A 144179-nucleotide genomic window follows, 5' to 3' on the forward strand; every position below is an offset into this window, starting at 1 on the left:
ATGGATTGTGGTGTATTGTATTTGTTTTGGTGTATTGTATATGTTGTGGTAAATGTATGGTGCTGTATTGTATTTGTTGTGGTGTATTGTATTTATTGTGGTGTATTGTATTTGTGGTAGATGGATGGTGGTGTATTGTATTGTTGTGGTAAATGGATGGTGGTGTATTGTATTTGTTGTGGTAAATGTATGGTGGTGTATTGTATTTGTTGTGGTGTATTGTATTTGTTGTGGTGTATTGTATTTGTTGTGGTAAATGGATGGTGGTGTATTGTATTTGTTGTGGTAAATGTATGGTGGTGTATTGTATTTGTTGTGGTAAATGGATGGTGTTGTATTGTATTTGTTGTGGTGTATTGTATTTATTGTGGTGTATTGTATTTGTTGTGGTAAATGGATGGTGGTGTATTGTATTGTTGTGGTAAATGGATTGTGGTGTATTGTATTTGTTGTGGTGTATTGTATATGTTGTGGTAAATGTATGGTGGTGTATTGTATTTGTTGTGGTGTATTGTATTTGTTGTGGTAAATGGATGGTGGTGTATTGTATTTGTTGTGGTAAATGTATGGTGGTGTATTGTATTTGTTGTGTAAATGGATGGTGGTGTATTGTATTTGTTGTGGTAAATGGATGGTGGTGTATTGTATTTGTTGTGGTAAATTGATGGTGGTGTATTGTATGTGTTGTGGTGTATTGTATTTGTTGTGGTAAATGGATGGTGGTGTATTGTATTTGTTGTGGTGTATTGTATTTATTGTGGTGTATTGTATTTGTGGTAAATGGATGGTGGTGTATTGTATTGTTGTGGTAAATGGATGGTGGTGTATTGTATTTGTTGTGGTAAATGTATGGTGGTGTATTGTATTTGTTGTGGTGTATTGTATTTGTTGTGGTGTATTGTATTTGTTGTGGTAAATGGATGGTGGTGTATTGTATTTGTTGTGGTAAATGTATGGTGGTGTATTGTATTTGTTGTGGTAAATGGATGGTGTTGTATTGTATTTGTTGTGGTGTATTGTATTTATTGTGGTGTATTGTATTTGTTGTGGTAAATGGATGGTGGTGTATTGTATTGTTGTGGTAAATGGATTGTGGTGTATTGTATTTGTTGTGGTGTATTGTATGTTGTGGTAAATGTATGGTGGTGTATTGTATTTGTTGTGGTGTATTGTATTTGTTGTGTAAATGGATGGTGGTGTATTGTATTTGTTGTGGTAAATGGATGGTGGTGTATTGTATTTGTTGTGGTAAATTGATGGTGGTGTATTGTATGTGTTGTGGTGTATTGTATTTGTTGTGGTAAATGGATGGTGGTGTATTGTATTTGTTGTGGTGTATTGTATTTGTTGTGGTAAATGGATGGTGGTGTATTGTATTTGTTGTGGTAAATGGATGGTGGTGTATTGTGTTTGTTGTGGTAAATGGATGGTGGTGTATTGTATTTGTTGTGGTAAATTGATGGTGGTGTATTGTATTTGTTGTGGTGTATTGTATTTGTTGTGGTAAATGATGGTGGTGTATTGTATTTGTTGTGGTGTATTGTATTTGTTGTGGTAAATGGATGGTGGTGTATTGTATTTGTTGTGGTAAATGGATGGTGGTGTATTGTATTTGTTGTGGTGTATTGTATTTGTTGTGGTAAATGTATGGTGCTGTATTGTATTTGTTGTGGTGTATTGTATTTGTTGTGGTAAATGTATGGTGCTGTATTGTATTTGTTGTGGTAAATGTATGGTGATGTATTGTATTTGTTGTGGTGTATTGTATTTGTTGTGGAAAATGTATGGTGGTGTATTGTATTTGTTGTGGTAAATGGATGGTGGTGTATTGTATTTGGTGTGGTAAATAGATGGTGGTGTATTGTATTTGTTGTGGTAAATGGATGGTGGTGTATTGTATTTGTTGTGGTGTATTGTATTTATTGTGGTGTATTGTGTTTCTTGTGGTAAATGTATGGTTTTGTATTGTATTTGTTGTGGTAAATGGATGGTGGTGTATTGTATTTGTTGTGGTAAATGGATGGTGGTGTATTGTATTTGTTGTGATGTATTGTATTGTTGTGGTAAATGTATGGTGGTGTATTGTATTTGTTGTGGTAAATGGATGGTGGTGTATTGTATTTGTTGTGGTGTATTGTATATGTTGTGGTAAATGGATGGTGGTGTATTGTATTTGTTGTGGTAAATGGATGGTGGTGTATTGTATTTGTTGTGGTAAATGGATGGTGGTGTATTGTGTTTGTTGTTGTGGAGGTTTGTGGTGTATTGTATTTGTTGTGGTAAATAGATGGTGGTGTATTGTATTTGTTGTGATGTATTGTATATGTTGTGGTAAATGGATGGTTGTGTATTGTATTTGTTGTGGTATATTGTATATGTTGTGGTAAATGGATGGTGGTGTATTGTATTTGTTGTGGTGTATTGTATTGTTGTGGTAAATGGATGGTGGTGTATTGTATTTGTTGTGGTAAATGGATGGGGGTGTATTGTATTTATTGTGGTGTATTGTATTTGTTGTGGTGTATTGTATTTATTGTGGTGTATTGTATTTATTGTGGTGTATTGTATTTGTTGTGGTGTATTGTATTTGTTGTGGTGTATTGTATTTGTTGTGGTAATTGGATGGTGGTGTATTGTATTTGTTGTGGTGTATTGTATTTGTTGTGCTGTATTGTATTTGTTGTGGTAAATGGATGGTGGTATATTGTATTTGTTGTGGTAAATGGATGGTGGTGTATTGTATTTGTTGTGGTGTATTGTACTTGTTGTGGTGTATTGTATTTGTTGTGGTAAATGTATGGTGCTGTATTGTATTTGTTTTGGTACATAGATGGTGGTGTATTGTATTTGTTGTGGTAAATGGATGGTGGTGTATTGTATTTGTTGTGGTAAATGGATGGTGGTGTATTGTATTTATTGTGGTGTATTGTATTTGTTGTGGTGTATTGTATTTATTGTGTTGTATTGTATTTGTTGTGGTGTATTGTATTTGTTGTGGTGTATTGCATTTATTGTGGTGTATTGTATTTGTTGTGGTAAATGGATGGTGGTGTATTGTATTTGTTGTGGTAAATGGATGGTGGTGTATTGTATTTATTTTGGTGTATTGTATTTGTTTTGGTGTATTGTATTTATTGTGTTGTATTGTATTTGTTGTGGTGTATTGTATTTGTTGTGGTGTATTGTATTTGTTGTGGTGTATTGTATTTGTTGTGGTAAACTGATGGTGGTGTATTGTATTTGTTGTGGTGTATTGTATTTGTTGTGCTGTATTTGTCGTGGTAAATGGATGGTGGTGTATTGTATTTGTTGTGGTGTATTGTATTTGTTGTGGTAAATGTATGGTGCTGTATTATATTTGTTGTGGTGTATTGTATTTGTTGTGGTAAATGTATGGTGCTGTATTGTATTTGTTGTGGAGGATGGAGGTGTATTGTATTTGTTGTGTGTATTGCATTATTGCTGTGTATTGTAGTTGTTGTGTGTATCTATGTGTGTATTGTATTTGTTGTGTATGTATGTGTGTATTGTATTTGTTTGTGTGTATTGGTATTGATTGCTGTGTATTGTATTTGCTGTGGTGATTGTATTTGTTGTGGTGTATTGTATTTGTTGTGGTAAACTGATGGTGGTGTATTGTATTTGTTGTGGTGTATTGTATTTGTTGTGCTGTATTTGTTGTGGTAAATGTATGGTGGTGTATTGTATTTGTTGTGGTGTATTGTATTTGTTGTGGTAAATGTATGGTGCTGTATTGTATTTGTTGTGGTGTATTGTATTTGTTGTGGTGAATGGATGGTGGTGTATTGTATTTGTTGTGGTAAATGGATGGTGGTGTATTGTATTTGTTGTGGTAAATGGATGGTGGTGTATTGTATTTGTTGTGGTGTATTGTATTGTTGTGGTAAATGTATGGTGGTGTATTGTATTTGTTGTGGTAAATGGATGGTGGTGTATTGTATTTGTTGTGGTAAATGGATGGTGGTGTATGGTATTTGTTGTGGTGTATTGTATTTGTTGTGGTAAATGTATGGTAGGGTATTGTATTTGTTGTGGTGTATTGTATTTGTTGTGGTAAATGGAGGGTGGTGTATTGTATTTCTTGTGGTGTATTGTATTTGTTGTGGTAAATGGATGGTGGTGTATTGTATTTGTTGTGGTGTATTGTATTTGTTGTGGTAACTGTATGGTGGTGTATTGTATTTGTTGTGGTAAATGGATGGTGGTGTATTGTATTTGTTGTGGTAAATGGATGGTGGTGTATTGTATTTGTTGTGGTAAATGGAGGGTGGTGTATTGTATTTGTTGTGGTGTATTGTATTTGTTGTGGTAAATGTATGGTGGTGTATTGTATATGTTGTGGTGTATTGTATTGTTGTGGTAAATGTATGGTAGGGTATTGTATTTGTTGTGGTGTATTGTATTTGTTGTGGTAAATGTATGGTGGTGTATTGTATTTGTTGTGGTAAATGGATGGTGGTGTATTGTATTTGTTGTGGGTAAATGGATGGTGGTGTATTGTATTGTTGTGGTAAATGTATGGTGCTGTATTGTATTTGTTGTGGTAAATGTATGGTGGTGTATTGTATTTGTTGTGGTGTATTGTATTTGTTGTGGTAAATGTATGGTGGTGTATTGTATTTGTTGTGGTAAATGTATGGTGGTGTATTGTATTTGTTGTGGTAAATGGATGGTGGTGTATTGTATTTGTTGTGGTATGTATGTGTGGTGTATTGTATTGTTGTGGTAAATGGATGGTGGTGTATTGTATTTGTTGTGGTGTATTGTATATGTTGTGGTAAATGTATGGTGCTGTATTGTATTTGTTGTGGTGTATTGTATTTATTGTGGTGTATTGTATTTGTGGTAAATGGATGGTGGTGTATTGTATTGTTGTGGTAAATGGATGGTGGTGTATTGTATTTGTTGTGGTAAATGTATGGTGGTGTATTGTATTTGTTGTGGTGTTGTATTTGTTGTGGTGTATTGTATTTGTTGTGGTAAATGGATGGTGGTGTATTGTATTTGTTGTGGTAAATGTATGGTGGTGTATTGTATTTGTTGTGGTAAATGGATGGTGGTGTATTGTATTTGTTGTGGTAAATGGATGGTGGTGTATGGTATTTGTTGTGGTGTATTGTATTTGTTGTGGTAAATGTATGGTAGGGTATTGTATTTGTTGTGGTGTATTGTATTTGTTGTGGTAAATGGAGGGTGGTGTATTGTATTTGTTGTGGTGTATTGTATTTGTTGTGGTAAATGGATGGTGGTGTATTGTATTTGTTGTGGTGTATTGTAATTGTTGTGGTAACTGCATGGTGGTGTATTGTATTTGTTGTGGTAAATGGATGGTGGTGTATTGTATTTGTTGTGTTAAATGGATGGTGGTGTATTGTATTTGTTGTGGTAAATGGATGGTGGTGTATTGTATTTGTTGTGGTAAATGGATGGTGGTGTATTGTATTTGTTGTGGTAAATAGATGGTGGTGTATTGTATTTATTGTGGTGTATTGTATTTGTTGTGGTAAATGGATGGCGGTGTATTGTATTGTTGTGGTAAATGGATGGTGGTGTATTGTATTTGTTGTGGTAAATAGATGGTGGTGTATTGTATTTGTTGTGGTAAATGTATGGTGGTGTATTGTATTTGTTGTGGTGTATTGTATTTATTGTGGTGTATTGTATTTGTGGTAAATGGATGGTGGTGTATTGTATTGTTGTGGTAAATGGATGGTGGTGTATTGTATTTGTTGTGGTAAATGTATGGTGGTGTATTGTATTTGTTGTGGTGTATTGTATTTGTTGTGGTGTATTGTATTTGTTGTGGTAAATGGATGGTGGTGTATTGTATTTGTTGTGGTAAATGTATGGTGGTGTATTGTATTTGTTGTGGTAAATGGATGGTGGTGTATTGTATTTGTTGTGGTAAATGGATGGTGGTGTATTGTATTTGTTGTGGTAAATGGGTGGTGGTGTATTGTATTTGTTGTGGTGTATTGTATTTGTTGTGGTAAATGGATGGTGGTGTATTGTATTTGTTGTGGTGTATTGTATGTGTTGTGGTAAATGGATGGTGGTGTATTGTATTTGTTGTGGTAAATGGATGGTGGTGTATTGTATTTGTTGTGGTGTATTGTATTTGTTGTGGTAAGTGGATGGTGCTGTATTGTATTTGTTGTGGTAAATCATGGTGGTGTATTGTATTTGTTGTGGTGTATTGTATTTGTTGTGGTAAATGGATGGTGGTGTATTGTATTTGTTGTGGTAAATGGATGGTGGTGTATTGTATTTGTTGTGGTAAATGTATGGTAGGGTATTGTATTTATTGTGGTAAATGTATGGTAGGGCATTGTATTTGTTGTGGTGTGTTGTATTTGTTGTGGTAAATGGAGGGTGGTGTATTGTATTTGTTGTGGTGTATTGTATTTGTTGTGGTAAATGGAGGGTGGTGTATTGTATTTGATGTGGTAAATGTATGGTGGTGTATTGTATTTTTTGTGGTAAATGTATGGTGGTGTATTGTATATGTTTTGGTGTATTGTATTGTTGTGGTAAATGGATGGTGGTGTATTGTATATGTTGTGGTAAATGGATGGTGGTGTATTGTATATGTTGTGTATTGCATATGTTTTGGTGTATTATATATGTTGTGGTGTATTGTATTTGTTGTGGTAAATGGATGGTGGTGTATTGTATTTGTTGTGGTAAATGTATGGTGGTGTATTGTATTTGTTGTGGTGTATTGTATTTGTTGTGGTAAATGTATGGTGGTGTATTGTATTTGTTGTGGTAAATGGATGGTGGTGTATTGTATTGTTGTGCAGATGCATGTAGGTATTTACTTTGTTGTGGGCATGCATGGGTGGTGCATTGTATCTATGTGTATGTATGTGTGAGATTGGTATTTGTTGTGTATGTATGTGGTGTATTGTATTTGTTTTGGTGTATTGTATATGTTGTGGTAAATGTATGGTGCTGTATTGTATTTGTTGTGGTGTATTGTATTTATTGTGGTGTATTATATGTTGTGGTAAATGTATGGTAGGGTATTGTATTTATTGTGGTAAATGTATGGTAGGGCATTGTATTTGTTGTGGTGTGTTGTATTTGTTGTGGTAAATGGAGGGTGGTGTATTGTATTTGTTGTGGTAAATGGATGGTGGTGTATTGTATTTGTTGTGGTAAATGTATGGTGGTGTATTGTATTTGTTGTGGTGTATTGTATTTGTTGTGGTGTATTGTATTTGTTGTGGTAAATGGATGGTGGTGTATTGTATTTGTTGTGGTAAATGTATGGTGGTGTATTGTATTTGTTGTGGTAAATGGATGGTGGTGTATTGTATTTGTTGTGGTAAATGGATGGTGGTGTATGGTATTTGTTGTGGTGTATTGTATTTGTTGTGGTAAATGTATGGTAGGGTATTGTATTTGTTGTGGTGTATTGTATTTGTTGTGGTAAATGGAGGGTGGTGTATTGTATTTGTTGTGGTGTATTGTATTTGTTGTGGTAAATGGATGGTGGTGTATTGTATTTGTTGTGGTGTATTGTAATTGTTGTGGTAACTGCATGGTGGTGTATTGTATTTGTTGTGGTAAATGGATGGTGGTGTATTGTATTTGTTGTGGTAAATGGATGGTGGTGTATTGTATTTGTTGTGGTAAATGGATGGTGGTGTATTGTATTTGTTGTGGTAAATGGATGGTGGTGTATTGTATTTGTTGTGGTAAATAGATGGTGGTGTATTGTATTTATTGTGGTGTATTGTATTTGTTGTGGTAAATGGATGGCGGTGTATTGTATTGTTGTGGTAAATGGATGGTGGTGTATTGTATTTGTTGTGGTAAATAGATGGTGGTGTATTGTATTTGTTGTGGTAAATGTATGGTGGTGTATTGTATTTGTTGTGGTGTATTGTATTTATTGTGGTGTATTGTATTTGTGGTAAATGGATGGTGGTGTATTGTATTGTTGTGGTAAATGGATGGTGGTGTATTGTATTTGTTGTGGTAAATGTATGGTGGTGTATTGTATTTGTTGTGGTGTATTGTATTTGTTGTGGTGTATTGTATTTGTTGTGGTAAATGGATGGTGGTGTATTGTATTTGTTGTGGTAAATGTATGGTGGTGTATTGTATTTGTTGTGGTAAATGGATGGTGGTGTATTGTATTTGTTGTGGTAAATGTATGGTGGTGTATTGTATTTGTTGTGGTAAATGTATGGTGGTGTATTGTATTTGTTTTGGTGTATTGTATATGTTGTGGTAAATGTATGGTGCTGTATTGTATTTGTTGTGGTGTATTGTATTTATTGTGGTGTATTGTATATGTTGTGGTAAATGTATGGTAGGGTATTGTATTTATTGTGGTAAATGTATGGTAGGGCATTGTATTTGTTGTGGTGTGTTGTATTTGTTGTGGTAAATGGAGGGTGGTGTATTGTATTTGTTGTGGTAAATGGATGGTGGTGTATTGTATTTGTTGTGGTAAATGTATGGTGGTGTATTGTATTTGTTGTGGTGTATTGTATTTGTTGTGGTGTATTGTATTTGTTGTGGTAAATGGATGGTGGTGTATTGTATTTGTTGTGGTAAATGTATGGTGGTGTATTGTATTTGTTGTGGTAAATGGATGGTGGTGTATTGTATTTGTTGTGGTAAATGGATGGTGGTGTATGGTATTTGTTGTGGTGTATTGTATTTGTTGTGGTAAATGTATGGTAGGGTATTGTATTTGTTGTGGTGTATTGTATTTGTTGTGGTAAATGGAGGGTGGTGTATTGGTATTTGTTGTGGTGTATTGTATTTGTTGTTGTAAATGGATGGTGGTGTATTGTATTTGTTGTGGTGTATTGTAATTGTTGTGGTAACTGCATGGTGGTGTATTGTATTTGTTGTGGTAAATGGATGGTGGTGTATTGTATTTGTTGTGGTAAATGGATGGTGGTGTATTGTATTTGTTGTGGTAAATGGATGGTGGTGTATTGTATTTGTTGTGGTAAATGGATGGTGGTGTATTGTATTTGTTGTGGTAAATAGATGGTGGTGTATTGTATTTATTGTGGTGTATTGTATTTGTTGTGGTAAATGGATGGCGGTGTATTGTATTGTTGTGGTAAATGGATGGTGGTGTATTGTATTTGTTGTGGTAAATAGATGGTGGTGTATTGTATTTGTTGTGGTAAATGTATGGTGGTGTATTGTATTTGTTGTGGTGTATTGTATTTATTGTGGTGTATTGTATTTGTGGTAAATGGATGGTGGTGTATTGTATTGTTGTGGTAAATGGATGGTGGTGTATTGTATTTGTTGTGGTAAATGTATGGTGGTGTATTGTATTTGTTGTGGTGTATTGTATTTGTTGTGGTGTATTGTATTTGTTGTGGTAAATGGATGGTGGTGTATTGTATTTGTTGTGGTAAATGTATGGTGGTGTATTGTATTTGTTGTGGTAAATGGATGGTGGTGTATTGTATTTGTTGTGGTAAATGGATGGTGGTGTATTGTATTTGTTGTGGTAAATGGATGGTGGTGTATTGTATTTGTTGTGGTGTATTGTATTTGTTGTGGTAAATGGATGGTGGTGTATTGTATTTGTTGTGGTGTATTGTATGTGTTGTGGTAAATGGATGGTGGTGTATTGTATTTGTTGTGGTAAATGGATGGTGGTGTATTGTATTTGTTGTGGTGTATTGTATTTGTTGTGGTAAATGGATGGTGCTGTATTGTATTTGTTGTGGTAAATGATGGTGGTGTATTGTATTTGTTGTGGTGTATTGTATTTGTTGTGGTAAATGGATGGTGGTGTATTGTATTTGTTGTGGTAAATGGATGGTGGTGTATTGTATTTGTTGTGGTAAATGTATGGTAGGGTATTGTATTTATTGTGGTAAATGTATGGTAGGGCATTGTATTTGTTGTGGTGTGTTGTATTTGTTGTGGTAAATGGAGGGTGGTGTATTGTATTTGTTGTGGTGTATTGTATTTGTTGTGGTAAATGGAGGGTGGTGTATTGTATTTGATGTGGTAAATGTATGGTGGTGTATTGTATTTTTTGTGGTAAATGTATGGTGGTGTATTGTATATGTTTTGGTGTATTGTATTGTTGTGGTAAATGGATGGTGGTGTATTGTATATGTTGTGGTAAATGGATGGTGGTGTATTGTATATGTTGTGGTGTATTGCATATGTTTTGGTGTATTATATATGTTGTGGTGTATTGTATTTGTTGTGGTAAATGGATGGTGGTGTATTGTATTTGTTGTGGTAAATGTATGGTGGTGTATTGTATTTGTTGTGGTGTATTGTATTTGTTGTGGTAAATGTATGGTGGTGTATTGTATTTGTTGTGGTAAATGGATGGTGGTGTATTGTATTTGTTGTGGTAAATGGATGGTGGTGTATTGTATTTGTTGTGGTAAATGGATGGTGGTGTATTGTATTTGTTGTGGTAAATGTATGGTGGTGTATTGTATTTGTTGTGGTAAATGTATGGTGGTGTATTGTATTTGTTTTGGTGTATTGTATATGTTGTGGTAAATGTATGGTGCTGTATTGTATTTGTTGTGGTGTATTGTATTTATTGTGGTGTATTGTATATGTTGTGGTAAATGTATGGTAGGGTATTGTATTTATTGTGGTAAATGTATGGTAGGGCATTGTATTTGTTGTGGTGTGTTGTATTTGTTGTGGTAAATGGAGGGTGGTGTATTGTATTTGTTGTGGTGTATTGTATTTGTTGTGGTAAATGGAGGGTGGTGTATTGTATTTGATGTGGTAAATGTATGGTGGTGTATTGTATTTGTTGTGGTAAATGTATGGTGGTGTATTGTATATGTTTTGGTGTATTGTATTGTTGTGGTAAATGGATGGTGGTGTATTGTATATGTTGTGGTAAATGGATGGTGGTGTATTGTATATGTTGTGGTGTATTGCATATGTTTTGGTGTATTATATATGTTGTGGTGTATTGTATTTGTTGTGGTAAATGGATGGTGGTGTATTGTATTTGTTGTGGTAAATGTATGGTGGTGTATTGTATTTGTTGTGGTGTATTGTATTTGTTGTGGTAAATGTATGGTGGTGTATTGTATTTGTTGTGGTAAATGGATGGTGGTGTATTGTATTTGTTGTGGTAAATGGATGGTGGTGTATTGTATTTGTTGTGGTAAATGGATGGTGGTGTATAGTATTTGTTGTGATAAATGTATGGTGGTGTATTGTATTTGTTGTGGTAAATGTATGGTGGTGTATTGTATTTGTTTTGGTGTATTGTATATGTTGTGGTAAATGTATGGTGCTGTATTGTATTTGTTGTGGTGTATTGTATTTATTGTGGTGTATTGTATATGTTGTGGTAAATGTATGGTGCTGTATTGTATTTGTTGTGGTGTATTGTATTTGTTGTGGTAAATGGAGGGTGGTGTATTGTATTTGATGTGGTAAATGTATGGTGGTGTATTGTATTTGTTGTGGTAAATGGATGTTGGTGTATTGTATATGTTGTGGTGTATTGTATATGTTTTGGTGTATTATATATGTTGTGGTGTATTGTATTTGTTGTGGTAAATGGATGTTGGTGTATTGTATTTGTTGTGGTAAATGTATGGTGGTGTATTGTATTTGTTGTGGTGTATTGTATTTGTTGTGGTAAATGTATGGTGGTGTATTGTATTTGTTGTGGTGTATTGTATTTGTTGTGGTAAATGTATGGTGGTGTATTGTATTTGTTGTGGTAAATGTATGGTGGTGTATTGTATTTGTTTTGGTGTATTGTATATGTTGTGGTAAATGTATGGTGCTGTATTGTATTTGTTGTGGTGTATTGTTTTTATTGTGGTGTATTGTATTTGTTGTGGTAAATGGATGGTGGTGTATTGTATTGTTGTGGTAAATGGATTGTGGTGTATTGTATTTGTTTTGGTGTATTGTATATGTTGTGGTAAATGTATGGTGCTGTATTGTATTTGTTGTGGTGTATTGTATTTATTGTGGTGTATTGTATTTGTGGTAAATGGATGGTGGTGTATTGTATTGTTGTGGTAAATGGATGGTGGTGTATTGTATTTGTTGTGGTAAATGTATGGTGGTGTATTGTATTTGTTGTGGTGTATTGTATTTGTTGTGGTGTATTGTATTTGTTGTGGTAAATGGATGGTGGTGTATTGTATTTGTTGTGGTAAATGTATGGTGGTGTATTGTATTTGTTGTGGTAAATGGATGGTGTTGTATTGTATTTGTTGTGGTGTATTGTATTTATTGTGGTGTATTGTATTTGTTGTGGTAAATGGATGGTGGTGTATTGTATTGTTGTGGTAAATGGATTGTGGTGTATTGTATTTGTTGTGGTGTATTGTATATGTTGTGGTAAATGTATGGTGGTGTATTGTATTTGTTGTGGTGTATTGTATTTGTTGTGGTAAATGGATGGTGGTGTATTGTATTTGTTGTGGTAAATGTATGGTGGTGTATTGTATTTGTTGTGTAAATGGATGGTGGTGTATTGTATTTGTTGTGGTAAATGGATGGTGGTGTATTGTATTTGTTGTGGTAAATTGATGGTGGTGTATTGTATGTGTTGTGGTGTATTGTATTTGTTGTGGTAAATGGATGGTGGTGTATTGTATTTGTTGTGGTGTATTGTATTTATTGTGGTGTATTGTATTTGTGGTAAATGGATGGTGGTGTATTGTATTGTTGTGGTAAATGGATGGTGGTGTATTGTATTTGTTGTGGTGTATTGTATTTGTTGTGGTAAATGTATGGTGGTGTATTGTATTTGTTGTGGTAAATGTATGGTGGTGTATTGTATTTGTTTTGGTGTATTGTATATGTTGTGGTAAATGTATGGTGCTGTATTGTATTTGTTGTGGTGTATTGTATTTATTGTGGTGTATTGTATTTGTTGTGGTAAATGGATGGTGGTGTATTGTATTGTTGTGGTAAATGGATTGTGGTGTATTGTATTTGTTTTGGTGTATTGTATATGTTGTGGTAAATGTATGGTGCTGTATTGTATTTGTTGTGGTGTATTGTATTTATTGTGGTGTATTGTATTTGTGGTAAATGGATGGTGGTGTATTGTATTGTTGTGGTAAATGGATGGTGGTGTATTGTATTTGTTGTGGTAAATGTATGGTGGTGTATTGTATTTGTTGTGGTAAATGGATGGTGGTGTATTGTATTTGTTGTGGTAAATGGATGGTGGTGTATTGTATTTGTTGTGGTAAATGTATGGTGGTGTATTGTATTTGTTGTGGTAAATGGATGGTGTTGTATTGTATTTGTTGTGGTGTATTGTATTTATTGTGGTGTATTGTATTTGTTGTGGTAAATGGATGGTGGTGTATTGTATTGTTGTGGTAAATGGATTGTGGTGTATTGTATTTGTTGTGGTGTATTGTATATGTTGTGGTAAATGTATGGTGGTGTATTGTATTTGTTGTGGTGTATTGTATTTGTTGTGGTAAATGGATGGTGGTGTATTGTATTTGTTGTGGTAAATGTATGGTGGTGTATTGTATTTGTTGTGTAAATGGATGGTGGTGTATTGTATTTGTTGTGGTAAATGGATGGTGGTGTATTGTATTTGTTGTGGTAAATTGATGGTGGTGTATTGTATGTGTTGTGGTGTATTGTATTTGTTGTGGTAAATGGATGGTGGTGTATTGTATTTGTTGTGGTGTATTGTATTTATTGTGGTGTATTGTATTTGTGGTAAATGGATGGTGGTGTATTGTATTGTTGTGGTAAATGGATGGTGGTGTATTGTATTTGTTGTGGTAAATGTATGGTGGTGTATTGTATTTGTTGTGGTGTATTGTATTTGTTGTGGTGTATTGTATTTGTTGTGGTAAATGGATGGTGGTGTATTGTATTTGTTGTGGTAAATGTATGGTGGTGTATTGTATTTGTTGTGGTAAATGGATGGTGTTGTATTGTATTTGTTGTGGTGTATTGTATTTATTGTGGTGTATTGTATTTGTTGTGGTAAATGGATGGTGGTGTATTGTATTGTTGTGGTAAATGGATTGTGGTGTATTGTATTTGTTGTGGTGTATTGTATATGTTGTGGTAAATGTATGGTGGTGTATTGTATTTGTTGTGGTGTATTGTATTTGTTGTGGTAAATGGATGGTGGTGTATTGTATTTGTTGTGGTAAATGTATGGTGGTGTATTGTATTTGTTGTGTAAATGGATGGTGGTGTATTGTATTTGTTGTGGTAAATGGATGGTGGTGTATTGTATTTGTTGTGGTAAATTGATGGTGGTGTATTGTATGTGTTGTGGTGTATTGTATTTGTTGTGGTAAATGGATGGTGGTGTATTGTATTTGTTGTGGTGTATTGTATTTGTTGTGGTAAATGGATGGCGGTGTATTGTATTGTTGTGGTAAATGGATGGTGGTGTATTGTATTTGTTGTGGTAAATAGATGGTGGTGTATTGTATTTGTTGTGGTAAATGTATGGTGGTGTATTGTATTTGTTGTGGTGTATTGTATTTATTGTGGTGTATTGTATTTGTGGTAAATGGATGGTGGTGTATTGTATTGTTGTGGTAAATGGATGGTGGTGTATTGTATTTGTTGTGGTAAATGTATGGTGGTGTATTGTATTTGTTGTGGTGTATTGTATTTGTTGTGGTGTATTGTATTTGTTGTGGTAAATGGATGGTGGTGTATTGTATTTGTTGTGGTAAATGTATGGTGGTGTATTGTATTTGTTGTGGTAAATGGATGGTGGTGTATTGTATTTGTTGTGGTAAATGGATGGTGGTGTATTGTATTTGTTGTGGTAAATGGATGGTGGTGTATTGTATTTGTTGTGGTGTATTGTATGTGTTGTGGTAAATGGATGGTGGTGTATTGTATTTGTTGTGGTAAATGGATTGTGGTGTATTGTATTTGTTGTGGTAAATGGATGGTGCTGTATTGTATTTGTTGTGGTAAATGATGGTGGTGTATTGTATTTGTTGTGGTGTATTGTATTTGTTGTGGTAAATGGATGGTGGTGTATTGTATTTGTTGTGGTAAATGGATGGTGGTGTATTGTATTTGTTGTGGTAAATGTATGGTAGGGTATTGTATTTATTGTGGTAAATGTATGGTAGGGCATTGTATTTGTTGTGGTGTGTTGTATTTGTTGTGGTAAATGGAGGGTGGTGTATTGTATTTGTTGTGGTGTATTGTATTTGTTGTGGTAAATGGAGGGTGGTGTATTGTATTTGATGTGGTAAATGTATGGTGGTGTATTGTATTTGTTGTGGTAAATGTATGGTGGTGTATTGTATATGTTTTGGTGTATTGTATTGTTGTGGTAAATGGATGGTGGTGTATTGTATATGTTGTGGTAAATGGATGGTGGTGTATTGTATATGTTGTGGTGTATTGCATATGTTTTGGTGTATTATATATGTTGTGGAGTATTGTATTTGTTGTGGTAAATGGATGGTGGTGTATTGTATTTGTTGTGGTAAATGTATGGTGGTGTATTGTATTTGTTGTGGTGTATTGTATTTGTTGTGGTAAATGTATGGTGGTGTATTGTATTTGTTGTGGTAAATGGATGGTGGTGTATTGTATTTGTTGTGGTAAATGGATGGTGGTGTATTGTATTTGTTGTGGTAAATGGATGGTGGTGTATTGTATTTGTTGTGGTAAATGTATGGTGGTGTATTGTATTTGTTGTGGTAAATGTATGGTGGTGTATTGTATTTGTTTTGGTGTATTGTATATGTTGTGGTAAATGTATGGTGCTGTATTGTATTTGTTGTGGTGTATTGTATTTATTGTGGTGTATTGTATATGTTGTGGTAAATGTATGGTGCTGTATTGTATTTGTTGTGGTGTATTGTATTTGTTGTGGTAAATGGAGGGTGGTGTATTGTATTTGATGTGGTAAATGTATGGTGGTGTATTGTATTTGTTGTGGTAAATGGATGTTGGTGTATTGTATATGTTGTGGTGTATTGTATATGTTTTGGTGTATTATATATGTTGTGGTGTATTGTATTTGTTGTGGTAAATGGATGGTGGTGTATTGTATTTGTTGTGGTAAATGTATGGTGGTGTATTGTATTTGTTGTGGTGTATTGTATTTGTTGTGGTAAATGTATGGTGGTGTATTGTATTTGTTGTGGTGTATTGTATTTGTTGTCGTAAATGTATGGTGGTGTATTGTATTTGTTGTGGTAAATGTATGGTGGTGTATTGTATTTGTTTTGGTGTATTGTATATGTTGTGGTAAATGTATGGTGCTGTATTGTATTTGTTGTGGTGTATTGTATTTATTGTGGTGTATTGTATTTGTTGTGGTAAATGGATGGTGGTGTATTGTATTGTTGTGGTAAATGGATTGTGGTGTATTGTATTTGTTTTGGTGTATTGTATATGTTGTGGTAAATGTATGGTGCTGTATTGTATTTGTTGTGGTGTATTGTATTTATTGTGGTGTATTGTATTTGTGGTAAATGGATGGTGGTGTATTGTATTGTTGTGGTAAATGGATGGTGGTGTATTGTATTTGTTGTGGTAAATGTATGGTGGTGTATTGTATTTGTTGTGGTGTATTGTATTTGTTGTGGTGTATTGTATTTGTTGTGGTAAATGGATGGTGGTGTATTGTATTTGTTGTGGTAAATGTATGGTGGTGTATTGTATTTGTTGTGGTAAATGGATGGTGTTGTATTGTATTTGTTGTGGTGTATTGTATTTATTGTGGTGTATTGTATTTGTTGTGGTAAATGGATGGTGGTGTATTGTATTGTTGTGGTAAATGGATTGTGGTGTATTGTATTTGTTGTGGTGTATTGTATATGTTGTGGTAAATGTATGGTGGTGTATTGTATTTGTTGTGGTGTATTGTATTTGTTGTGGTAAATGGATGGTGGTGTATTGTATTTGTTGTGGTAAATGTATGGTGGTGTATTGTATTTGTTGTGTAAATGGATGGTGGTGTATTGTATTTGTTGTGGTAAATGGATGGTGGTGTATTGTATTTGTTGTGGTAAATTGATGGTGGTGTATTGTATGTGTTGTGGTGTATTGTATTTGTTGTGGTAAATGGATGGTGGTGTATTGTATTTGTTGTGGTGTATTGTATTTATTGTGGTGTATTGTATTTGTGGTAAATGGATGGTGGTGTATTGTATTGTTGTGGTAAATGGATGGTGGTGTATTGTATTTGTTGTGGTAAATGTATGGTGGTGTATTGTATTTGTTGTGATGTATTGTATTTGTTGTGGTAAATGGATGGTGGTGTATTGTATTTGTTGTGGTAAATGTATGGTGGTGTATTGTATTTGTTGTGGTAAATGGATGGTGTTGTATTGTATTTGTTGTGGTGTATTGTATTTATTGTGGTGTATTGTATTTGTTGTGGTGTATTGTATTTGTTGTGGTAAATGGATGGTGGTGTATTGTATTTGTTGTGGTAAATTGATGGTGGTGTATTGTATGTGTTGTGGTGTATTGTATTTGTTGTGGTAAATGGATGGTGGTGTATTGTATTTGTTGTGGTGTATTGTATTTGTTGTGGTAAATGGATGGTGGTGTATTGTATTTGTTGTGGTAAATGGATGGTGGTGTATTGTGTTTGTTGTGGTAAATGGATGGTGGTGTATTGTATTTGTTGTGGTGTATTGTATTTGTTGTGGTAAATGATGGTGGTGTATTGTATTTGTTGTGGTGTATTGTATTTGTTGTGGTAAATGGATGGTGGTGTATTGTATTTGTTGTGGTAAATGGATGGTGGTGTATTGTATTTGTTGTGGTGTATTGTATTTGTTGTGGTAAATGTATGGTGCTGTATTGTATTTGTTGTGGTGTATTGTATTTGTTGTGGTAAATGTATGGTGCTGTATTGTATTTGTTGTGGTAAATGTATGGTGATGTATTGTATTTGTTGTGGTGTATTGTATTTGTTGTGGAAAATGTATGGTGGTGTATTGTATTTGTTGTGGTAAATGGATGGTGGTGTATTGTATTTGGTGTGGTAAATAGATGGTGTTGTATTGTATTTGTTGTGGTAAATGGATGGTGGTGTATTGTATTTGTTGTGGTGTATTGTATTTATTGTGGTGTATTGTGTTTCTTGTGGTAAATGTATGGTTTTGTATTGTATTTGTTGTGGTAAATGGATGGTGGTGTATTGTATTTGTTGTGGTAAATGGATGGTGGTGTATTGTATTTGTTGTGATGTATTGTATTGTTGTGGTAAATGTATGGTGGTGTATTGTATTTGTTGTGGTAAATGGATGGTGGTGTATTGTATTTGTTGTGGTGTATTGTATATGTTGTGGTAAATGGATGGTGGTGTATTGTATTTGTTGTGGTAAATGGATGGTGGTGTATTGTATTTGTTGTGGTAAATGGATGGTGGTGTATTGTATTTGTTGTTGTAAATGGATGGTGGTGTATTGTATTTGTTGTGGTAAATAGATGGTGGTGTATTGTATTTGTTGTGATGTATTGTATATGTTGTGGTAAATGGATGGTTGTGTATTGTATTTGTTGTGGTATATTGTATATGTTGTGGTAAATGGATGGTGGTGTATTGTATTTGTTGTGGTGTATTGTATTGTTGTGGTAAATGGATGGTGGTGTATTGTATTTGTTGTGGTAAATGGATGGGGGTGTATTGTATTTATTGTGGTGTATTGTATTTGTTGTGGTGTATTGTATTTATTGTGGTGTATTGTATTTATTGTGGTGTATTGTATTTGTTGTGGTGTATTGTATTTGTTGTGGTGTATTGTATTTGTTGTGGTAATTGGATGGTGGTGTATTGCATTTGTTGTGGTGTATTGTATTTGTTGTGCTGTATTGTATTTGTTGTGGTAAATGGATGGTGGTATATTGTATTTGTTGTGGTAAATGGATGGTGGTGTATTGTATTTGTTGTGGTGTATTGTACTTGTTGTGGTGTATTGTATTTGTTGTGGTAAATGTATGGTGCTGTATTGTATTTGTTTTGGTACATAGATGGTGGTGTATTGTATTTGTTGTGGTAAATGGATGGTGGTGTATTGTATTTGTTGTGGTAAATGGATGGTGGTGTATTGTATTTATTTTGGTGTATTGTATTTGTTGTGGTGTATTGTATTTATTGTGTTGTATTGTATTTGTTGTGGTGTATTGTATTTGTTGTGGTGTATTGTATTTGTTGTGGTGTATTGTATTTGTTGTGGTAAACTGATGGTGGTGTATTGTATTTGTTGTGGTGTATTGTATTTGTTGTGCTGTATTTGTCGTGGTAAATGGATGGTGGTGTATTGTATTTGTTGTGGTGTATTGTATTTGTTGTGGTAAATGTATGGTGCTGTATTGTATTTGTTGTGGTGTATTGTATTTGTTGTGGTAAATGTATGGTGCTGTATTGTATTTGTTGTGGTAAATGTATGGAGGTGTATTGTATTTGTTGTGGTGTATTGCATTTATTGTGGTGTATTGTATTTGTTGTGGTAAATTGATGGTGGTGTATTGTATTTGTTGTGGTAAATGGATGGTGGTGTATTGTATTTGTTGTGGTGTATTGTATTTGTTGTGGTGTATTGTATTTGTTGTGGTGTATTGTATTTGTTGTGGTAAACTGATGGTGGTGTATTGTATTTGTTGTGGTGTATTGTATTTGTTGTGCTGTATTTGTTGTGGTAAATGGATGGTGGTGTATTGTATTTGTTGTGGTGTATTGTATTTGTTGTGGTAAATGTATGGTGCTGTATTGTATTTGTTGTGGTGTATTGTATTTGTTGTGGTGAATGGATGGTGGTGTATTGTATTTGTTGTGGTAAATGGATGGTGGTGTATTGTATTTGTTGTGGTAAATGGATGGTGGTGTATTGTATTTGTTGTGGTGTATTGTATTGTTGTGGTAAATGTATGGTGGTGTATTGTATTTGTTGTGGTAAATGGATGGTGGTGTATTGTATTTGTTGTGGTGTATTGTATATGTTGTGGTAAATGGATGGTGGTGTATTGTATTTGTTGTGGTAAATGGATGGGGGTGTATTGTATTTGTTGTGGTGTATTGTATTGTTGTGGTAAATGTATGGTAGGGTATTGTATTTATTGTGGTAAATGGATGGTGGTGTATTGTATTTGTTGTGGTAAATGGATGGTGGTGTATTGTATTTGTTGTGGTAAATGGATAGTGGTGTATTGTATTTGTTGTGGTAAATGGATGGTGGTGTATTGTATTTGTTGTGGTAAATAGATGGTGGTGTATTGTATTTGTTGTGGTGTATTGTATATGTTGTGGTAAATGGATGGTGGTGTATTGTATTTGTTGTGGTGTATTGTATATGTTGTGGTAAATGGATGGTGGTGTATTGTATTTGTTGTGGTGTATTGTATATGTTGTGGTAAATGGATGGTGGTGTATTGTATTTGTTGTGGTAAATGGATGGGGGTGTATTGTATTTATTGTGGTGTATTGTATCTGTTGTGGTGTATTGTATTTATTGTGGTGTATTGTATTTATTGTGGTGTATTGTATTTGTTGTGGTGTATTGTATTTGTTGTGGTGTATTGTATTTGTTGTGGTAATTGGATGGTGGTGTATTGTATTTGTTGTGGTGTATTGTATTTGTTGTGCTGTATTGTATTTGTTGTGGTAAATGGATGGTGGTATAGTGTATTTGTTGTGGTAAATGGATGGTGGTGTATTGTATTTGTTGTGCTGTATTTGTCGTGGTAAATGGATGGTGGTGTATTGTATTTGTTGTGGTGTATTGTATTTGTTGTGGTAAATGTATGGTGCTGTATTGTATTTGTTGTGGTGTATTGTATTTGTTGTGGTAAATGTATGGTGCTGTATTGTATTTGTTGTGGTAAATGTATGGAGGTGTATTGTATTTGTTGTGGTGTATTGCATTTATTGTGGTGTATTGTATTTGTTGTGGTAAATTGATGGTGGTGTATTGTATTTGTTGTGGTAAATGGATGGTGGTGTATTGTATTTGTTGTGGTGTATTGTATTTATTGTGGTGTATTGTATTTGTTGTGGTGTATTGTATTTGTTGTGGTGTATTGTATTTGTTGTGGTAAACTGATGGTGGTGTATTGTATTTGTTGTGGTGTATTGTATTTGTTGTGCTGTATTTGTTGTGGTAAATGGATGGTGGTGTATTGTATTTGTTGTGGTGTATTGTATTTGTTGTGGTAAATGTATGGTGCTGTATTGTATTTGTTGTGGTGTATTGTATTTGTTGTGGTGAATGGATGGTGGTGTATTGTATTTGTTGTGGTAAATGGATGGTGGTGTATTGTATTTGTTGTGGTAAATGGATGGTGGTGTATTGTATTTGTTGTGGTGTATTGTATTGTTGTGGTAAATGTATGGTGGTGTATTGTATTTGTTGTGATAAATGGATGGTGGTGTATTGTATTTGTTGTGGTGTATTGTATATGTTGTGGTAAATGGATGGTGGTGTATTGTATTTGTTGTGGTAAATGGATGGGGGTGTATTGTATTTGTTGTGGTGTATTGTATTGTTGTGGTAAATGTATGGTAGGGTATTGTATTTATTGTGGTAAATGGATGGTGGTGTATTGTATTTGTTGTGGTAAATGGATGGTGGTGTATTGTATTTGTTGTGGTAAATGGATAGTGGTGTATTGTATTTGTTGTGGTAAATGGATGGTGGTGTATTGTATTTGTTGTGGTAAATAGATGGTGGTGTATTGTATTTGTTGTGGTGTATTGTATATGTTGTGGTAAATGGATGGTGGTGTATTGTATTTGTTGTGGTGTATTGTATATGTTGTGGTAAATGGATGGTGGTGTATTGTATTTGTTGTGGTGTATTGTATATGTTGTGGTAAATGGATGGTGGTGTATTGTATTTGTTGTGGTAAATGGATGGTGGTGTATTGTATTTGTTGTGGTGTATTGTATTGTTGTGGTAACTGTATGGTGGTGTATTGTATTTGTTGTGGTAAATGGTTGTTGGTGTATTGTATTTGTTGTGGTGTATTGTATATGTTGTGGTAAATGGATGGTGGTGTATTGTATTTGTTGTGGTAAATGGATGGGGGTGTATTGTATTTGTTGTGGTGTATTGTATTTGTTGTGGTAAATGTATGGTAGGGTATTGTATTTATTGTGGTAAATAGATGGTGGTGTATTGTATTTGTTGTGGTAAATGGATGGTGGTTTATTGTATTTGTTGTGGTAAATGGATGGTGGTGTATTGTATTTGTTGTGGTGTATTGTATTGTTGTGGTAAATGTATGGTGGTGTATTGTATTTGTTGTGGTAAATGGTTGGTGGTGTATTGTATTTGTTGTGGTGTATTGTATATGTTGTGGTAAATGGATGGTGGTGTATTGTATTTGTTGTGGTACATGGATGGTGGTGTATTGTATTTGTTGTGGTGTATTGTATTTGTTGTGGTAAATGTATGGTAGGGTATTGTATTTATTGTGGTAAATGGATGGTGGTGTATTGTATTTGTTGTGGTAAATGGATGGTGGTGTATTGTATTTGTTGTGGTAAATGGATGGTGGTGTATTGTATTTGTTGTGGCAAATGGATGGTGGTGTATTGTATTTGTTGTGGTGTATTGTATTGTTGTGGTAAATGTATGGTGGTGTATTGTATTTGTTGTGGTAAATGGATGGTGGTGTATTGTATTTGTTTTGGTGTATTGTATATGTTGTGGTAAATGGATGGGGGTGTATTGTATCTGTTGTGGTAAATGGATGGTGGTGTATTGTATTTGTTGTGGTAAATGGATGGTGGTGTATTGTATTTGTTGTGGTAAATGGATGGTGGTGTATTGTATTTGTTGTGGTAAATGGATGGTGGTGTGTTGTATTTGTTGTGGTAAATGGATGGGGGTGTATTGTATTTGTTGTGGTGTATTGTATTGTTGTGGTAAATGTATGGTGGTGTATTGTATTTGTTGTGGTAAATGGATGGTGGTGTATTGTATTTGTTGTGGTGTATTGTATTTGTTGTGGTAAATGTATGGTAGGGTATTGTATTTATTGTGGTAAATGGATGGTGGTGTATTGTATTTGTTGTGGTAAATGGATGGTGGTGTATTGTATTTGTTGTGGTAAATGGATGGTGGTGTATTGTATTTGTTGTGGTAAATGGATGGTGGTGTATTGTATTTGTTGTGGTGTATTGTATTGTTGTGGTAAATGTATGGTGGTGTATTGTATTTGTTGTGGTAAATGGCTGGTGGTGTATTGTATTTGTTGTGGTGTATTGTATATGTTGTGGTAAATGGATGGTGGTGTATTGTATTTGTTGTGGTAAATGGATGGGGGTGTATTGTATTTGTTGTGGTGTATTGTATTGTTGTGGTAAATGTATGGTGGTGTATTGTATTTGTTGTGGTAAATGGATGGTGGTGTATTGTATTTGTTGTGGTAAATGTATGGTAGGGTATTGTATTTATTGTGGTAAATGGATGGTGGTGTATTGTATTTGTTGTGGTAAATGGATGGTGGTGTATTGTATTTGTTGTGGTGTATTGTATTTGTGTGGTAAATGGATGGTGGTGTATTGTATTTGTTGTGGTAAATGGATGGTGGTGTATTGTATTTGTTGTGGTAAATGTATGGTAGGGTATTGTATTTGTTGTGGTAAATGGATGGTGGTGTATTGTATTTGTTGTGGTAAATGGATGGTGGTGTATTGTATTTGTTGTGGTGTATTGTATTGTTGTGGTAAATGTATGGTGGTGTATTGTATTTGTTGTGGTAAATGGTTGGTGGTGTATTGTATTTGTTGTGGTGTATTGTATATGTTGTGGTAAATGGATGGTGGTGTATTGTATTTGTTGTGGTAAATGGATGCTGGTGTATTGTATTTGTTGTGGTGTATTGTATTGTTGTGGTAAATGTATGGTGGTGTATTGTATTTGTTGTGGTAAATGGATGGTGGTGTATTGTATTTATTGTGGTGTATTGTATATGTTGTGGTAAATGGATGGTGGTGTATTGTATTTGTTGTGGTAAATGTATGGGGGTGTATTGTATTTGTTGTGGTGTATTGTATTGTTGTGGTAAATGTATGGTGGTGTATTGTATTTGTTGTGGTAAATGGATGGTGGTGTATTGTATTTGTTGTGGTAAATGGATGGTGGTGTATTGTATTTGTTGTGGTGTATTGTATATGTTGTGGTAAATGGATGGTGGTGTATTGTATTTGTTGTGGTGTATTGTATTTGTTGTGGTAAATGATGGTGGTGTATTGTATTTGTTGTGGTGTATTGTATTTGTTGTGGTAAATGGATGGTGGTGTATTGTATTTGTTGTGGTAAATGGATGGTGGTGTATTGTATTTGTTGTGGTGTATTGTATATGTTGTGGTAAATGGATGGTGGTGTATTGTATTTGTTGTGGTGTATTGTATATGTTGTGGTAAATGTATGGTGGTGTATTGTATTTGTTGTGGTGTATTGTATTGTTGTGGTAAATGTATGGTGGTGTATTGTATTTGTTGTGGTAAATGGATGGTGGTGTATTGTATTTGTTGTGGTGTATTGTATATGTTGTGGTAAATGGATGGTGGTGTATTGTATTTGTTGTGGTAATGAGGTTTCATTGATTCAAAAACTCCATTGCTTCAACCTTCCTTAATTGAACTAGTGCCTAAATGTAATGCTGTGCAGTATATGCGACAAGAATACTATATCAAATAAGGGTAGTACAGATAGTATTTGTACAATGTGGGGCGGCAGGTAGCCTAGTGGTTAGAGTGTTGGGCCAGTATCAGAAAGGTTGCTAGATCGAATCCCCAAGCTGACAAGGTAAAAATCTGTCATTCTGTCCCTGAACAAGGCAGTTAACTGTTCCTAAGAATTTGTTCTTAACTGACTTGCCTAGTTAAAGGTTAAATAAATGAATGTGCGTATATAGTGCATTGGAAAAGCCAATTGTGTCAGCTACATTAGGCTTTCCCCTTGTACTATGATAGGACTATTACAAAGTATTAAAACCCAATTTGGATAGTCCCAAGTAGATGGTTTGTAGATGTTCACAATAACTGTCAACGTTTCAACTAACTATCCACTTGCCCTAAACCTAACCTTAACCTTAGCAAGCAGTTGCTTATCAACAGATTTGTTGATAGTATGACCATCTAAATAAAGTGTGACCTAAGTATTCTCCCAAAATCATATGATGGCCTAGAAATGAGAAATTGCTCAAGGCCATAAGGATTTCAATCTCTGTCCAATCTCAAGTGTGTGTATTCATTTGGGTCCTACAGTAGAAAGCCTACTCTTCAAATATTCTAAGGACATTTAATGGAGAATTTCCATGACTCAACTGTAGCGTCATGTTGCCTCTTCCTTCTGCATGTTACAACCAGTAGGTCTATCCTGAGCCCAAACAGTGGTTTCCAATCCATTTAATTGTGGAGTGGAGGTATGTTTTTTTATCACAGCTAGATTATAAATCAGGAGTGAGAGATCATCAGGCTAATAATCTCAGTCTTGTGACTCAGGTCAGGTGACCGTTCACCATGGCAACTTAACTGGTTAAACCAGAACCTCATCCCCACATGATTCATGACTACAGTCTATGTACAGTAGGATTACAGTAGGTGTGTTATTCCTCTCAAAGAGTAAGCATTACACCATGACATGCCGTCATCAGCAGATCTATGCGTTGAAACAATGTCTCAAAACGGGCTGCACCCACTCCACACCTGTTGTCGCCTTAGGATGCCACCATAGAGAAGAAACTGAGTTTTTGATTGAAGGAGAAGATTCAGGAGAGTGAAAAAGAGGTGGAAAAGGGAAGGAGGAAATGGAAAAGAAAAAGAGGGAGAGAGAAAGGAAGTACATGGAGAAGAGGGTGAAGAAGGAAATGGAGCAGATGAGAGAGTGAGAAGGATAATGGAAGGAGGGGAGTAGAGAACAAAGGAAGAGAATGAAGTATATGAGGAGGCATTAATGGAGCTGGAGAAAGACCAAAAAAGACTGGAAAGTGTAATACAGAATCTGGGGGACGTGATGGACAGCGTAGCGATGGCAAGGGATTCCCTCAGAAAGAGCAAAGAGAGAGAGCAGGACGATGAGAAGACAATAAAATAAATGCAGGATGAGAGGAGGGAGTTGAAGACTTTTCAAGAAAAAGTGCAAGAAAACAGGATGGAAAATACAGGTACAGACACTTCACATAACAAGAATTTGAGTGAACTAACTTCTGTAATTACCTCAACGGTAGTCTATAAGAGAATGATATTGACACCCTTGTTTGTGTACTGCACAACACCAGCGTCATATGAATAGAATACTATACAAGTACCTACAGTTGAAATGGAAAGTTTACGTACACTTAGGTTAGTCATTAAAACTTGTTTTTCAACCACTCCACAAATTTCTTGTTAACAAACTGTAGTTTTGGTAAGTCGGTTAGAACATCTAATTTGTGCATGACAAGTAATTTTTCCAACAATTGTTTAGACAGATTATGTCACTTATAATTCACTGTATCACAATTCCAGTGGGTCAGAAGTTTACATACACTAAGTTGACTGTGCCTTTAAACAGCTTGGAAAATTCCAGAAAACTATGTCATGGCTTTAGAAGCTTCTGATAGGCTAATTGAAATAATTTGAGTCCATTGGAGATTTACCTGTGGATGTATTTCAAAGGCCTACCTTCAAACTCAGTGCCTCTTTGCTTGACATCATGGGAAAATCAAAATAAATCAGCCAAATTGTAGACCTCCATGAGTCTGGTTCATCCTTGGGAACAATTTCCAAATGCCTGAAGGTACCATGTTCATCTGTACAAACAATAAAACGCAAGTATAAACACCATGGGACCACACAGCCATCATACCGCTAAGGAAGGAGACACGTTCTGTCTCCTAGAGATGCACCTACTTTGGTGCGAAAAGTACAAATCAATCCCAGAACAACAGTAAAGGACCTTGTGAAGATGCTGGAGGAAACGGGTACAAAAGTATCTATATCCACAGTAAAACGAGCCCTATATCGACATAACCTGAAAGGCCACTCAGCAAGGAAGAAGCCACTGCTCCAAAACCGCCATAAAAAAGCCAGACTACGGTGTTGCAACTGTACATGGGGACAAGGACCGTACTTTTTGGAGAAATGTCCTCTGATCTGATGAAACAAAAATATAACTGTCTGGCCATAATGACCATCTGGAGGAAAAGGGGGAGGCTTGCAAGCCGAAGAACACCATCCCAGCCCTGAAGCACGTGGGTGGCAGCATCATGTTGTGGGGGTGCTTTGCTGCAGGAGGGACTGGTGCAATTCACAAAATAGATGGCATTGAGGCAGGAAAATGATGTGGACATATTGAAGCAGCATCTCAAGACATCAGTCAGGAAGCTAAAGCTTGGTCGCAAATAGGTCTTCCAAATGGACAATGACCCCAAGCATATTTCCAAAGTTGTGGCAAAATGGCTTAAGGACAACAAAGTCAAGGTATTGGAGTGGCCATCACAAAGCCCTGACCTCAATCCTATAGAAAATTGGTGGGCAGAACTGAAAAGGTGTGTGCGAGCAAGGAGGCCTACAAACCTGACTCAGTTACACCAGCTCTGTCAGGAGGAATGGGCTAAAATTCACCCAACTTATTGTGGGAAGCTTGTGGAAGGCTACCCGAAACGTTTGACTCAAGTTAAACAATTTAAAGGCAATAATACCAAATACAAATTGACTGTATGTAAACTTCTGATCCACTGGGAATGTGATGAAAGAAATAAAACCTAAAATAAATCATTCTCCACTATTATTCTGACATTTCACATTCTTAAAATAAAGTGGTGATCCTAAGACAGGGAAAGTCAGAAATTATGAAAAACTGAGTTTAAATGTATTTGGCTAAGGTGTATGTCAACTTCTGACTTCAACTGTATATGGCCACCGCAGATGTCATTCACTAACTAACATTAGCTTATATTCATAGCCAGAGCCACTATTCAGTTGCGAATGAATGGTAGCATGGTCTTGTCTGAATGCAGAAACCACATCATGATGCTGTAACTATAAAACTGTTTCTTTCACTTTCAGATAGATTTCCTGACCTCATCAAAGGGGAGTAGGGTGGAGGAGTGCACGCACGCACGCACGCACGCACGCACGCACGCACGCACGCACACACACACACACACACACACACGCTAGTACTTTTCTAAAATGTCTTAGTGAAAAACACAAATTCAAATAAAGTCATGCAATGGCAAAGCGGTTATGTTTTGGTCCTTAGTGTAACGCCACCTTAGCTTTAGAGGTTATAATAAGGTAAGAAACACAGCAAATTCCTCTAGGTATTTGAAATGATATCCATTTAATTTTGATTGTGATATTATGGAATCTGGTTGGTTTCAATCCATATCGCAGAAGTATCACAGAAGATCTGCATTATAGCTCGATTGAAATTTAAAGGCAATTGTTACGGTAAACTCTGCATATGACGGCTCAATTGGAAATGACCTTTACATTTTAACGCGGCTCTTCTGGGATACTGATTGAATCCAGTCCTTAAACAGCATATGCTGAGGAGAGGACTGAGGCCTTCCGCACCTTACAGTACATATGTTATGCAGCACTTACTGTAGGCAAAAGCAAGAGTCAAAACAGTCAATCTACCGTTACTGACAACACAGATTCAAAGGCATTGGGTGCTAAAAGCTAAATAACAATGCATTTCATTTACTATTCCACTGATGCAAAATAAAGCAATGTTTTCTTGTTGTTAGGGCAGACATTTGTGCAGACTCAGACTGTTCTCACATTATTACACTGTACAATCAAGACCCTGAAAACCTAGATGAGATGATGGATTCAAAAATATATAATACATTGTAATGGTTTCAAAATGGTTGTTTTCATAAATGAATAGGCACATCTGCAAGGCAACAATAAAGAAACAATTTAAAACACTAAAAAAACAAACAAAATGGCACCAAATATAACAGAATGTCAATGATTTAGAATTTTAAAACGATTGACAACAAAGGCCTCTGAAATGATTGGAACGTGTGTGGATGGAATGAGAATGTTCCCCCAGGGTTCCATCTCAGAACGTGGCTGATCTATGTGGAACACAAACATCTGTGGTAGGAATCTGGGTTATGGTTGAGTCGGAATGAACTGTAATGAACTCAATGCGACCTCTTGCACCCACCCAATCCCTACAGTACTTTAATGTTAACACTGTAGCGCATTGGCTTACTATTTAGTACATAACACTGCACAGTATAACAGCAACGGTCTCAAACACAAAGACGCATTAGTCAACATTCAACGTTCAATAAATACATCGATAAAGACTCTGATCAATATATTATGAATCAGTATATTATTTACATTTTTTCTCTTCTCTTGGTCAGAATATATTACTCTATGCATACTTCTCACTTGAGGAAAACGCTGTTAGCCAGCCCAAAAGGGTGAGTTGTGTTACAGTAGAACTGTAACAATAATTAGGTTTGTCACAATTTAGCAGCTTGCTACTGGAGGGCTTGGCATCTGGAACAGAGTAAAACAAACTCTGCAATTAAACATGTATTATTCTAATCATAAGTATTATAAAAATATGTTGTATCACACTTAAAATAATTGCATTAAAGGCTTGGTCATAAATGATCAAAAGGATAACCTTTTTCATTGGGTGGTATAAGTTTCAACTCATGTAGCTGTTACTGTAACTGTTACTGTAGCTGTTACTGTAACTGTTACTGTAACTGTTACTGTAGCTGTTACTGTAGCTGTTACTGTAACTGTTACTGTAGCTGTTACTGTAACTGTTACTGTAACTGTTACTGTTACTGTAGCTGTTACTGTTACTGTAACTGTAGCTGTTACTGTAACTGTTACTGTAACTGTTACTGTAACTGTAACTGTTACTGTAAATGTTACTGTAACTGTAACTGTTACTGTAGCTGTTACTGTTACTGTAACTGTTACTGTAACTGTAACTGTAACTGTTACTGTAGCTGTTACTGTAACTGTTACTGTAGCTGTTACTGTAACTGTTACTGTAACTGTTACTGTAACTGTTACTGTAGCTGTTACTGTTACTGTTACTGTTACTGTAACTGTTACTGTAGCTGTTACTGTAACTGTTACTGTAGCTAGACCCTCAGGCCAAGGCAGAACCACTATGCTTTAACTCAGAATGACAGGGCACCCACTACAGAGTGGTAGTAGGCTCATTTGTCCGGTCCTGTCTGGCCCAGAGAGGTCAGAGGCTCATTCCCCCTCACTCCGTCTTCCAGACCGTGTTGAGAACCTTGACCACCTCCTCATAGATGATGAAGACGATGGCCACATCCAGACACACACGGCCCAGCCGAGGAACCGTCCCCTTATAAAACCTAGAGAACATAGAACAAGGAGAGTAGAACATAGAATTGCATATAGAACACATGATCTCTGGAGTAGAACCTCAAGAATCCTTATGCTCCTGAAGGGTGTCATGAATAAAGTGTGATTGTATAGAAGAGTATAGTGGTGCACTTACGCTCGTACACCCTCGTGTCTCATGATCTTGACGGCACAGTCCAGTGTACTCTTATACTTATGAGCCTCCAGACCCTTAGAAAGAAAAAAACAGGCTTATTCCCTTAGACAGAGGTAGAGTTAAGTCATACATATATTATTAACACATTCAATCCTTTCAGATCTAAACAAGTGCCTGTAGATGCTACCCTATGCTGTACCTGCATCCTGGTCTTGATGACATCCAGTGGGGTGTTCCCGAACACACTGGCTGCTCCTGCAATGGCTCCAAATGTTCCCGTCACCACGGGGTTAACAGCCTTATTGGGGTTATCCCCTGGGAAAAGGAGACACAGACAGAATGCTGTTTAACACTCACCCAAGAGACATACTCTCTTTTGACGCTTGTCAAAGAGAGTACCTTTTTCCAATTGACCACTAGAGGTCAGCATTTTCTGTGTGGTGTAGACCTGTACTCAAGCTTCCTGATGATGATGGCTCAGGGTGCTTCTGACCAAAGCCCTATATAGGGAACGGGATATCATCTGCCACACAACTTTGAAGTCTCATACCTTTGTACCAGTTCCTGAGGGAGGTCATGACGTAGAATCGGATGGCTTGGTTGGAGCCCTGCTTCAGAACGGTGGCTGTCAGGCCTTGGTAGGTCCCCCTAAAACCTTGGGGACAAAAGCAGACAGCAGCACTTAGCAGCACTTAGCATCACTGGATGTAGTAGCAGCATATGCATTACCCTCTTTAAACAGTGGATGTCAGTGTGAATCCACATGTAAGGCCTTTGTTGACGGCTCCAGTTTAGGGTGGTAGGACAAAGACTACCCTCCCTAAACCCTAACCTTACCATGGAGAAATGCAAAAGTGACCTTAGATCAGTGTCTATGGGTAACCTCCCCCTACACCTTTCTTACCTTGGGTTCTGATGATCTCCCTGACTCCATGGTAGAAGCCTCTGTATTTGGGGTTGGCTGAAGACTGGTCATGGATGAACTTAACCTTGAGAAAGAACACAGGGACAGTGTGATCGCCACACACACACACACACTTTTATTAACAATCCCAAGCCTGCTCCAAGAAAATAGAATTATCACTTTTTCCCAATGTTCCTTATTATTTTATTATCAGTTTCTCAGAGCACTGAGAGCAGACAAGACAGCCTTGGGCTTTACTTCAGAGAATATCAGAGTACACTCTCAACTCACCCTCACACAGCTGTTGGATTAGACAGTTAACAAATCTAGAAACTGATTTGGGATCAGCTCTTTCTACCCATCTCCATCTAAAACAGATAGCCTAGCGGTTAGAGTGTTGGGCCAGTAACCATGGGTCGCTAGTTCATATCCCCAAGCTGACAAGGTGAAAATATGTCGATGTGCCCTTGAGCAAGGCACTTAACTCAAATTTCTCCAGGGTCGCCGCTGATAATGCCAAACCCTGGCCGTGACCTCAATCTCTGAGGGTGTCTCAGGGAGAGTGGGATATGCAAAAAAAAAAAACATATCTCCAATTCACATGTGTGAAATAGGAAAAATATAAGCACCCACCAAATGATTATTAAATATTATTATCATCAGCTGAACAGCCAATCTGACCTCAGATCAGTGGGTAGGGGATATCAGTGACACTTAATCTGAGAGGAGAGGAGTGGAAGATAAAGACAAGAAAGAGGAGAGGGGGAGTGAGAGGTGGGCATGGAGGAGAGAAAGAGATACAGGAAAAGGGAGGAGGAGAGAGACAGGAGGAGGAGAGCGATAGGAAGAGGAGAGGAGAGCGATAGGAAGAGGAGGGGAAGGGGAGAGAGACGAGGAGGAGGAGAGCGATAGGAAGAGGAGAGAGGGGTATAGGGGAGAGATACAGGAAGAGGAGAGGAGGAGGAGGAGAGCGACAGGAAGGGGAGGAAGACAGGGAGAGGGGTATAGAGGAGAGGAAGGGGAGAGAGAGACAGAAAGATGAGAGGGGGGTAGATAGATGCTCTGTCTCAGACGCACCTTGACAGTCTCCATGGGGCAGACTATGAATACAGCCTCCATGACTCCAGCCCCCAGCCCACATAGCAGACCCCTGGTGCTGTTCAACTTCCCTGCCTCGTCACGGGCATGGTTACTGAGATACTCAAACACACCAAACCTGAGGGAGGGGAGGAGAGGGGAGGAGAGAGAAAAAAAAGAGAGAGAGTCCATTCCAGTCAGTTTAACCAGTTCAATCAATGTAGTTCTTCTGAGTTAGAGTCATCAATAACAAGCAGAGCTGCTGCTCAGGTTTGAGTGTGGTACAGTGATATCAGGAAGAGGAGTTTAACATTAGTCTATCTCTAAGAATATCAGACTAGAACCTACATCTAAAATGTTTTAGAATCATATTAGAATCTCATTAGAATCTCCCTCTAGCCTGCGTCCTCTTCAGCTGAGTGGCTGAGCTTGTTACCTTGGTGACAGTAAAACACAGAAACTGATACTGTATAACTGTGAAGATGAGGAAGGTCAGAGTTACTGATATCTCTGGATGAGCTACAGAAACAATGAAAAGTCTTCAAAGAGTTCTAACCCCACTGGACACCTTAGAGGAAGCCATTTTGGGTTTAATCAGTTAAACTACCGAGGAGCAGAATTTCACACCAGTTTCCTCTCTGAACCCATAGTAAAGAAGTGCTTAGTAATCACAGTAGAAGTCTTGCCTCAGTCCTATGGAAGTGGATACACAGATACACTTCAAGGCAAGAGGCAAATTACTTCCTTCGATGCCCAGGTGAAGTGAAACAAACTGCTAGTGAACTCAATTTTTTACAACCCAGCACAAGGCGCTTCCATGTTAAAAAATGTAGCAATAAAGCCTCAGCAAGCAACGGATGCCCAGCAACTGCAACCATGGAAGTGAGCTGAGAGTTCCGTTTCACCTCAGGAAGCAAGTGCGTGCGTGCGTGTGTGTGTGTGTGTGTGTGTGTGTGTGTGTGTGTGTGTGTGTGTGTGTGTGTGTGTGTGTGTGTGTGTGTGTGTGTGTGTGTGTGTGTGTGTGTGTGTGTGTGTGTGTGTAATCAGTTAGGAGATGCTGTTCCATAGAGTCCTTCACTGGGAAGATTATTTATAGCAGGAATTGGATTGTGGTGATAGCAGGGACAAACTGAACATGGTAGAAGATAGGAGGAGAGGGGGAGGAGGAGGAGAGGGGGAGGAGGAGGAGAGGGGGAAGAAAAACACTTTGCCACTTAGTGTTGATTAACAGTATGTTTTCATGTAGCCTATTAAAGCAGTACACTCACAGAATGTGAACTACTATTAAAGCAGTACACTCACAGAATGTGAACTACTGCAAGATCAGGTTGGTTTCACAAGGCTAGAGTTCTTGTGCCTCTGCCCCCTCACCCGAGAGTGTCTGGTCTGAGCGATGTCTTCATGTCTGTCTCAGACATTGATGATCTGTCTCTATCTCTGGGTTTGTTTTGCTGTTCTATTTCCTCATCTCTTCTCCCTCTACCCCTCATTTTGCTCTCACTATCTTTCTTTCTCTTTTTTTACCTCATATTTCTTTGTTCTTTCAAATTCAGCATATGTTTATCTGTCTCTATTCAAGACTCGTGTTTGTTTGTTTGAGTGACAGCCGCTTCATGACTCACATACTCTCTCTGCCGTGCAGGAACACACACACTCTGACTGGCAAACAGAAGGCAATGATACCTCTATACCGTGAAAGGAGTTTCAAAACAGGTGTCTCTCATTTCTCTCTCTCTTTCTATTTCTCTCCCTCTCTCTTGGTCTCTCTCTTTCTCTTACTCTCTCCCTCTCGCTTGGTCTCTTTCTATTTATCTCCCTCTCTCTTGGTCTCTCTCTTTCTATTTCTCTCCCTCTCTCTTGGTCTCTCTCTTGGTCTCTCTCTTGGTCTCTCTCTCGGTCTCTCTCTTTCTCATCCACCTTACTTGGACTACAAGGAAGTGGCAAAATACTTTTTTGAACTACACTTTAGATTAGCACATTAAAATGACTAAATGGACAATAACTACCTCCTCTCTTTAGCCAATTCAAACAGAAGAGAAAAAAGTGTATTGTTACAACATGACGGATGACAGCTGGGCCTTCATCCATAGTCCAGGATAAGTCAGAGGCACTTTGGTTGTCACAGAGACCATGAAGAGTCTCCTAAACCCCATCAGGGCTCTATCTGCAAGGTCAGTCTCTCTACATTAAACCCCATCAGGGCTCTATCTGCAAGGTCAGTCTCTCTACATTAAACCCCATCAGGGCTCTATCTGCAAGGTCAGTCTCTCTACATTAAACCCCATCAGGGCTCTGTCTGCAAGGTCAGTCTCTCTACATTAAACCCCATCAGGGCTCTATCTGCAAGGTCAGTCTCTCTACATTAAACCCCATCAGGGCTCTATCTGCAAGGTCAGTCTCTCTACATTAAACCCCATCAGGGCTCTATCTGCAAGGTCAGTCGCTCTTTGCCAAGAGATGGAGGGTAGGAGAGAGGAGGCAGGTACATGGAGAACGGGGTGGGGGGTGTATGGGGATGAAAGGACGGGAAAGAGGATGAGGAGGGGAGGCAGGTGGAGTTAGGTGGGTGGATTAAAAAGATCAGTCTCTCTACATTAAAGCCCATGGCCTCTATCTGCCCCCCCCCCCCCACCCCCACACACACACCCACAGGTTTTCCTCTCTGTATCTCCACTGAGACACTGAGTGGCAGCTCTGTCCAGTCTACAGACAGGCTCTGCCCTTTAAGACACAGAGAAAGATGATAAATGCCCCGGTCTCAGATGTTCCTTAAGCCACACTACAGAGAAAGATGATAAATGCCCCGGTCTCAGACGTTCCTTAAGCCACACTACAGAGAAAGATGATAAATGCCCCGGTCTCAGACGTTCCTTAAGCCACACTACAGAGAAAGATGATAAATGCCCCAGTCTCAGACGTTCCTTAAGCCACACTACAGAGAAAGATGATAAATGCCCCAGTCTCAGACGTTCCTTAAGCCACACTACAGAGAAAGATGATAAATGCCCCGGTCTCAGACGTTCCTTAAGATACACTACAGAGAAAGATGATAAATGTCCCGGTCTCAGACGTTCCTTAAGATACACTACAGAGAAAGATGATAAATGTCCCGGTCTCAGACGTTCCTTAAGATACACTACAGAGAAAGATGATAAATGCCCCGGTCTCAGACGTTCCTTAAGCCACACTACAGAGAAAGATGATAAATGCCCCGGTCTCAGACGTTCCTTAAGCCACACTACAGAGAAAGATGATAAATGCCCCGGTCTCAGACGTTCCTTAAGCCACACTACAGAGAAAGATGATAAATGCCCCGGTCTCAGACGTTCCTTAAGCCACACTACAGAGAAAGATGATAAATGCCCCAGTCTCAGACGTTCCTTAAGCCACACTACAGAGAAAGATGATAAATGCCCCGGTCTCAGACGTTCCTTAAGCCACACTACAGAGAAAGATGATAAATGCCCCGGTCTCAGACGTTCCTTAAGATACACTACAGAGAAAGATGATAAATGCCCCGGTCTCAGACGTTCCTTAAGCCACACTACAGAGAAAGATGATAAATGCCCCAGTCTCAGACGTTCCTTAAGCCACACTACAGAGAAAGATGATAAATGCCCCGGTCTCAGACGTTCCTTAAGCCACACTACAGAGAAAGATGATAAATGCCTCGGTCTCAGAAGCCACACTACAGAGACCAGTGTGACATTTGAGCTATGCATTGTGGGTATGTGAGTGAGTGTGCATGTGTTTGTGTGGGGTTAGGTGCCTTCTACATACCTGACAGCTGATTTGGGTATGGATCCGTAGAGCAGTGAGCTGAGTCCTCTATACAGTCCCCTCACCCCATGACCCTGTACTGTCTGCTTCACACAATCACCTACACACACACAATTAACACACAACCTAAAATTAACATACAACCAGCTATAGACACACAGTGAGCATTAATCACATATTAATATTCACACACACTAGCTAGTATGAGACAGCGACATCTGTCTGCAGGCCTCATTAAGATGGTCTCAGATCCTCAGAGCTCCAGCCAAGAGAAACCAGACTGACACTGTGTGTGTGTGTGTGTGTGTGTGTGTGTGTGTGTGTGTGTGTGTGTGTGTGTGTGTGTGTCTGTCTGTTTACAGTCATACAAACAAGCACAGTGACAGCCTGCCAGAATCACTAATGCACCTGAGGATGATGGGTAATTTGATCATTAGATCCTGAGAGGGCCAGAGAGAAAGAGAGAGAGAAAGCACGCGCAAGAGAGATGAAGGTTGATTGGTTTGGTAAACACAATGACGACCTTGTATCTTTTGAGGGTTAGGGTTAGGCTGACTCGTCGATGTTAGTTAGAGACCTATGTAACGGATGTGAAATGGCTAGCTAGTTAGCGGTGGTGCGTGCTAATAGCATTTCAATCGGTGACGTCACTTGCTCTGAGACCTTGAAGTAGTGGTTCCCCTTGCAGAGGGGCTTTTGTGGAGCGATGGGGAACGATGCTTCGAGGGTGACTGTTGATGTGTGCAGAGGGTCCCAGGTTCGAGCCCAGGTTGGGGCGAGGGGACGGATTAAAGTTATACTGTTACATCTACAACCGTGGTGTCGTCAGCAAACTTGATGATGGAGCCACGCAGTTGTGGGTGAACAGGGCTGAGGACACACCCCTGGGAGGCCCTGTGTTAAGAATCAGTGTGGAGGAGGTGTTGTTGCCAATCCTCACAGCCGGTGGTCTGCCAGTCAGGAAGTCCAGGATCCAGTTGCAGAGGGTGGTGTCCAGACCCATGGCTCTGAGTTTGGTATCGAGCTTGAAGGGAACAATTGTGTTGAATCCTGAACTGTAGTCAATGAACAGAATTCTCACATCGGTGTTCCTCTTGTCCAGATGTGTTACAGCCAGCTGGTCAGCACACACTCTGAGGACACGGCCAAGGCCTGCGGCTTTGTGAGTATTCACGAGAGTTTTCCTTACGTCAGCCTTGGAGAGTGAGAGCATCTTGTCATCCGGAGCAGCGAGAGTCTACACAAGCAGATACGAGACATCAGGGTTTGTTCTTCTGACATAGAATGCTGCAATACGGGCTCTCAGCATGGCACAGATATCTCTGTTCATCCAGGGTTTTTAGTTGGGGTATGTCCATACTGTTATTGTGGGTACAACATCATCAACACATTTCCTAATGAAGCCTGTGACTTCATTAGGAGAATGAAGCTGAGCACGCCCCCATTTTCATCGACGGGGCTGTAGTGGAGCAGTTTGAGAGCTTCAAGTTCCTTGGTGTTCACATCACCAACAAACTAACATGGTCCAAGCACACCAAGACAGTTGTAAATAGGGCACGACAAAACCTATTCCCCCTCAGGAGACTGAAAAGATTTGGCATGGGTCCTCAGATCCTCTCACACCATCGAGAGCATTGGTTGCACCACTGCCTGGCATGGCAACTGCTCGGTCTCTGACCGCAAGACGCTACAGAGGGTAGTACAAACGGCCCAGTATATCACTGGGGCCAAGCTTCCTGTCATCCAGGACCTCTATACCAGGCGGTGTCAGAGGAAGGCCCTAAAAATGATGGACTGTTCTCTCTGTCACCGCATGGCAAGCGGTACCGGACCGCCAAGTCAAGGTCCAAGAGGCTTCTGAATAGCTTCTAGCCCCAAGCCATAAGACTCCTGCATCCACACAGCATGATGCTGCCACCACCATGCTTCACCGTAGGGATGGTGCCAGGTTTCTTCCAGATGTGACGCTTGGCATTCAGAACAAAGAGTTCCTTCTTGGTTCCATCAGACCAGAAAATCTTGTTTCTCATGGTTTGAGAGTCTTTATGTGCCTTTTGGCAAAATCCAAGCGGGCTGTCATGTGCCTTTTACTGAGGAGTGGCTTTCGTCTTGCCACTCCACCATAAAGGCCTGATTGGTGGAGTGCTGCAGAGATGGTTGTCCTTCTAGAAGATTCTCCCATCTCCACAGAGGAACTCTGGAGCTCTGTCAGAGTGACCATCGGGTTCTTGGTCACCTCCTTGACCAAGGTCCTTCTCCCCCAATTGCTCAGTTTGGCCAGGCGGCCAGGTCTAGGAAGAGTCTCGGTGGTTCCAAACTTCTTCCATTTAAGAATGATGGAGGCCACTGTATTCTTGGGGACCTTCAATGCTGCAGAAATGTTTTGGTACCCTTCCCCAGATCTGTGCCTCGACACAATCCTGTCTCGGAGCTCTACGGAGAATTCCTTCGACCTCATAGCTTGTTTTTTGCTCTGAAATGCACTGTCAACTGTGGGACCTTATGTAGACAAGGGTAGTGTCTTTCCAAATCATGTCCAATCAATTGAATTTCCGACAGGTGGACTCCAATCAAGTTGTAGAAACATCTGAAGGATGACAATGGAAACAGGATGCACCTGAGCTTAACTTTGAGTTTCATAGCAAAGGGTCTGAATACTTGTGTAAATAAGGTATCTGTTTTTATTTTTAATACATTTACAAAAAAATTCTAAAAACCTGTTTCACTTTGTCATTATGGGGTATTGTGTGTCGATTGATGAAGAACACACACACAAAAAAAACAGATTTCATCCATTTTAGAATAAGACTGTAACGTGTAACAAATGTGGAAAAAGTCAAGGGGGCTGAATACTTTCCGAATGCACTGTACAGTCTTGGCCAAAAGTTTTGAGAATGACACAAACATTAATTTTCACAAAGTCTTCTGCCTCAGTTTGTATGATGGCAATTTGCATATACTCCAGAATGTTATGAAGAGTGATCAGATGAATTGCAGTTAATTGCAAAGTCCCTCTTTGCCATGCAAATGAACTGAATCCCCAAAAACATTTCCACTGCATTTCAGCCCTGCCACAAAAGGACCAGCTGACATCATGTCAGTGATTCTCTCGTTAACACAGGTGTGAGTGTTGACGAGGACAAGGCTGGGGAACACTCTGTCATGCTGATTGAGTTCAAATAACAGACTGGAAGCTTCAAAAGGAGGGTGGTGCTTGGAATCATTGTTCTTCCTCTGTCAACCATGGTTAAAAACGTGCTGTCATCATTGCTTTGCACATAAAGGGCTTCACAGGCAAGGATTTTGCTGCCAGTATGATTGCACCTAAATCAACCATTTATATGATCATCAAGAACTTCAAGGAGATCAGTTCAATTGTTGTGAAGAAGGCTTCATGGTGCCCAAGAAAGTCCAGCATGTGCCAGGACCGTCTCCTAAAGTTGATTCAGCTGCGGGATCGGGGCACCAGCAGTACAGAGCTTGCTCAGGAATGGCAGCAGGCAGGTGTGAGTTCATCTGCACGCACAGTGAGGCAAAGACTTTTGGAGGATGGCCTGGTGTCAAGAAGGGCAGCAAAGAAGCCACTTCTCTCCAGGAAAAACATCAGGGACAGACTGATATTCTGCAAAGGTACAGTGATTGGACTGCTGAGGACTGGGGTAAAGTCATTTTCTCTGATGAATCCTCTTTCCGATTGTTTGGGGCATCCGGAAAAAAGCTTGTCCGGAGAAGACAAGGTGTGCGCTACCATCAGTCCTGTGTCATGCCAACAGTAAAGCATCCTGAGACCATTAATGTTTGGGGTTGCTTCTCAGCCAAGGCAGTGGGCTCACTCACAATTTTGCATAAGAACACAGCCATGAATAAAGAATGGTACCAACACATCCTCCGAGAGCAACTTCTCCCAACCATCCAGGAACAGTTTGGTGACGAACAATGCCTTTTCCAGCATGATGGAGCACCTTGCCATAAGGCAAAAGTGATAACTAAGTGACTCGGGGAACAAAACATCGATATTTTGGGTCAATGGCCAGGAAACTCCCCAGACCTTAATCCCATTGAGAACTTGTGGTCAATCCTCAAAAAACCCACAAATGTTGACAAACTCCAAGCATTGATTATGCAAGAATGGGCTGCCATCAGTCAGGATGTGGCCCAGAAGTTAATTGACAGCATGCCAGGGCGGATTGCAGAGGTCTTGAAAAAGAAGGGTCAACCCTGCAAATATTGACTCTTTGCATCAACTTCATGTAATTGTCAATAAAAGCCTTTGACACTTATGAAATGTTTATAATTATACTTCAGTATTCCATAGTAACATCTGACAAAAATATCTAAAGACACTGAGGCAGCAGACTTTGTGAAAATTAATATTTGTGTCATTCTCAAAACTTTTGACCAAAACTGTATGTGTTGTGTGTTGTAGGGTGGGAGGACACACACATACACAAACACACAACCATACAGTCAGAAACTCACCGATGCCCCTGTATTTGGGAGGGTTGGCCTTCTCGTCCAGTTGTAGCTGAGTCTTCACATACTCTGTAGGGAAGGTGATACAGATTTCTATACCCCCTGCTATACCACCTGTAGAAAACACAGAGAGCAGAGGTCAGATAAAGCTATACCACCTGTAGAAAACACAGAGAGCAGAGGTCAGATAAAGCTATATCACCTGTAGAATACATAGCCTAATTTAGTTACTGTCAACCTGGCACTGCTAAGGATTCAGGGATGAACCAAACGTTGTAAATGTATTCAGAACCGTATGTGCTTACTGTCATTACAGTTTGGTGAATTCCTTCGAACTGGGCTGAACAGAGAGCAATGGTCAGATGAAGTTTATCAAGCAGAAGATATATTTTGTGAATCTTCAGGTAGCTAGCCTTGGTACCGGACTGCTTCTGCTTTTAATAAAGTACACAATGACAGGCTGGCTGAAGCAGGCTTCACTTTGGGTAAAGTCATTATATCAAGATAAATAACAATAACCCTACGAATAGCTGTTATCCATAAACCTTAAAAGCTCAGAGAGTGTGAGAGGAATGTTATGGGGAGATGCGGCCATTTTCTCTATGTATGAACGTGTAGAAGGGAGGATGAGAGAGAGGCAGGGAGGGAGGGAGGGAGCGAGGGAGGGAGGATGAGGAAGCTGACATTAATTAAATTATCTGCTCTGCCCAGAGGGAGGGGCTCCCTTACACAGCCCAAGACCCTCCATTAGCTCAATAACACACACAACCCCCCCCCTCTCTCTCTCCCTCTCTCTCACACACTCACATTCTAATCCCAGAGGCCCTCTCTCTCCCTCTCACATTCTAATCCCAGAGGCCCTCTCTCTCTCCCTCTCCCTCTCACACACACACACTCACATTGTAATCCCAGAGGCCCTCTCCCTCTCTCTCTCCCTCTCACACACACACTCACATTGTAATCCCAGAGGCCCTCTCCCTCTCTCTCTCCCTCTCACACACACTCACATTGTAATCCCAGAGGCCCTCTCCCTCTCTCTCTCGCTCACACACACACACACACACACACACACACACACACACACACACACACACACACACACACACACACACACACACAGTAATCCCAGAGGCCCTCTCCCACTCTCTCTCTCTCTCCCTCTCACACACACATTGTAATCCCAGAGGCCCTCTCTCTCCCTCTCACACACACTCATATTGTAATCCCAGAGGCCCTCTCTCTCTCCCTCTCCCCCTCACACACACACACACACACACACACAGTAATCGCAGAGGCCCCCTCTCTCTCTCTCTCTCTCTCTATACCTCTTCCCTAGGCCGTGCTCTCTCTCTCTCTATACCTCTTCCCTAGGCCGTGCTCTCTCTCTCTATACCTCTTCCCTAGGCCGTGCTCTCTCTCTCTCTATACCTCTTCCCTAGGCCGTGCTCTCTCTCTCTCTATACCTCTTCCCTAGGCCGTGCTCTCTCTCTCTCTATACCTCTTCCCTAGGCTGTGCTCTCTCTCTCTATACACCTCTTCCCTAGGCCGTGCTCTCTCTCTCTCTATACCTCTTCCCTAGGCCGTGCTCTCTCTCTCTCTCTATACCTCTTCCCTAGGCTGTGCTCTCTCCCTACCTTTCTGTGTCAGTTCACAAAATCAATGTGTTTTCAAATGACACTGACACTTGTTATTAGTGGGAATTGATGTACCTAGAAACCAGTTTACCATTTCCTACCCAGCAGTCACTGGGAGAGAGGCTCTGCAGGGACAGACAGAGGGGCTGTCAAATACAGAGCATGCACAGCATGTAAACCAATCAGACTACTAGGATATACAGTTGAAGTTGGAAGTGTACATACACTTAGGTTGGAGTCATTAAAACTCATTTTTCAAGCACTCCAATAATTTCTTGTTAACAAACTATAGTTTTTGCACATTAGTTGGGACATCTACTTTGTGCCTGACACAAGTAATTTTTAAAAACAATTGTTCACAGACAGATTATTTCACATATAATTAATTCACTGTATCACAATTCCAGTGGGTCAGAGGTTTACATACACTAAGGTGACTGTGCCTTTAAACAGCTTGGACAATTCCAGAAAATGATGTCATGGCTTTAGAAGCTTCTGATTGGCTAATTGACAGCATTTGAGTCAATTGGAGGTGTATCTGTGATTGTATTTCAAACTCAGTGCCTCTTTGCTTGACATCATGGGAAAATCAAAAGAAATCATCCAAATTGTAGACCACAAGTCTGGTTCATCATTTTGAGCAATTTCCAAATGCCTGAAGGTACCATGTTCATCTGTACAAACAATAGTACGCAAGTATAAACACCATGAGACCACGCAGCCATCATACCATACCGCTCAGGAAGGAGACGCGTTCTGTCTCCTAGAGATGAACGTACTTTGGTGCGAAAAGTGCAAATAAATCCCAGAACAACAGCAAAGGACCTTGTGAAGATGCTGGAGGAAACAGGTACAAAAGTATCTATATCCACAGTAAAACGAGTCCTAAATCGACACAACCTGAAAGGCCTCTCAGCAAGGAAGAAGCCATTGCTCAAAAACCGCCATAAAAAAAGCCAGACTACGGTTTGCAACTGCACATTGGAAGAAAGGTGGTGCTTTTTGGAGAAATGTCCTCTGGTCTGATGAAACAGAAATAGAACTGTTTGGCCATAATGATCATCGTTATGTTTGGAGGAAAAAGGGGGAGGCTTGCAAGCTGAAGAACACCATCCCCAACCGTGAAGCACGGGGTGGCAGCATCATGTTGTGAGGGTGCTTTGCTGCAGGAGCAACTGCTGCACTTCACAAAATAGATGGCATCATGAGGCAGGACAATTATGTGGATATATTGAAGAAAGACATCAGTCAGGAAATTAAAGCTTGGTCGCAAAAGGGTCTTCCAAATGGACAATGACCCCAAGCATACTTCCAAAGTTGTGGCAAAATAGTTTAAGGACAACAAAGTCAAGGTATTGGAGTGGCCATCACAAAGCCCTGACCTCAATCATATAGAAAATCTGTGGGCAGAACGGAATAAGCGTGTGCGAGCAAGGAGGCCTACAAACCTGACTCAGTTACACCAGCACCAGCTATTTTCATCAGTACATTTTGATAGAGGAACTAGTGAGTTTATTTGCAGGAGTGTATTAAACACAAGGTAACAGTGAAGGAGTGTATTAAACACAAGGTAACAGTGAAGGAGTGTATTAAACACAAGGTAACAGTGAAGGAGTGTATTAAACACAAGGTAACAGTGAAGGAGTGTATCACCGTATCACCTCATATAAATAACACTCCTAAATAGAGCCCTACCCAACCCTGTCCACCCTTACCCTTAATATAACCCATCCACCATACAGGACAACAGAGTTACAGCAAATGTTTCTATGTTATAAAAGTCAACTCGGCGATCGCATGATTGTTGATGACTACAGGCTAGCACACTTGGCAAATGATGACACGGCCAAAATGAAAACAAAAAAAGCAAAAAAGGAGAAGAGAAAGGGAACAATGTGAACATTACACACACACACACACACACACACACCACTGAGGCTGATCATCAGTCCAGAGCATGTACAGTGCCTTCAGAAAGTATTCATACGCCTTGGCTTTTTTTCCACATTTTGTTCCACATTTTATTACAGCCTGAATTTAAAATGGATATATATTGTTTAAGTATCTCACAAATCTACACACAATACCCATAATGACAAAGTGAAAAAATATTTGTAGAAATGTTTATTGAAAATGAAATACAGAAATATCTAATTTACATAAGTATAACAACCTTTGGAATAAGTCAAGGGGTATGACTACTTTCCAAAGGCACTGTATAACTGTGGACCTGGTTGAGTGGATAGGCTGCCAAAGGCACTTTTCACACCATTACACACTATTAGATCAAACATGGAGGAGAGACAGAAAGAAAGAGAGAGAGAGAGAGAGCAAAGAAAGAAAGAGAAATAGAAAGAGAGGGACATACAGACAGAGAGAGAGAGGTAAGATATATATACAGTGCCTTGCGAAAGTATTCGGCCCCCTTGAACTTTGCGACCTTTTGCCACATTTCAGGCTTCAAACATAAAGATATAAAACTGTATTTTTTTGTGAAGAATCAACAACAAGTGGGACACAATCATGAAGTGGAACGACATTTATTGGATATTTCAAACTTTTTTAACAAATCAAAAACTGAAAAATTGGGCGTGCAAAATTATTCAGCCCCCTTAAGTTAATAATTTGTAGCGCCACCTTTTGCTGCGATTACAGCTGTGAGTCGCTTGGGGTATGTCTCTATCAGTTTTGCACATCGAGAGACTGACATTTTTTCCCATTCCTCCTTGCAAAACAGCTCAAGCTCAGTGAGGTTGGATGGAGAGCATTTGTGAACAGCAGTTTTCAGTTCTTTCCACAGATTCTCGATTGGATTCAGGTCTGGACTTTGACTTGGCCATTCTAACACCTGGATATGTTTATTTTTGAACCATTCCATTGTAGATTTTGCTTTATGTTTTGGATCATTGTCTTGTTGGAAGACAAATCTCCGTCCCAGTCTCAGGTCTTTTGCAGACTCCATCAGGTTTTCTTCCAGAATGGTCCTGTATTTGGCTCCATCCATCTTCCCATCAATTTCAACCATCTTCCCTGTCCCTGCTGAAGAAAAGCAGGCCCAAACCCTGATGCTGCCACCACCATGTTTGACAGTGGGGATGGTGTGTTCAGGGTGATGAGCTGTGTTGCTTTTATGCCAAACATAACGTTTTGCATTGTTGCCAAAAAGTTCAATTTTGGTTTCATCTGACCAGAGCACCTTCTTCCACATGTTTAGTGTGTCTCCCAGGTGGCTTGTGGCAAACTTTAAACTACATTTTTTTATGGATATCTTTAAGAAATGGCTTTCTTCTTGCCACTCTTTCATAAAGGCCAGATTTGTGCAATATACGACTGATTGTTGTCCTATGGACAGAGTCTCCCACCTCAGCTGTATATCTCTGCAGTTCATCCAGAGTGATCATGGGCCTCTTGGCTGCATCTCTGATCAGTCTTTTCAGTCTGATCAGGCTCCTTGTATGAGCTGAAAGTTTAGAGGGACGGCCAGGTCTTGGTAGATTTGCAGTGGTCTGATACTCCTTCCATTTCAATATTATTGCTTGCACAGTGCTCCTTGGGATCTTTAAAGCTTGGGAAATCTTTTTGTATCCAAATCCGGCTTTAAACTTCTTCACAACAGTATCTCGGACCTGCCTGGTGTGTTCCTTGTACTTCATGATGCTCTCTGCGCTTTTAACGGACCTCTGAGACTATCACAGTGCAGGTGCATTTATACGGATACTTGATTACACAGAGGTGGATTGTATTTATCATCATTAGTCATTTAGGTCAACATTTGATCATTCAGAGATCCTCACTGAACTTCTGGAGAGAGTTTGCTGCACAGTAAAGGGGCTGAATAATTTTGCACGCCCAATTTTTCAGTTTTTGATTTGTTAAAAAAGTTTGAAATATCCAATAAATGTCGTTCCACTTCATGATTGTGTCCCACTTGTTGTTGATTCTTCACAAAAAAAAATACAGTTTTATATCTTTATGTTTGAAGCCTGAAATGTGGCAAAAGGTCACAAAGTTCAAGGGGGCCGAATACTTTCGCAAGGCACTGTATATATATATATATATATATATATATATATATATATATATATATATATATATATATATATATATATATATATATAGAGAGAGAGAGAGAGAGGAGGGAAGATAGAGAGAGAGGAGAGAGGGAGACAGAGAAAGGGTTAGATTAAAATTAGGAGAGAAAGGGGATAGCAACAGATGGAGAGCGATCAAGGGAGAAAGAGGGAGAAAATAAGTGCATTTATTTATTATTCATTTATCCAGACGTGTCAATTGAGAACAAATTTTTATTTACAATGATGGCAAAGAAAGAGGGAGATAGATAGAGAAGAGAAGACCTCTGAAGTGATATCTGCCTGCTGTTGAGGTAAATCTAATGAGTGTTTTCCACATCTGCTCCTGATGAGAACTTCCAGTTTTTCACTGAGAAAACAAACTTTCAAATCACCCAACCTGGCAACCAATAAACATAAACAAATCTGGCAACCCCACAGTTTATGGACCAGAACACAGTTTATGGACCATAACATGCAAGAACCAAAACACAAAAAATACTAAACAGGGGGGAAATCATTTGTACTTTAAATGTATTCTTATGTATCCAGACCAGTCACATTAAAATGAAATATGTTATTCAACAACAGAGTGAGAGAGATTAAAGTACAAGTTGTTTTCAGGCCAACTCGTACATTTAATCATATAAATATATGGACCAGAACACTATAATGTGCAAAAGCCAGGACACCAAATTACCCGAAAACCCTCTCTATACCTTTAGTTATCCAGGCTCATCTCATTTATGTAAAATATGTTTATCGGGACTTGGTGTGAAGAGAGATGAGAATACAGGGGAGAGTGTAGAAAGATGGTGCCACATGTCCCTATTCCTCAACCCCAATGTAGACCGTAGCCAGAGGTCTTAACATCAAACACGATGTATTAATACAGTCTTAGTATTTCTGTTTGCCTCATCTGAAAGATGAAAGGAATTATTCATCTATCGTCTTCCTTTTTAGGCTTTGCCTGTTCAAAACACTGCTCCCAAACCCTACACTAATGTTTAATTACACATGTCTATTAATTTTACATGGAAAATCTTTTGAACTGCTTCTAACCCTCCAGTAGGCCGTTCCCTGCAGACTGGATGGACAGAGTCTGATGTTGTTCTGGCAATGTTGTTGTGTTTTCCTAAAACAGTAAACAGTTTGTCTCTCATGAGGATGAGTGGGATGTTATTGTCACTTTCTTAGACAGCAATGAATACATCTGTCAGGGAGAGAGCGAGAGAGAGAGAGAGGTGAGAGAGAGGTGAGAGAGGAAAAAAAGAGGCAGGGAGAGAGTGTGTATGTGTCTGACAGAAAGGACAAAAGGGGTTTCATGACTTGACGTCTTGCCCCTCAAGGCGCGGGTGGGTCATGAGTCATAGATTCAAAGTGTATTGCCTAGTGCATAGTGCATAGTGCATAGTGTGCAGAGTATGAATGAGCAGGGAGTGAGTGCACACTTTGACAAGCCCTCTGAGTCTAAGAGGAGACAGCCACTCAAAGAACTTAACCGGCTGCCCTGCGGCAAGAGTGAGAGAGGGAGAGAGAGGACAGCGAGAGAGAGAGAGAGAGAGGACAGCGAGAGAGAGAAAGTTACAAACACAGAGCAATACAGTGCTCTCTCAGACCTCACACACATGCACAGATGCACACGCAAACAAAACCAACACACACACACATACACACACATTGTATGACAATAAAAACCTCTACTACAAAGGAACACACAAATACAAAGAAAATCAGGACCAGAAACCCATTTAAAGTTCTCAGCCCCAGGCCAATCCTGTCTCATATCATAGCCTCCACCTCTCAACATCGGCCATCACCATTGGCTGCTGAGCCCGGGAGAGGGAGTATAAAGAGCTCATACACCCTTCATGTAGAAATGTGCCTCATTGCCATTGTCTGGGTTTGTAAGAGATGCAAGATTTTTCTTCCATTAAGCTTTACTCTCAATGTTCTGTCCATATAACTTCCCCCCAGTGCCTCCAGGCCGATACAAGAGACCAATACAACCACACACACACACACAGTGGGTTACTGTAAGGGTGAAACAGCACCATTAGCTAAGACTAAACAATGTTTCTTTCACAACGCCAGATGTCATCTAAGAAGACAAGCTCTCTCTCTCTCTCTCTCTCTCTCTCCGGTAGGCCATCATTGTAAATAATTTGTTATTAACTGACTTGCCTAGTTAAATTAAGGTTAAATAAAATTACAAAAATCCTCTCATCCCATCTTGCATTACAATCAGTCCCAAAAGTGGAATATTTCTCACAAGCTAAGCTAGGTCCGTTATGGCACCAGACACATGGAGTCATACTAGAGGCATACAGGCTATGGTCTTTATCTACAGCCCTGAGTTCAAACAACCAGGTGTATGTCATTGGCACAGAAAGATAATGTCTTGCTGTGGTCCTAGGGCCAACAAGGATACTCTCAAGGATATGTACTTTGGAACTCAGCCAGTTACCGAGAAAAGACTGCAGGCAAAGGAGAGAGGGCTCTAACAAGCAGCACACACTCACAATCTCTCGCATACACACACACTCATTACCACTCCGAGTGCAGGGTTAAGTAACCAGATATAGCTGTGGTTCCATGTCTAGGCACTGAGAGAAGAGCTTGTCAGATTTATTAACTGTCAAACCGGGTGTCAGGAGGATTCTGTATAGTAAAGCATTGGCTTGGCTGTTGATTGAGTAATATCTCAGGTCAGAGTTATAGACAAGAGCATTTTACCTGATTGCTTTTATCTCACTGAGTCATAGCGACTCCTTCTCTGAGAGTAGATCAGTTCCTAGGGTACCACAGTGTGATTTCAACACACACTCATCTACTATACATACATACACAAGCCATTAATCAAAATAACTAAATATTCTTGGTCTTCCCCTAAATTTGCACCCATAGATTCAGACAGGATGAAAAACAGAGAAAGAGAGAGAAATATATTCTATAGATAAGGAGTAATCAACTGGCTTTAAAGAGTGGAGTGTACAACTACACAAACAGGTTAAATAAGAGTTGGGCTGACAGAGAGAGAGAAGAAAGATGGAGCCTGTATCGGCTGTTAGCGTTCCCAGCCAGCTTGTCTGGTTAGTCTGGTTGAAAAGGATAGGAAGGGAGGGAAGAGGCCAGGCGGGTTTCTCCAATCTAACATCTAGATGGATGGCCTCATTTAAATGTACCAATAGCTGAGAGGAGGAGAGTCTGGATAGACTGTGTGTGATATGGCACCACAGGTTGTTAGGATTGTGAAAGGATATCTACAGAGGAAAATGTTGCACAAACCTGCAGTACCAAAGAGTACTGTATGAAACTGTGCATGCTGGCCGGTTTTACAGCTGGAACAACATTACTACAGTACAAGGTTTGTCAGGGTCACTGTGGTCTCTTGTCAAGGCTGTAATCAATAGAGCGGTGGCCTCTCAAGGCCTCGAAATGCACCAGCCTGCCCTGCCTCACTCTAATCACACACAAAGTGGGGGGGGGTTCATGAGTTTCAAATGCAACCAGGTTCAGTCTGAGGTTACTTTGACGAACCAATATGCGTAATATCCTATGGAAGAGTATGTATGGGATATGAGCCTGTTATAACTGCATACTGCAGCATTACTAATAGTCTGTATGAGTTTGTATATTACTACTGCATTATTCAACCTAGTCCTCCACTATAACAGACCTGATTCTGCCCTTTTATACATGCACTCACGTCACTGAGGAATATGTTTATTGTGAATCTCATGCTTTCTACACGTAGGCCTAGTGTATGGCAATTTTGTAATCAAACTACTGAAACCAAATGGCATATCAATGGTTTATGTATAGTACAAGCACAACCCCAGATTCCTGAAGCCTTAATTGAACTTAATAGCATTATCAAATGACAGCATCTCTCTCCTTCAGCATGGTCTACATTTAAATATATCCAGTGTGATGTGGTTGAAGGTAACTAGCAGTGATCACTAGACTAGATCAGAGTAATAGAATATCAGTGCACTGATCCGACCGTAGCAGTTTGGGGCTACGGAGAGAGACCCTGCCAGCCAGGCAGGATAAGGACAGAAGTAGAAAACAGATTCTTTCATTCAGTGCTTGAGAATGTCTTAAGTCCTCGCTCTACCAGTATCCCTCACAGCAATGGAGGTTTCAGAGATGAAGGCTACTAGCCTACTACTACTAATGGAGAGATGTCTGAGCTACTCAATACTCATTTTAGAGACATTCTCCTGCTCAGTCCACAGTGCTTGGGTTTCTATATTTGATCCTCCTCCAATGCTTGTTATGGTCTTTCTTAAGAGACAGAGGTGGTGGTTTTGGGTGGTTTTACTTCAAAAGACATTCCAGTCCAATTTCAGGGTTATTCGTTTTAATTTCACTGTGTGGAGGGGGCAGTCCAGAGGAGAAACATGTCATTTTAGAGAAGGATACACCCGAGAAAGATGACTGTGTCTGCTGCCTAAAAGAACAGGCCTGCAGAGTGGGGACTACATGCCTTGGCCTGCTAAGAGTCTGCCTGTTAATTCCTCTGAACCAGATGGAGATGCAACAGATGCTCTTTGTCATCACAGGTAAATTGCACAGTAACATGAATGAAGGATCTGTATATCCTAACATATGCAGGTAAACATTTCAGCATTCCCCAGTCCTTCTACCTGAGTAACTACTGTCTGCCGCTAAGGGGGGGAAATGAGGGGTGTTGGCTTTGTGGTGTCCTTTCATAACCAGGCAGTTGTTTTGCAATACAGTATTAGAAGGCTAGTGTTACAACAGTCAGTTACAGAAAAGATCATAAGATCATTTCATAATCATCCATTTTAAAGTATATTCGAAATCGTATTCATTAGAATCTAAATAATATTAAGTTAATAATAATAATAAAGCCTACAATTCAACAGTTCCATGTAGCCTACTAGTCTAAAAAGAGTTCACTATTTTGTCATGCGCTCTACGGGCAGCTAAGCAAATCGCCTCTTTATTGAAATGCAAACATACAGCGCATGTTAAACTGACAATAATAACACCGAAGACTGGCATATTCCAACTTTTGTTGTGAATTAACTGTTGAACACAATACAACACATGACAGTTGTAACTTATTCAAATGGACGCTCTCGCTTCGTGCACGGCTTCCAATGAAACACCGTCAATACATCATTTACAACAACCCCTGGCTGTCAAGTGAAAGTGACATGATCAGAAACAATGTTACTTTACTCTACAGGCTAATGCGTTCTCTCCACGACGATGCGCTATACAGTAAAGTCACTTTAGTGTGTATCTGAAAAATGTTAAGTCATCTCTATTGGCAATAGGTGTCGTCTGAACAAAGGATGACAAAACTTACCTGCTAGAATTGCCTTCCCTGGGTGAGTTAATTTCGCTTTTCCTCCAGGTGCCGCCGCCGCCAGACACCTGGGTCTGTGAAAGAGGCTGGTGAATTTACTGTTTCCTTCCATTGTCAAGAAATAATTAAACCAATATCTATCTAGCTATAAACTAAGTCTACGAAACTCCTTAAACTAGTTTCTAGTTGATATAACGTTCAGTGCATACCATGGATATCATGTCAGACATCCGCTGTATGTGGCCAGTAAGCTACTACACAGCTCGCAGTTGCGGGGAGAAAGCCTATCTATCCCTGGGGCGGAGGGAGGAGAGACGGGGCATTTTCGTTCCACACCAGGAGAAGGGCGGGGCTCTGTCTCTCTCTCTCTAGTCTAGGCGCGTCACATCCTTGTACGCGTCAACTCGCAAAAATGAATACATTATCAAACATACATTTCTCAGTTCAGAAAACAAACACACAGCGATGTAAATTAAAGTATCAACCCCAGTAGAGAGCGTAATGTTGAAATAGCACCTTCCTCCACCCTGCTCCCATCAGAGCAAGACAGAGCCGTGGTACAAAGGCGCTCCAGACACAAAACACCATCAATCAAGTGGTGTGACTCAGTGACATCCATGAGAAGACTGCATCCACAACAATATTCATACAGATATCTGTCTTGCTATGAATAGAAAAATCATATCAAAATAAAGTTTAAACCGTCAACCATTTTCTTTTGTTCCTAACTTCACTTACAAATAAGACCTATGCTTACATCATTTATTTTTTACCATAACCAATTTTTCACTTATCTATTCTGATTATCAAGTTGAATAGATGCTGCTTTGCATTGATGTAGCCGGTACAGAAGGCCTAGTACAACAGGTGTACAAAAAGGCAGTTTCTCCATCAGTAGCAGTTCCCAGGATGAGGACAAAGTGCAGCAGTACAATTTAACTCCACTGATCCAGGGCCAGTTTCTCCATCTGTAGCGGTTGCCAGGATGAGGACAAAGTGCAGCAGCAGTACATTTAAACTCAACTGATCCAGGGCCAGTTTTGCTCCTCAGCTTCAGCTGGTGATCCCCAGGACTGTGGCATCAGAAGTTGAGGGCACAAGTCACAACACTCTCTCCACTATTTATTGTAAATCCAAAGTTAAAAACATAGCCTGACGTATGGGTCAGAGACCTTCATCAGACAGACCCTCAGGACTGGTCCTGGAACAGCTCTAGTAGAGTGAAGACTTGCCATGGAGTAGTCTGGCCTGGTTACAGAACTATATGTGCTTTTACAAACTCCCCTGACTTGTCATGTCATAGGAGTAGCTAGGCTGCTAGAGGATTTCTGCAGTGCAAGACAAAGACCAGTTGGATAGAACAGAAACAGATACCGTCTGGAGATATACAGTCCATTGTATAGTATTGATTGCATTGTCAGAACTAAAAGAAGCAAGAACATCCTTGAAGTGGCGAAAACCACTCAACACCAAACCTGATCTCAGACGTTTGTTAATGACCCATGCTCCCCAAGGCAGGAAGTCAGATTTCACTGTCAACTTACTCCATACAATTTGCTTGAACTATTCATCATAAGGGCCACACAACATATCAATGACATAACAGTTCATGAAAAGCCGGGAGGGACAGTGTCATAAGCTGAGATGAACCATTGTGACAGTCTGTGCCAGTGTTATGTAGGCCTTATGACCAAAGGTTCTTAGAAAAAGCCAGAGTTAATAGTATGACAATTCAAACATATGGTATTACCACAAACATCCAAGTTCCCTCTGGGGTTTCTACTAGGAGCATTGTGAAATGATCACCGCCAGATAATGTGTGTGTAAACTTTATTATCCTTGAGAACGCTTGTCTTGAACAGAGAGTAATGGGTGTACACAGGTCAGATTTCAGTGTTTTCTACGAACCTCAATCCAACATTTGTACAATATCGTGGCACAGCTCCGGATGCATGAGGCCAGGTTTACCCATAAACCGTGGCGGTAGTTTTCCAGAACATTCTCACTAGACATGTGCTACTTGAACAGGAAGAAAACAAACCCCAGAATGATGGCTGCTGCAAGCAATCGTTCTGAAGAGCTTAATGTTTGTATTCTGCTCTTTTTGTATATTGTCATTTTATTTTTAAGTATCATGTTTATGACCAACTACAACAATACACTATAGACAATGCATACGGTATGGTATTCCATCATACTGAACTTGTTTCTTTAAGTATCACAACATATCATAAATTCTACAATGTTTCTTCAGTACATTAAATAACTCTGGACCACTGGCACAGGGATATACAGGAGTTCTATTCCCTCTTATGTTTTTATTCTCCTTTGTGTAATATTGGACTTCCTTCACCATCCTGTTAGTTGGTGTCCATGGTGGGACAGTAAAGGCTTCAAAATACATGTGTTCAGCCTTGAACACAACATAGGTAATAGGTGTTATTAAATGCATAACATGGAAATTGTGCTCCTGGTTGCATTGTTACAGCATTATATGTTTGGCAGCACATGCACAGTCATCAGCAGATAGCAGTTATGTTTCACATCATCATCAACTCCAGAGCTGTGGGATCGTGTACCATACATCACAGTGTTAAGTGGAGAGACCCAAACGTCCATGTTGACCTAGATATTATCAGCTAGCACAAGAGCATTTGGAGAGGAGAATCAATGCAAACCTTCCCAGTCTTGGTGTTGTCAACATATCCCTACATGCTTGATAAACTACACAGTAAAAGTACACCATAATCCCAATAACTAGTGTTCCTAGTCCATAGTACTGTATAGTGTTGCGTCTTCAACACATAGTACCTGTTCAGATGGACAAACAAAAACTATTGAACAGAAACAGTCAAGAAACAAACGTAGGAGAGAGTGGTGGTGAAACAAACGTAGGAGAGAGTGGTGTTGAAACAAACGTAGGAGAGAGTGGTGGTGAAACAAACGTAGGAGAGAGTGGTGTTGAAACAAACGTAGGAGAGAGTGGTGGTGAAACAAACGTAGGAGAGAGTGGTGTTGAAACAAACGTAGGAGAGAGTGGTGTTGAAACAAACGTAGGAGAGAGTGGTGTTGAAACAAACGTAGGAGAGAGTGGTGGTGAAACAAACGTAGGAGAGAGTGGTGGTGAAACAAACGTAGGAGAGAGTGGTGGTGAAACAAACGTAGGAGAGAGTGGTGAAACAAACGTAGGAGAGAGTGGTGAAACAAACGTAGGAGAGAGTGGTGAAACAAACGTAGGAGAGAGTGGTGAAACAAACGTAGGAGAGAGTGGTGGTGAAACAAACGTAGGAGAGAGTCGTGGTGTTGAAACAAACGTAGGAGAGAGTGGTGTTGAAACAAACGTAGGAGAGTCGTGGTGAAACAAACGTAGGAGAGTCGTGGTGAAACAAACGTAGGAGAGTCGTGGTGAAACAAACGTAGGAGAGTCGTGGTGAAACAAACGTAGGAGTCGTGGTGAAACAAACGTAGGAGAGAGTGGTGAAACAAACGTAGGAGAGAGTGGTGAAACAAACGTAGGAGAGAGTGGTGAAACAAACGTAGGAGAGAGTGGTGAAACAAACGTAGGAGAGAGTGGTGAAACAAACGTAGGAGAGAGTGGTGAAACAAACGTAGGAGAGAGTCGTGTTGAAACAAACGTAGAAGAGAGTGGTGAAACAAGCGTAGGAGAGAGTCGTGGTGTTGAAACAAACGTAGGAGAGTGGTGTTGAAACAAACGTAGGAGAGAGTGGTGTTGAAACAAACGTAGGAGAGAGTCGTGGTGAAACAAACGTAGGAGAGTCATGGTGAAACAAACGTAGGAGAGAGTCATGGTGAAACAAACGTAGGAGAGAGTCGTGGTGAAACAAACGTAGGACAGTCGTGGTGAAACAAACGTAGGAGAGAGTGGTGAAACAAACGTAGGAGAGTCGTGGTGAAACAAACGTAGGAGAGTCGTGGTGAAACAAACGTAGGAGAGAGTGGTGGGGAAACAAACGTAGGAGAGAGTCGTGAAACAAACTTGAAAAATGACTCAAAGTTGACACCTCCTGTACAAGGCCAAGCTGTGCTCAGAGGGCAGGGGTACTCCGTGATGAGCCCTTCACCCACTCCCTCTCTGGCTCCTCAGTAAAAGTCTTCACTACCAGTATTCTATTATCATCTCTAGAAAAACTAATATTTTAAAAAGCTGCTCTATTGTTGATACAGTCTATGGAACAGTGATAGAATATACCTGGACAGAGAGGTGTACTGTACGTTAGCTTTTACCTGTTAGCTATTTTCTCTAGGAGCTAAGAGCTGTCGCCATGCTGTGCAGTGGTGAATTGGGGGGCTGGTCAGGCCAGCCTAAGTAGAGGGGTCAGTTAGCCTTGCTCTAGTCCATTGGAGAGGGAGGGGGAGCAAGAGGTGGGGAGTGAGAGGAGATGGGAGCAAAGTGGAGGTCTTTTTGGTTGAGTTGGGTGTGGTGGTGGTGGGGTTGAGGTTTGGAGTGTCCAGAGGTGGACTAGGTGTCTCACAGAGTAGAGAGATTGTGTATTAGGGGGTTTCAAGGCAGGGAATCCATATTGAATCCATAAGCAAGCTGCATCTGTAATGTATTTGATAAGTGTGATTAAGGTTGGGTAAGAGTGGTTGGGATGTGGGGTTACTGGGGCCTTATGCTCTACATGATCTGCAACCCAAATGGACACCTTAAAGCCTATATAGGACACTACTTCTGACTGGAGCACTATTGGCCTTGGTCAAAAGTAGTGCACAAAACAGGGAATAGTGTGCCATTTGAGATGCATGGACCCATGTTGTAGCCGTAGGGGGGCTGGGTGGGGTAGAGGTGGTCTACATGTTGTAGCCGTAGGGGGGCTGGGTGGGGTAGAGGTGGTCTACATGTTGTAGCCGTAGGGGGGCTGGGTGGGGTAGAGGTGGTCTACATGTTGTAGCCGTAGGGGGGCTGGGTGGGGTAGAGGTGGTCTACATGTTGTAGCCGTAGGGGGGCTGGGTGGGGTAGAGGTGGTCTACATGTTGTAGCCGTAGGGGGGCTGGGTGGGGTAGCCTGGAGCAGCGTATCCATAGCCTCCTGGATATCCTGGCTGGGGAGCCACTGGAGCGGAACCTGCTGTCAACATCAGCTGTTGACCTGTATGTGTACACACACACACACACACAGTTATACATACAGGGTTGTCTACATTTCATCAATAACACACAGCCAGCTTTACATTCAGCTAGCGTTACATTCAGATTCCATGACTCATTCCCCACCACAGAGGATTCCTTTAACGGACTAGAAGGAACCGGAGCAGAAGGACTGGAGCCAGTTTGGGATTTTAAAAGCATCATAGACTGCACTACCAAACCTACCAAACACTATGGGGGTGGGTTCTGGGACTTTTTCCTCAGTCTTCCTTTGGCTTTCTGACTCCTCCAGTTTGTCCACCTGAGAACAGAGGGTAAGACAGGAGTCAGAGAGAGGAGCCAGTCAGTCACCTAATGGGTGAGATCACTAGACTAAAACAATTTTTCAACTACAAATCTTAGTGTTCTGCAGACAGAAATTAATTTATTGGTGTTAACTTTTGTCATGAAGACAACACTACACACAATATTATACACTACACCTTTCAATATCATACTTTATAGACTAGTATTAATCTCTACAGTGAGGATGCCTTAGAGAAGATGTCATGCGGAACTGGTGAGAAACTTCACTACAGCTTTCCTTACAGGTGAGGAAGCGTCTTTAAAACTACTCTAAAAAGCACTGTTTACAGCAGGGCTTGTGTAACTTTACTTCTTATTAGCATTTCATTGTGTCTCCCGTTGAGGAGAAGCTCAGTCCATGCCAAGATACTGACAGTCCACTTTTATCCAATCTTAGAAAACACAAACACATCTCAGTCCAGGAGCAAAACAGACAAACCTAAATCATAACTTAGCATGCTTCTACTACAGGGCACTCCTTACCTAGCAAAATGCTACATTTCATCAATTCATCTAGAGCTGTTTATCAAAGGTATTTTGCTTGGTTAAGAGCATGCATCTTTATTTTCCTTTTTACTGTAAGCGGTACATTTAACTGCTATCTTATCCAAGGCTAGTTTGTGGTCATTTTGTTAAAGTAAAATGTGCAGCAATCTTCCCAGGCAATGCTTCAGAAGTGTGAGAATCACATGGTCAAATAAAGGCTAAATAAAACAGAAATCAAGCAAGGTTTCTGATGTATTCAAGAGTCAAACAGAAATGTTTAATTTACGTCATGTAATACTTAGAAATCACTCCATCTACAGGTAGTTCAAAATGCTGCAGCTCGGCCTTTAACAGGCACCAGGACATGTAACCATATCACACCTGTTTAGCTTTTCTATAGTGGCTACCAGTCACTTTTACAATCGATTTTCAAATTGTATTAATCACGTTTAAGGCTAGGAGTGGTTTAGCCCAATCCTATATCTCAGATCAGCTTTCGAGCCAGGACACAGCATGAGATCCTCTGGCAGGGCAACGTTGACCATTCCAAAGTCTAGGTTGAAAATAAAAGAACACTGGGCATTTGCCATTAGGGCCCTTAGACTTTGGAATGGATTCGCAGATTCAGTGCCTCTTTAAATCCCCACTGAGGACCCTTTCATAAAGATACTTTCATGTATGATTTATTTGCGTTTTTGTTTCATTGTCCTTCCTCCGGTCTTTGTTAGTACTTTTTATTGTATAATTTTATGATGGGAAGGACTTTGTTGCCTCTATTGAAAAGCGCTATACAAATAAAAGTATTATTAATAATAATAAATTCATGCAATTAAATAATTTTGAAGTTATTCGAAACGGCAAAGGTCATTTGGAATCTCTTATGAGTAATAGCTCCAAGTGACAAAGATGTGCCTGGTCTGTACAGCCAATTAAATAAAACCAACTGAACAATTACAATGGAATAACTACAACATAAACTGGCAGTGTAATGGTAAGAATTTCAGCAGCAGAGGGGAAAGAGACTACAAGGGTGTACAGGCCTCCTCTTATGATTCAAATAATTAAAGTGTAGAAAGCTAGTAGGGAATATGGTGCCATTTGGGACACACAGACAGTGTGTGGGAGAGGTGCATTTTGTTGTCTGTGGCTGTATACCTAGGGAATCTTCTCACCATGTGGTACTGTGCACTACACTGTTGTTAAAGCTATATGAGAATAGTACAACAGATCTGTATCTGCAGCAGGGGTCTGCGACTCCAGTCATCCAGGAAGCGCCACTGTGTCTGCGCCACTTCATCTGCTGCCCATCTAACCAGGTGAGTACAGAGGAAACCAGCAGACCCTGCAGCCCTGGAGCTGCTGACTACTAGCCTGGTCCCAGATCTGTTAGTACTATTGCCAACTCCATTGCTGTCATTGTCAGGCCAATATGTGACAAGGAGTTGGCATGATAGAACAAACAGATTGACACTCAGGCTAGCTGACTACTGATGTGGAGGATTACAGCACAGCACTTTCCAGAGTTGTGGACTGGAGTCACATAATGTGGACTCGAGTCACAAATTTGATGACTCGAGACTTGACAGAAAATAAAAATAACTTGACTCAAGACTTGACTTTGACTTGGAACTTATCTGGCCAGATTTTGTAATGTTTTGTCTGTCACTCATTTTGTGGAAGAGTTTGTGTGGATTATTCTACACAGCCAGAGGCAGTAGTTTCGCACTTGCAAAAAAACCTGCAAAAGATTGGCTAGGGAAATGTACACTGATTGGAGCTAGTGAACAGATTGCTGATTTGCTGTACAAATGTGCAAATGTCAAATTGGGGAGAGAGAGGATTGCCATATTAAAGAAAATAAATATGTATCTTCAAAAATGGTTTGGTGATCAAGAATATTAACTGTTTACTTTGCAAGCTCATCAGCAATGGAGCAACAACTACTAGCATGGGCCTACTGGTCTTTTGGTATGTAACAATTGCTTGAAATGGATCATTTACTGAAGCTTGCATTTGGAATTTGTTTTTAAAATGAATTATTACTGTGGCGAAGAAGCACCATAGTCGCGGTCTTCACTTGCGGTCTCCAAACTCCCTTAAGTAAAGTGCTTTTTCTCTTGTTGAAAATGTTTGCTTTTAATTTCAAACATTTAAATGCATAGGTCCCATGTGGTCAATCTATATTACATCTAATACCACAATAATTGCTTGAGTTTCATCATTCCATCCCTGTTGTTTATTGCAACACGTAGACATTTCTATTTCATGTTTGATAGGCCTTTCATTTAGCCAACCATTTCTTACCCTCCGAGTGGCGTGATGTTTATTGTGCACATGAACGTTCACAAGACTCATGAGGTACAAGTTCTCTTAATTTCTTAATTTAATTCAATGTATGGTTTCCTTTGTTCAAATTTCCCAGAGTTGCGTGTGTCTGTGTCCTACTGCCACGTTCAAAACAACCGGAAACTAATTCATACATTCAAGACAACTGGGAACTTGAAAAAAAGCGAGCTCCGACTCAAAGGTCATCCAACTTGGGATGTCGGGACTCTATCTAGAGCTCCGACTTTCCAACATGATATCACTGACGTCCTGATTTGACCTTGTACTTTTCAGTTCCCAGTTGTCTTGAAAGCACCATTAGTCTCTGTCATTCTGGTTGTGCGTAACAGGAGCGTGCACGCCTCAGTGCCCATAGAAATAGGCCTGTGCTCCACGCTTTGGAGTCAGAACGTTGAATAAAATAAAATTGTTCCATGTATGCATGGTGTTGAAATATCAATGATAATCATTACGTCTGATCAAGAGGAATGTACCAATGGATGTGGAAATAGCCTTTTACATTGTAGAACCAGTTTATTGGTTGTAATTGCCAATTGGGAAATTGTATGGTCCTAGGGGCCAAGTGCTTTTATAATTTATGTAGACCTACCTGTTAGAGCTTTGGTTTCTCAAGGCGAGGCTGTACAGTCTTGCCCTCTACCTGTGTCTGTTCAGATAGGACAGGTTAAGCCCGATACAGAGGATATTTCTTTTGGGCTATTGCTTGTGTATATTTGGTAAATCTACGTATACCTTTTGTAGGATATGGCACTTTCACCATTGGATTACCAAGGCCTGTCAATAAAGCTACACTGAGCACGTCAACCTGCCTTGCCTTCTGCTGATGTCATGCCCTCACGACTGATACATGTCCCTATTTTACAATTACATTGACGAGTCAAAATGTGTTGTAGACACACACACACACACATATATCTATAATATATATATGTTTTTTACTTGACAACTTGTGACTCGACTTGGAATTGACTCGAGTCTTGACCCGTTCTACTTGTGACTCGAATAATAGTGACTTGGTCTCACCTTTGGCACCTTCTACCATGTGTTACTGTTCTACCACACTGTTCTACCATGTGTTACTGTTCTACCACACTGTTCTACCATGTGTTACTGTTCTACAACACTGTTCTACCATGTGTTACTGTTCTACCACACTGTTCTACCATGTGTTACTGTTCTACCACACTGTTCTACCATGTGTTACTGTTCTACCACACTGTTCTACCATGTGTTACTGTTCTACAACACTGTTCTACCATGTGTTACTGTTCTACCACACTGTTCTACCATGTGTTACTGTTCTACCACACTGTTCTACCATGTGTTACTGTTCTACAACACTGTTCTACCATGTGTTACTGTTCTACCACACTGTTCTACCATGTGTTACTGTTCTACCACACTGTTCTACCATGTGTTACTGTTCTACCACACTGTTCTACCATGTGTTACTGTTCTATCACACTGTTCTATCATGTGTTACTGTTCTATCACACTGTTCTACCATGTGTTACTGTTCTATCACACTGTTCTACCATGTGTTACTGTTCTACCATGTGTTACTGTTCTATCACACTGTTCTACCATGTGTTACTGTTCTACCATGTGTTACTGTTCTACCACACTGTTCTACCATGTGTTACTGTTCTACCACACTGTTCTACCATGTGTTACTGTTCTACCACACTGTTCTACCATGTGTTACTGTTCTATCACACTGTTCTACCATGTGTTACTGTTCTACCATGTGTTACTGTTCTATCACACTGTTCTACCATGTGTTACTGTTCTACCATGTGTTACTGTTCTACCACACTGTTCTACCATGTGTTACTGTTCTACCACACTGTTCTACCATGTGTTACTGTTCTACCATGTGTTACTGTTCTATCACACTGTTCTATCATGTGTTACTGTTCTATCACACTGTTCTACCATGTGTTACTGTTCTATCACACTGTTCTACCATGTGTTACTGTTCTATCACACTGTTCTACCATGTGTTACTGTTCTACCATGTGTTACTGTTCTATCACACAATTCTATCATGCGTTACTGTTCTATCACACTGTTCTACCATGTGTTACTGTTCTATCACACTGTTCTACCATGTGTTACTGTTCTATCACACAAAACTAGCATGCATTACTGTTCTATCACACTGTTCTACCATGTGTTACTGTTCTATCACACTGTTCTACCATGTGTTACTGTTCTATCACACTGTTCTACCATGTGTTACTGTTCTACCATGTGTTACTGTTCTATCACACTGTTCTACCATGTGTTACTGTTCTATCACACTGTTCTACCATGTGTTACTGTTCTATCACACTGTTCTACCATGTGTTACTGTTCTATCACACTGTTCTACCATGTGTTACTGTTCTACCATGTGTTACTGTTCTATCATGTGTTACTGTTCTATCACACTGTTCTACCATGTGTTACTGTTCTATCACACTGTTCTACCATGTGTTACTGTTCTATCACACTGTTCTACCATGTGTTACTGTTCTATCACACTGTTCTACCATGTGTTACTGTTCTATCACACTGTTCTACCATGTGTTACTGTTCTATCACACTGTTCTACCATGTGTTACTGTTCTATCACACTGTTCTACCATGTGTTACTGTTCTATCACACTGTTCTACCATGTGTTACTGTTCTATCACACTGTTCTACCATGTGTTACTGTTCTATCACACTGTTCTACCATGTGTTACTGTTCTATCACACTGTTCTACCATGTGTTACTGTTCTATCACACTGTTCTACCATGTGTTACTGTTCTATCACACTGTTCTACCATGTGTTACTGTTCTATCACACTGTTCTACCATGTGTTACTGTTCTACCATGTGTTACTGTTCTATCACACTGTTCTACCATGTGTTACTGTTCTATCACACTGTTCTACCATGTGTTACTGTTCTATCACACTGTTCTACCATGTGTTACTGTTCTATCACACTGTTCTACCATGTGTTACTGTTCTATCACACTGTTCTACCATGTGTTATTGTTCTATCACACTGTTCTACCATGTGTTATTGTTCTATCACACTGTTCTATCACACTGTTCTATCATGTGTTACTGTTCTATCACACTGTTCTACCATGTGTTACTGTTCTACCATGTGTTACTGTTCTACCATGTGTTACTGTTCTATCACACTGTACTACCATGTGTTACTGATCTATCACACTGTTCTACCACGTGTTACTGTTCTATCACACTGTTCTACCATTTGTTACTGTGCTATCACACTGTTCTACCATGTGTTACTGTTCTACCATGTGTTACTGTTCTACCATGTGTTACTGTTCTATCACACTGTTCTACCATGTGTTACTGTTCTACCATGTGTTACTGTTCTACCATGTGTTACTGTTCTACCATGTGTTACTGTTCTATCACACTGTTCTACCATGTGTTACTGTTCTATCACACTGTTCTACCATGTGTTACTGTTCTATCACACTGTTCTACCATGTGTTACTGTTCTACCATGTGTTACTGGTCTATCACACTGTTCTACCACGTGTTACTGTTCTATCACAATGTTCTACCATGTGTTACTGGTCTATGTTCTATCATGTGTTACTGTTAACTAGGAGCAAGCAGTCAGGGATTAGCAGAGAGGAGACCCGGGGGTGGCCAACCCTGGTCCTAGAGCACAGGAGGTTGGTGGCACCTTAATTGGGGAGGACAGGCCCGTGGTAATGACTGGAGTGGAATATCAAACACATGGTTTCTATGTGCTTGATGCCTAGAGGTTTTTGTTTCAGCCCTGCACTTACACGCCTGATTCAGACTTCAATCTAGAAACACAATTTGCTGAATCAGGTGTGTTGGTGCTGGGCTGGAACCTAACTTCACAGGGGGTGCAGGGTTCTCTAGGACCAGGGCTGGCCAGCACTCCCTCCAATATCACACTGTTCTACCATGGTAGGTTCCTACATCAGAAACACAGGGTCTATGTTACAACAGAAAACAGACAGAACAAAAAAGAAAGAAATAAAGATCCAGAGACCGTCACCTTCTCCGCAACCTCATCAACCTGGAAGAGAACCAAAAGTTCTTTGACCTCACATGGCTTGGGGTCAAAGGTTACAGGAAGTGGTGTCATGAGAGATTGCTTTAACTCTTGAGGAATGCTAGGGTTCCCCAATTTAGTGGCTCATGTTTTTAACTTAGTGAAGAAATACAAAATAATCAAGTTGTATAATTGTACAGAATCATTCTAGCCTTTGAAAAGAAACCGAGTGAAAGCATTCCCTAGCAGCATTATCACATCTTTAAGTAAACTTTCCACTACTTTCCTCTTCATTTGTATTGCCAAAATTATTGCTTCATTTCTACCCTGTCTGTTAGCAGGAAGAGATCCATTATTTATCTTATATTTTACAACCTTTTCCCCCACTGAAAACAAATGTGATGTGTGTCCCAAATGGCACCCTATTCTCTATATAGTGCACTAATTTGACCAGGGCTCATAGGGTTCTGTTCAAAAGCAGTGGCAGGGTGCCATTTGGGACACAGCCTGTGCTTGCTGTGTTTACAGCAGGACTGACCTTGGTGAGATACTCCCTCATGACCTGGATGAAGTATGGCATGGCAAAGTCCATGATGTTGTGTCTCCAGGCCAGCTCCAGCACCACATCAGGGTGCAGCAGGTCATAGGAGGCAAACAGACAGGCAGCGAAACACTCCTTCCTACCCTCCTCCAGGAACCACTGCAGCAGGGTCTCAGCCAACTCTGCATCCTTAGACTCGGCAGCATACAGCATTGCATCCTGACGAACACACACAGGAAGAGGGGGCTTTATTGACTGATTGATTAGTGGATTGCTTTGGGATCAATTAAAAGATTGATTTGAAACTACAGCAGGGTGTCTAGAGCATGCAGCATCCCATCCTGAGACAGGCTGACAGAGGAAGGTACGGATATTTTTTATTTTAAACTTTATTTAACTAGGCAAGTCAAACAAATTCTTATTTACAATGACGGTCTACCCCGGACAAACCCTAACACGGACGATGCTGGGACAATTGTGAGACGCCCTATGGGACGCCGAATCACAGCCCGTTGTGAAATCGAACCAGTCTGTAGTGACGCCTCTAGAACTGCGATGCAGTACCTTAGACCGCTGCACCACTCGGGAACATTTTGATTCTCATAGATGTTGCACCAGTGGTTACATACTATTGCAAAGCTGAAAAGCTACTGAGGAGAAAACTGAAGACACTTATTTCAACAGGTTGCAGTTGGCCAAATGTATTCACTAGAATTTCCCTCCTACAAAGTGAAACAGTGTCCGCATCAGGCTATAGTCAGAGCAGAGTGAAATGTTAAAGGGTCCAACAACAAAAATGTTCAGTGCAAAAATAGGAAAACCCTGTGCACAGCAGTGTGTCTGCATCCAGACGCTGGTTTGGCAGGAACAGCTAGTATCTAAAATGTTCACCTTGTATAATTTGTCCTTCTTGCAGAGTTCCACGCTCTGTCTCCAGCGGTTGTTGCCTTTGTAGAGGTATGCTGCTATGCGTCTGAACTCAATCAGCTCATGCTTCTCCAGTCTCTGGGCCAGAACAATGGTGTCAAAGTTACCATACGCATCGATCGATGCCCTCAGACCCTATAGACAACACAGGCAGACAAATCAGGCTCAGAGTCTATGGACAAAAACACACACAAACACAGTACACACACACACACTCACCTGGTAGTCCTCCTCCTCTGTCAGTAGGTTATTGAGGGCCTGGTTGACTCCCTTGTTGTTGTGACTCTGGACTGACCGCAGGTAAGGCTTTACCAACTTCAACTGGTTCATCTGGAGACAGACATCACATTATTTGGTCTTGTGTTGCTGCTAAATTGAAAGTGTTCTATTGTGCGATTACATTTATTTTTTATTTACATTCATTTAATTCCTGGTTTAAATGACTGTTTTTTTGATTGATTACCTTGGTGAAGTATGTGACCGCCCGGCTGTGGTCTAACCGTGGTGACAGTATGGTCAGAAGGTCGTTCGTCAGCAGAGGTTTGTAATCCAGGTAAAAGGAAAGGGATTTGTAGTACAGCTCCACATTGGCCACCTAGAAAGAGTTATACAACACAATGAAGTTCCTTGTGAAGAGAGGTGAAAGAACTAGAAAATGAGAGCGATTGGCTACAGTTGTGGTTAGTATACTTTTAGTCCTTCAGTGAGGTTCTCAACTGTTTTGTGAGAGGGCTGCGGAGGTTGTGTTACCTTGGCGATGATGTCCTTGAACTGCACCTCCTTCCATGCGTCAGTAGGGTGTGACATCATCGTGAGGACAGCATTGTCATACTCCTCATATTTATCATACAGAAACACTAGCTCCGCCCACAGGTGGGACTGCTCCGCCGCTCGCAGCACCTGATTGGAAAACCGCAGGAATTGAGTTAACAGACATGACCGATATGGGAGAGAGAAATATTTACTTCCATTAAATATTTTCAGAGCCACACATACACATGCATCACACCTTAGGGATGTTGACACGGGACCAGAAGAGTTCCAGATGTTCTCTCATCTTCTGGGGTTTGAATTTGGAGTAGAGGATGGCCAGCTCTGTGAACATGCCCATGTGAGCACGCTCCAAACCCAATGCTGCCTCCAACAGGGCTATCAGCTCCTCATAATAGCCCCGGTCCTGATGCACACAGACACAAACATGAGTTAACCACAAAACATAGATACTATACAGACACCTGAAATATCTGAAAACAGTAAACACCTGACAGTAAACTATGGAGGGCCTCATCAGGTGAATGATAAAGTGTATTTACCTGATAGTCACTGATGAGCTCCTCCAGTTCATCAGCGTGGATGACGATGTGAAGACCACAGATCTGAGCCAACCGAAACTCCTCCCCAGCCACACACGCAAAACACACCTGGGGGGAAGAAAGAAAAAGAAGTCATGATACACAGCCCAACAAATGGAGCTTCCATCTATCTCTTTCCCATAGAGCAGAATGTGTGTAGAAATGTTAAGGTGCACCTCCTTCCAGGTGCGTGTGCTGTTGGCTTTCCTGGCACTGTCCACAGCAGCCTGGTACTCTCCTAGGTGGACCAGCGTGGATGCCAGGCGGGCAAAGTTGGACACATTATTATACAGCAGCTTGGCAGCATCATACATGCCCTCCTCAAAACACCTATCTCCCACCTGGATGAGAAGAAGAACAGGAAGAGAGAGAGAAAGGGAGGAATGAGTGGAGAGGGAGAAAGAGGAGTTGAGACAAAGGGTCTCAGTGACCAAACGTTGCATGTTAATATACAGTGCCTTCGGAAAGTATTCAGAACCCTTGACTTTTTCCACATTGTTACTTGAGAGCCTTATTCTAAAATGGATTAAATAAAAAATGTCAAAATAACTCAGCAATATACACAAACACAATACCCAATAATGACAAAGCAAAAACAGGTTTAGACATTTTAGCAAATGTATCAAAAGTTAAAAACAAATACTTTATTTACATAAGAATTCAGACCCTTTGCTATGAGACTAAATTGAGCTCAGGTGCATCCTGTTTCCATTGATCATCCTTGAGATGTTTCTACAACTTCATTCTTATTCGAGTCCACCTGTGGGAAATTCAATTGATTGGACATGATTTGGAAAGCCACACACCTGTCAATATAAAAAGGTCACACAGTTGAGAGCGCATGTCAGAGCAAAAACCAAGCCATGTGGTCGAAGGAATTGTCCGTAGAGCTCCGAGATAGGATTGTGTCAAGGCACAGATCTGGGGAAGGGTACCAAAACATTTCTGCAGCATTGAAGGTCCCCAAGAATACAGTGGCCTTCGTCATTCTTAAATGGAATAAATTTGGAACCACCAAGACTCTTCCTAGAGCTGGCCGCCCATTCAAACGGATCAATCGGGGGAGAAAGGCCTTGGTCAGGGAGGTGAATGAGAACCCGATGGTCACACTAACAGTGCTCCAGAGTTCCTCTGTGGAGATGGGAGAACCTTCTAGAAGAACAACCATCTCTGCAGCACTCCACCATTAGGCCTTTATGGTAGTGGCCAGATGGAAGCCACTCCTCAGTAAAAAGCACATGACAGTCCGCTTGGAGTTTTCCAAAATTAACCTAAAGGACTCAGACCATGAGAAACAAGATTCTCTGGTCTGATGAAACAAAGATTGAACTCTTTGGCCTGAATGCCAAGCGTCACGTCTGGAGGAAACATGGCACCCTCCCTACGGTGAAGCATGGTGGTGGCAGTATCATGTGGGGGGAGGAGGTTCAGCTGCAGGGACTGGGAGACAAGTCAGGATCGAGGCAAAGATGAACTAAGCCAAGTACTGCAAGATTTTTGATGAAGTCCTGAGCGACCTGGAGCAGGTTCTCAGACTGGGGCGAAGGTTCACCTTCCAACAGGACAACGACCCTAAGCACACAGCCTCTGAATGTCCTTAAGTGGCCCAGCTTCGGACTTGAACCCGATCAAACGTCACTGGAGAGACCTGAAAATAGCTATGCAGCAACGCTTGAGAGGCATATACACACAGTGGGGCAAAAAAGTAATTTATCATCATAGGTACACTTCAACTATGACAGACAAAATGAGAAGAAAAAAAAAATCCAGAAAATCATATTGTAGGATTTTATATGAATTTATTTGCAAATTATGGTGGAAAATAAGTATTTGGTCAATAACAAAAGTTTCTCAATACTTTGTTATATACCCTTTGTTGGCAATGACAGAGGTCAAGCGTTTACTATAAGTCTTCACAAGGTTTTCACACACTGTTGCTGGTATTTTGGCCCATTCCTCCATGCAGATCTCCTCTAGAGCAGTGATGTTTTGGGGCTGTTGCTGGGCAACACAGACTTTCAACTCCCTCCAAAGATTTTCTATGGGGTTGAGATCTGGAGACTGGCTAGGTCACTCCAGGACCTTGAAATGCTTCTTATGAAGCCACTCCTTCGTTGCCCGGGCGGTGTGTTTGGGATCATTGTCATGCTGAAAGACCCAGCCACGTTTCATCTTCAATGCCCTTGCTGATGGAAGGAGGTTTTCACTCAAAATCTCACAATACATGGCCCCATTCATTCTTTCCTTTACACGGATTTGTCATCCTGGTCCCTTTGCAGAAAAACAGCCCCAAAGCATGATGTTTCCACCCCCATGCTTCACAGTAGGTATGGTGTTCTTTGGGTGCAACTCAGCATTCTTTGTCCTCCAAACACGACGAGTTGAGTTTTTACCAAAAAGTTATATTTTGGTATCATCTGACCATATGACATTCTCTCAATCTTCTTCTGGATCATCCAAATGCTCTCTAGCAAACTTCAGACGGGCCTGGACATGTACTGGCTTAAGCAGGGGGACACGTCTGGCACTGCAGGATTTGAGTCCCTGGCGGCGTAGTGTGTTACTGATGGTAGGCTTTGTTACTTTGGTCCCAGCTCTCTGCAGGTCATTCACTAGGTCCCCCCGTGTGGTTCTGGGATTTTTGCTCACCGTTCTTGTGATCATTTTGACCCCACGGGGTGAGATTTTGCATGGAGCCCCAGATCGAGGGAGATTATCAGTGGTCTTATGTCTTCCATTTCCTAATAATTGCTCCCACAGTTGATTTCTTCAAACCAAGCTGCTTACCTATTGCATATTCAGTCTTCCCAGCCTGGTGCAGGTCTACAATTTTGTTTCTGGTGTCCTTTGACAGCTCTTCGGTCTTGGCCATAGTAGAGTTAGGAGTGTGACTGTGAGGTTGTGGACAGGTGTCTTTTATACTGATAACAAGTTCAAACAGGTGCCATTACAGGTAACGAGTGGAGGACAGAGGAGCCTCTTAAAGAAGAAGTTACAGGTCTGTGAGAGCCAGAAATCTTGCTTGTTTGTAGGTGACCAAATACTTATTTTCCACCATAATTTGCAAATAAATTCATTAAAAATCCTACAATGTGATTTTTCTGGATTTTTTTTCTCATTTTGTCTGCCTTAGTTGAAGTGTACCTATGATGAAAATTACAGGCCACTCTCATCTTTTTAAGTGGGAGAACTTGCACAATTGGTGGCTGACTAAATACTTTTTTGCCCCACTGTATATACACCAAGCTTGTAGTGTCATACCCAAGAAGACTCAATGCTGTAATCACTGCCAAAGGTGCTTCAATAAAGTATTGAGTAAAGGGTCTGAATACTTATATAAATGTGATCAGTTTAAAAAAAAAAAAAATTTAATTTGCAAACATTTCTAAAAAACGTTTTTTTGGATTGTCATTATGGGGTATTGTGTAGATTGATGAGGAAAAAAAACATTTTAATATATTTTAAAATAAGGCTATAATGTAACAAAATGTGGAAAAAGTCAAGGGGTCTGAATACTTTCCGAAGGCACTGTATATCAGCATTTTATATGTATTTGACACCTTTACCTGTTGTATATGGGCATTGTTAGGGCCGTTAACAAACTCATCTAGTTCGGCCAGTCTGCCAGTTTTAGCCAGAGCAAAGATGAGCTCTGTCTCTACGTAGGACTCCCGGGCCTTCTTACGAGCCATCTGAAGGAACTTCACCAGATCCTCCCAGTTATCTACAATGCACACATCATACATTACAAACACACAAACATTATACACTACATGACCAAAAGTATGTAGACACTTGCTTGTCGAACATCTCATTCCAAAATCATGGAGTTGGTCCCAACTTTGCTGCTATAACAGCCTCCAATCTTCTGGCAAAGCTTTCCACTAGATGTTGGAACATTGCTGCGGGGGCTTGCTTCCATTCAGCCACAAGAACATTAGTGAGGTCGGGCACTGATGTTGAGCGATTAGGCCTAGCTCGCAGTGGGCGTTCCAATTCATCCCAAAGGTCTTCGATGGGGTTGAGGTCAGGGATCTGTGCAGGCCAGTCAAGTTCTTCCACACCGATCTCAACAAACCATTTCTGTATGGACCTCGCTTTGTGCACAGAAGCATTTCATGCTGAAACAGGAACGGGCCTTCCCCAAACTGTTGCCACAAAGTTTGAAGTAAAGAATCATCTAGAATTTTATTGTATGCTGTAGCGTTAACATTTCCCTAGCCCAAACCACAAAAAACAGCCCCAGATTACTATTCCTCATCCACCAAACTTTACCGTTGGCAATATGAATTCAGGCAGGTAGCGTTCTCCTAGCATCCTTCAAATCCAGATTAGTCCGACTGCCAGTTGGTGAAGCGGATTAATCACGTCATAGAAAGCGTTTCCACTGCTCCAGAGTCCAATGGCGACGCTTGGCATTGCACATGGTGATCTAAGGCTTGTGTGCAGCTGCTCGGTCACAGAAACTCATTTCATGAAGCTCCTGACGAACAGTTCTTGTGCTGACGTTGCTTCCAGAGGCAGTTTTGAACTCGGTGGTGAGTGTAGCTTAGTTATGGTGATGTGTTGTCTTACCGTTCTTGCTGGCCGCGCTGACCACCTCCATGTAGGCTGACGGGTCGTCAGCTTTGATGTAGGAGTCGATGGCCTCTTTAACCAGGTCTCTCTGGAGCTGGGCTCTGGCCAGCTGACTCCATACAGCAGCCTCATTACAACGCTCTGCAAACTCATAGGCTCTGTCCAGGTTGCTGATATGCTCGATCAGAACCTAGAGACACAGGTGGACGGTATGGTTACGCTGTGTGAATGAGTAAATAGCACAAAGAAAAGTATTATTGGTATTAAATAGAGGGTACCGTGATCAAATATTTGTAAGGAGCACAAAGAAAAGCAAAGCATTATTGGTGCATTGAAATAAAGCAGATACAATGATTAGCTAAATATTTGGATCATCTTCAGACTCTTGTTTACCTGAATGGCGGAGGTGTTGACGTCAAACTTCTTGAAGATGGCGAAGGCCTCCTCAAAGAGCTCGTTGCTGATGGCGATGTTAGCGATGTCTGGGGCGTCGTAGTTGTCCAGGCGGTTGATGTACTCCATCACACGTGTACGGTCTGCCTTGATGGCCGTCAGGATCAACAGGTTCTGGAGGTTTCTGGAGGAGAAACAGAAGATAAAGACGCTAGATAAGATATCAACCACAGATATTAGTAGAACTTCTGAAATATTTTAGTCTTCTCATCCTCGAAGCTTAACTTTGGTGCCAAGTAGTGTGTGTGTGTGAGTGAGAGAGAAAACGTGTGGTGACTGACCGGTGCTCGCTGAAGACTGAGTTGTCCAGTACAATCTTCTCCAGTAGTTCGATGAGCTCATTGGGCAGGTCAGCGGTCATAAAGGCCTTGACAGTCACCGATACCTCCTCTGGGTCCTGGGTCTCTGACAGAGCTGTCTGCACCACCTGGCCAACACAAGTTACCACAGGTCAGAACACAAGGAAGCAGGTAAAACACAGTTTACCAACACAGGGTTATGAGAGGGTATTCTACTGACCTGGTCTATGAGTTGGCGTCTATAAGGGTTGTTCTCCTCTAAAACATTGGCCCATAGTTCTGGGTCTTTCCGTCTGACCAGGTAGCGAGCCTCACTCTTGAACAGGGAGTTCTCATTGCACACCTACAACAGAGCACAATGAAACCACATCAATCAATGCATCATAGTCGTGTGTGTGTGTGGGAGGGTGTACGAGCGTGCGTGCGTGCTCAGACCTTGATAAGGTCCAGGTCACACTGGCCCCTCTCATAGGCGACACAGGCGAGGTGGGGGTCTCTCTTCTCACAATACTTCCCCACTACAGTGCTGTCGTAGAAGGTGTTCTCCTTCAGGAAGCGCTCCGGGTTGTTGTTACTGTCTATGTAGATCTTAGCCAAGGCATTGTGAGTAGCCGGCTCCTCACAGCCCTCGTGGATACGAGACTCCAGCCACGGCAACAACAGCTTCAGTCTGGGGGGGACACGCAAAATTTACTTCTGAGAGCCCCTTTCCAACACCTAAGTCACACACAATACTTGGAATTTGAAGTATGGTCTCACAGGGGGAAAAAGAGGCCTGAAAGACTAAATGTTGAGGAAGTACAGGAGCAGACAGTGTTGGAGACCATGTGTGTAAGTGGTGTGTCTGTACCTGTTCCTCTTCTCTACCTCCGCCACCAGCTCGTCTGTGGAGAACTGTCCTCTCACCACCAAGATCAGGTTCTTAATGACCTCTTCAGCACAGTCTACATCCAACAGACCTCCTATCACCACCGGCAGCCGGCTAGGGTTCACCTACACACACACACATCAATGCGAGGCAATGACAGCAGAAAATATTTCTAGGATAGCTAATGCTATTGGTAAAACCAACAATAAGGTATCTTGACATGTTTCATCTTCCTTCCCTGCAGTGCTGTGTTCCTCCTCACTGTGCCTACTGCCAGACTGATGACTCTTACCTTCTGAACATAGATCTCAATGTACTTCTGCAGAGTGTTGCGGTAGAGGTAGAGAACCAGGTCATGGACAAAGTCAAAGCGGTCACACACTATGATCAGAGGCAGCTGGTCTGTCAGTTTAGCCTCCTGATGAGAGAGAAAGCGAGATTGTAGTCTGCTAGACTAACGACTGTGCTAAACGTTCCCCCAACCAACCCTGCTAGGGTCGCCCTGGTACCTTGAGGAAGTTCTTGACCCTGTCCGGGTCGTAACAGTTGCTCTCTCTACAGATGCGTTCCACCTCCTTGATCTGTCCGGTCTTACAGGCCGCCTGGATGTATTTAAAATGAACGTCGGGGTCCTGGCTAAAGTTCACTATGGAACCCAGGAAGTAGAACACACCTAGGGGAGGAAGAACACCGTTTCACATTGGATTCCTAGTTTCCCTGTGAATGCCGCCCAGGTAAACCAACACATAAAAAAAGAAGGGGGTTGTGTGTCTTTTTGGGGCGATAGGACCATAAAGAGAGGACAGCAAAGGTAGGAGATGTAAACCCATGGTATACCCCTTTTGTGTTAGCAAATTCACCAGGGACCACCTCATAATCAGACTCAAGTACAATAAAAATAACCTACAAGGAGTTTTACTTTGGATTCTGCAGTACATGGCTGATAAACCAAGTCTCAGGCATGGGAAAATATCATTTTTAAAGGCCGCCTCTTGGCATCGGAGAGAAAATTTTGCAGTTTTCAAGCTAATTTCCCGCAATTCTACTCATTTTGCCATGAGGCAGATAACACTTTACAAGCTTAAATTACAGTGCATTCATGTAAAATAATTATAAAATGGGGAATAGTATTGAGTTTAACAATTTATAATTGGTGGAGTGCTGTGGATACCAATATCCCTGTGAGCCTCCATGGCCCATGTTGCCCAGAGTTAAGAACATACATTGTAGATAATAATATTACATTGTATTGTATTACACACAGGTCACAAGCTGACACGTTTTAAAACATAATAGGCCAGATCCAGACATACCCTCAAAGCTCTTGAAGGACTCGAAGAGATCCACCAGGGCATTTGTTCCCAGCTGTTCGTGGTATTTAGATGCCACCTGGACACACAGCTGAAGGTTCTGTCGGATGTTGGCTGATAACATGGCCCGAAGACACTCTATAGAGTCCTCTACTGACAGGGCGCCAAAGAAGTTCACCAGCCACTGCAGGGAGAGAGGATAGGGTTACTACAACACATCCCACACAGAGGATACATTTAAACACACCTACAGGTACATACCTCAGGGTTGAGCAGGTGTGTGTGTACGAGAGTCCTTTTGATGTCGAACAGGTCAGTGTAGTGCTCTAGAGCCCTCTGCAGCAGCCCAGCCTTCTCACACAGCTGGGCGATGTGGGCTCGGTCATAGTGACTAAACATCTGGTTTCCCAGGATTGCATCGGCCACCTGGATACACGCACAAGTTATAATACAACGGACCAATAGAAACACAACTGACATAATGAAAGGTGTGTGTGTTTACCTGGGGAGCATGGAGGAGGTTCATTTCCAGTAGGCGTGTCTGTAGGTGTCCCTCGGCTGGCTGGTTGTTCTTCAGAGCGTCCAATAGGAATGAGGTGCACTGCTGGATCAGACTGCCCTCCATGAACACATCCACTATCTACACCAATCAGGAGAGAGAGGGGACATCAGCAACCAATCACAGGAGAGAAAGAGGTAATCAAGTGTCATAGGGAGTACACTACTGGATCAGATTGCTCTCAACCCTAATACAACCTCTGGTGCCATTGACACCGTGTAGATCCCAAAACAATCGTTTAGGTATGATAAGTAATATGGTAATTGCACCACTTTCTGATATGCTACGGTATACATTTTGAACCTCTCCAATCTGCTATACTTTAGTACCTAAGAGCTAAGGTTCAGAGGGGGATTTGCTCTCAAAGGAGCAGCTTATAAGGAACCAACAGGAAGACAGTATAATATTCATTTGAAAGAATTCCATTCAGAATGTGGGAATCATCAGGTAGCATGACATTACCTCTAAACTCATGATTATAGGCGTGTGTCCAAAAAGGCATCTTATTATTATTATTATTATTATTATTATTATTATTATTATTATATAGAGAACTAAAGTTGACCAGGGCCCATAGGGCTTTGGTTGAAAGTAGTGCACCATGTTGGGAATAGGCAACCTAAATCTGTGGTTGTGGGCAACTTGTACCCAGAGCCAGTTCAGACAGGAGGAAGGGAAAGTTGATATGCCATTAAAAGGAGGAAGGCTCACTCAGTCAGAGAATTCCTGGCATTGCTCTCCCACATGGAATAACAAACCGGGAGGCTCCCACACTGGGCAGTGTGTGTGAGTGTCTGTTACCTGGTTGATGTTGGCCAGGGGCTCCTCATCTGCAACCAGCATCTGAGAGAACTGTAGACCCTGTTCTGGACTGACCCGCATCACATTCCTCAACAGAAACACCCAGTCTGGAGAGTAGCCCACCTACACCAGGGAGAGAGAGGGGGAGAGGGAGGCCACATCACAACACCGTCATCTGATGAGACAAGCAGGATCCCATGCCAAATCTGAATTCATAGAGGAAAATGCTATGAGATACTATGAGAGTTGTGCATCCCAAATGACACCATATTCCCTTCATAGTGCGCTACTTTTGACCAGGGCACTATACTGGGAATAGGGTGCAATTTGCAACACATCCAAAGAGATGTCCATCCACTCTGGAAGTGAATTGTACCTTCTTGGCGTAAAGCACTATCTTCTGGAACTGTCCGGTCTCAGCGAAGCACTGGATCACCTTGCTGGGTACGTTGGCCCTGAGGTAGACGCTGAGGGCCAGAGTAGGATCTACTGCCTTAACCAGGTCACCAAGCTCCTCACAACACTCCAGCTACACACACACACAGTACATCAACTGTAGCTATACTGCAATTTCAGAGTAAATATACAAAGGGAACAGGTTGAAAGTCTCAATGGACCCTGTTAAAGGACTCCTGTTTACATAGTGTGTGTGAGCATTGTACTAGCTCAGACTTTGCTGATAGCTACTTTATTGACAAAAAGTGTACTTACTATGACAGATATGTGGTTGTCCCACCTAGCTATCTTAAGATGAATGCACCAACAGTAAGTCTCTCTGGATAAGAGCATCTGCTAAATGACTACCATGTCAATGTGGCAAAACTGTCTAGTCCACAGCTGAATCTCCAGTCAGTCTTACCTTATCCTCTTTCAGCCACTTCTCCAGCAGCTGCTTGCGTCCCTGCTGTAGCACGGGCCTGCACAGCTCCAGAGACTCAAACTTGTTGAGCTGGCCTTCGTCCAGCAGGATGCCAAAGTACTGAAGCAGGGGAGAGGCCTGGCCCGGCTGGCCTGGCACACTCTGGAACTTACGGATGGTCTCCGCTGTACGCAGGATACCCTGGAGGAGGGAGGGGGAGTATAGGAGAGGAAGAGGACAATATAGTGTTATTGTAGCGAAGTGTATAACAAAGCTAAGGAGGATATATTCAAAGACAATATTCTCCTCTTAGGTTTGCAAAATTCCAATAACTTTCCCCAAATTCCCAGGTCTTCCAAAAATTCTGGTTGGGGGTTTCTGGATATCCTGCTTATTCCCTCCTTATTCTGGGAATCCTCCAATTGGAATTTCAGGAAAGTTACTGTAACCCTCCTCCAGACCGAACAGATCATCTCCTCTCCCCTGGCCCTGTGGTCTGACCTACCTTTGGTGTGGAGGCAGCCACCTTGGCAGCCTCGGAGTAGGAACCCTGGGCGAACAGCGTGTTGAACTTCCTGGCAAACAACTCATCTGCCCCGGCCAGGTTAGAACGCATGGCCATCCTCAGGCCCAGGTCTGGGTTCTGCAGCACGTTGGTGGCATAGTTAACTATGTTCTCCTCCTCCACACACACTGACAACACCTGAGGGGGGATGCATCAAATGAATTGTCTGCTACTGAACAAAGCCCTATTCAAAGTACAGCACAACATAAGGAATAGGCTGCAATTTGGTACACCACCCAAATCAAATCAGTCAATCAATGGATGATTAACTCTGAATAGCTTGTTATGTGTATATGCTTTCACATGTATCCACTAAAAAAACTAAATAACTCTAGTGTTCCTGTAGTATACAGACGGTAACTCTGATGGGATTTAGAGGAGTTCTTACCTGTCCCTTCTTGTTAACCCCGATGATGCCGGAGGTGGGTTCGTGGGGGGCGGTGACGAAGATGGTCTCAGCGCTGATGCGGTTCATATAGATACACACTCCCGACTCCAGATCATACAGGTGGATGTAGCCATACTTAGTGATCAGGTAGATCACGCCATGCTTGGTGCCAATCTGAGTTCAGAATCATGGGGTACAGCTATTACACCCTGTGTATGGGCCAACGACAACTATGGGATCTCTTAGCAGTGTACAACACCAAGACAAATTCCTATCAACATTGTTGAACGGCAGTTAAGGTTTTTAATAGTTAAAGAAACCTGAACTGAGAGGTGTGTGTGCAGGTTGCAGATAAGTGAATAAGATAAGGGAAAACACAACCCGAGCACAAACAGCTTCAGTTGTATTGGTTAAATACACAGAAAGAAAACCTCCCAGCCAACAGAGTTAGTCTAACCCTTCTGATATACTGCACAACTCATTAATTTCATTCAGGCATTTTGAGAGCCACCCTAAGCCTTCCCTGCTGGGTCTTTAGGGGTCCTTACCTGCATGGCGACGGGGAAGTCTGTCTGCGCCTCGGGAGGGAAGAACACATCAACCGCCTTCTTGGTAAATGGCTGGTTCCCTGTGGCCGGGTGACCCACCTCTATGATATGCAGCTGGAACACAACACGACCACACGTCAACATATTGACCGCATACTATCCACAGTAACATTTTGACAGCATACTAACCACAGTAACATATTGACAGCATACTAACCACAGTAACATACTGACCGCATACTAACCACAGTAACATATTGACCGCATACTAACCACAGTAACATATTGACCGCATACTAACCACAGTAACATATTGACCACATACTAACCACAGTAACATACTGACCGCATACTAACCACAGTAACATATTGACCGCATACTAACCACAGTAACATACTGACCGCATACTAACCACAGTAACATATTGACCGCATACTAACCACAGTAACATACTGACCGCATACTAACCACAGTAACATACTGACCACATACGAACCACAGTAACATATTGACCACATACGAACCACAGTAACATATTGACCGCATACTAACCGCAGTAACATATTGACCGCATACTAACCACAGTAACATATTGACCGCATACTAACCACAGTAACATATTGACCGCATACTGACCGCAGTAACATATTGACCGCATACTAACCACAGTAACATACTGACCGCATACGAACCACAGTAACATATTGACCGCATACTAACCACAGTAACATATTGACCGCATACTAACCACAGTAACATATTGACCGCATACTGACCGCAGTAACATATTGACCGCATACTAACCACAGTAACATACTGACCGCATACGAACCACAGTAACATATTGACCGCATACTAACCACAGTAACATATTGACTGCATACTAACTACAGTAACATATTGACCGCATACTAACCAGTAACATACTGACCGCATACTAACCACAGTAACATATTGACCGCATACTAACCACAGTAACATATTGACCGCATACGAACCACAGTAACATACAGACCGCATACGAACCACAGTAACATATTGACCGCATACTAACCACAGTAACATATTGACCGCATACTAACCACCCATAACCACAGTAACATACTGACCGCATACTAACCACAGTAACATACTGACCGCATACTAACCACAGTAACATATTGACCGCATACTAACCACAGTAACATACTGACCGCATACTAACCACAGTAACATACTGACCGCATACTAACCACACATAACCACAGTAACATACTGACCGCATACTAACCACAGTAACATATTGACCGCATACTAACCACAGTAACATACTGACCGCATACTAACCACAGTAACATACTGACCGCATACTAACCACAGTAACATACTGACCGCATACTAACCACAGTAACATACTGACCGCATACTAACCACAGTAACATACTGACCGCATACTAACCACACATAAACACAGTAACATATTGACCGCATACTAACCACAGTAATATATTGACCGCATACTAACCACACATAACCACAGTAACATACTGACCGCATACTAACCACAGTAACATACTGACCGCATACTAACCACAGTAACATACTGACCGCATACTAACCACAGTAACATACTGACCGCATACTAACCACAGTAACATACTGACCGCATACTAACCACAGTAACATACTGACCGCATACTAACCACAGTAACATACTGACCGCATACTAACCACAGTAACATACTGACCGCATACTAACCACAGTAACATACTGACCGCATACTAACCACATTAACATACTGACCGCATGCTAACCACAGTAACATACTGACCGCATACTAACCACAGTAACATACTGGCCGCATACTAACCACAGTAACATATTGACGGCATACTAACCACAGTAACATATTGACGGCATACTAACCACCCATAACCACAGTAACATACTGACCGCATACTAACCACAGTAAAATATTGACCGCATACTAACCACCCATAACCACAGTAACATACTGATCGCATACTAACCACAGTAAAATATTGACCGCATACTAACCACCCATAACCACAGTAACATACTGACCGCATACTAACCACAGTAAAATATTGACCGCATACCAACCACCCATAACCACAGTAACATACTGACCGCATACTAACCACCCATAACCACAGTAACATACTGACCGCATACTAACCACAGTAAAATATTGACCGCATACTAACCACCCATAACCACAGTAACATACTGACCGCATACTAACCACAGTAAAATATTGACTGCATACTAACCACCCATAACCACAGTAACATACTGACCGCATACTAACCACAGTAACATACTGACCGCATACTAACCACAGTAACATACTGACCGCATACTAACCACACATAACCACAGTAACATATTGACCGCATACTAACCACAGTAACATACTAACCACACATAACCACAGTAACATACTAACCGCATACTAACCACAGTAACATACTGACCGCATACTAACCACAGTAACATACTGACCGCATACTAACCACAGTAACATACTGACCGCATACTAACCACAGTAACATACTGACCGCATACTAACCACAGTAACATACTGACCGCATACTAACCACAGTAACATACTGACCGCATACTAACCACAGTAACATACTGACCGCATACTAACCACAGTAACATACTGACCGCATACTAACCACAGTAACATACTGACCGCATACTAACCACAGTAACATACTGACCGCATACTAACCACAGTAACATACTGACCGCATACTAACCACAGTAACATACTGACCGCATACTAACCACAGTAACATACTGACCGCATACTAACCACAGTAACATACTGACCGCATACTAACCACAGTAACATACTGACCGCATACTAACCACAGTAACATACTGACCGCATACTAACCACAGTAACATACTGACCGCATACTAACCACAGTAACATACTGACCGCATACTAACCACAGTAACATACTGACCGCATACTAACCACAGTAACATACTGACCGCATACTAACCACAGTAACATACTGACCGCATACTAACCACAGTAACATACTGACCGCATACTAACCACAGTAACATACTGACCGCATACTAACCACAGTAACATACTGACCGCATACTAACCACAGTAACATACTGACCGCATACTAACCACAGTAACATACTGACCGCATACTAACCACAGTAACATACTGACCGCATACTAACCACAGTAACATACTGACCGCATACTAACCACAGTAACATACTGACCGCATACTAACCACAGTAACATACTGACCGCATACTAACCACAGTAACATACTGACCGCATACTAACCACAGTAACATACTGACCGCATACTAACCACAGTAACATACTGACCGCATACTAACCACAGTAACATACTGACCGCATACTAACCACAGTAACATACTGACCGCATACTAACCACAGTAACATACTGACCGCATACTAACCACAGTAACATACTGACCGCATACTAACCACAGTAACATATTGACCGCATACTAACCACAGTAACATATTGACCGCATACTAACCACAGTAACATATTGACCGCATACTAACCACAGTAACATACTGACCGCATACTAACCACAGTAACATATTGACGGCATACTAACCACAGTAACATATTGACGGCATACTAACCACAGTAACATACTGACCGCATACTAACCACCCATAACCACAGTAATATACTGACCGCATACTAACCACAGTAAAATATTGACCGCATACTAACCACAGTAACATACTAACCACACATAACCACAGTAACATACTAACCGCATACTAACCACAGTAACATACTGACCGCATACTAACCACAGTAACATACTGACCGCATACTAACCACAGTAACATACTGACCGCATACTAACCACAGTAACATACTGACCGCATACTAACCACAGTAACATACTGACCGCATACTAACCACAGTAACATACTGACCGCATACTAACCACAGTAACATACTGACCGCATACTAACCACAGTAACATACTGACCGCATACTAACCACAGTAACATACTGACCGCATACTAACCACAGTAACATACTGACCGCATACTAACCACAGTAACATACTGACCGCATACTAACCACAGTAACATACTGACCGCATACTAACCACAGTAACATACTGACCGCATACTAACCACAGTAACATACTGACCGCATACTAACCACAGTAACATACTGACCGCATACTAACCACAGTAACATACTGACCGCATACTAACCACAGTAACATACTGACCGCATACTAACCACAGTAACATACTGACCGCATACTAACCACAGTAACATACTGACCGCATACTAACCACAGTAACATACTGACCGCATACTAACCACAGTAACATACTGACCGCATACTAACCACAGTAACATACTGACCGCATACTAACCACAGTAACATACTGACCGCATACTAACCACAGTAACATACTGACCGCATACTAACCACAGTAACATATTGACCGCATACTAACCACAGTAACATATTGACCGCATACTAACCACAGTAACATATTGACCGCATACTAACCACAGTAACATACTGACCGCATACTAACCACAGTAACATATTGACGGCATACTAACCACAGTAACATATTGACGGCATACTAACCACAGTAACATACTGACCGCATACTAACCACCCATAACCACAGTAATATACTGACCGCATACTAACCACAGTAAAATATTGACCGCATACTAACCACCCATAACCACAGTAACATACTGACCGCATACTAACCACAGTAAAATATTGACCGCATACTAACTACCCATAACCACAGTAACATACTGACCGCATACTAACCACAGTAAAATATTGACCGCATACTAACCACCCATAACCACAGTAACATACTGACCGCATACTAACCACAGTAAAATATTGACCGCATACTAACCACCCATAACCACAGTAATATACTTACCGCATACTAACCACAGTAACATATTGACCACATACTAACCACAGTAACATACTGACCATACATATCAACATACTGACCATACATGTCAACATACTTACTGCATACTAACCACACATGACCACAGAAACATACTAACCACAGTAACATACTAACCACAGTAACACACTAACCACAGTAACACACTGACCACAGTAACACACTGACCATACATGTCAACATACTTACTGCATACTAACCACACATGACCATAGTAACATACTGACCACAGTAACACACTGACCACAGTAACACACGTCAATATACTGACCACAGTAACATACTGACCATACATGTCAACATACTTACTGCATACTGACCACAGTAACACACTGACCACAGTAACACACTGACCACAGTAACACACTGACCACAGTAACATACAAACCATACATGTCAACATACTGACCACAGTAACACACTGACCATACATGTCAACATACTTACTGCATACTAACCACACGACCACAGTAACATACTAACCACAGTAACATACTGACCACAGTAACATACTTACTGCATACTAACCACACAACCACAGTAACATACTAACCACAGCAACACACTGACCACACACGACCGTATGCATTTTGCATTATGACCACATAGTAACATACAGTAACCACAAAACAACAAGTCTGCACAAGTCTTAACAGTGATTGGCATTAATATTGCACATGCATATATGGTGAGTCCTGGTTTGAACTGGAACTAGGTTCACCATGCCTGTATATCCCCCAGTGTCCTCTTCTCACCTTGCCACCAGCCTGGCTGCGCACAGCAAAGCAGAAGAGAGTGGAGGCTTTGGTGTTGCCCTCCACCTTAAACTCTCCGAAGGCTGCAGCATGTCCCTCGATGGGCTGGGACACCTTCCTGTCCACAGAGTACAGCTGCATGGCCCCCACCACACGGTTTTGCTGCAGGATAGAGGAGAGAGAAGAGGGGATGTCCTCACTGTCTGAACATGCTAGAAAAGGACCAAAGTACGGTGCTTTTAGAACACAAACCCTCCCTAACGTACACTGTATGTCTGATGTGTGTGCTGTGAACTACGGGTGTGTATAAGACGTGCGTGGGTGTGTGCATACCTGTGCCGAGATACCGATAAGCAGAAGCCACTTCTGCTGTTCGTCTGTTCTGTAATTTATGATCTGGCAACCGGCCAGACTGGCGTGCCGATCAAACACTTTGATTGGCTGAGAGTCCCCCTCCATGCTCCAATGGTAGACGGCCGCTTCAGTCACCAAGGCGACGGTGTTGACAGAGATCCACTTCCAGAACATGACTTCCTCTGTCATGGTGTGAGCCTTCATCTTACTCTTCATCTCAATGTTGAAGATCTGCAGGCACTTAGCAGCTGAGGACAAAGGGAGGGCAAGAGGAGAGACCAATATAACAATTCATAATATTGTTCTATATCTATGGGAGATACAGTGAATGAAGCTAATGCTAAACTGTAGCTAGTGAACTGCATCTTTGGGTAGCTAGCTGACTATCCAGGACAATGGACTTCCTTCCAGGTCTCCATGAGATTTGTACTTTGTTTGAACAATCCCTTTAAGTTCCCAGCAAACTGGATTTCCATGATGGGTCAAAAGTGTGCTATTTCCCTGTCCAGTGAAAGAGCGTGACCGGAGTGGGGATAAAGAGCGAGGCCGATAGGTAGATAATACACTCAATGACCTAATATATAGTATCTAGCAGACAGATCCTCCGGAACAACTGTGGAACTCTTCCCCAGGTTGTTCCTGTAAAGGAGAACATGTTCTGAATCTCTTAATTACATGGATGGTGAAATAAAAAGGTAAATAAATAGACATACATACAAACATGCATCACAAATTCCAGGCCCAAGTGCTCTAACAGAGACACAGAACGTGGCGCAGCGGTCTAATGCACTGTATCGCAGTGCTAGAGGCATCACTACAGACCCTGGTTTGTTCCCGGGCTGTATCACAACTGGCCGTGATCGTGAGTCCCATAGGGCGGTCAACAATTGGACCAGCCTCGTCCGGGTTAGGGGAGGGTTTGGCCGGGGGGGGGGGGGGGGGGGGCGCTATACTTGGCTCATTGCGCTCTAGGGACTCCTTGTGGGGGGCCGGGCGCCTGCAGGCTGACCTTGGTCATCAGGTGAACGTTGTTTCCTCCGACACGGTGCGGCTGGCTTCCGGGTTAAGCGGGCGGGTGTTAAGAAGCGCGGTTTGGCGGGTCATGATTTGGAGGATGCATGACTCGACATTCGCCTCCCGAGATTGTTAGGGAGTTGCAGCGATGAGACAAGATCGAAATTGGAGAGAGAGAAAAATATTTGGGAGTGGCGGCAATGTTTTAGCAGCGGCGGGACGACACTGCTAAATCAGTATAGGGGAAACACTTGAACTAGCAGGCTACTTAAAGGATAGTGAGAGAGAGCTACTATAATCAGTGTTGGCTACTATGGAACTGTTCTAGTCTCTGGCATGCTGAGAGAAATTAGTGAGGAAATAAAACTCCATCCTTTACTAACCTCCCATATGACAACCATTGTAAATGGAACTAAGCCCGAAGGACATCATTTAAAGATGAAACTAGACCAGTACTGACAGCATGTCCTATAGTTTCAGGTTTAGACAGTGAGTGAGGAATAGATGCGGGTTTCAGAGACCACCACGCGTAGGTGAAGAGGTACGACATACCTGGTACGCTGCAGAGAGAGATCTAGAGATGGAGAGGAATACCTCACACACACACACACACCTCCTAGTGTGTATGATATCTGATGAGGTATACCACACACACAGTCAACCAGCATACAACAGGTCATGCTAGCATGTACGGTTCTCATAAAAGCATGTGTGGGTGTCTGTGTTTGTGGGGGGGACTGACAAACTGAAAAGTTCCACACTTGAGATGTCACAGTCAGGAGACAGTTACAAAGTGTGGATTCAAATGTACAGAGTCGAATGCTCATCCAAACGATCTCATCGATTTAGTTACTTTTCAGAAGGAATCAGAATACAGTGCCTTCAAAGTATTTACACCCCTTGACTTTTTCAACATTTTGGGGTTACAGCACAAATTTAAAATTGATTAAATTGAGATTTTGTGTCACACACACACACACACACACACACACACACAATACCCATAATGTCAAAGTTGGAATTATGTTTTTATAAATGTTTACAAATTAATTTAAAAAGTGAAACGCTGAAATGTTTAGAGTCAATAAATATTTAACCCCTCTTTTACGGCAAGCCTAAATAAGTTCAGGAGTAAAAATGTGCTTAACAAGTCACATAATAAGTTGCATGGACTCACTTTGTGCAATAACAGTGTTAACATGATTTTTGAATGACTACCCCATCTCTGTACCCCACACATACAGATAATTGTAAGGTCCCTCGGCCGAGCAGTGAATTACAAACAAAGACCAAGGAGGTTTTCTAATGCCTCGCAAAAATGGGCACCTTTTGGTAGATGGGTAAAAAAAGCACACATTGAATATCGCTTTGAGCATGGTGAAGTTATTAATTAGCCTACACTTTGGATGGTGTATCAATACACCCAGTCACTACAAAGATACAGGCCTCCTACCTAACTCAGTTGCCGGAGAGGAAAGAAAATCACTCGGATTTCACCATGATGCAAATCCTGACTTTAAAAGAGTTCAAATCAATGGCTGTGATGGGAGAAAACTGAGGATGGATCAACAACATTCTAGTTACTCCACAATACTAAATTACAAAGTGAAAAGGAAGCACGCAAAAAAAATTACTTTAAAAATTCATTTGCATCCCGTTTGCAATAAGGCCCTAAACTAAAACTGCAAAAAATGTGGCAAAGAAATTAACTTTATGTCCTGAATACAAAGTGTTATGTTTGAGGCAAATCCAACATCACTGAGTAGCACTCTTCATATTCTCAAGCATAGTAATTGCTGTATCATGTTATGGGTATGCTTGTCAATGGCAAGGACTAGAGAATTTTGGGGGGATAAAAACAAATGGAATAAAAATAAGCACAGGGCAAAATCCTAAAGAAAAACATAGTTCAATCTGCTTTCAACAGACACTGGGAGACAAATTCACCTTTCAGCAGGACAATAACCTAAAACACAAGGACAAATATGCACTGGAGTTGCTTACCAAGACAACATTGAATGTTCCTGAGTGGCCAGTAACGGTTTTGACTTCTACTTGAAAATCTATGGCAATACTTGAAAATGGCTGTCTAGCAATGATCAACAGCCAACTTGACAGAGCTTGAAGAATTATTTTAAGAATAATGTGCAAATATTGTACAGTCTAGATGTGCAAAGCTCTTAGAGACTTACCCAGAAAGACTCACAGCTGTAATCACTGCCAAAGGTGATTCTAACATGTATTGACTCAGGGGTGTGAATACTTTTGTAAATTAGATAATTTGTGTTTTTCATTTTCAATAAATTTGGTTAAGAAGGAAGGGAAGCTTTTATGAGAGACATGATGACCACAGACAGAAGAGACAGACCAGAGACCACAGACACAAAGACAGCGATAACACCACAGACAGAGAGTGACAGGCAGGAACTCACCGTCTGAGAGAAGGTGACAAGAAAGCAAGCAAGGGAAAGAAAGCCAAGAGTCAGTCTGAGAAAAATAGGTTGAGAGCAAAGCAGACATCTCAGAGATAGAAAAAGGGAGAGAAGAAAAAGAGTGAGACGAGACCGAGAGCGAGAGGAACACTCACCCTCTGATAGATGACAGAAAGCAAGGGAAAGAAAGGTAAGAGTCAGTCAAAGAAAAAACGAGGGGGAAAGAGAGAGGTAAAAAGAGATGTGCAAAGCCTGAAGAGATAGCATTAGAAGTAAGGCAAACCGAAACCGACAGAAGACTAAATGCGCCTGTGTTTTGACAAAGGGGTAGAAGCAGTGGCGTAAAAATCAATTTACATGACCAATTTAGTACATTTAGGCAATGTGTCTGAGTGCACTGACTTTTGTTTTTACAGCACGGGAGGAAATAGTGCATTATAACACAGATACACCCAACACTGCATTTGACAGCTATGTTAAAGTTGGAGTTACATAAACAGCAATCCTGTGTGCTATACTTAAGCAATAAGACACCTGGGGGTGTGGTATTTGGCCAATATACCACAGCTAAGAGCTGTTCTTAGGCACGACGCATCGCAGAGTACCTGGACACAGCCCTTAGCCGTGGTATATTGGCCATATACCACAAAACCAAGAGGTAACTTATTGCTATTATAAACTGGTTATCAGCGTAAATAGAGCAGTAAAAATAAACATTTTGTCACACGGTCTGATATTCAGGGCTCAAACCACCCAGTTTATAATGCTAAATAACACACTATTGCTTTTAGATAACTTTTTCAGAACAAACATGATGTTGAAATAGGTTTCTCATGTAGTAATTTTTTTTTATTTGACCTTTATTTAACTAGGCAAGTCAGTTAAGAACAAATTCTTATTTTCAATGATGGGTTGGTGGCTGAACTGCCTGTTCAGGAGCAGAACGACAGATTTGTACCTTGTCAGCTCGGGGATTGGAACTTGCAACCTTTCGGCTGGTCGTCCAATGCTCTAACCACTAGGCTACCCTGCCGCCCCAGTGATAATGATTTAATTACTCTAGTAACAGCATTGGATTAACAAGTAACTACGTAGTAAGTGCATTGCAACAGAGCGTTTTGTTGGTTGTATTACACCAGTGGAATAAGGAGCAGTGAGGGCAGGGGTCAGGGAGCAGGGGTGTCAGGGAGCGTCCCAAATAGCACCCTAATCCCTACACAGTGTGCCATGGGCCCTAGTCAAAAGTAGTTTGCTACATAGGGAATAGGGTGCCATTTGGGACTCATCCACAAGGATGTGGGGTCGTGGTGGTAGCCTACCTTTCAGGGCGATGACCTTGCTTGTAGGGTTCATAATGGCGCTGTCAGCGGAAATGGGTCGCCTGCTGGGGTTATTGGGGTCAGCCATGTCTATGATCACCACCTGGTTTTGCTCACCCACCTTCTCCCGGATGCAGATGAATTTGTCAGACTCCATGGTCAGGTAGCTGAACCCGATGTTGGCCGGATTCACCCCTAGGTTCTGCAGCTGAAACACACCGCAACACACTCAGCCATTAAATGCAATCTAAGTATTTCAGAGGCAACTGCTGTAGTCAACCAATAACCCTAAACACGTGTAGTACAGATCAATGGATTTGAAATTAGCAATGTGGGTATTTGACCTCTTTTGGGCTAGTTGAAATGTGTGCCATTATTGCTCATATCTAACCAATCCTTTAGGACTACACCAGCGCTTAGGTGTACAGTACAGACAAGGGGTCATTTGGAATTGGGCAGTGCAGTCAGTGGCACAATGTAAAGATATGAATCTACAACTGATATTTTCTGGAGTCGTACAAGGATGAAAAAAAACTAAAGTTGCCAGTTGATAACATTTGCCTTGGGTCAGGGAAAACAATTCTCTAAACACTTACTCTATTAAAATACCTGCTGTTCTGGTCCAATTTTCCAGAAGGATATTCTTAAAGGTTGTTTTACAAGGAGAAGGTTAGGTGGAGTTACATAAACAGCACAGTCAGGCCTGGGAAACATGGCATAGGGCAGGCAGACAACAACAGGGTATTAGGATGACTCTGGAAAGCTTTATGTGCTGTGACAGCTGCTATTAATCTGGCTTTTACTGAGGCATTATACCAGAACATACAGTAACAGTCATTTTCCGCAACTTATTTAATTCAAATAACCCAACACTCCCAAATACCAAACTCTACATAGTAGTGCTTGAGAGAATCTCAAACGCCAAACAATAATTACTATTTAATTACCATGCTATTATGTTATTTCTAAGTAAATACAATGTAAACAGCAGACTAAAATACAAATGCTGTGTAACCATAAACACTGGCTGATTCAGGTCAGGCCTCTGCTAGTGGTTTCAGAGACTCAGATGGGAGGGCTTTCCGGGTAGGCCTAGAATGTGCCCTGATCTCCAGTGTCCCCCCCGAATGGCACCCTATTCCCTAGTGCATGTAGGGTCCTATGCCCTATAGAGAATAGGATGCCAATTGGGACATAGATCTGACCTAGAGTTAGATTAGATGTGAACTCTCCCAGCAGGTCATACTCTTCAAAAAGAGATAGATCTCCAGATAGGAATGCGTGATCCTCAGTAGTAAATTATATCCATCATTGAGCTCATTGTTGTCCTAATGAGGAGAGCTGGGCTGAGGAGGGGAGGCAGTATGGCAGTCCTATGGAACCCTATTCCCTAAATGTAGTGCACTAGAGGGAATAGGATGTCATTTGTAACTTAGCCCAGAATGACAGAAAGATGGATTAAGATGGGGGGGTGAGTAAGCTAAGGCAATAGGGGAGGGAGGACATACCATGTCTAGAGAGAGGAGTTCCTATAATACAGGGCTTGTGAAAGGCCTGGGGAGGGGTGGCTGAGTCACTGGAAGCATCTCCCCGCTGCCCTCCTTCATAGAACATTCCAAACTAAATCACTCGCAACCACAACCCAGTGTCTTCAGAACCCAATCTCTGTGCACACATTGAAACGCACACGCGTGCGTTTTGACCAATCATATCAGCTCTGAAAAAGACCTGATTGGTCAAAAGACCAATTAGTGGGAAAAAAAGATCAGAATTAGGCTGCCTGTCTAAACGCAGCATCTGAGGCGGCAGGCCTGCCTAAATGTGTATGTACTCTAGTCCTAAGTGTATTGTATTTGCTAATAACACAGCTCAGATTTGTTCTCTGCATTCCTCTGGCTTTACATTTTCTAAAAACGATAATAATAATGAATATTAACTGAGACATTATCTGATAGAGCCGGGAAGATACCAGTATCGCGATACTCGTTAGTATAGTGGCAAGGAAACAAAACATTACGTGGATTTAACCTTTTAAGAAGAAAAACAGATTTCTCTACAATCATAAATAAATCAGGAATGAACTACACCATGTCTTCCTCACATGTAGTACAACAGGACTACTCATGGTCTGTCAAGTTATAGAATTTTGAGAGATTTAAACAATATTGAAATCACCTTGGTCACAACCAAACTGTCAATGCTATCTCCAAGATAGGATATACATTTTGGTTCAAATATGTTTATTTTAAATTAGGTTTTAGAGTCATAAAGCAACTGAGGTAAAACTACATTTCTACTTTGACTACCACTGGAATAAGGGGATTGTGTTTGTCAACTTCGTAAAACATCAACTCAGATTTTTTTCTAACATCAATTCCATCAGAGTGCTGAAAAAGCTGATAGAATTGTTACGATTTTTTGGGAGGATTTTCAAATGAATAATTTTCTACATTTGAAAATTATTGTTGAACTTTTATTTTTAAAGGCAAAAATAGGTCTGTTAGTACTTGTTGTCAAGTCCGTCAGTGACTTATCAACTCCGTCACTGATGGCTAACCCCCTTAAGATCAATTTGTCAATATTGAGAAAAAAAATATTTATATTACTGTTCTGCAACATACACTTAAACAATGCATTTGCTGTCTAAATGTAACAGATAATGTTTGTTTTATAAAATGTTTAACGTGCTGAATCTAGAAAAACATGCCAAAATGCAAACTAAATGAGCGCTGGAGCATTATACAGCGTTATGAAATAAAAAATAACTTGATATCTATATGACATATTTGAATAATCTAATGTTAGAATTACACAATCAAGTCCTTTAAACGCTTGAAAACAAATGTGAAAATGTTAATGCCTTTAAATGGTGTCTGACAGAGTTGACATGGGCTTAAATCCAGTTCATTGCATTTTATGAAGAAATTAAAGAGTTAGGTTGTTCCTTTACATGGTGTGATAGCTGATACTTTAGTCTTTCAAAATAAATATTTAATATAAATAAATTAAGAAAAATATGAGAAAAAAAGTAGAGATTCTCATCTTTCAAAAATTCCTGAGCTGTCAGTTTAATGGCATGTTAGCCTGCCATATTCAGTATCACCACTCTTGCTATAAAAAAGTCAATAATATAGGCTAACAAAAATAGACTATAGTTTAGGACAGCTCCTTCCAGTTAGGTGTATTGTTTCAACTGAGAGAGACTGGTGTGGGTGTGTTATTTTTAGAGTTTCATTCTTTAGGCTTTGTCCATATCAATGTGTTGTGCAGGAGGGTGGTAAGCAGTAATAAGACTGACTGGTTGGCTGGACATCAGCCATTAGTTCCGGTGCAGACAGAGCTGTTCCAGCCGACAGCAGTGCTGTCAGAGGTGCTCTGCTGGGCATTATGATCATGATCTCACTTCCCCTTCCTGCCCTGATGTGATTTTATGGGTTAAATTGGCCTGCTTACCTAATCTGTCTATTAGTGGAGACAACAGCAACAGCCCTGAGCAGGGAGCTGCTCTTCTGTTAGTACTGGAGAGTAATATCCCAAAGCAGGGAGCTGCTCTTCTGTTAGTACTGGAGAGTAATATCCCAAAGCAGGGAGCTGCTCTTCTGTTAGTACTGAAGAGTAATATCCCAAAGCAGGGCGCTGCTCTTCTGTTAGTACTGGAGAGTAATATCCCAAAGCAGGGAGCTGAAAGGCAACCAGCTGATGGACAGGCAACAGAGACTGACTGGGACCAGAAATCAACCCAGGCATTTAACACACCAGACAATTTTTTTGCCAAATAATGGTAATTATTTATGTCCAAAAACACACAAAAAAACTGACCCAAAGATGGACCAGCCCATCTGGCATTTGCTCAAAGTGCCCTATGGCCAATCTGTTTATGACTGGCTACATACCTCACAGGTCTCTCCCTCTCACTAGGGCAGACTCAGACTGAGGCGAAACTACAGGGTATTGAACTTGGGACTTTTGTGAGACTCATGGACTCCATTAGCCCACTGAGCTAAAGCAAAGGTTGGGTGTTTTCAGCAACATCTGGCCTACATAATGTAGAACCTAATTTGTCCCAGACTGAGCCCCAAAATACATTATTCATCTGCTAATAGACTAACAAACACAATGTATCATAAATTAAATACTAAAGGGCACAGATCACTGATCCATTTACATTGAATAAGTCTCCACGAACACACACGAGTAGGGTCAGTCAGTCAGTCCTGGGAAAAAGGAGTATTAGACTAAACACAGCTTAGTGTTATTGACATGTTTAAGAACACACAATGAGACACTGGCAATGTTAATTTACAGTGTGCGTGCCTATATTGGGGGTGCTATGTTTATGGCTAACCTTATACAATTGGGATAAGTCCAGCAGTAGTTGTACATAAAGCTAAAACAACAAATCCAGTCTCATCTGTGTGTACAGGGCAGTGAATGTCAACCCAGACTATACTGTATAATGCATAGAGGATGTAAATACCAAGACAGGAGAAAAAAAAAAGAAAAAAAAAACTTCAGGGCCAAAGTCCTCAGTTAGCAAATTCCTGGCATTTCTCTCTCAGCTGGAGCCATGGCCGATCACAGCAGCCTACCAATCAGAGCAACCTCGAAAATAAATCATACATGGAATAAAAATAAAGGGATACACTATCAATCGATTTGTCTGGTAAAATCTTGCTCAAATAATGTTGTGTTGCCTTTCAATATATGCATTTGTAGCAATGGAGGGGGAATAACCAGAGTAGGGCTTGAACCAGCAACCCTATATACAGTGCCTTGCGAAAGTATTCGGCCCCCTTGAACTTTGCGACCTTTTGCCACATTTCAGGCTTCAAATATAAAGATATAAAACTGTATTTTTTTGTGAAGAATCAACAACAAGTGGGACACAATCATGAAGTGGAACGACATTTATTGGATATTTCAAACTTTTTAAACAAATCAAAAACTGAAAAATTGGGCGTGCAAAATTATTCAGCCCCTTTACTTTCAGTGCAGCAAACTCTCTCCAGAAGTTCAGTGAGGATCTCTGAATGATCCAATGTTGACCTAAATGACTAATGATGATAAATACAATCCACCTCTGTGTAATCAAGTATCCGTATAAATGCACCTGCACTGTGATAGTCTCAAAGGTCCGTTAAAAGCGCAGAGAGCATCATGAAGAACAAGGAACACACCAGGCAGGTCCGAGATACTGTTGTGAAGAAGTTTAAAGCCGGATTTGGATACAAAAAGATTTCCCAAGCTTTAAACATCCCAAGGAGCACTGTGCAAGCGATAATATTGAAATGGAAGGAGTATCAGACCACTGCAAATCTACCAAGACCTGGCCGTCCCTCTAAACTTTCAGCTCATACAAGAAGACTGATCAAAATTGAACTTTTTGGCAACAATGCAAAACGTTATGTTTGGCGTAAAAGCAACACAGCTGAACACACCATCCCCACTGTCAAACATGGTGGTGGCAGCATCATGGTTTGGGCCTGCTTTTCTTCAGCAGGGACAGGGAAGATGGTTAAAATTGATGGGAAGATGGATGGAGCCAAATACAGGACCATTCTGGAAGAAAACCTGATGGAGTCTGCAAAAGACCTGAGACTGGGACGAAGATTTGTCTTCCAACAAGACAATGATCAAAAACATAAAGCAAAATCTACAATGGAATGGTTCAAAAATAAACATATCCAGGTGTTAGAATGGCCAAGTCAAAGTCCAGACCTGAATCCAATTGAGAATCTGTGGAAAGAACTGAAAACTGCTGTTCACAAATGCTCTCCATCCAACCTCACTGAGCTCGAGCTGTTTTGCAAGGAGGAATGGGAAAAAATGTCAGTCTCACGATGTGCAAAACTGATAGAGACATACCCCAAGCGACTTACAGCTGTAATCGCAGCAAAAGGTGGCGCTACAAAGTATTAACTTAAGGGGGCTGAATAATTTTGCACGCCCAATTTTTCAGTTTTTGATTTGTTAAAGTTTGAAATATCCAATAAATGTCGTTCCACTTCATGATTGTGTCCCACTTGTTGTTGATTCTTCACAAAAAAATACAGTTTTATATCTTTATGTTTGAAGCCTGAAATGTGGCAAAAGGTTGCAAAGTTCAATGGGGCCGAATACTTTCGCAAGGCACTGTAGGTAAAAGGAAAGCATGCCACCTGTGGTATAGAGGTTCAGATCTCGACCATGTTAGCAGATCTGTTAGTGCTGTTTTGCCAACTCCTCATATAAAAAGGGCACCATATTTTAAAATGGAACTGGTGAATGTTGGTGGGCTCTGTTGGCTGCATTGGAACGAGTGGGTAGTAGACATTGGCAAATGGTAATTTGCTGGGGAGTGTCCAGAGAGAAAGAGGTCTTTAGTGAAAGGCAATTTCAGTCTTGATGTTGCCACAGCAACGAGCCACTGAAAAGGAGTGAGGTGGGCACGTCACAAACTTTCTCTTTGGCCCCAAGAAACCGATGGATAGTTGGTGTTCTCCAACATGGCCTACTAATTAAAAAATATGACACCATCTAATCAAGCCACATCCAAACACCGTTGAGCCATAGTTTATCTAACTGCATACATTTATCGTAAATCACTCAATTCCAACAAGAGTTCATTGCTTAGTCCAGTCACTGGCTGTATTGTCGGGTCCGCTGAAAGTAGACTAACGTTATAGGCTATACCAATACGATCTGACTGTTCAAATTTTACAAGTCATCATCTGCCCCACAGAAGCTAGCTAGGCCTGTGTGTGTCTATATTGGGCACTCTCCAAGCAGCCCTGTCAGATTCCATTTAAATGCGGTATGGTGTTTCTATGTCTGAAAAACTGCGCGAAAATGCCTCCTGTGTTTTTTCGGCTGTTAGCGTCTTCTTACCTGCAGATGTTCCTGAAATCGTATCGGCAGTATCTGAGCCATTTTTTAGGCTTTTTGTGTTTCGAGTGTCCGGAGAAAAGGAAAGGGGAAGGGGACACGAGGAGGAATGAATGTTGTCTTATTAAAAGTGCCCCAAAAGCTCTCAAAGGTAAAATACGATGTACAATGAAAGGCGTCTCGCCGGCTAACGTTGATATCACCCGAATTCAGTGCTGCACTCATTCAGTAGCCTAACACCCAAACAACACTCCTGAACCAAAACTCTACGCTTCCGCTAAGTAAAATAGTCCACAACAATTAGACTTTAAAGCTCTGAGAGAAAACAAACAAATTGATGGAGCTCAAATGTTTATGGTATTCTACAAAATAACACATTTGCTATTCATAAGCCCCACAGTCGGTCAATAGGATTCCCCCACAAATACCAATGCAATGGCAAAAAAATCGGTGTCCTCAATGTACCCCTCCGCAGCCCCTTCCCCCTTAATTTTTTTCTAACTTCGAAATAAAGGCACGTGACAAGCCCCCTCCCATTCCGATTTCTAAAAACTCCAATGTTTGGACGTCGGGAATGTGCCTTTACCCCACACGCGTAAAATAGGAACTGAATCAGTGTATGACAGACAAGGTAATAGTATGCTTTTAGGCTATGTATGTGTACATCGCTACCACCACACCTCAACTAGTCAGCACCTACATCATTCACCTATCCCTTTGTCATTATCATCATCAAGGTTTTTATTGTCTGCCACAAATCCACATTTCTAAACTGCTCACTGGTGAGTTGTGCTATGGAAAGACAAGTCGATTATTGTCTTATTTCGGTGGGTTGAAATAGGGTGAAACCTTAGAATTTTGGAAATCTAAACAACTTCAACTTTGAAGGAAAATAAAATGCTATTCATGCTGTGGTGTTCCAAATGTAACAGAATTTAAAAAACACAGACCGGATGTCAAAACATTTGTCTATATTATTATTATAATAAATAGAAACATACAGATGACCAACACTTATACAGTATTCACAACACAGGTGTAGACCCAAAAGTGAATCCAACATCACTGAAACAAAACTGCATAAACAAGAATGAAGTATTGAATGTTCATTTTCATAGTCTACTCACGATTCTATTCAGGTGCAAGCGTATTCAAATCACCCCCCCCCCCAAAAAAAGTGTTGATAAGGTCATACAGGCCAAACTACAGCATATTTAAAAAAACACTCAAACATATACAGTACACAGATATACTTTAATACACTTCCAACCATTTTCATCACAAAACAAAAAGAGAGGAGTTGTAATGACCACGTTGTGGGTGAGGAATATGACTATTGAAAGTAGTATTTCCACGTTTGTAAAATGTATTTAGTTATTAATGGTAGCATTTAATGTACTTTATGGACAGGCTGGTATAGATACATTTTGTGGGTTAAGGGTAGTGTAGTTTACAGTCAGGCTGGGTGGGCGGGGGGGTATGGGTAATGTAGTTTATGGACAAGCTGGGTGAGTGAGATGTGTGGTGTGCTTGGCCTGACTCTTGCTATCGATCAGCAGCAGTTGGTTATTCTTGTGGTGAGAGATGATCTCCTGGAGACTACAGAAAAACTGAGAGGGAGGGATGGAGTAGCGATAGAGAGAGAGAGAAGGGCGAGTTACTACAGTAGTTATTGCAGAGGTTACAGTATAATACTAAGTTGCATTCCTTAGTCTCTTTTCCACACATCCTCTGTTCCTCCCACACCCTCCCTCTATCATCTCCTCTCTCACCTGACCCCTTCATTATTTTTTCAAATCCTCCTTTCCTCCTGCAGCCTCTCTTTTCCCCTCTCCTTATCTCTCTTCTCCTCATCCCAACATCCCATTTTACACCTTCCCCTGCCTCTTCACCTCCTCGTTCTTCTTGCCCTCCTTTCCGAGGGCGTAGCCACGCGTCTCCTCCAGAAAGCGGATGGGGATGTTATAGACCTTCTGTCTGTATAGGACAGCCAGTGTGTAGGGCTGACGGGCATTCTGGGCTGAACTGTGACGTATCAGGAATGCCCCGTCCTACAAGGGGGAGAGTGGTAGGAGAGGTGAGAGGGAGAAGAGGGTGAGGGACGAGGGGAGATACAGTGGATATCAGTATCAAAACCCACATGACCTCTGAATCAGCACAGATGATTCAGACTCACTGATGGGGTGTATGTGTCAGCTAAACCCAGAAGCTACACACACACACACACAAGAATACCCTATTACCCTCTGCACTGCCCTGTGCCTTTCTTGTCAACCTGTGTCTGATATAACCTCCCTGCAAACCTGTGTCTGCAGTCAAATAAAAGGGAGTTATGACTGAGATTACTCTCACATCATTGCTTGTCCATTTCAGCGTGAAATTAAACAGGTCGCCTGTGTTAGTGAAGACAAAGGACCAGAGACAGAAACACTCATATAGCCAGCAGCATTATAACACATAAAACAACACAGCAGTTACTGAGCAGCACAGAGAGAGGAGGGGAGAGAACAAAAGAGAAACAGGTGGATGTATTTGACAGGCTAATGACAGGCTAATGCACTAATGATGCCGGACTAACTATACTGAACAAAAACGCAACATGAAGCAATTTCAACATTTGAGTTACAGCTCATATAAGAAAATGTGTCAACTGAAATAAATTCAATAGGCCCTATCTATGGATTTCACATGACTGGGAATACAGATATGCATCTGTTGGTCACAGATACCTTGCTGCCGGTAGGGGCGTGGATCAGAAAACCAGTCAGTATCTGGTGTCACCAACATTTGCCTCATGCAGCGTGACATATCCTTCGCATAGAGTTGATCAGGCTGTTGATTGTGGCCTGTGGAATGTTGTCCCCTTCTTCTTCAATGGTTGTGCAAAGTTGCTGGATATTGGCAGGAACTGGAACACGCTGTCACACACGTTGATCCAGAGCATCCCTAACATGCTCAGTGGGAGACATGTCGAGTGAGTATGCAGGCCATGGAAGAACTGGGACATTTTCAGCTTCCAGGAATTGTGTACAGATCCTTGCGACATAGGGCTGTGCATTATCATGCTGAAACATGTGGTGGAGGTGGATGAAGGGCACGGCAATGGGCCTCAGGAGCTCATCAGGGTATCTCCATGCATTCAAATTGTCATCGATAAAATGCAATTATGTTCATTGTCTGTAGCTTATGCCTGTCCATACCATAACCCCACCGCCACCATGGAGCGCTTTGTTATACCCACAGGTACACCTGTGTAATGATCATGCTCTGTAATCAGCTTCTTGATATGCCACACCTGTCAGGTGGATGGATTATCTTGGCATAAGAGAAATGCTCACTAACAGGGATTTAAACAAATTTGTGCATAACATTTGAGAGAAATAAGGTTTTTTGATCTTTGATATTTTTTTTAAGCTCATGAAACATGGGACCAACACTTTACATGTTGAGTTTATATTTTTGTTTAGTGTATAACTAATCATATTGATTACCATGGTGTGCTTCAGAGCTGGAGATTCTACATCTACATGCATTGTTATTATGTGGAACTTCAAGAAAGGAAAAGGAAAGGGGGATACCTAGTCAGTTGTACAACTGAATGCATTCAACTGAAATGTGTCTTCCGCATTTAACCCAACCCCGAGAACTGTATGTCTGTGTCCATGCTAATCTCCAGTTTGTTATTGTTTCCTACCTTGTTGATCTGCAGTAAGAAGTCCTCGGCAGTCTTTCTATCACAGTTTCCAGCGAACCACTCTTTCTCCTGTAACACACCACAGTTCTCTATGACACACTGCCCTATCTGTCATGATACTTTACCCAAGGGCAGCCCATACATCAGGTATATCACTACTTAACTAAGAATTGCAGCAACATTTGTATCACTTTAACACTGTATTACACAACTATATGAGAGGTGCAGTATGAGATGGAATGACGCATACCTGCATGGTCGTCTTCATACCAGGGGGAGAAACTTTGACAGATAAAAATTAGTGTTGACCAATGTGGTGAGTGCTCTACAGTCTACTCATAATAAAGCAAGTTCACTAGTATACTGGATAGCACTACTGACAAAAACCACAGTGACCCTAGATTACCCAGAGGTTAAAACATGCTGTTATAATGAAAATGGCTTCCAGTTTACGTAAGTATAGAAAAACAAACAATATGCACCTCCAACTTGTTCATGTAAAAAAACTAACCTAAAGGAATGAAGGGTGCCCACAACTCTGATAGGCATACCATAGTTGGAGCCGAGTGGTGAGAGAGGTGAGCCAGAAACCAGAGGGTTTCCAGTTCGAATCCCAGGTACGAAAATCTGGCGGGAAGTGAGTGTTGCTGGTATAAAATCCTAGATGCCATTGCCTGCCGTTGTGCCCCCCCCCCCCCCCCCCAACCTCTCCAAAACCTGTATATGTATGTGTCGTTCACAGCAGTTTGGGTTAAAAGCGGAAGTCAAATTTCAGTTGGACTGTGTGTGCAATTGACCAATAAAGTGATCTTAATTTCAGAGTTCCGGGCATCCTTCCCATTTCTATCTTTCAGCTGTGACCCAAAACTGGTCCTGTTTCCAGCAGGCTCTTTCTTACCTGCTGCAGTAGAGTGTACAATAGGAGGGGGAGGAGGGCTGCAACAAACACACCAAGTCCAACAATAGCCAACATTCTTACTATAATATGAGCAATATAGTCCAGTGGCTTCATTATTTATACACAAGAACAGTATAATCTTTATAGACCACAAAGTTAACACTATATGGATAACTATAAACAGAATGGAAATCATTATTAGGCAATACTAAGTGGTATCTATGTGTGTTTGATTGTTGATGCTTGTACAAGATTGAATGTTCATAAAGCATGAACCTGCTAAACGTGTTTAACACATAAAACATGCATGTTGTGTGTAGCATGGCCTCATCCAGCATATGCATGGTGCTGTGAGCGTGGCTGTGCTCCCAAGCCTCACCTTGGTTTGGGTTCCTTTAGTGATGCAGGGAGGGGGGGTTTGATGCCCAGGGTGGGTGGGGGCAGTTTGCCAGGGAACATGGAGCGCCTGATATCAAGGGGAGGAGCTGGGGGTGGGATGGTCACAGAAACACAGAGCAGTTTCTGCATTTTCACTTAAAGATACACTCCAGGATCTTAAGCACAACAAATTGATAACATATAGTACAAATTGGATTCGTAACATATAATAAGAATGGCTAAAAAGGTAAACAAACTTGGACGTAACATATAAGAAATGGATGACATAGTACATAACAGAAACAGACCACTTTTGGCTCGTGAGCTCCACTCAAAACTATTGGCTTAAATTAAGCTAAAGTTCGAGAGTGCATCTTTGATGCTTGCATTCCAAATGGCACCCACCCAGTTCCCTATGTAGGGCTCTGGTCAAAAGTAGTGCGTGTAGGTAATAGGCCATTTAGGATGCAGACATGATCTCTTTTCAATGCAGATGGAAGGTAGTGTGTCACATACCCGTCTTTGCCTCATTGACCAATAGAGAACTCTGGAATGGAGCAAAAAGTTAAACCAATACAAACATATGGCCATAGATTAAGCCTATACTCCTGCACTAAAAAACATGTTCAGTGGAGAATGTGTGAAACAGGCCAGTGTTGTATTAAAACGTGTGAACCATGGAGAAACTTACAGACTTGGCTCTGGGCACTGGAGGTTTTCTACAGAGAGACAGGCAGAAAGGGTGGGACTGATATCGCATGTCAAACAACAGTACTCAAATACAATATGGCTTCTCTCAAGACATACAACGGTACTAGTACCAGGGATGGTGCCAAGGCCAGTTTAACCCAGTTAACCCAATTTTTTCATTTACATAACTATAAACAGAATGGAAGTGAGGATATACACAGCGGTGAAAGTAAGGTGGTACGGTCCGGTACGGCGTCCCGTCTAATTAAATAGTGGGGGTACGCCGTACTGGTAAAACGTGAGCCTATCACAATTAATACAGCATGCCCATAGCATTCCCAAAAAAACTATAGGCTACTACACCATTATTTAACCTTACCGCATGTCAGCCGCATGACAAATTAGTGAATTGACTGGAAACCGGGATGTATACGCTCCAAATTCCGTTGTGGTTTGAGAACACTTACATTTTGTCAAAGCAGAGACGACTGCTGGAGATGTTCAAGGACAAGGTGGAGATGAGTGGCCGAGACCAAGGTGCGCGTGGACAACAGTGGATGCATTAATTCAGGCTACATGTGTATATGCTGTCAGCCTAATGCCAACTGCAGAATGTCATTACACTACATGTAGGTGTTTTACAGTGGTGTAAAGTACTTAAGCAAAAATACTTGAAAGTACTACTTAACTAGTTTTTTTGAGTATCTATACTTTACTATTTATATTTTTGACAACTCTTACTTTTACTTCACTACATTGCTAAACAAAATGATGTACTTTTTGCTCCATACATTTTCCCTGACACCCAAAAGTACTCGTTACATTTTGAGTGCTCAGCAGGACAGGAAAATGGTCTAATTCACACACTTATTAAGAGAACATCCCTGGTCATCCTTATTGCGTCTGATCTGATCTTTCCACCTCTGGTGTTGTATAACAGATGTCTCTTTCCATTCATCAAATTGCAGGTGCACAGCACACTTGCGGTTTGGATGCTTCAGTTATTTTCTGTGGAACGAATGTACACGGGTACCCTACAGAAGCACCTTTGTTAAGTGATTAAGTGATTGTTTGACAATCAGATGATTGTTTATACCACATTAAAAAGGCATAGACAGTGTGTCCATAAGGCTATGGGAAGCTTTCCCTAAAGCAAATTGAAAAACATATAGCCTAATTAGCTTACTCCTTATACAGAAATAAATAAAATCATTCAAAATAGGCTACTAAACCAGAAAGCATGATTTGGCTACAGAGGATCGTTTGCTTTAAAATATAAAAAAAATTAATCTGAGGCCTCCCAAGTGGTGCAGCGGTCTAAGACACTGCATAGCAGCGCTTGAGGCATCACTACAGACCCGGGTTCGATCCAAGGCTGTGTCACAGCCGGCCGTGACCGGGAGACCCATGAGGTGGAGCACAATTGGCCCAGCATCATCCGGGTTAGGGAAGGGTTTGGCCGGCTGGGATTCCTTGTCCCATCGCGCTCTGACTTCGGTCACCAGCTAGATGGTGTTTCCTCCAACACATTGGTGTGGCTGGCTTCTGGGTTAAGGGAGCAGTAGGTCAAAAAGCAGTGCGGCTTGGCAGGGTTGTGTTTTGGGGACGCATGGCTTTCAACGTTCACCTCTCCCAAGTCTGTAGGGGTGTTGCAGCGATGGGACAAGACTACTACCAATTGGGGAGAAAAAGGGGTAAAAGTTCAATCGCATAGCCTACACTCGGAAAGGCCCGCAATTTGGGCAGCGGGCGCTGCAAATACCAAAAAGATGATTGTTAAGTTGCGACTGTCAGTGAAAAGCAGAGATCCAGCCAGGCCAATATTTAAAAAATACAATTGCAGAAAAACTGTTTGTCATCTCTATACAACAATAGCCATTTGCAATGAAAAGACTCAAATCTGTCTTTTAGTTATCAAAATTGTTAACTTAATTGAGTGAACAGTAAGTAGCCTATCTTATTGGTACCAGAAGAGAACATCGGCCATATCCCTGTGAGGTGCATATTGACTGTCTTTATCATTGGGTCAAGGCCACTTTTGTTTGTTTTTGGACAGTCATTTCCTCCTCCAGGTTAGATGAGCGTCATGTTGTATTTGTGTCTCCCCTTTTCATAGGCCGATTATATGGATCAGACAACATCATTTGTATTGATCTGTTTGTCAGTGTCAGCAGAGTTGGCTACCGTCTAATTTTTGTAGTGTAAAAATGAAATGCGTGCGTGCTCTTGGGTGTCCCGTACCATTAAGAAATTATATTTATTTTAACTCCTGGATAAGATATACACTTATGTTACACCATGAGTTTGAGCATTTGTCATCTCATGTCTTGACAGGTGTACTCACATGGGCATGGGGGGAGGGGCGGCTGCTGTCTTGGGTGGGAGGGGCATCCTCATGGGCCCACGAGGTGCAGGGGGGCAAGCTGGAGATAGTGGAGAGACAATGGAGAGATAGTAGTATATATTTTTTTCTCAAAATAAGACTTGTATAATATCTCATAAAATATAGTCTCTCTGAAGTTATAACCAATCAATCAACCAACCAATCAAACCAGTAGCTACAGGATTGTAATGTGATATGTGAATGTTTACATCTACGTTACAGCTTAGGTAGTGTTAAGCACCGGCAGCAATTTTTCAACTAACCTTTACATGACGATACTTCCATAGTTCTCTAACTTGGAAGTTACCGGTGTCTTCTCCACTCTCATCGCTACTTGTAGGTGAAATGTTTGAATTTAGAAAATGTTCTCTTATTGAATTAAATACATGCTCCATGAGGTAATCTAACAATGTGTACGCATATTGTCTATTTCAGATCTTCTCTCATTGATCGAGACCGGTGTGTCATTCAAAGCAACGCTTGATTTCCGATTCGTGTTCATGATGTGCAGCATTTTTGGGTGGACACCCAACTGTCTCGAATGCAATCACATTACAATCCTGCAATATACATACTAGTCAAAGCCTCAGTTTAAATACAATTGGTGGCCCTACGGGAGTAACTAACCCGCTGTGGGCTCTAGATACAGGTCATCGCTGTCTTCCTGAAACAGAGACACAACACACATATTAATATCACCTCTTTCTGGCTGAATTAGAAACCACTGAATATACTGAGTGTACATTGTGACTGTGTTAAAATGGTACAGCAGATGCAAAGGCTTAAGCTTTGGGGCTGGAGGTAGGGGGTTAGGGGTGAGGCTGTTTGTTAATGATGTGTTGGACTCACCTGTCCTTCATTAGGGTCCAGGTAGACATCTGCAGAGAACAAAGAAAAGAGGCTGATGTAGAAACAGTTGCAGTATCACACATCCCTCTAGTGGTCATTTGATGTAATAGCACACTGATATCAGTCCAGGGTTCCAGGGTATTATTTTGGTCAAGTTCCAGCCTGAATACATTACAGACGGATGCCAGATATTACAACACCTGGATAGGAATTTAACATATCAGCTCCACATCATGTGCTATAGCCATCTGATGTTAACATTAGAAGCCTCCTCCCTAAGTTTGTTTTATTCACTGCTTTAGCACACTCTGCCAACCCAGATGTTCGAGCCGTGTCTGAATCCTGGCTTAGGAAGACCACCAAAAATTCAGAAATCTCCATCCCAAACTACAACATTTTCAGACAAGATAGAACGGCCAAAGGGGGCGGTATTGCAATCTACTGCAAAGATAGCCTGAAGAGTTCTGTCCTGCTATCCAGGTCAGTACCCAAACAAATTGAACTTCTATTTTTAAAAATCCACCTCTCTAAAAACAAGTCTCTCACCGTTGCCGCCTGCTATAGACCACCCTCTGCCCCCAGCTGTGCTCTGGACACCATTTGTGAACTGATTGCCCCCCATCTATCTTCAGAGCTCGTGCTGCTAGGCGACCTAAACTGGAACATGCTTAACATCCCAGACATCCTACAATCTAAGCTTGATGCCCTCAATCTCAAACTAATTATCAATGAACCTACCAGGTACCACCCCAAAATGGTAAACACAGGCACCCTCATAGATATCATCCTAACCAACTTGCCCTCTAAATACACCTCTGCTGTTTTCAACCAAGATCTCAGTGATCACTGCCTCATTGCCTGCATCCGTAATGGGTCAGCGGTCAAACGACCCCCACTCATCACTGTCAAACGCTCTCTGAACCACTTCAGCGAGCAGGCCTTTCTAATTGACCTGGCCGGGGTATCCTGGAAGGATATTGATCTCATCCTGTCAGTAGAGGATGCCTGGTTATTAAAAAAAATGCCCCATTCAAGAAATTTAGAACCAGGAACAGATTTAGCCCTTGGTTCTCTCCAGACCTGACTGCCCTTAACCAACAAAAACATCCTATGGCGTTCTGCATTAGCATCGAACAGCCCCTGTGATAGGCAACTTTTCAGGGAAGCTAGAAACCAATATACACAGGCAGTTAGAAAAGCCAAGGCTAGCTTTTTCAAGCAGAAATTTTCTTCCTGCAACACAAACTCAAAAAAGTTCTGGGACACTGTAAAGTCCATGGAGAATAAGAACACCTCCTCCCAGCTGCCCACTGCACTGAGGATAGGAAACACTGTCACCACCGATAAATCCACTATAATTGAGAATTTCAATATGCATTTTTCTACGGCTGGCCATGATTTCCACCTGGCTACCCCTACCCCGGTCAATAGCACTGCACCCCCCACAGCAACTCGCCCAAGCCTTCCCCATTTCTCCTTCTTCCAAATCCAGTCAGCTGATGTTCTGAAAGAGCTACAAAATCTGGACCCCTACAAATCAGCCCGACTAGACAATCTGGACCCTTTCTTTCTAAAATTATCTGCCAAAATTGTTGCAATCCCTAATACTAGCCTGTTCAACCTCTCTTTCGTGTCGTCTGAGATTCACAAAGATTGGAAGGCAGCTGCGGTCATCCCCCTCTTCAAAGGGGGGGACACTCTTGACCAAAACTGCTACAGACCTATATCTATCCTACCCTGCCTTTCTAAGGTCTTCGAAAGCCAAGTCAACAAACAGATTACCGACCATTTCGAATCCCACCATACCTTCTCCACTATGCAATCTGGTTTCAGAGCTGGTCATGGGTGCACCTCAGCCACACTCAAGATTCTAAACGATATCTTAACCGCCATTGATAAGAAACAATACTGTGAAACCGTATTTATTGACTTGGCCAAGGCTTTCAACTCTGTCAATCACTACATCCTCATCGGCAGACTCGACAGCCTTGGTTTCTCAAATGATTGCCTCGCCTGGTTCACCAACTACTTCTCTGATAGAGTTCAGTGTGTCAAATCGGAGGGCCTGTTGTCCGGACCTCTGGCAGTCTCTATGGGGGTGCCACATGGTTCAATTCTTGGACCAACCGTCTTTTCTGTATACATCAATGATGTCGCTCTTGCTGCTGGTGAGTCTCTGATCCACCTCTACGCAGACGACACCATTCTGTATACTTCTGGCCCTTCTTTGGACACTGTGTTAACAACCCTCCAGACGAGCTTCAATGCCATACAACTCTCCTTCCGTGGCCTCCAATTGCTCTTAAATACAAGTAAAACTAAATGCATGCTCTTCAACCGATGGCTGCCCGCACCTGCCCGCCCGTCCAACATCACTACTGTGGACGGTTCTGACTTAGAATATGTGGACAACTACAAATACCTAAGTGTCTGGTTAGACTGTAAACTCTCCTTCCAGATTCATATCAAACATCTCCAATACAAAGTTAAAATGTAGAATTGGCTTCCTATTTCGCAACAAAGCATCCTTCACTCATGCTGCCAAACATACCCTTGTAAAACTGACCATCCTACCGATCCTCGACGATGTCATTTACAAAATAGCCTCCAATACCCTACTCAATAAATTGGATGCAGTCTATCAGTGCCATCCGTTTTGTCACCAAAGCCCCATAAACTACCCATCACTGCGACCTGTACGCTCTCATTGGCTGGCCCTCGCTTCATACTCGTCACCAAACCCACTGGCTCCACGTCATCTACAAGACCCTGCTAGGTAAAGTCCCCCCTTATCTCAGCTCGCTGGTCACCATAGCATCTCCCACCTGTAGCACACGCTCCAGCAGGTATATCTCTCTAGTCACCCCCAAAACCAATTCTTTCTTTGGCCGCCTCTCCTTCCAGTTCTCTGCTGCCAATGACTGGAACGAACTACAAAAATCTCTGAAACTGGAAACACTTATCTCCCTCACTAGCTTTAAGCACCAGCTGTCAGAGCAGCTCACAGATTACTGCACCTCTACATAGCCCATCTATAATATAGCCCAAACAACTACCTCTCCCCTACTGTATTTATTTATTTTGCTCCTTTGCACCCCAGTTTTTCTATCTCTACTTTGCACTTTCTTCCACTGCAAATCTACCATTCCAGCGTTTTACTTGCTATATTGTATTTACTTCACCACCATGGCCTTTTTTTTGTTGCCTTTACCTCCCTTCTCTCACCTCATTTGCTCACATTGTATGTAGACTTAATTTTGTTTGTTTTACTTCATGTGTAACTTTGTGTTGTTGTATGTGTTGAACTGCTTTGCTTTATCTTGGCCAGGTCGCAATTGTAAATGAGAACTTGTTCTCAACTTGCCTACCTGGTTAAATGAAGGTGAAATAAAAAATGTTTTTAAATAACTGACTGCATAGCTGATAACTTGGCATGCAACCATTGGTAGATGCAATACAACGTATCTAGTCAGGTAGGAACTCGACTTGACTGTAGAGTTTACCTTCCTCTGCAGGTGGTGGGGGAGAGGCAAACTTCTTAGGAGTAGACCTCTTCCCTGGCTTCTCCTTCCTATCTACCTCAGGCGCTAGAGAGGGAGAGAGGGAATTCTCCTGTACAATAAATGCGTCAAGAATTATACTAACTGTTACTCCTTTTCATGAATCAACATTCACATCTATGTATAGGGCACAATGTGTTCATATTCAAAATACACAATCAAATAGGATGTCCTGGACTAAGAGGGGAGGGTAGAGAGCAGAGGATAGGAGGTTAGAGAGCAGAGGATAGGAGGTTAGGGAGCAGAGGATAGGAGGATAGGGAGCAGAGGATAGGAGGATAGAGAGAGGGGAGGATAGGGAGAGGGGAGGATAGGGAGATGAGGATAAGAGTATAGAGAGAGGGGAGAATAGGAAGATATGAGCAGAGGAAAGAGGGGGAAGTCTCACGTTTCTTGGTGTTGGGGTCAATGTAGAACTCCTCAGGGTGAGGCTGCTGTTTCTATAGAGGGGAAAGACGACATTAAATAACACTAAAATAATGCACACAGAGAGGTAGGCACACAGAGAGGTAGGCACACAGAGAGGTAGGCACACAGAGAGGTAGGCACACAGAGAGGTAGGCACACAGAGAGGTAGGCACACAGGCTAAAGTGAAAGGTAGGGCAGTGATACTCTGATAGTTTACCAATGCTTTGCCCATGGGCGCCATCTTGGCTGGCCTTGGGGGTGCAGCTGCCTGCCTTTTGGGGAGAACAGGATTGGACCGCTCTGACGTCCTCTCTGTGGAACCCAAAAACAGCCAATCAGAGCGCTACGTCCTTTCCTACAAAGCAAAGAGCTATAGTCCCTCTGAAAATGTTTACACATAAATGCACACCTCAATACAATACATACAGGGACAAAACCTAAATTGGAGATCCACGCACCAAACTTAAGTTTTCAAGCAAATCTCCCATTGGCATGAATGCATGATTTACATGAAAGTCAGATTAGCGGATCTCAAATGGGAATGATATTCTACAGTGGTGGTTACCCAAATAGACATTCTCCTCCACATGTCTGGAAGGAACCTTCATGGCGGGTCTCTCACAGGGGGGCGCCTCATATGTGTCCCCATCCTCTTCATCCTGTCATCCACACACAAACACACCAAGATGACGACACAGGACCTCTCACAACCAAATATCCATTGGTGTATTAGTCATGTGTGTGACATTTCGTCAGTCACTGTGGGAAAAGGCTATTTTAGGGTTAGGGTTCCAATTAGCGTTAGGTTTAGAAGTTATGGGTTAGGGGAAAAATTATTCTGCATGGGAATTAATTGTTTGATCCCCACAAGGATAGTAAAACAAAAGTGTGTGGGTGTTCTCCTACTTACAAACTCATCTTCTGGCCACCCACCATACCCCGCATTGTTCTCTGAAACAAAGAAATAGAGAGCGAGAGAAAGTAGAGTTGGGAATGGAATAAGAGAGAGAGAAATGGAGGACAAGAGAGGTAGAATCATATGAGAGAGAGAGAGAGAGAGAGAGCAGAATAAGCACTTCACACTATAACTTCCATAAAGAGGAACCATATATTCCCAATAGCACAATAAGGGGGATTTCCTGAAGACTCACCTATCCTTTTGGGTGGAGTTGGAGGCCCACTGTGTCTGTAATGAAAAAGAGGAAAGAAAAATGTTGGTTACTTCTGTGCTGTATCATGGCAGTGGCTTATGGTTCTGCTCAGAGGAAGACAGATAAGAATGAAGAACAGAACTTTGATAAGGCTACTTACAGGTTCTTTAATTTTCCAAAGAAACTCTGAAAATGAAAAGAAAACAGAAGGACTGTAAAATCTCTCTCACACACACAGGATCTAAACACTAACCTTTTCAAACCGTTTGTGTGACATTATACAATAAAGGGCACCCTCAGTTATACTGTATGTCTAGGCCATCCCAGACATTTTCATGTCCCTCTCCCGTCAGCCTCGCTATCAGACCTATTACACAGGCTGTGTCAATGACTGCTTTAAGTACCGAAGGTCACTAAGCCAGGCAACAGCGTTTTAATCAAAAGACAAGACCTCAGGTCACAATACATTTTAAAGAATGAAGACTTAAACTATCACAAACTACAACAGGGGAATATTGATCATTGAAATGTCCCAAAATCTAAAATATACACTACCATTCAAAGGTTTGGGGTCATTTAGAAATCTCCACGTTTTTGAAAAAAAACTACTTTTTTGTCCATTAAAATAATATCAAATTCATCAGAAATACAGTGTAGACATTGTTAATGTTGTAAATGACTATTGTAGCTGGAAACGACTGATTTGATGGAATATCTACATAGGCGTTATCAGCAACCATCAACCCTGTGTTCCAATGGCACGTTGTGTTAGCTAATCCAAGTTTATCATTTTAAAATTCACTTTTCTTTCAAAAACAAGGACATTTCTAAGTGACCCCAAACGTATGAACGGTTGTGTATATTTGTTATACACTAGCCTTGCATGCAGAAATAAACTATTTACACAATTTAACAAATGATCTAGTGAAGCCACAACAATGCGTGTATCTGGGAGGGGAGGTTAAGGGAGGCTATATTGTGTGGCACACTGAACCTATGATAAAAACAGGTGACTAAAATCAGGAAGTGAATATGGCTGTGTTTTCCCACAAGGCTGATTCTCAGCAGGGCTGCTCAGAGAGGAGAGGAAGGATTGATGTAAATTATCACAAAAATAGAGATAGGGGGAGGGACAGGGGGGAATGAGACTGGGAGAATAGAGAAACAACAAGAGAAGCACAGTTTGAGTTGATTAATCTGTTTAATATTTTGATTTCCTGTGCGTGGACATTGTTAATGAACAAAGCCAGCCCCCATAACATGGTCTTTTCTGTTCTACAGTATCCTAATTCTTAAAAACAGTGTGTCATTGTCAATAAATCAATTTCAAGTAATCAATCAATGAACATTTGATAGACTTCAGGGATTCTTTGGCATTATGGTTAGCAAGGTGAAGGTCTGTGTATTCAGTGTAAAGGAAGATATCATGACTGATAGGTATGCCTCAGGTCAACAAAACCTTGAATATAATTTCCCCAATTATTACAGTCCTAGGCCCCATCTTTAACATATTTATGTCCTGCCACATTGTCTTAAATCATTAGCATGTCACGTTTTGTGTTGAACGAGTTAATTTAATAATGTGTGTTTTTTCTACCTTAGAAGTAGTTGGTTATTAGATCAAAAGTCACTGAAACATGTCGATGGCCAAATATAGAAAAGCACAGCAAGTAAGCTGAGGAATCCTTACTTTGTTATTGTTTGTGTCCAAGGAGTCTAAATCTGTCATTTCAGAATGCATGTTCCTTATCCAACCAACAGTATCTGTGGAAGCTCTTTCAAATAGCAACCTCTTGCTTTTCACACAGTCTGAAATACCCGCAGTCTAATATAAGAGCAGCCAACTTCTTTAAAAAGGTTTATAGCTCACCCCATATTCAAACTTTGTCAGACGTTTCCTACGTCATGTGGTCCATAGTCAAACTGACTTTAACAAGACAACAATACACACAAGACCTCATATCTTGTTGGGATCTTTACTGTCTGCATTAGGAAAGATATGTACGGTAGGTTTCAAACCCATAAAGATGCTGCCAATGTTTCCCATTCTTTAGGGATCGAGGTTGCAGATTTTAACAATATCTACAGTGAAATCTACAAAACAGAGAGTGTTGTGTCCCAAATAAAATGGCACCCTGTGCCCTGGTCAAAAGTTCACTACAAGTGCACTACAAAGGAAGGGAGCAGGCAATGTGTTCAATAATGAGCTCGGCTTGACTTTAGACCACATCTGAGGTACGAAAACCATACCTCTAAACCAGGGTGAGTAGTCACCAAAAAGAAGGACATTGTTACGGACCCTGGGAAACCATAAGCCGCAGGAGGAAAAGGGAAATGACCTTGTGACTGTGAACCTTGTCTGATGCAAACAGGGACAGAGGCGTCGGTCCTGTCAACACCTGGTTAAAGTGCAATGGTACAGCCATACATGTATTGGGTAACTCTTTCTTGAGATTTATCTTAGTCTATTTAACATCATGGCGCATTACTATTGTACAAGCATAACCATAAGCGATTATGGATATCTTCCTAGTATGTGTACATAGCTACTACGACCACTTCCAAGAGGTCTGGACCTTTATGGCACAGGTCAGGTGATTGTGGCTCTCCATGTGCATTTGCTCACTTCCCTTCAATGATTTAAAAGAAAATGACTAATATTAGAAATATGGTGGAATCGCTCTAGCCCATGCACACCAATCCTAGTCTTTTAAATGTGTGGGAAGTAGCCTAGTGAACGAGTGTACACAAAGGAAATTATACATTATTGGCAGTGGCACACACCAAGCCATGCTTCAATTTTCCTTTCAATCACTGCACGATCATGATTTAATAACAAATACATCATTAACACACACGGAAATAACAGCAATTGATGCACATGGACATGTTGCTATGGAAACCTTTAATTTAGGGAATTATTTTTTATGAAACATTCCTTAACATAATCCTATAGGCATTACACTGTGTTGGTGTTTATATTGGGAATTTATGTAGACAGTGGTTGAACGCAATAACTGGGAACACATCAACAATAAAGCCACTGTACGAAAAGTTGAAAGTCCACGCTGCCTTTATAAAAGTATGACGCATCATTATAACAATATTCACAGTCTTCCATACTGTAATGAAGGTAGAAGGTCTACTACTGTATTTCCAATAGCTTGCGAACAAGATCAGAAGATGTAACGTTATACACCAGCATTTCCTAAACTCGGTGCACGTTTTGTTTTTTGCCCTAACACTACACAGCTGACAGGTGCACGTTTTGTTTTTTGCCCTAACACTACACAGCTGATTCGAGTGATCAAAACTTGATGATGAGTTGATTATTTGAATCAGCTGTGTTACGCTAGGGCAAAAAACTAAATGTGCACCCCTTGGCGTCCCTAGGACCGAGTTTGAGAAACCCTGTTATAGGCAAATAGGCATAGGTGCAACTTCCTTTAATCAACACGAAGTGAGAAGTCTCTATACGAATAGAAAAGTGTATATGCTCCATTGCTGTCTGATTCTTTTGAGAAGGTAAAAAATCAAAATGTACATTACCATTGTCATGATTCAGGTGTCTCTCTCTTCTCAAATCATGAGGAAATTAATTTGTTGCTGGCCTCACATGCAAATAGGCTATAGAGAAAGAGGGGGACAAGGGATACAGAAGTGAGTGTGAACAGGTAGGCCAGCACACTAGTATTCTGCCAGCAGCACAAACGATGACGTCAAATTGGTATGGTAATGACAAAACCTTCAAAATAAAAGGATGCTTTTCAAAACATTGCAATGTGGATAACTAATTCAAATTATATGGAATTTTAATCAGTTGCCACTTTCATTGTGCCAATAAGAAAATGCAATAAGTAATTTATGAAAACAAATACAAAATATGGTCTTAAAATATATTTTTTAAGACCAATAATGAAAAAATACAATGTTGACGCAGGTATATTGAGAATATTGTAGAGAACATTTCTACCTGTCTCAGCTAAAGTGGGGTGGAAAATATTCAGTGGGGTCTCTACTAACCAAATATGGTTCGTTTTGAAGGGGGACTGTGTCACACGGCCTGCTGCTGGCTTTTCACTCCGCCCCCCTCTATATTGCCTAATGCAATACACTGTAATAGACTGTACATGTGATACATATTGGCTTGTAGAGAACTGATCTACCTGTCTCCGCCAAAGTGGAGTGGAAAATACTCAGTAGTCTCTACTAACTAAATATGGTTAGGTTTGGAGGAGCACTGTGTTGTAGACATGCATTTAGTCCTGAGTGTTATAATAATTCCAAAACAATTAATGATTGTACTGTTGTGTTGAATATCAGTTGTATGAGACAGAAGGATTTGCCTGCATGGCTTTTGATTGAGCAGGCCTCCTGTCAACGTTCCTCACTCCCTGCACTTGTTAATAGCCCATCATATGTGAAAAAATCCACTTATGACTCTAACCCAGTCATTTGTCATACGCTTAGGATCTGGAAACAGATTAGGTATTTTCTTAACATACCCACTGTATACATTGACAGCCCGATTTGCCTGAATCATGCTTTCCACCATGCATTGGATGATGTGGTGTTTTCACAGTGGAGGGAGAAGGGGCCAACAACAATTGGTAATCTATACATAGATGGTCAGTTAGCTTCATTTCAACAATTACAGGGAAAGTTCAACATGCCAACAACACATTTTTTCAGATACCTCCAAATCAGGAATTTCGTAAGGACACATCCCACAGTATGGCATGAAGCCAAATAGTCCTACATTAGATAGCTTGATCCTTGTCAATCCCCATTCAAAAGGGTCGGTCTCTAGACTGACTGTATGATGTGCTACAGGCCCACATAGAGGTATCCACAGACACCATTAAAAGGGCTTGGGAACAAGAACTTGGCTCAGAAATCTCAGATGAGGACTGGGTAGAAGCTCTCAGGAATATAAACCGCAGTTCAGTGAATGCCAGACACAACCTTGTACAGTTTAAGGTGATGCACAGGTTACATTACTCAAAAGTAAAACTGCATAAAATATTCCCGGACACCTCACCACTCTGTGAGAGGTGGCAGGATGAGGGGACGTTGACCCACTTATTCTGGACATGTCCTAAGTTACATGTTTACTGGGCTCTCATTTTTGATTACTTATCTAGAGCCTTTGATAGAGTTCTAGCCCCAGACCCATTGACCGCTCTGTTTGGTACAGTTGATGGGAATAATCACGAAGGGAAAGCTGTCTCTCTTTGTACTCTATTAGCCAAAAGGCTCATATGGCAATTTTGGAAATTGGAGACTGTACCTACCTTTGAAATGTGGTTACGGGATTTAGGGAATGTAATACATATGGAAAAGATTCGATACAATACCTCCAATAGAAGTCCAATGTTTTACAAAATATGGCAGCCGATACTGGATAAATGGTCTAGTCCCGCTTCATAACTGGGTTGACGATCTGCTGCTACTCTGTGCTGTACTCTACTCAATATTTATTTTTGGCTTAACTACACTGCTTGTAATGACTATATGCCGTCTTCTTATACATGCACCACCTAATAGGATTTTGTTTTGTTTTGTGTATGTGTGAGTTAAGTTTTGTTTTGTCATATAAATTGGCCATCCCATTCAACAGTACAATGAATGTCATTGTTAGTATTGCTGTCTTTTTTTTATTTGATTTTTTATTGTAAAATAATAAACATATTATTAAAAAAAGAATATCAGTTGTAAATACAACACACTTTAATACCTTGCTTTGTTTGTTTCCAGTGTGAAATACAATATAAACGAAGACACAATATGAACCATGATGGACTGGCATACCTGTGAACAACCTAGATCAACCTAATGGTGATCAAATCAATTCCACTTCTAAACATAAACGCACATGTAGTAAATGTGCAGCAGAACTCAGTAGACAAACAATTTGGACCTGCATTCCAGATATTCTTGTACTTTATGTTTCTCGTGTAAGGTCAAAGGTCACCACTGTAATGTGAACCTGTATCCCCATCTCGCTTTATTGATCTTCCAGCAGTTGGCAATGAAAGGTTGACCTACAGATTGAGCTCAGTTAATATCTTTGCCCATGATCTCCTCCACAATCACAGATTATACTCTCAAAATTGCTGTCAGAATGAAGTGGTGCTGGGTATGTACAACACAGTCCCCCTCCTAAACACATATTTGATTAGTAGAGACCCCACTGAGTATTTCCCACCCCACTAGCTGAGACAGGTAGAAAAGTAATCTCTACAAGCCAATAAGTATTCCATATACCGTGTATAGCATTGCAGTGAGTGGAGTAAGGAGTCACTAGTACTCTGTATTAAACCCATTGCCCAGCACAAGAGACCCATTTATGTTTTGCAGACTCTATTGAGTAATTCTAGTAACATGAATGTGTATTTTATTTAAAGTGTATTTCTTTAAATATAGCCTAATCGAAAGAGATCCATCACGCTCTCCCAGAAGCTTGTCTGGTGCGTAAAACCCACAGTGGTATGCTATCTCATGAATTGATATGATGTAGTCAGGTGAGCGGACACCTTGGGCGGTTGATTCATGAGTTGCCCTTCATGCCTGCTTCCATACCCTTTAATTCTGTATTTCTCATCCCTGATTGGCAGATGAGTAGCAAACCTGATTAGAAGCACCTGCTGCTCATCGGTTGTTCTTTGCAAATGCTGTTTTGAATTAAAATAAAATTGTACCTACACATTGAAGAAGGCTGTAAAGCTGAAATGTCTGTGTACACTATCCCTGATGCAGTGAAGAAAAACAAACATTACACATTTTGGTTTGATTAAATAGAGCCTACACAAAAGCTTTCAACATACCAGTATTTTTGTAAACTTTCAAAATAAACAATATTACAAATAATATACATACAATTATCAATACATTTTTTCAAAGGTGGTTGCAATGCTGTGAAACAGTTGAACTGCACTAGAGTGACAAAAATATTGACATTCCCAAATGTCTTTGCAGGGGGACTCTTATTTTGAGAAAAAAATCCACGATGGTGCTGTCAGTATAATATACTGCTGCTTGGAAACCCATCTATGCTATCAGCAGAACATGCTTGATTTTCATTTGCGAGATAGGTTGACCGGCAGTGCTGCAAAGGTATTGATGTGCCTCTTTTTCCCTCTGAGAATTTGCATACTACTTGGTCACTGACTTGTATGTGCCACCTGGTTTCACAGCCTAGCCTTCCTGTTGCCTGTCTGTCGCAAAAAAAAACATAATAAATGTTAATATTAAATTCTTCCCCAGTAAAATGTTGAATCAGTCAAATTTTATGGCCCAAAACAGTATAAGGAAGAGCGCACTTTACTTCGGAGACCAGGCAGATTGGGCTGCTCCTCAATAGTCTAAAGATACCTCCTCTCCTCATCTTCTCTCCTTCATCTGCACATAGACTGAACTGAAAATTAAGAAGACATGGTATACTGTCGGTGAAAGCAACATGGTGGATGTCTCTTCAGAATCTGTAAGGAGAGGAAACAAATGAGACAAGAAGAGGAAGCTTTTTGGAATAGTGGGATGCACCCTGCACTGGCCTTTGCTCTCACACTGTAGGGAAGAACTCTAACTGGGACAGAGAGGAAGAGGTGAAGCGAGAGGCTCCACTCCCATCAATATCTGTCTATGTGCCTCCCGAGTGGCAGAAGTGGTCTAAGGCACTGCATTGCAGGGCTACTAGAGATCCTGGTTCGAGTCCAAGCTCTGTCGCAGCCGGCCGCGACCGGGAAACCCATGGGACGGCGCACAATTGTCCCAGCGTCGTCTGGGTTGGGAGAGGGTTTGGCCCGCAAGGATGTCCTTGTCCCATCGTGCTCTAACGACTCCTGTGGCGGTCCGGGCGCATGCACGGTCACCAGGTGTACAGTGTTTCCTCTGACACATTGGTGTGGCTGGCTTCTGGGTTAAGTGGGCATTGTGTGAAGAAGCAGTGTGGCTTGGTTTGGTTGTGTTTTTTCATATGGAGGTCTATGACCGTGTTGGATTTGGTCAACAAAAAATGTGATTGCTAATTTGTGAGACTTATTTGATTGAATAGAAGTTTTGTAATATTTAGGTTGTTACGAATGTGCTGATATAAGTGGACGCAGGTGACATCTTGGCAACTTTGAGAAAACAGAGTTGTGTCTGTCTGTTGGTCCCATCTGATCTCGCCGCCTCCTACCTTTCCCCTTTTGCGACAACGACTCCTATTGTTAGGGCAGAGACAAGACCATCTCATCATTATACAGTGCATCATTTATACAGTGCATTCGGAAAGTATTCAGACCCTTTGACTTTTTCCAAATTTTGTTATGATACAAGTCCCGGCTCTGGCTGGGCCACTCAAGGACATTCAGAGACTTGTCCAGAAGCCACTCGTGCCTTATCTTGGCTGTGTGCTTAGGGTCGTTGTCCTGTTGAAAGGTGAATCTTTGCCCCCGCCTGAGGTCGTGAGCTCTGTGGAGCAGGCTTTCATCAAGGATCCCTCTGTACTTTGCTCCGTTCGCCTTTCCCTCGATCTTGACTACTCTCCCAGTCCCTGCCTCTGAAAAAGATCCCCACAGCATGATGCTGCCATCATCGTGCTTCACCGTAGAGACGGTGCCAGGTTTCCTCCAGACGTGACGCTTGGCATTCAGGCCAAAGAGTTCAATCTTGGTTTCGTCAGACCAGAGAATCTTGCTTCTCATTATCTGAGGGTCTTTCGGTGCCTTTTGGAAAACTCCAAGCGGACTGTCATGTGCCTTTTAATGAGGAGTGGCTTCCATCTGGCCACTCCACCATAAAGGCCTGATTGGTGGAGAGCTGCAGAGATGGTTGTCCTTCTGGAAGGTTCTCCCATCTCCACAGAGGAACTCTGGAGCTCTGTCAGAGTGACCATCGGGTTCTTGGACACCCACCTGACCAAGGCCCTTCTCCCTCGGTTGCTCAGTTTGGCCGGGTGGCCAGCTCTAGGAAGAGTCTTGGTGGTTCCAAGCTTCTTCCATTTAAGAACGATGATGGCCACTGTGTTCTTGCGGACCTTCAATGCGGCAGACATTTTTGGTACCCTTCCCCAGATCTGTGCCTCAACAACCCTGTTTTGGAGCTCTACGGACAATTCCTTCGACCTGATGGCTTGGTTTTTGCTCTGACATGCACTCTCAACTGGACCTTACATAAAGTTGAAGTCGGAAGTTTACATACACTTAGATTGGAGTCATTAAAACTTGTTTTTCAACCACTCCACACATTTCTTGTTAACAAACTATAGTTTTGGCAAATCGGTTAGGACATCTTCTTTGTGCATGACAGAAGTAATTTTTCCAACAATTGTTTACAGACAGATTATTTCACTGTATCACAATTCCAGTGGGTCAGATGTTTAGATACAGTAAGTTGACTATGCCTTTAAACAGCTTGGAAAATTCCAGAAAATGATGTAATGGTTTTAGAAGCTTCTGATAAGTTAATTGACATAATTTGAGTCAATTGGAGGTGTACCTGTGGATGTATTTCCAGGCCTACCTCCAAACTCAGTGCCTCTTTGCTTGACATCATGGGAAAATCTAAATAAATCAGCCAAGACCTCCTTAAAAAAAATGCCGCAAAAGACCTTGTGAAGATGCTGGAGGAAACAGGTACAAAAGTATCTATATCCACAGTAAAAACGAGTCCTATATCGACATAACCTTTAAGGCCGCTCAACAAGGAAGAAGCCACTGCTCCAAAAAAAGCCAGACTACGGTTTGCAACTGCGCATGGGGACAAAGATCGTACTTTTTTGGAGAAATGTCCTCTGGTCTGATGAAACAAAAATAGAACTGTTTGGCCATAATGACCATCGTTATGTTTGGAGGAAAAAGGGGGAGGCTTGCAAGCCAAAGAACACCATCCCAACCGTGAAGCACAGGGGTGGCAGCATCATGTTGTGGGGGTGCTTTGCTGCAGGAGGGACTAGTGCACTTCACAAAATAGATGGCATCACGAGGGACGACAATTATGTGGATATATTGAAGCAACATCTCAGGACATCAGTCAGGAATTTAAAACTTGGTCGCAAATGGGTCTTCCAAATGGACATTTACCCCAAGCATTCTTCCAAAGTTGTGGCAAAATGGCTTAAGGACAACAAAGTCAAGGTATTGGAGTGGCCATCACAAAGCCCTGACCTCAAGCCTATAGAAAATTTGTGGGCAGAACTGAAAAAGTGTGTGCGAGCAAGGAGGCCTACAAACCTGACTCAGTTACACCAACTCTGTCAGGAGGAATGGGCCAAAATTCACCCAAGATATTGTGGGAAGCTTGTGGAAGGCTACCGAAACGTTTGACCCAAGTTAAACAATTTAAAAGCAATGCTACCAAATACTAATTGAGTGTATGTAAACTTCTGACCCACTGGGAATGTGATGAAAGAAATAAAAACTGAAATAAATCATTCTCTCTACTATTATTCTGACATTTCACATTCTTAAAATAAAGTGGTGATCCTAACTGACCTAAAACAGGGAATGTTTAGGAATTGTGAAAAATTGTGTTTAAATGTATTTGGCTAAGATGTATGTAAACTGTTAAGCGGTGGGTGTAGCCGGTGCATGGAAGTCAGGCGCAGGAGAGCATAGATGAGTGAACAAATAAGCACTTTACTGAGGCAATAGTAAGAACAGAACGCAACCGCGTCACAGAAACAAATGCCCAAACAACAAATTAGGCAGCACAAAGTACAAAGTACCGGCTGCCACAAATCAGTACAAATAAAACCCTGCGCAACCCAGCCGGAAGCGTGCCAACCTAGACAATAAACAAAACCCCACACAGACATGGAGGGAACAGAGGGCTAAATAAACATAGTAATCATGAGGAGATGTAAAACAGGTGTGTGGAAAACAAGACAAAACAAATGGAAAAATGAAAGGTGGAGCAGCGATGGCTAGAAGACCGGTGACGTCAACCGCCGAATGCCGCCCGAATTTGGAGAGGGACCAACTTCGGCGGAAGTCGTGACAGCCTATCCAAATCATGTCCAATCAATTGAATTTACCACAGGTGGACTCTAATGAAGTTGTAGAAACATCTCAAGGATGATCAATGGAAACAGGATGCACCTGAGCTCAATTTTGAGTCTCATAGAAAAGGGTCTGAATAGTTATGTAAATAAGGTATTTGTTTTTTTTAAATTATACATTTGCAAAACTTCTAAAAACCTGTGCTTTGTCATTATGGGGTATAATGACAAAGTAGTAGCTTGATCTAGAAAAACAATAATTTAATAAAAAAAAATAAATTCAAGGTGCCTGAATACTTTCCGAATGCACTGTAGACACGACAATAAAGCAGTGCTAAAATTAAAGGATATCTTTGTTTCATATCTATGACATTCAGAGGCTGAGTTAGGACCTAATGTCGAGGAGTAAAAAAGACTGGAAGTGTAGCACGCTGTTTGGAGGGTTCGAAGTCCAACGTCAGCTTGTATGAAAGATAAAACTTGGACACGTGACGAGACATATGGAACTCAGCAGGACGTGGCACTGGCCTTTTCTCATTTGGGAAAAAGTCAGTCCTCCGTCCTCTCTCCTCCATGACCTGGAAACAGATGAGTGGCCGAGGAGAATGTCACTGTCAATTCGTTAGTAGCAGAGAGGAAGAGGCAAAGAGATAGGGACAACTGGCCAAAAAACTGTGTTCTCCAGTTGGTGGGGTAGTTTTGTTTATTTTGCTCACCAAGTGAGGAGTTTTTGTATGGAAGTCAATTGCTATGTGTGGTTTATTTGATTAGAATATAACTTTATTAATGCTTAGATTGTTACGAGTGTACTGATATAAGTAGGACACGTGGTATCCCGGAAACTTTGAGAAAAAACACTTTATCAGAGTTGTCTCGAGATGGCTATGCATATTCATGACATGTATCTATTAGCATAGCATCTCTATCCGTTAAATACAGGCGGTTGACGTCAACAGCCCTCATCAAATATTTTAAAAAGTATACAAATATTGAGATATATCCACCAATCCAAAGAGAGGAATAGGCGGCAGCTTGACAGCCAGCCGTTCCGCTCTGTGGACAACAAATCCCCTTGTTAGGGTGGAGACGGGTATCTCGTCATTATATCCAAATCTATGTTAGTAGGCAAACGGACGACAGTCCTCACCTCCTTGATAGCTTCCTTTAGGCGAGGAAGCACAAGTGTATCTTACCTGAGTTTTTTGCAGAAGAGTATCGGAATCTGCCACACCCCCATTTGAATCAGCTATTGTTTTCTCAAAGGCATGCAAACGTTTAAAAACAGCATGCTACTTATCCTTTTATCTATAAAATGTATTGGACAACTAGCTTCATTTGTTTGTATCACTTTATGTATTTCTTTTGGGATTCCATCCTGTTAACGTAATTTGCCTGATGACACGCAATTGGAGAAGAAGAGTCTTATTTCATACAGCCACATTTTTGTCCACTTTCCCTCTTCTCGCTGCCTCTCCTTGACTACTTTTGATATTTTTCAAAAGGCCAGAGAGAACGGAGGAGAGAGTACGCAGGAGTTGAGCAAATTCAATTAAGGGTCAAGCAACCACATAGAGAAAGACATAGGACTCATGTTTGTATCTGCACCATTGACTCAATTTTCTTCTTCACAATTAGCTGATCCCTCCTGATGACCCAGTTGGACATGACCCCAACAGGGTCACCAGGAGGGATCAGCCAATGAAATTGGAAGTCCCACCCAGTTGACTACATTAAAATGGTGGAAGCCCTCAATGGCGCTGCCCATGCTAATACTGCCTTTTGGCCATTAGACCACTCTATCGTTCTCTATGGGCAACCACCATCTCAATTAGTTGACATGACAGACAGGAATTTATAGACACGCGTAAGGCATTACTAATGAATAATGAACATCCTATTCTCACCCTTACTGAAGTAATCTAATGTGTGACTGTTGCTATCAAATGAGTTTAAAATATGTTTAAATAAATTGATACTTGATGGCTCATAAATTAAAATATTTGTGAAAATATTCTAGACTTTTTCTTTATCCATATTGAATGAAATATGATATGAAATTATAATGAAGTAGCTTACACAAAAGATATGAGTCATGTTACACTACAGAAAATTGCAGGAAATTTGCTTCAAAACCCCCAAAAAATCCTAGGGACCTGAATTAAACAAAACTAACTTTTGGTGGTGTATTTAACATATCTCAATGAACAGCAATTAAAATAAGCACAAATGCAGACTCGTTCACATCTGTTGAACTTATTTGGTCTTTCACAATAGTTAATGTAGGTCATTGGAAAAATTCTCATTCCTTACAATGGGCAAAAATATAGGGTAATTACTGTGCTTGTGTCAGCAACAACACTACTGTAATTCTCCATACTTCTATTATTCCACTTCTTCAAAATTTTGCCGCTGCAACTACTTGTTTTAAGCTAAAGTATGTCCTGGACAGTCTTGTCATAAAAATGAGAAAATGCTATATTGAAATGCTTCAAGTATCTTATTTTGTACTTTTAGTACTTCAAACCAGGTCGTCAAGTTTTGAATGTTCATTCAAAGCATCCTGAATACACCTGACGTGTGATTTGATTTTAATTCCACCCTGGTTGTAGTCGTAAGCCTCCCAGGAGTCCTTCGAATAACATTTAAAAACTGTGGGGGCATGCCCTTGGACCCCACTAGCCACCCTTTTGTCTCCTTTTCTCCTTCCTGCCTCTCACAATCTTTGTCATCTCTATTACAATGCACTTACGATCCACTTCTAAATCACGCTTGACTCTTTCAACCGTGGTACAGCACTCGTCCCTTTTAAGCTCCTTCTTTCGAGTACATGAATAGGGGCAAGTCCATTGAATTATATAACTACAAAGATTAAATTATTTGCAAATGTAGAAACATGTCTGATTTATCTTATAGTTTATATACACTGTGTACAAAACAATAACACCTGCTCTTTACATGAAATAGACTGACCAGGTGTATCCAGGTGAAAGCTATTATCCCTTATTGATGCCATGTCTTAAATCCACTTCAATCAGTGGAGATGAAATGTAGAAAACTGGTTAAAGGATTTTTAAGCCTCGAGACAATTGAGACATGGATTGTGTAGTTGTGCCATTGAACTGGGTATTGTAGAAGGTGCCAGGCACACCGGTTTGAGTATGTCAAGAACTGCAACACTGCTGGATTTTTCACACTCAGTTTCACTTGTATCAAGAACAGTCCACCACCACCCAAAGGACAACTGTATTGGAGTCAAAATTGGCCAGCATCCCTGTGGAACGATAGACCTAAGATTTAACAATGATGTGTGAGGACGCGCTGACCACCTTTCAACTGTTTTTTTTCCTCAAAATAATGACCTTGGAATAAAGTGTGTGGATGCAAGGATTACGTGAACAGCGCTACAATAAATCTGTAGCCTAAGTATTACAAACATGTTATCTGATGTGTGCCAGCATGATGATACATGAAAGTGATGTACAGTGCCTTGCGAAAGTATTCGGCCCCCTTGAACTTTGCGACCTTTTGCCACATTTCAGGCTTCAAACAAAGATATAAAACTGCATTTTTTTGTGAAGAATCAACAACAAGTGGGACACAATCATGAAGTGGAACGACATTTATTGGATATTTTAAACTTTTTTAACAAATCAAAAACTGAAAAATTGGGCGTGCAAAATTATTCAGCCCCTTCAGTTCAGTGAGGATCTCTGAATGATCCAATGTTGACCTAAATGACTAATGATGATAAATATAATCCACCCGTGTGTAATCAAGTCTCCGTATAAATGCACCTGCACTGTGATAGTCTCAGAGGTCCGTTAAAAGCGCAGAGAGCATCATGAAGAACAAGGAACACACCAGGCAGGTCCGAGATACTGTTGTGAAGAAGTTTAAAGCCGGATTTGGATACAAAAAGATTTCACAAGCTTTAAACATCCCAAGGAGCACTGTGCAAGCGATATTGAAATGGAAGGAGTATCAGACCACTGCAAATCTACCAAGACCTGGCCGTCCCTCTAAACTTTCAGCTCATACAAGGAGAAGACTGATCAGAGATGCAGCCAAGAGGCCCATGATCACTCTGGATGAACTGCAGAGATCTACAGCTGAGGTGGGAGACTGTCCATAGGACAACAATCAGTCGTATATTGCACAAATATGGCCTTTATGGAAGAGTGGCAAGAAGAAAGCCATTTCTTAAAGATATCCATAAAAAGTGTTGTTTAAAGTTTGCCACAAGCCACCTGGGAGACACCAAACATGTGGAAGAAGGTGCTCTGGTCAGATAAAACCAAAATTGAACTTTTTGGCAACAATGCAAGACGTTATGTTTGGCGTAAAAGCAACACAGCTCATCACCCTGAACACACCATCCCCACTGTCAAACATGGTGGTGGCAGCATCATGGTTTGAGCCTGCTTTTCTTCAGCAGGGACAGGGAAGATGGTTAAAATTGATGGGAAGATGGATGGAGCCAAATACAGGACCATTCTGGAAAACCTGATGGAGTCTGCAAAAGACCTGAGACTGGGACGGAGATTTGTCTTCCAACAAGACAATGATCCAAAACATAAAGCAAAATCTACAATGGAATGGTTCAAAAATAAACATATCCAGGTGTTAGAATGGCCAAGTCAAAGTCCAGACCTGAATCCAATCGAGAATCTGTGGAAAGAACTGAAAACTGCTGTTCACAAATGCTCTCCATCCAACCTCACTGAGCTCGAGCTGTTTTGCAAGGAGGAATGGGGAAAAAATTCAGTCTCTCGATGTGCAAAACTGATAGACATACCCCAAGCGACTTACAGCTGTAATCGCAGCAAAAGGTGGCGCTACAAAGTATTAACTTAAGGGGGCTGAATAATTTTGCACGCCCAATTTTTCAGTTTTTGATTTGTTAAAAAAGTTTGAAATATCCAATAAATGTCATTCCACTTCATGATTGTGTCCCACTTGTTGATTCTTCACAAAAAAAATACAGTTTTATATCTTTATGTTTGAAGCCTGAAATGTGGCAAAAGGTCGCAAAGTTCAAGGGGGCCGAATACTTTCGCAAGGCACTGTATGTGCTTGTGTGTCTAGGCATAGCCCTCTAGGTCTAATCTAGTCGACGGCTTAGCCTTGTAACAAGATAAATTGAAGAGGTAACCAAAAATGTTATTTAAAATGTTCTTTATTTAAAAAGATGGGTGTAAGTCTCTCAGAAAAAGGTTATGATAGCCCCAAAAATAAATTAAACAAACTCTTTCAGAACTCTACACATTTAACTACTAAAAATACTGCATAAACTATTACAGTAGAAAAAAACTAACAGGAATACACATAAATATTAACTTAATACACATGTAAAATACAAATATTAAACATTACTGTCCAAGAGGGTATATATTTGTGAGATAATAAATATGAACACTCACTCAAACATGAACAAATACTGTACTATGTTAGGGAGGTTGAGTCCAAGAGCGTTGCAGTGAAAGAGCTTTCGTTAGATACAAACACCTCCCAGTCCTTTTCAACATAAATCCAACTTTAAAAGACTGGATATGCTGATCGCTGGGCTCAACCCAACGCTTATGGAATGGAGACAGATAATGGTGGCTGTGTTCAGGCTTTAGCTATATTCCAATCTGACAACTCAACGCCTTAATTCATGCCTTTCAAGCATCTGGAAGGTGGGCTTTTCCTCCCATATTTCTTACGCCTATTGAGAACTGTTAGGGGCTGAGGGAGTCAACAAATACAGAGGTATTGGGTTGAGTTTTCAGTTTGGAATGTAGCTGCTGTCTAAGATTGATCCAGCAGATTGTTTTGTGGTTAGTGCTATAGTGGGGTAGGAGGGTAACATTGCAAAATTCAATTCAAACAGCAGGCCACCCATGTAAAATTAACTCTAAATGAACTGGGAAATGTTAATTGGAGTGGCTATATACATTCCTATGGAGCCTTATGTGCAAAGTACATGTCCAACATTCTATTAGCTGCATATGGAGTGGTGGAAGCAGAGCCATATTCCTAAATATATACTTTACATGTAGCTCTGGGTAGAACAGGAATCAGCTGGAAGGTACTGAGATGGACTGAGTAACAGTCCATTATCTTTGGAGGTGTAGTGTTCTGAGTTTCTTCTGACCTTACTGCATTCTCCCTCTCAGCCCAAGAGTTAAACAATGCATACACATAATGTATTGGAGTACTGGAGGTTCCTCTTGTGCATTGAGTGGTTGTCCCTTCCTCGGTTAAGGCATTGTGATTGATGGACAGGAGTCAGATGAATTCTCACAAGTTCTCTCCAGGTGAGTACTGTTTTTGTGTGTGTGTGTGTGTGTGTGTGTTTACTGGCTGGTTTCCTGTTTCTTGCTGCTGATCCAGTCAGTGTATTGTGTAACACGTGTGTACACCCCGGGTGTGTCTTTCTTCCCACAGCCATCACCCCAGCTGATCAGCCCCATCAGAGTCATCTTCCCATCCTTGGGACAGACGAGAGGACCGCCAGAGTCACCCTGCATAGGAGAGGAGGGACACGTGTCAGTTGTGGTTCAGTCATGGTTCAGCAGGAGGCCTACAGTACCATTTTATAAATATTAAATCAGGAGCACTAACATCCAACATGACACATCCTTGTACCAGCTAATTAGCTATTTAAGTGCTTAGTGTTGTAGAGTTTTTGGGGCTTTGGGCTACATACTGCATGGCAAATGGCACCCTATTCCCTACATATATAGTGCACTACTTTTGACCTGGGCCCATAGTGCTATGGTCAAAAGTAGTGCACTATATAGAGAATATAGTGCTATTTGGGACACAGACAGAGTGTGTTTGGGTCTTAGGAGGGTGAAAGAAGAGCCCTCTTCACCTTGCAGGCGTCATCCAGACCCCGGGTGTCCCCGGCACACAGCATGTTGGAGGTGACCAGACGCCCAGATAAGACATTAGGGACACAGCGGTCCTGAGGCCACAACCTCACGTGACCCCTCTTCACCCGCTCAGAGTACATCGCATTAACTATGGAGAGAGGGGAAATGGGAGGGTATTAAACTCTGGACACACTATTCATGTTGGTCGGCCTGCATTGCTCCATGCCCTCTAACACATATAGCCTATATAACATTTTTTATTTTACATCTCTAGACTGAATAAGAAAAGATAGCAAGGGTTATGCACCCCTTTGGGCCTCAGGACCAGGATTAAGAAACACTGCTTTAGGTACACTATATATACACAAAAGTATGTGGACACCCCTTCAAATGACTGGATTTGGCCATTTCAGCCTCACCTGTTGCTGACAGAGCCATGCAATCTCCATAGACAAACATTGGCAGTAGAATGGCTTTACTGAAGAGCTCAGTGACTTAACGTGCCGCCGTCATAGGATGCCACCTTTCCAACAAGTCAGTTCATTCAATTTCTGCCCTGATAGAGCTGCCCCGGTCAACTGTTATTGTGATGTGGAAACATCTAAAAGCAACAACGGCTCAGCCGCAAAGTGGCAGGCCACACAAGAAAGGGAACTCCGAGTGCTGAAGCATGTAAAAACCGTCTGTCCTCGGTTTTTACTATCAAGTTCCAAATTGCCTCTGGAACAAAGTATGTGAGCGGAGCAGAGCTGGAGTGGTGCGAGGAGCAGAGCGTGCCCAAATTGACTGGAGCACGGAGTGAGATTCTCAAAGGCTGGAGTGTCAGCCTTCTCGCATGCCCGGCCCAGCATGCATTTGTAGTCTAGTTGTGTTCTGCTATAGCCCCTTACTGTAGCTACTGTCATGGAATTCCCTAAATATTGTCATAAAGAAACTGATAAAACACACAAGGTGCTAAATCAAGGTGACTTACAAATATGAGGACCAAGAGCACGAGAGGGAGTGTGGTGATGTATTGTCCACAACTAAATAATCATTGTGGAATCTGAAAAGACACATATCCCAAAAGCATGATGGTGTTCTTACTACGAGCACAAGCTAAAAGAAAGAAATTAGGTGGGTAGATAACTAAGTGTGTCATTGTAGCAAAGTATTTATAAACAAAATCTGATCTCTTAAAACATTTTGTTCTATTATCTATACAACAGGCCATAATTGATTTTGGCACAATAGGCCTGGCATACTCCCACATTCAAGGAGCTTTCTGTTTTGATTTAGTTATTTTGCCTAAAAACCTTTAGGCTGACCTATAGAAAAATTCAAAACAACTCTGTATCTCTGCCCAGCCTGGCAAGAGTGGCCAAAAGGGTGTTTAGCATCCCCAGTGGCTCTGCAGGTGTGGAGAGGATATTCTCTGCTGCTGACCAGCTCTCCAGGCACCATCGCATGAGCCTGCAGCCACAGATTGGCTAAAATCCTGTTTCTAAAAAAGTATAGACTATAATGATTGAATACAACAAAATGTTGTTTAAATGCTGAATACTTTATATCTCTACCAGCCTATTGTGTCGCACTCGCAAATGCATTTCTTTGTAGGCTATAGCCTTGAAATAATTGAAATGATATCGCCTAAATAATTAAGGCTCCCTGTCTGGCTCCTGACCTATTTAGAGTGATTATATGCTGTATAATATGACATGTAGCCTATTTGAAATTATGTCCACTTCCTACATTTCCCTTCTCTTTATTCAAATCCATATGGTTTGGTTTCAATACTTCAAACCAAATGGTAGTTCCAGGTAGTCAGAGAAATAAGATGGGTGTTGGTTAAATTGTGATTGTAATGAACGGAGCGAATTTGGAGTGGCAGTATTGTTTCCTGTGTGAGCGGAGCGTTTTTTAGCAGAACAGTTGGAAAGGACATGGATCAGCGTTTCACACCGCTCCATGAGAGATGAGCGGGATTTTCAACCGCTCAACTCTGCTCACATGCTCTGCTCTGGAAGCAACGTCAGCACAATAACTGTTAGTCGGGAGCTTCATGATATGGGTCTTCATGGCCGAGCAGCTGCACACAAGCCTAAGCTCACCATGCGCAATGCCAAGGGTCTGCTGGAGTGGAGTGGTGTAAAGCTCGCTGCCATTGGACTCTGGAGCAGTGGAAACACATTCTCTGGAGAGATGAATGCCATCTGGCAGTCCGACAGACGAATCTGGGTTTGTGGGATGCCAGGGGAACGCTACCTGCCCCAATGCATTTGTCGTGCCAACTGTAAAGTTTGGTGGAGGAGGAGTAATGGTCTGGGGCTGTTTTTCATGGTTCGGGCTAGACCCCTTAGTCCAGTGAAGGGAAATTTTAACGCTACAGCATACAATGACATTCTAGGCAATTCTGTGCTTCCAACTTTGTGACAACAGTTTGGGGAAGGCATGAAAACCCCGTCAAACACCTTTGGGATGAACTGGAAAGCCGACTGCGAGCCAGACCTAATCGCCCAACATCAGTGCCCGACCTCACTAATACTCTTGTGGCTGAATGAAAGCAAGTCCCTGCAGGAATGTTCCAACATCTAGTGAAAAGTCATCCCAGAAAGGGGCCTCCCGAGTGGCGCAGCGGTCTAAGGCACTGCATCAGTGCTTGAAGCGTCACTACAGACACGGGTTTGATCCCAGGCTGTGTCACAACTGGCCATGACCGGGAGTCCCATAGGGCGACGCACATTTGGCCCAGCGTTGTAAGGGTTTGGCCGGGGGGCTTTCCTTGGCTCATCACGCTCTAGCTGACTTCAGTCGTCAGTTGAACTGTGTTTCCTCCGACACGGTGCAGCTGGCTTCTAGGTTAAGCGGGCAGGTGTTAAGAAACGCGGTTTAGCGGGTCATGTTTCAAAGGACGCAGGACTACACCGTCGCCTCACCCGAGCCCGTTGGGGAGTTGCAGAGATGACACAAGATCGCAATTGGAAATCTCAAAATTGGGAAGAAAAAGGTGGTAACAAAATACAAAATAAAAAAAGTATCCCCAGAAGAGTGGAGGCTGTTATAGCAGCAAAGGGAGGGACCAACTCCATATTAATGCTCATGATTTTGGAACGAGATGAGCAGGTGTCCACACACTTTTGGTCATGTAGTGTACGTCAACATTCTTCTCCACCCTTTCACAAAAACCTGAGTGTGCCTCAGGCTACTGTCCTCTACTGGGCATCAGAAAATAAACCACAGAAACACTTCGCTAAGCTTCATGAGTTTAAAAAAGAAAGAAACATTTCAAAGAAAGGGTGATGTCTGTCTTACACTCCTTCTCTTTGCCGTAGCCAGAGATCTCACACTCGGTCCAGTCAGGCAGTACCAGGCCTGGGTCAGGCAGACAGGCGGGCAACACCTCCGGGGAGTTCACAGCACACAGGCCACTATCACTCTTCAACTTCAGCAAGACTGAGAAGAGGGGGAGGGAGGAGGAGGGCAAAGAGAGAATTAGTGATATTTCTTTACTTTGGTTACAACAGCTCTTTACATATGCTACATAATCAAGCCATAAGCCTCTTGCGAGTCAGTGCCTAACATTGTGCTGTCCAATATAGCTCAGTTGGTCCAGGTTCAATTCCCACGGGGTAGCAGTATAAAAATTTATGCAATCACTACTGTAAGTCGCTCTGGATAAGAGCATCTGCTAAATTACTAAAATGTCATGTAAATAAAATGGGTCACCAATGTCATTGTCAAAGTTTTCCTCGTTGTATTTCTCGTGGGTCCAGTACTTCTCCACCTCAAAGATCTGGTCACTGCTGGAGGAGTTCTTACGAAACGTCTGACCCAGAACCACTTGCAGACGCTCTGGTTTAAACCTAACGGAGAAAGCAAATCAGTGAGTCACACTTGGGTGTCTGTGTGTGTGTGTGTGTGTGTGCGCGCGCACGTGTGTATTAAACCTACCTCTCGTCGAAGCAGTGTGCAGCAGAGAGGACCCAACAGGAGTCTATGAGGACCCCTCCACACAGGAATAAGTGTGCTTTGTATGTGGACCGGAACACGTTGATGGCTGCCTGCCATGGCTGCTCTGTGATGTCACTCTGCCGGGCCCCCCCCAGGATACGGAAGGAGGGGCGACTGAGATTGTTGTCAGCACGCTGTCCACAGGTACCTATGGGGGGGGCAGTCAATATATCATTTTCAGATGTATAAACCTCAAGGTTTAAAGAGGAAGAAGGGGAGGTGTGAAGGAGGAAGAGGAATAAAAGGAGATGGGGAGGTGTGAAGGAAGAGGAGGAATAAAAGGAGAGGGGGAGGTGTGGTGTAGAGGAGGAATAAAAGGAGAGGGGGAGGTGTGGTGTAGAGGAGGAATAAAAGGAGGGGGGGAGGTGTGGTGTAGAGGAGGAATAAAAGGAGAGGGGGAGGTGTGGTGTAGAGGAGGAATAAAAGGAGAGGGGGAGGTGTGGAGGAAGAAGACAAGTGTACAGGTAAATGTAATGTGTTGTTTTGTGACTGTCCTCTTACCTCTGTTGTTGTTGGTGGTGGGAGCCCTGGGGCCTAGAGTAGTGATGGTAGTAGGTCTCCTCCCTAAAGAACAAACAGATACTGTTCAGTACGACATTAGATATCAAATACTCATACAGCGTGACTACAGTTGCAAATGTACTCAATTACACTCCTAGGCATTTCACTCATTGCAATCCCGACAGTCATTTGACTCCTTGTCTTCTTAGTCATTACATGCATTACAGTAAGCTACTGTAGGTGATGACAAATCTTGGCAGAATATACAGTGTTAATTTGACCGGCACATGAGGACATATACATTCATACTGTTGCCGATATTATTGGACAGTAGTCATGGTAACAGAGATACTCACTGCATTTGGTGATGTTACAGAGCTCCCAGGTCAGCTTCATGTTTCTGTAGACGTGACACCAGGGGCCGAGATCACCGTCTGGGTTCCTGAAAGAAAGAGAGAATGTATAAGTGTGTGGTTGTGTGTGCGTGCGAGTGTATGTGTCCAGCATGCATGTGTGAGAGAGAGAGTTTCTCTGTGTGTTTATAATCCTACCTGCAGAAGTTGTGACTTCCCAGCCCCAGCTCTCTGGCCTCCGTACTCCATGCGTTGTAGAACTTGTGGGTGATGAGGGGTGAGTCCCAGGCGAGACAGCTGTAGCCCTTCTTAGTGATGGCTGTCGTCCCCCTGTACGTCTGCCCCGAGCCCTGCACACACTCCGCTGGGCTCTGGTCTGGAAAAACACAGGGTGAGGCACATATTTCATTTACGCTGTGGACTAGTCAGTCAAGTAGCCTTCTTGTCATAGTTTGGCAAGGCGACAATGTAACTGTATCATGCAGGATATGAACCCCACAGGAGAAACCAACGTTTTAGACCATTACACCAAGAGGAAATTGCCGAGGGCAGACACTGGTTTTGAAGTTTGCAGGCGGTGCTACCTCATCACGTGACCATGACCAACTCATGTCCGTTACATTCACTCCCCTTTGACCTCCTCCCCCATGAGACACCACTGCACGTTTGGCGCCATTGTTAACAAGCAGGACATGAACCCAGGTCTCCCATGGGAACAACCAACCTCTTAGATCAAGAGGAAATTCCCTCTTGGGCCAAGTGCAGACACTGGTTTTGAAGTTCACAGGGCGGACTACCTCATTAGGTGACCATGACGGACTCGTGTCCGCTACATAACCAAATAGCGGTACAGTATTACGTTGTCATGTCATTACCTGCAGGGCAGCTGGAGAGAGTACAGAACTCCCAGGCTATCTGGGTTCCCTTGTAGACATGACACCATGGCTTAGTATCATCGCTTGGATTCCTAAGAGAGAGAACAGGGGAGGGGAATATTTATCTTGAGTGCTCGATTGATGTATGTGCGTGTGTGTGTGTATTTGTGCGTGTATGTGTTTGTACCTGCAGTAGTTGTGATTGCCCAGCCCCAGGCTGTTCGCCTCTGGTCTCTTAGCTGTGAACGTCCTCCCTCTGAGGGCTGTGGAGTTCCAGTTGATACATTCTGAGCCGGTTCGACTGATACTCCACGTACCACGGTACCCTTTACCCTGGCCCACCACACACTTCTCAGTGGTGTCTGTAGAGAGGGAGAGAAATTAGTCTATCCAATCCAGCCACCCAAACACAATTTCTGTCCCAAATGGCACCCTATTCCCTTCATAGCGCACTACTTTTGACCAGAGCATATAGGGCTCTGGTGAAAAGTAGAGCACTATGTAGGAAATAGGGTCCCATTTGGGACACAGACGCGGTATCTATGGGAAAATACATTATCATAGCAACCATGTTGATCTGATAAAGTCTGTCTGTCTAGCTGTCGGCCTTCCTCTATGGCTTCCTCCTATCGTCATGCATCCTGGTTACATGACTAAGGACTCACTCACACATCTATTCCGTGTTTCGGCTCCCTGATCTTATGGTATCCATGCAATGACACACGCATGAGTAAACTCATGTAGAGAGGATGTACCGCTCTTTTTACGCTCACTCAGAGTCACATGGGGACAGAGTTTGGCCATTGTGGTTTCATCAAATGACCAACAATGAATTATGACGCTGATAGATGACGTCATATAATATGACTCTGGGCTCACTCTTTTGGCTGTGAACTCACTCATTAGGCCATCAACATGTGTTACGAATTTACATGTAAATACCCCACCCACGGCCCCCCAACGGGATTAAAACAAACCGATTGATGCCAGCTAACCACTGAGTTCCATGGCGTTTCAGATTTTGGCTTCTGGGGTGTAAACTATTTTTATTTTATGGCTGGCCCACAGACCACAACTCCATAATCTTTTCTAGTCATTGTCACAGGATTACGTTCTACCATTCTCTATGTGTCTACTGCCCTAATGATAGTAGTAACCAACATTACTACTAGATGCTAATAGACAGACATCAATAGCTATCCCTTGTCCTTGTTTTTCAGTAGTATATGAGGCGAGAGGAGAAGTATTTATTGACAGTGTAGCGTGGTCTCTGTGCTCTACTTACTGATCTCACACTGAGCCCCAGTGAAGCCTGGTGGACACTGACACAGGTAGTCAGAGGAGTAGACCATCTCCTTACAGGTTCCCCCGTTGTAGCACCTTGACTGATAGCAGGCTACAGGGATGGAGAGAGGGATGGTTTGACGTGTTGTTTATTATTTCTCTAACAACAATATTTACTAGACCAGACGAAGAGCCCACCTGTTATGCCTTCTTTTACGTCACATACAAAATGTCATCATTTCCCTTTTTTTCAGAACAGCTTCAACCCCAATTTTCACGTCTCTGTTGACAGCGTATGACCTCACACAAGCTGAGAACGAGGTAGTGATTTGTCTGTCATCAGATGGGTGGTCATGCATCATAGCATTGTTCAGTGGGGGTGAAGGAACATGTGTGTACATTTAAATATAGTGAAAGTCACAATGGGTGGGTGTTCTAATGACTATACATCCTAGACTACACCCTTTCTCTCCATGACACCAACCACTCTCCATAGTGGAGGAAAGTAAGGGACCAGAAAGGAGAGATACTGTAAATACAGAGTGGACAGAGGGAAGGCAGACAGAGGGAAGGGGTTCTGGAAAAGGAAACAAGTTACAGAAAAACAAGCTGAACAGTGTTGTCACTCTGCCCGCCTAAAGGGGGTTGTGAGTGTGTGTGTGTCTGTATTTATATACAGTATATGTGTTTGTCTGTGTGTTTCCACTCACTGGTGACTGGCACAGAGTGACAGCGCTGTCGTCCTCGTGATGCACAGGTGCAGCGCTCCACAAGCTGGCCCCTCCATCTCAACCACGTGTCCCCAAAACCACGCACCACAGCCGACTGGCCATCCACACACCGCTCTATGCATACAAACACACACGAACACAGAAACACACACAGGGGTAGAGACAAAGACATAGAGAGACAGACACATGAGTCACTTACAAGATGAGACAGATACATAATGAATACACATGAAAAGAGAAGGTGTAGGTGACAAACAAATTATTTGTTGTAGCTAACACATGATTAGTGTGAAGCACAGGTGGCCAGCGGCACCTTAATGGCTGGGCACCAGTGGCTGGAACGGAATAAATGGAAAGGTATCCAACACATGCTTACACGTGTTTGATACCATTCCATTATTATGAGCCGTCCTCCATTCAGTAGCCTACTGTGGTGTGAAGGGAGGGACAGAAGAGGGGTGTAAGAGGGTGAGGGGGCAGTCCATGCACACCTTTATAGTTTCTTGTCCCTCTTTTGGTGTGACGAAGTTCAACCTGCCATGGGAGAGGTAAGAGAAGTGAGCTCAAATCTCCACAGTACCAACAAACACATAGTGGGGCAAAAAAGTATTTAGTCAGCCACCAATTGTGCAAGTTCTCCCACTTAAAAAGATGAGGCTTGTAATTTAACTATGACAGACAAAATGAGAAAAAATCCAGACAATCACATTGTAGGATTTTTTATGAATTTATTTGCAAATTATGGTGGAAAATAAGTATTTGGTCAATAACAAAAGTATCTCAATACTTTGTTGGCAATGACAGAGGTCAAACAGTTTCTGTAAGTCTTCACAAGGTTCACACACTGTTGCTGGTATTTTGGCCCATTCCTCCATGCAGATCTCCTCTAGAGCAGTGATGTTATGGGGCTGTTGCTGGGCAACACGGACTTTCAACTCCCTCCAAAGATTTTCTATGGGGTTGAGATCTGGAGACTGGCTAGGCCACTCCAGGACCTTGAAATGCTTCTTACGAAGCCACTCCGTTGCCCGGGCTGTGTGTTTGGGATCATTGTCATGCTGAAAGACCCAGCCATGTTTCATCTTCAATGCCCTTGCTGATGGAAGGAGGTTCACTCAAAATCTCATGATACATGGCCCCATTCATTCTTTCCTTTACACGGATCAGTTGTCCTGGTCCCTTTGCAGAAAAACAGCCCCAAAGCATGATGTTTCCACCCCCATGCTTCACAGTAGGTATGGTGTTCTTTGGATGCAACTCAGCATTCTTTGTCCTCCAAACACGACGAGTTGAGTTTACCAAAAAGTTATATTTTGGTTTCATCTGACCATATGACACTCCCAATCTTCTTCTGGATCATCCAAATGCTCTTTAGCAAACTTCAGACGGGCCTGGACACGTACTGGCTTAAGCAGGGGGACACATCTGGCACTGCAGGATTTGAGTCCCTGGCGGCGTAGTGTGTTACTGATGGTAGGCTTTGTTACTTTGGTCCCAGCTCTCTGCAGGTCATTCACTAGGTCCCCCCATGTGATTCTGGGATTTTTGCTCACTGTCCTTGTGATCATTTTGACCCCACGGGGTGAGATCTTGCGTGGAGCCCCAGATCGAGGGAGATTATCAGTGGTCTTGTATGGTCTTCCATTTCCTAATAATTGCTCCCACAGTTGATTTCTTCAAACCAAGCTGCTTACCTATTGCAGATTCAGTCTTCCCAGCCTGGTGCAGGTCTACAATTTTGTTTCTGGTGTCCTTTGACAGCTCTTCGGTCTTGGCCATAGCGGAGTTAGGAGTGTGACTGTTTGAGGTTATGGACCGGTGTCTTTTATACTGATAACAAGTTCAAACAGGTGCCATTACAGGTAACGAGTGGAAGACAGAGGAGCCTCTTAAAGAAGAATTTACAGGTCTGTGAGAGCCAGAAATCTTGTTTGTTTGTAGGTGACCAAATACTTATTTTCCACCATAATTTGCAAATAAATTCATTAAAAATCCTACAATGTGATTTTCTGGATTTTTTTTCTCATTTTGTCTGTCATAGTTGAAGTGTACCTATGATGAAAATTACAGGCCTCTCATCTTCTTAAGTGGGAGAATTTGCACAATTGGTGGCTGACTAAATACTACTCCCCCCCCCCACCACTGTATTGTCTGAATGGCAACAGTAGTGATGAAGTTTACTCTAGACTCTGATCTAAGGTCAGTTTAGCATTTTTCACCTTGTGCATTTTACGAGGTGAAGTTGGCCCTATAGGTGAAGCTGATCCTAGATCTGCACCTAAGGGCAACTTCTACCTGGAGCTGTGGTTAGTGCAGTGGATGTGGTACCTACTTTGTCCGCTAGGGAGTAGCAGAGAGCGGACAGGAGGAGCAGCATCCCCAATACTCTGGCCATGGCTGTGTTTGGATCTTTTCTGATGGAAAATAAATACAAATGATTGAAGACTGTACTAAGCCATGTGAAGAAAGACTGTTTTGGTTGATTCAGGACAAGTCAAGTCATTGGGTACATACATCAAGCACTCAACATCCCTTGGACACAGTCACAACTTATGAAAAATAGAACAAAAAAAGCCAACGCCTAGTGAACAATAGGTTCAATGTCACGAGCATGCTACTCTGATGTGAGTAGAGGATGGATGGACTTAATACTACCCCTTCCTCTAACCCTGACCCTTCCTTTGAGTAAGACAGAGGGAAATGGTGGGATAGGTGGAACGTTTTGGGGAATTGGCGGGCATTTCTGATTCCTTGAAGTTGTGATTTCCTGTGAAGCCTTTTAGGCCTACTGATATACAGGAAGGAAATTAAAGCAGTGCTCGTGTGTGCACGCGCGTGTGTGTGTGTGCATGTGCGGTCCTCTGTAGCACAGTTGGTAGATCATGACGCTTGCACCGCCAGGATTGTGGGTTTGATTCCAGGGGCCACCCTTACGTAAAATGCATGCATATATGACTGACTGTAGTTCGCTTTGAATAGGTCACTGTGTGGGGGCTTGTATTTAAAAGAATAAAAATCCTTTAACTGGGCAAGTCAGTTAACAACAAATTCTTATTTACAATTACTTTCCTCGTTATTACTATCCTCGTTGGTACTGGAAGTCCCCACAAGCATAGTAAAACAAGGAACATTTCCCCATGAGGACAAAGGCTATTTAAGCTTAGGGTTAGTCCTGAGGGACAGAGAACAGTGACAAACTAAGCACAGTTTGCCACCGAGGAGTAGTCTCACAAGCTCACGTGTGTGTGTGTGTGTGTACAAATGACTAAAGTAAACTGTGTGAACTCATAAAACGTTGCTAAAGCCCTCTCCCAACACACCAATACAATATGGAAGCAGTTTCTAAACAGGAGTACAGATGTATGGACGGGTAGAATGACTAATGACAAACAGATGAGGACAAGAGAGAAAACGGAAACTTTACAGAGTTTGACACCACTAAGCCGGCTTTCCAAAAAGTTTGTTGCACTACTATAGAGTTTGCTACGTTTTGTAACCAGAATACACACTTAGTTGAATCTGACACACAAACTTTTGTGTTTTTAAATGTGTGGTGATGGTGTGATGATCGTGCTATTTGGTAATACTGAAGGATGCTGGATAAGAGCATGTGCTAATGGAATTTTACATATACATTTTAGTAATTTCACAGAGCAACTTACAACTAGGGAAGGTAAGACAAATACATATCACAGTCACTGCAATAAAATAAGCATGGGAATAAATGTAAATTAACCTAGTTCTCTGAAAACACACATCAGACTAGAGATGCACTGCAGAACCCTTTTAGGCCCCAAAGCCTCTCAACTGTGACTAACCATGACTCACACATAAAGAGAGAGAGAGGGAGAGGGAGAAAGGGAAGACAGAGGGAATGACAAAAGAGAAAAACGTAAAGTTAAAGATGGAAAGAGTGAAAAGGGATTGAGGAAGACTACAGCACTGTGGTCATTGCATGGGACCAAGACCAATACATAAACCTTACCTACCGACATACACCACATCTGGCTGATGGTTTTTCTAATCCCCTGTGGCTGATTGGGCTGGTGTTGTTATAAATGAGGTCAAACTGTGCACACACACGCACTGCTCAGAAACATGAAGCTAATCAACTCACCAGTTGCAAAGAGTAGATTTTCCTGGAACACAGACTCCCTGAGTCTTTCACTGGGATGACTCTGCAAGATGTGTGGGACTTACACACAGACAGAGCAGAGTACATACCCCTTTCAAGCCAGTTGTTTGTCACTCCTGGTTTACTTGGGCTACCCTTAGCTGAGCCTCTTTGGCAGAGCATGAGTTGCGCTGGTCCCCTACTGTCCCTCCCCTGGCCTATCAGACCAGGCCATATGTTTCCTGCCAACATTGAGCCTGTGTGCCTGACGTCACTCACTTTCATGTTTTATCTGTCACACACACACACACGCCTAGTGCCTGTCCTCCATCATTAACATGTGTCTATCACACACAAATACACATACAAACGTGTGGGTGCAGTCAGACACCACAGGATTATCAGCTGCTGTCTGACAATCCCACAATGCAGTGTGTCTGTGTAGGACTGGTTTGTGGTCTGGCAATGATCCTACTAAACCAGCGCTTACAAGAGCCAACAGACACATGCACATGTTTAAACCCACACACTCAGACAGTTGCACACCCGTATGTTGGTAGAGGTTTAAAAGATAACAAGAACATCTCTTAAGTCAGCATGTTGTTTGTTGATGACTTTAAAACCTACTGCAGTGGTCTAAATCAGGGTCACACAGTGATTATTGGTAGTCTTGAACAAATCTACTTTGAAACAAAAGTACACACCTCATACACATGGGTATGGGCTTTAAAAAGACACCTGTACCATGTCAGATAGAGTTGAAACGTATTACATTTTGATGTGGAGAAACTGTTTAAGGGTAAAATTGACTCCAACCAAACACAACGTAATCTTTCTAAGACAGAGCAGAATGCAGTTGAATCATTGTCCAAAAATGAACAGATTGTGGTTAAAAAAAAGCAGACAAAGGTGGTGCCACAGTAGTGTGGAGTAAAGACGTGACAGAAGCCTATCGTCAATTAGACAATGAATTCTACCAATCTTACCTTCAACCCTACAGAGGACCTAAAAACTGACCTGAAAGGGATCCTCACAGAAGCTAAGGAGAAGGGCTACATTTCAGACAAGGAGTTTAAATACATTTGATGTCAGTCTGCTTATGGCTTCTTTTACCTTCTTCCAAAGGTCCACAAACATCTTGAAAACCCCCAGCAGACCAGTCATCAGTGGTAATGAAAGTCTGACAGAACCCATCTAAGTACATTGATTACTTTATTAACCCTGTTCTGACATCACTCCCAGCCTATCTTCAAGATACCAGATGTGTTGAACAAAATGAAGGGATTGAACAATATAGATACAGCTTCCTTTTTAGTCACCATGGATGTGGTCTCTATACACCACCATTGAACATGAACAAGGTTTGGCAGCTATGCACCATTTCTTGAGTACCCGACCTGAGACTGAGATGCCTCCTACAGAATTAATTGTCTCACTGACTGAATAGACTCTTAATCATAACACCTTTATCTTTCAGGACTGTATTAAACAGGTCAAAGGGTGTGCCATGGGAGTACAGCCCTTCCTATGCTGGTTTGTACTTGGGTAAATGGGAAAAGGACTTCATTTTGGATCCTTCTGATAACCATTTCTTTGACCAGATTATATGGTGGGGACGATATATTGATGATGTTTGCCTGTTTTGGTCCGGCTCAGAAGATTACCTTATTTCCTTCCACCAATACCTTAACAACATTAACCCTATCAAACTAACTATGGAGTACAGCAAGGATCAAATTTATTTTTTGGACCTCGACATTAGTAAAAATGACCAAGGTTGTTTGCACACATCAATCTTTAGGAAGCCTACAGATGGGAATACCATTCTGAGGGCAGACAGCTTTCACCCCAAAAGGCTAAAAGAGAATATTCCATATGGCCAATTCAAAGAGTCCGCAGAATTTGCGATCAGAAAACAGACTAGTGTCAAATCTGCTGAATTGGAGAATCGCTTCTTGAATCGGGGCTATAGCGTTCAGGTCCTGAAAGATGCTGGTATAAGGGCTGGATTACTTGACAGAGAGAAATTGTTGTGAAGGGGAGTGCCTCGTGATACATCAGAGAGAGTGTATTTTGTTACAAAATACAGAATTGAAGCAGAGAACATTAAAAGGATCATTAAATAATTGGGGAATCATCCAAAGTGATACGCTACTACGCCAAGTCTTTCCTGAGCCACCAGTCATAAGCTTTAAGAGATGTCCTACCCTAAAATGACAAATTAGTCCAGTTATCTTCCGGGTGACTCTCAAACTGGGCTCGACCACAAACCCAAGGGCTCTTTTAAATGTAACCATTGCAGTAATATTGCACAGAAGAAGTATTTTGTTGACACAGCTTCCAAAATGGAGTATTACATCAAGCATTTCATTAACTGTAAAACCACTCATGTCATCTATAGATTGGAATGTCCACAGTGCAAGGTGTTCTACATTGGAAGGACAAAGAGACGCCTTCAAGACCGCTTAGTGGAACACAAGTACGCCATACGGGTAGGCAATGACGACTACCCCATGGCAAGGCACTACAAGTCCCTACACCATGGCAAGGCACTACAAGTCCCTACACCATGGCAAGGCACTACAAGTCCCTACACCATGGCAAGGCACTACAAGTCCCTACACCATGGCAAGGCACTACAAGTCCCTACACCATGGCAAGGCACTACAAGTCCCTACACCATGGCAAGGCACTACAAGTCCCTACACCATGGCAAGGCACTACAAGTCCTTACACCATGGCAAGGCACTACAAGTCCTTACACCATGGCAAGGCACTACAAGTCCTTACACCATGGCAAGGCACTACAAGTCCTTACACCATGGCAAGGCACTACAAGTCCTTACACCATGGCAAGGCACTACAAGTCCTTACACCATGGCAAGGCACTACAAGTCCTTACACCATGGCAAGGCACTACAAGTCCTTACACCATGGCAAGGCACTACAAGTCCTTACACCATGGCAAGGCACTACAAGTCCTTACACCATGGCAAGGCACTACAAGTCCTTACACCATGGCAAGGCACTACAAGTCCTTACACCATGGCAAGGCACTACAAGTCCTTACACCATGGCAAGGCACTACAAGTCCTTACACCATGGCAAGGCACTACAAGTCCTTACACCATGGCAAGGCACTACAAGTCCTTACACCATGGCAAGACACTACAAGTCCCTACACCATGGCAAGACACTACAAGTCCTTACACCATGGCAAGGCACTACAAGTCCCTACACCATGGCAACCCTGCCTCCCTACAAGCTATGGGTATTGATCATGTTCCGGCCTCTATTAGAAAAGGGGACCGTCTTAAACAGTTAAACCAAAGGGAAAGTTTTTAATTTACAAACTACAGGCCACTAAATACCCTGGTTTAAATGAAGATCTGGATTTACAAATTACAGGCCACTAAATACCCTGGTTTAAATGAAGATATGGATGTACAAACTGCAGGCCACTAAATACCCTGGTTTAAATGAAGATATGGATTTACAAACTACAGGCCACTAAATACCCTGGTTTAAATGAAGATATGGATGTACAAACTGCAGGCCACTAAATACCCTGGTTTAAATGAAGATATGGATTTACAAACTACAGGCCACTAAATACCCTGGTTTAAATGAAGATATGGATGTACAAAGTGCAGGCCACTAAATACCCTGGTTTAAATTAAGATCTGTATTTCTCACCCTTCCTGTAAGGTTGTGATTAGTCCATTTGCTGTCATCTAGTGGACATTTTGCTCAATTGCCCTCAGCTATGTTTAGACTGTTGTTGTTCATGTTTTGCTGTGTTCTAGTGTACTATGGACTATATTGCTTTCTTATTCTTGACACTTCTCCCAGTCATATTTAAGGTTAGAACTACCTTTAAGTGTTCTGATACTTCTAGCTTGGAGTTGTATTTATGATAACTTAGCTACAGTATTGCACCTTTTAATGTGTATAGTATTGTTTACTAGGTGTGTCCAATCAATTGTGTAACCACTCCCTCTTCCAATTAGGGCTAATTGAAAAGCTGTTCAAAAGAGGACATTGTACTCCTTTTTTTTGTACTCCCTGATGAAGGCCATGCAGCCGAAACGCGTCGGTTTTTAAAAACTGTTTTAATTGAACATGCCATACTAATGAAGGCATTTTAATCAATTATATGAAGAGTGCCTTGCTCCTCCTTTCTTTTTGATGACCAATTTACCCCTTTCACCAAAGAGCACCTTTATCTACCAAAATGTACTATTGTGTACCTTAGTAGCACTTCCCTTCCTCCTCTTTCTACTAGTATTACATTGAGTTTGCATCCCAATATTACACTTTATATACAGTACATCTCAGAAGACTAAAATATAACAAAACTGTTTAAACATAGAAACACAGGATTTCCGTCTTTAAAAACTAAATGTTATTATGAAATTTTGAAAAATATGAACATTCCACCAATGAGGCCAAAGAGGTTGTTTTTGGTCATTGACTGCAGGAAAGGGCTACCTCATTTTCTAGCAGGGATTAGAAGGCAATGGTCTGTCCCAGTTAGTTAATGGTTTCTTTTGATTGTGTTGTATGACAATATATTCCCTACACACCCATGAGGGATGTAGCTCTCTTA

The 144179-nt window shown here is 41.5% G+C and overlaps 4 protein-coding genes across 9 annotated transcripts in view; all 4 read right to left on the reverse strand.

Moving 5' to 3' along the window:
• Positions 1-28266: 28266 nt before the first annotated feature.
• Positions 28267-52291, reverse strand: LOC110536180 (tricarboxylate transport protein B, mitochondrial). Its single transcript, XM_036936057.2, has 9 exons — positions 51744-52291; positions 40702-40809; positions 36223-36322; positions 32443-32581; positions 31366-31450; positions 31012-31116; positions 30661-30776; positions 30462-30535; positions 28267-30315 (listed from the first exon to the last, which is right to left on the reverse strand). The coding sequence occupies exons 1-9, from the start codon at positions 51853-51855 to the stop codon at positions 30201-30203; spliced, it is 954 nt and encodes a 317-aa protein (XP_036791952.1). The 5' UTR covers positions 51856-52291; the 3' UTR covers positions 28267-30200.
• Positions 52292-53556: 1265 nt separating this feature from the next.
• cltcl1 (clathrin heavy chain like 1) lies at positions 53557-96348 on the reverse strand. 3 transcript variants are annotated; one of them, XM_090190916.1, is made up of 33 exons: positions 95873-96348; positions 89006-89213; positions 84220-84488; positions 83887-84048; positions 78122-78235; positions 77574-77747; positions 77126-77323; positions 76621-76821; positions 76138-76290; positions 75762-75884; positions 74904-75041; positions 74663-74827; positions 74405-74585; positions 73601-73764; positions 73384-73509; positions 73074-73216; positions 72659-72893; positions 72444-72566; positions 72206-72351; positions 71865-72048; positions 71469-71661; positions 70460-70617; positions 67070-67234; positions 66855-66962; positions 66551-66718; positions 66292-66441; positions 66005-66136; positions 65761-65871; positions 65506-65676; positions 64612-64833; positions 64077-64097; positions 57078-57153; positions 53557-56853 (listed from the first exon to the last, which is right to left on the reverse strand). In XM_090190916.1, the coding sequence occupies exons 1-33, from the start codon at positions 95912-95914 to the stop codon at positions 56732-56734; spliced, it is 5046 nt and encodes a 1681-aa protein (XP_090047042.1). In that variant the 5' UTR covers positions 95915-96348; the 3' UTR covers positions 53557-56731. The 3 variants fall into 3 exon arrangements, with proteins under 3 accessions (XP_090047042.1, XP_021477467.3, XP_021477469.3); XM_021621792.3 differs by having other exon boundaries at positions 64071-64097; XM_021621794.3 differs by lacking the exon at positions 64077-64097.
• A 756-nt stretch (positions 96349-97104) lies between these two features.
• Positions 97105-113671, reverse strand: LOC110536183 (uncharacterized). Its single transcript, XM_036936061.2, has 19 exons — positions 113431-113671; positions 110042-110067; positions 109882-109916; positions 109641-109681; positions 109296-109389; positions 108948-109042; positions 108710-108761; positions 108265-108348; positions 104762-104790; positions 104540-104576; positions 103874-103952; positions 101531-101558; positions 101356-101386; positions 100841-100946; positions 100462-100499; positions 99814-99845; positions 99564-99632; positions 97762-97920; positions 97105-97479 (listed from the first exon to the last, which is right to left on the reverse strand). The coding sequence occupies exons 1-19, from the start codon at positions 113437-113439 to the stop codon at positions 97363-97365; spliced, it is 1161 nt and encodes a 386-aa protein (XP_036791956.1). The 5' UTR covers positions 113440-113671; the 3' UTR covers positions 97105-97362.
• Positions 113672-126020: 12349 nt separating this feature from the next.
• LOC110536184 (tissue-type plasminogen activator) overlaps positions 126021-144179 on the reverse strand; it is a 34924-nt gene continuing 16765 nt past the window's right edge. For 2 of the 4 annotated variants that reach the window (XM_090190919.1, XM_021621799.3), the window contains exons 2-15: positions 137789-137870; positions 135948-135990; positions 135436-135570; positions 134727-134837; positions 133629-133803; positions 133442-133533; positions 132765-132942; positions 132570-132655; positions 132214-132276; positions 131653-131860; positions 131428-131564; positions 131014-131154; positions 127722-127870; positions 126021-127368 (exon numbers count right to left, since the gene is read on the reverse strand). In XM_090190919.1, coding sequence (XP_090047045.1) covers positions 127201-127368; positions 127722-127870; positions 131014-131154; positions 131428-131564; positions 131653-131860; positions 132214-132276; positions 132570-132655; positions 132765-132942; positions 133442-133533; positions 133629-133803; positions 134727-134837; positions 135436-135570; positions 135948-135990; positions 137789-137851 — 1749 coding nt within the window. In that variant the 5' untranslated portion in view covers positions 137852-137870 and the 3' untranslated portion in view covers positions 126021-127200. Of the gene's footprint in view, positions 127369-127721; positions 127871-131013; positions 131155-131427; positions 131565-131652; positions 131861-132213; positions 132277-132569; positions 132656-132764; positions 132943-133441; positions 133534-133628; positions 133804-134726; positions 134838-135435; positions 135571-135947; positions 135991-137788; positions 137871-139445; positions 139815-144179 lie in introns of those variants that run through there. The other 2 variants (XM_021621798.3, XM_036936062.2) reach the window with 2 other exon arrangements.

This window comes from Oncorhynchus mykiss, chromosome 11, assembly GCF_057628025.1.
Source record: "Oncorhynchus mykiss isolate SJ-2025 chromosome 11, ASM5762802v1, whole genome shotgun sequence".
NCBI classification, from domain to species: domain Eukaryota; kingdom Metazoa; phylum Chordata; class Actinopteri; order Salmoniformes; family Salmonidae; genus Oncorhynchus; species Oncorhynchus mykiss.

Excerpts from the sequence above, each read along its gene's own strand:
- LOC110536180 (XM_036936057.2), bottom strand. The coding sequence starts at position 51,855 with ATGGAAGGAAACAGTAAATTCACCAGCCTCTTTCACAGACCCAGGTGT. Across the intron at positions 30,777-31,011 it reads CCTCAGGAACTGGTACAAAG|GGGATAACCCCAATAAGGCT; the intron begins GTATGAGACTTC and ends TCCTTTTCCCAG. Across the intron at positions 30,536-30,660 it reads TCATCAAGACCAGGATGCAG|GGTCTGGAGGCTCATAAGTA; the intron begins GTACAGCATAGG and ends TTTCTTTCTAAG.
- cltcl1 (XM_021621792.3), bottom strand. The coding sequence starts at position 95,914 with ATGGCTCAGATACTGCCGATACGATTTCAGGAACATCTGCAG. Across the intron at positions 77,748-78,121 it reads ACTTCCCCGTCGCCATGCAG|ATTGGCACCAAGCATGGCGT; the intron begins GTAAGGACCCCT and ends TTCTGAACTCAG. Across the intron at positions 67,235-70,459 it reads ACAATGCCCATATACAACAG|GTGGGAGATAGGTGTTTTGA; the intron begins GTAAAGGTGTCA and ends CTTCTCATCCAG.
- LOC110536183 (XM_036936061.2), bottom strand. Across the intron at positions 104,577-104,761 it reads TGGACCCTAATGAAGGACAG|GAAGACAGCGATGACCTGTA; the intron begins GTGAGTCCAACA and ends TCTCTGTTTCAG. Across the intron at positions 99,633-99,813 it reads GTATGAAGACGACCATGCAG|GAGAAAGAGTGGTTCGCTGG; the intron begins GTATGCGTCATT and ends GGTGTGTTACAG.